The sequence below is a fragment of the Cheilinus undulatus genome, linkage group 2, assembly GCF_018320785.1.
Source record: "Cheilinus undulatus linkage group 2, ASM1832078v1, whole genome shotgun sequence".
Classification (NCBI taxonomy): Eukaryota; Metazoa; Chordata; class Actinopteri; order Labriformes; family Labridae; genus Cheilinus; species Cheilinus undulatus.
This window is the reverse complement of record NC_054866.1, coordinates 11,626,212-11,770,390: the sequence shown is the minus strand read 5'-3', so window position 1 is coordinate 11,770,390 and position 144,179 is coordinate 11,626,212. Positions and strand designations below refer to the sequence as shown.

Here is a 144,179-nt window from a genome sequence, read left to right as displayed (position 1 = left end):
GTTACTTGATGTTGCAATATTTTTCTATCGCAAGGATATCCTAGAATAGGAGGGTTTTGTGGATAATCCAGAGGAACTTGGCATACTTTCCTAGCCGTCGGCCACTTTGGTTTGAAGAGGACATAAATGCACATACAAGGGCTTGCCACTAGTAGTCAGTGTGTAGGATGATGGACTAGAGCAGTGTTACTCAACCCTGCTCAACCAAAGAGCCAAATTGTTGAAAAATACTTTTGCAAGAGCCACAGTCTATATGGTGAAGAGTGACAAAAAAGGTTAAAGTTGCAATGAAAATAAATTAAGGGTGGCTTAAATGGCTAAAAAGCAGCAAAAACTGCCAAAAATGGGTGAAAAGGGGCCAAATAGGCTAAAAATGGGTGAAAGAGGGAAAATGAGGAGAAAGAGTGGCAAAAAAGGGCAGAAAGAGGCAAAATGGGCGAGAAGTGACAAGTAAGTGAGTTACAGGTGGAAAAAATGCAGTCAAAAGCAGCAAAAACATACAAAAAATAAGACTGAAAAGTGATTTTCACTCTTATATGCACAGGTCTGTGCATATATGCACTTAAAGAAATTGTGAACATGTATAGGCGTCAGAACTCGACAGTTCTTATGTGCTTTATTGATGCATTCAAAGCAATTGATCGAGTAAATCCTAAAAAGTTATTTGAAAAAATGATTGATAAAGGCGTGCCCAAATACACTGTTAGACTCTTAGCTTACTGGTATGCAAACCAGACTATGCAGGTAAAGTGGGGGCATGGTCTTTCTACCCCGATTGGGGTGAGTAATGGTGTGAGACAGGGAGGAATTCTGTCCCCTGTTCTTTTCAATTTGTATATGGATGATTTGTCCAAACACTTGACATCCTGTAAATCTGGATGCATAATAGGGAACACATTAGTAAATCATTTGATGTATGCTGATGACCTCATTGTTTTTAGTCCCAGTAGTGCTGGTCTTCAGCAGTTGCTGTCTATTTGCTCTGTATATGGTGTTGAACATGATATTAAATATAATGCCAAGAAGAGTTCAGTGATGATCTTCCGCACAAAAGAGGATCAGATGTTGAACTTTCCTGTCTTTAAACTGTCTAACAGTAATCTTGAAGTCTGTAGTAAAGTTAAATACCTTGGACATTTTATCACAGATAAAATGATGGATGGTGATGATATCTACAGACAATGCTGCAAGATTTATGCACAAGCAAACATTCTTGCTCGTAGGTTTGGTTTTTGTTCAGATACTGTTAAGTTGTCTCTGTTTAAAGCATATCGTACGCCTTTGTATACTGCACACTTATGGACCAACTATAAGAAATCAAGTATGCGGAGGCTACAAGTAGTCTACAATGATGCTCTGAGATTACTACTGAAAAAACCAAGATGGTGCAGTGCAAGTGAGATGTTTGTAGGTGCAGGAGTTAATACTCTACATGCTGTATTAAGAAATCTTGTGTATAAATTCATGTGTCGACTTGATTCCACTGGGAATGAAATTATTTTGGCCTTAACGAACATCAAACATAGTGCTGTTAAATACATGTCTCCACTATGGAAACACTGGTACAGATGCCTGTTTTTAGTGTAATTTTATTTTTTGCGCTTATATTGAATCTGCTTCATTAACTTCTTGTGCCGTTACGGTAACATGCATGTATTGTTCTGTCCTTTTTATGTGTTTTGTATTGTTTTGTTTGGTTTTTGTTCTTTTTTATTCTCTGGACCTAGAGTCTGTAATAAAGTTTTGAACTGAATTGAATTGATTTAAACGAGCAAAAAGAAGCAACGAGGTAGCAAAAATGGGCTAAAAGCAGCGCAAAGGTGGCAAAAATGGGATAAAGTGGCAGAAAATACAACAAAAGGGGGGGAAAATAGCAAAAGGCAGGACAACAGTGGCAAAAAAGGAGAAAAAAGGGGCAAAAAATTGTGCATAAGGGCAATGGAAATAAACTGACAAAAAATAAAGGTTAAAGCCTACTGTGTAAGTCTAGAAAACTAACTGATAAATGTGACTTGCAATAGATAATTTAAGGTCAAAGTATCTCTTTTAAAGGTCTTCTGGGGGAATAATAAAATAATAATAATTAAAATAATATTTCAAAATTAACATAAAAGAGCCACAGATCTTCACAAAAGAGCCACATGTGGCTCCAGAGCCGCGCTTTGAGTAACACCGCACTAGAGTATACTGTAATGGCTGATGTGCAACTATGCCATTAAAATCAATGCATAGGCAAATAAAAGTATTTTGAATAGTTTTCCAAGGGGGAAAGAGTTAAGATGAATCTTAGTAAAAGACAATTTACCTGACTTTGCAGATGCCTGATCAAAACAACATAAACAGCAATTGCTCATCAATCAAACTCATGAACATTTTCCAAGTGGCGTTAAAGCCAATCTTACTGAAATGATCTGTTAATGAAAAAAAAAAAATCAGGAGGTTAATAATTTAAGTCTCATGTTATGATTCTGTGAGGGGGTTTTGTGGCACCTAGAAGATTTTCAGGTTTCAAACTTGGCTGCAAATACTGAGGTTTGGGAAAGGCTGCTTATAACGATAAAGACGTGTATTATAAATGTGAATAAGATGCCATGTGTAAAGACGATGGCATCAAAATATATTTTGGATTTCCACAAAAGTAGAAAGGAGGTCTTTTAGCGTCAACAGCAAAGTCCAAGTCCCTCAAAAAGCTCCAAAATACCTTTTAATGAAGCAAATTATAGTTTGGTAGATCCCTAGAGATGGTGAAACAATGAACTGGAGGATAACTACATGATAAAATGGTAGACAGTAAATAAAAATGTATGATCTGTGGAAGGAGAGCTTATTTTTCTCTATTAGTGAGCATACATTTAATGCATTTGGTAAGTTATGCCTGGCTTAGTGACATATTAAAATATTTAGACATGAAGCATTTCATCTGTGATGCTCCTCTAAGAGGTGATGAGCATGTGAAACAAGACACTTGAAAGTAACTTGTTCACATTGCTTTTAGCTGAATGGTAAAGGGCCTCATACCGGTCGTTGTCTCGGGCCTGTGAAGCGCTATGACTTCCTCTAGACAGCAGTGACACCGCTGTCAGCACCCACAGTTTCTGACTATGTTCCACAACTCACGTTGCCAACCTGCCACTTGTTTCACAGTTCTTATAGGTCATCTATTAAAGATACAAACATGAGAGCAAGGGAAAGTTTTTGTGTTTATCCAGTGCCACTTTTGAACATGATGTTCTGATGTTGCAGCCCAGACAGGAACTGAAAGAAAGCAGCCTCACATGCAGTTTTCCTGTTTACAGACACGACATTAAAGGTGTCAAACAGAGAAGCAGCTACTACTCACAGTAAAGGCTTTGTAAAAACCACAAACACCTACGATCACACGCATTATTTAATAAAAAAAAATAAAGTTATTTTTTGCTTTGTATTCACACATTTTAATGTCCAAACAAATAATAATAATAATTTCAAAATAAAACGCACAGTTGTTCTTTCACAGTGTGACCTTTTTTGCCACCTTATGTCACATCCACACAGAGCACTAACATCGTGAATGTTCTGTTGAATACTGCTTGTCCTTGCTAACTATTCTCTTGCAGCAGATGAATCCACGTCCTCTTTCTTCCTCCAGAAACCATCAAAAGAAAAGTAATACAAGAGAGGATCCAGACAGCAGTTTACACTAGCGAGGCATACAAGTGGTGTGAGAAAAGGTCTCCATCTTCGAATGAGAATACCCAATGACACAGGCAAGAAAAACACAGTGAACATGATCAAGTTCATGACAAAGATCAGCATGACGTTCACCTTGTTGTTGACCCTCGCAGAGTCATTCAGGTGCCTGTTTAGAGTCCAAGACACCAGAGCAGTGCACACAATGTTGACTGCCAGCATGCTGAACACAAGAATCGGCTGAATATAATGCATTGTTGACCTTGGAGGACAGGGGAATTCAAAACAAGACGCTTCAGTGAGGCTGTTTAAAAACCTTGCAAATACCACGCTTTCAGGGATGTTCATCACCAACACTAAGAGCCAAACCAGCGCTGCAGCTTTCCAGGCATTAGACGAGGTGCGAAGGTGCCGTGATCTAAGAGGATAAACGACAGCCAGCAGACGGTCCACGCAGATGAAGGTGATGAAGAAGGCGCTGGAGCGGATGTTGTTCCGAAACAGCATTGTGACACAAATGCAGGCAAAGTTGCTCAAAGGCCACATGCCTGTGGTGTAAAAGTAGACCCTCATAGGTAAGGAGATGACAAGCAGCAGGTCTGAGATTGCCAAGTTGACCATGAAGACCACACTGGGGGTCTTGAGGTTGTGGCGGCATATTAGAATCCACAGAGCCACGGCATTGAGGGGTAGACCCACCAGTATTACAGATCCAAACCCAACAGCGTAAGTTGTGCTGCTTGTTTCTGTTCCATTTTCTTTGAAAGTTAAGTTACACATGTCTTTGCCTCTGTGGGAAATGCAGAAGTGCAGGAGACTAAATGCAGTAGTGACAAAAACCACAATAACCACGCCTCTGTGCGACTCACGTCTCCCATCATCAATCAAAGAGCTGTCCTCACATGTTGAACCAGTGGAAAATGCTGAAACAGGAAACAGCTTGAACATGAGGTGAATGATGTAGTGATTAACCGAAAGTGACACAGTGAGTTTGAGGGCATGGGAAAGTATTTCTCTAAAAGTTTAAACTTGTGACTCAAACAGAAACCTGTCCAATGAAAGAGAGATTAGTGCCGCTTCACTTCCACAAAGCACCTAGGTGCCTGCATTAGAGGTGGACAAGTGGGCTGTGGTCGGATGACTCCACATTTTAAACTTTTACTAGAAATAATGGCTGTGCAGTCCTCTGGGCTAAAATCGAAAAGGAGCATCCAGATTGTTATCAACGCAAAGTTGTAAAGCCAGTGACTGTAAAGGTCTGGAGGTGTTGTAGAGCCTGTGGCATGGGTAACTTGCACGTCTGTGAAGGCACCATAAATGGAACAGCATATGCTTGAGGACGTCTTTTTCAGGGATGTCCCTGCTTTTTCAGTAAATTAGTGCCGAGCCATATTATGTATGAGTTACAACAGCATGGCTTCACTGTCAAAAAGTGCATGTACTAGACCAGTGATACTCAACGAATGGCTCTAGAGCCACATGTGGCTCTTCAGTGATTATTTGTGGCTCTTTAATGTCTTAATTTTAAATATTATCCCCCCAAAAAACCTAAAGAAAAAGTGAAACTTTTTTGCCACTTTTCACCCATTTAAGCTATCTCTTGCCATTAAATACCACTTTTTAATATTTTTTGGCTATTTTGCAACTTCTTTTTGCCACTTTTTCCCCATTTTTTCCACTTTAATCCCATTTTTGCCCTTTTTCACCTTTTTTGCCACTTTTTGCCCATTCAAGTTACTTTTGCCATTAAATATGCCAATTTTTTTCTCAATTTTTGCCACTTTGATCTTATTTTTTCCCCTTTTTTTAAAACATTTTTTGCCACTTTTTGTCTATTTAAGCTACCATTTGCCATTAAATACCACTTGTTTCATTTTTCCCAAATTTTGCCTCTTCTTCTTGCCACTTGTTGCCCATTTTAACTACCTTTTGCCATTACATACCTCTTGTTTCCTTTTTTTGGCCCATTTTTGCCACACTTAACTGCTATTTGCCCATTTTAGTCACTTTTCACACATTTTTTGTCACTTCTCACCCATTTTTTGCTGTTTTTTGACCATTTTTGCCACCTTTAACCTATTTTTATTGCTACTTTAAGCTGTTTTGCCAATTTTGACCACTTAGATTCTGGCTCTTGCAAAGGTATTTTTCAACAATTTGGCTCTTTGGTTGAGCAGGGTTGAGTAACACTGTACTAGACTATCCTGCATGCAGTCCAGACTTATCTCTCATGAAGCATGAAATAAGCCCATGGAGGGGCACCAATGGCCTAGTGGTATAAGGCACCCCATGGATGTGGGCAGCCTAAGTGCAAGTCTGGCCTGTGGCACTCTCTCATTCCTGTTTCTGACTCTATTCACTGTCTTCTTCTAGAACCCTCTGACACATGTGTACGTGAGAAGCATCCCCACAGCATGATGTTGTTACCCCTATGCTTCACAGAGGGGGATGGTGTGTCTGTGGTGATGTGCAGTGTTTGGTATCCACCAAACATAGCGCCATGTCTGATGGCCAAAGTACCATTTTGGTCTCATCAGACCAGAGAACTTTATTCCACTTGACCATGGAGACTCTCACATGCTTTTTGGTGAACTCTAGTTGAGATTGAATCTGAGTTTTCTTCAACAGTGGATTTCTCTTTGCCACTGTCTTATAAAGCTTTGACTGTTGAAGAACCCAGGCAACAGGTGTTGTTTTCACAAAAAAAAATAAAAAAATAAAAAAAGTGGCATCCTCAACTTAATATTTGGTTGCACACCCTTGGGAAAAATAACTGAAACCAATCTCTTCCTATAACCATCAAGAAGCTTCTTACACCTCTCAACTGGCATTTTGGACCACTTCTCTTTTGCAAACTGCTCCAGGTCTCTCAGATTTTAAGGGTGCTTCTTGCAACAGCAATTTTAAGATCTCTCCATAGGTGTTCAATGGGATTTAGACCAGACTCATTGCTGGCCACTTCAGAACTCTCCAGCGCTTTGTCTCCAACCATTTCTTGGTGCTGTTTGAGGTATGTTTGGGGTCATCGTCCTGCTGGAACACCCATGACCTCTGACACAGACCCAGCTTTCTGACACTAGGCCCTACATTGCAGCCCAAAATCTTTTGATAGTCTCAGATTTCATGATTCCTTGCACACAGTCAAGGCACCCAATGCCAGAGGCAGCAAAACAACCCCAAAACATCCTTGGACCTCCACCATGTTTGACTGTAGGTACTGTTCTTTTCTTTGTAGGCCTCATTCTGTTTTCTGTAAACAGTAGAATGACCTGCTTTTCCAAAAAGCTCTACCTTAGTCTCATTTGTCCACATTTTGTCCACAAAATGTACATTTGTCCACAAAATGTTCTCCCATTCAGATGACCATGTATGGTCCCAGCTGACACTTTTGCACCCTGAGTCTGCAGGACAGCCTGAATTTGTGAAGTTGACTGAGGATGTTTATCCACCATTCCAACTATCCTGCGTTGCATTCTTTTGTCAATTTTTCTCTTTGTCCACGTCCAGGGAGATTAGCCACAGATCCATGGGTTATAAACTTCTTGATTATATTACACACAGTGGACAAAGGAATTTCTAGATCTCTGGAGATGGTCTCGAAACCTTGAGATTGTTCACATTTTTCCACTGCTGTGCTTCTTAAGTCCTCAGACAATTCTGGGCTCTTCTTTCTCTCCTCCATGCTTGGTGTGACACACACAGACACACAACACAAAGGTTGAGTCAACTTTTAGACATTCTAACTGGCTTCAGGTGTGATTTTTATATTGCCAGCACCTGTTACTGCCACAGGTGAGTTTAAATGAACATCACATGCTTGAAATAAAATGATCTCCCCACACTTTTAAAATGATGCCAATCATTTTGTCTGGTCCATTTTTGAGTTTTGTGTAAAATTATGTCAATTTTGGCTTTTTTCTTCTGTGTTTTTGTTTTGTTCCAATGCACTTAAATGAAATAAACAGGTGTATACCAAAAACATTTGTAATTGTAACAATTTCTGGGAGAAATGGTGTATTTTCTGGAAAAATTCCAGGGGTGCCAATACCTTCGTCCATGACTGTAAGTAAAAAAGCAGGTCTTAAGATAGAATATTAAACACTGGGTTTTACAGTAGGCAGGGATATTTCTGTGAACCATACTTTATTAAAGTACAGTGTTTTGAAAACCACCAGTGTTTTTTTTTTACACACACCTCTGACTGAAATTAAACCTGAAGGGACAAACATGCCAATTATACAACTTTGTCACTAATTACTGCAGCAAAAACAGGTGTGATTAAGCTCTTTTGTTTCATATAGCCTTTGGCACCTGTGCACACAGTTCAGTGTATGACTGATACATTTGTGTGACATACCTGTCTGCCTCCTCAGAGAGTGTTAATTACTTGATTTGTTGGTGTGTTTCTAATATTAGCTCATCAGGCATAAAATACCACACAAGATGATGGGAACATTACTGGTTTTACTGGTTGGTCACAAAAATAAAGTGGAGAAAAAATGGGACAGTAAAGATAGTTAGGGATGACTCTGTTTATTACAGCTCTTCCCTGAGGGGGGAATGAAGAAGTAGTATTCATATCTACATCTATCAGCATGGCAGAGGTGAGAGAAACACATTTGAGATTTAAGATAAACATGACTGTATAAGATTTTTTTTTTTTTAATTCCTGATATATCACAAGGGTGTTGTCCAGTATTTCCTCAGTCCCACAGCAATGCCTGCTGCTTATTAGTATGTGAAGTGTGTCACAGTCAGTGTGTGAATACAATCCGCTCAGACTTAGAGATGTGTTTCCTCTTCTATTCTGCCATACGATATGTCTGTGAATTTTGCCTGAGAGTTCTGCTTTTTGAGTTCACGGTATTAACCAAAACCACCAAAAGAGGCGTCACAAGAGCTGAAACACTGCTGATGTGGTAACTAGGCAGAGTCTGAAGTAATGTTAAGAAATACAGAAGCAAACTAAAGGACATATTTGGAGTCATATTGGAGATATCTTAAATACCCTGATGGAATGACTTTTACAAAGAGTGAGGTGGGCCTCCCCTGATGGCTGTCCCAGGACTTCGGGGGAGGCGCAGAACCATAAACCAGAAAAGGGGGATTTGCTTTGCTAACCTCTGCTGTGCATTGGGCAAATTGAATAGACTTATTGTTTATGTAGAGTCTATACTAGAGTCGTCTATTAAAGTTAGGATTTTCCTGCATTGGTCCTGCTAATCCTCAACAGCCACAGGGCTTGATTTGCATTGATGTATAAGTTAAAGACAGCATAGGGCTGTGTGAACCCTGGGGTCATACTGAGAAAAAACACTAACTCTGGTGACCAAACCAGGAGATTTTTTTTTACCAAGAAGTAAAAGGAATTTCAGTCACTGAAGGTAACTGAGACATTTAGCACCTTAAACACTAAAACAGCCTGTGCAAGAGCACGTGTTTGGCACCAACATTGATCAAAAGCAAGTACCAGGCAAAGCTGAAAGTGGAGGATGATCTGTTGTTATGCAATCTTGCATCAGCTGCGTAGATGCAAACTCATAGTTCCCACTAAATTTGAGCAAAGAGCATAATGATCAGGTAGTACTGGCAATAAGTTTGTTACTTAACCTAAATTACTGATTGCCTGAAGATGGATGTTTAAAGACAAATGCAGAACAAAATATCGACAAAATAAAAATGTTAGGACTAAAATGCTTAAAGGTGGGGCATAAATGTTTGAAAATATAGTTCAAATCATATTTTTTATGGAGGTCGGGGTCCACAGAGTAAATTCTTTTCTCACGGGGCAGGCTCACTGTCCCACACTTTGAAAACCCCTGGTCTATGGCTGCTGCATGTAAGCAGTATCTGCAAAGCTATCTCATTGAAACAGTGCCAAGAAACAAGTCAAGTATATTTGTGCTGCTTACATATACAATACACACAACACTTTTTTTTTTTTTTACCACTTTTAACCCCTTTTCACCACTTGTGATTTTTGAGAACTGTAAACTGCAATCATTAAGTTTCAAACAAATGGAAAGCACACTGAACATGATGGAAGAGGTTTCAAACAAAAAAAGTCTTGAAATGTTTCACTTTGTATAAGATTAATCTGTAATTTATGGGTGAAAAGATAAAGTTTTATATGGCATTCTAATTTACTGAGATGTGCTTGTACTGGTAAAATATACTGCACCATAAAATGTTAAAAAATCACAAAAGCCAAAGATCTTTTCCCATACGTTCATGTAAGCAAAACATGCAGAGTAGCAAAGATAGCCAAACAAACTTCTCACAAAAACCCACAGATAATAATTAAAGAACAAAAAGCAGATGCTTGTGGTTATTGAAGAAGTTGCTGACGTTAGCTTCAAATAGACCCAACCTTGTATCTATATATGAGAACGGAAATGGTATCAGTCAATCACAAGGCCAATTGATTAAGTTGGTTAATCTCAAATATGAGATGCTGTCGTTGTGAAAAACAGATTAGAGTCTGAGGCGCTGAATCTTTCTCAAACGCTGTCAGCACTGCACACCGTCAGTGCCAAGCTCTCTCACTGTCTGCACAGCGTGACAGACAAAGCAAATCAGACAAAAACTAATTATTCTTCTTTTTTTAAAAGTGCTGTGTTAGTGTTGATTATTCACATCTAGAAAAACTCAAAAGATAACACCTCCAAAGTGAAGTCTTAGTGTATCATCACACCACACCAGGAAATATCAAACCTCCTACCTTTCACCTCACCCACTCTTTGATTTCCCCCTCTCTCTCTCTCTCTGTGACAGCTGTAACCTTTTGAAAGATTCAGTTCAAAATGGCTTCTGTAGTTGTGGCAATTATGTGATTTTTGCCTGACTCACTCACTTAAATAAGAGAAGGGGGGATTCTTTTGGGAGTGGGCTGCCTCCTCAATGCATGCAAGGCACAAGAGAGTCTAAATTGATTTTTCTGGTAAAAAGCAGGGATGCCATTTTCTTTTGGCCCTAATATTTAAGAAACTCGAGTGCTTCTCACGACAGATAATCTTTGTTATTAGTGCTGCAGGTAAAAACACTGCTTTGAAATGTTGGGCCTGCTGCTGGTGCAGACGGCTCCACAGACAGGGGGAGTTAGGAGAAGCAGAGTGGGTCGAATTTATGTGTGAAACAAGGGATGTTTCTTTCTCCATTTGCTCTGATTGTTCTTTTTTCTTCTAGTTTTGTTTTGTTTGGCTGCTCATTGTTCAAGCAGGTCATCCGAGCAGAATTTAGAGACTATAGAAGAAATAGAAACAAAAGACAAATAGAAGAAAAATAAAGGAGAACCAAGGAAAGAATGTGAGAATAATAATAAAAAGAATAACATGAAAAACAATATTTCTGTTCATCTGATCTGTTCAGAGTTATCTCACCACCTAAACAAGCTCAATCACTAAAAACTGCCTCCAGCTTTAGGCAGACAGGCTCTGTCAACAACACATTAGAACACAATCACTGAGGCACAAAAGGGCTCAACAGTATTTTCTCCATAGTAGATTTGATTATTAGACATACTATCCAAAATATCCAAGTCAGATTTACCATGAGCTACTTGTGAAATGAGGATAGATGCACTTGAACAAGATATCAACTTCTTTTTATGAAAAAAAGTTTATTTGTGATCTCTGCCAAAGTTCCCACAATCCCATAAAGTGACAGCAACGTCTCTGATTGGTTGAGTCTCCGATAACCATGGAAATGTGTACTGCACCTGCGAAAGATTAAACAGAAAGTACTCCATCTACAATATTTAAATGACCCTAAAAAGCAGTCATTTAGAGTTTGGACAGTCAGAGCAAAGGCTCATGGGATTTCTAATGTTAAGAGTGTTTTAAGTTTGTTTATCAACTGTCCAGTCCTACGTTAGCAACCGTAGCTGTGCACAGGAGGCCTGACAATCTTTCAGCAGACGCTAGTGTACCGAAGCGGCAAACTTACGGGACCTTCCAGATCTTTACAGTGGGGTGTTGAAATACTCGCTTTCACAAAGTCAAAAAACCGAGAGGAGAGATGTCAGATATGAACAAAACAGTGGGGAAGACTGAGACCGCATGAACAGAGGCGGTGAACTAGTTTAGTTAGCAAATGGCTAACGTCAACACACAAATATCACAAGCTAACTCAACATTAGCATAACATGTGACCGTATCTTACATAACTCTACTGTACAACAGCAATGTTGCATGTTAGTTGTTCTAACAAACACAATGAAAAACATGATCAGCTGTTTCTTTACAGTCCTATGAAACACACACACTGCCGCATTTAGCACAGGAACACCAGCACTTAGCTTCGTGTTAGCCTGTTAGCTACTACCATACAACGGCCCAATAATGCCATCCAGAGAAATCACCAGTAATCTATTACAACAAATAACTAACCAGCAGTCAGTTCTCACCACACACCACATTAAAACTCAGCTGAAGCCACTGTTAACCTAAATCTATAAAATCCAACCATTGTGGTTAATGTGGCAAAGAGGAAGATAAACATCCACTGGGAAGACTCCGTTGTCGTGTGGTTGAAGTTCGGCTCACAGCTGCTACTTCATGTTTATGTTGCAAATCTGTCTGCAGTTTGAAGATATTTTGCATGAGGCACTCAGCCTAAATCTCCTGAATATTCACTACCTTAATAAGCCATGTGCAAACTTACATGTTAGGTATTTAGCCTAATGCTAACGTATCTGTTTGTAATTTTGAGCAATTAACACACTCATTAAAAGCACAAAATATTAAGTTAACTTATCAAACCTCAAGTTTCTAACAAAGTCCAGCAGTGTGGGCTCACAGATACGCAGCAAGAGAAAAACCATTTTAGTGTGAGAAAAAAACAGCAAAAATATAAATCACCGTGTGTGCTTCTGGCCCTCTTTATCATATAGTAGTCCCAAAACCAGTTCAAATCCTGGTACTTCTATAAATGTAAGGTTCTATCAAACAAAACTAGAAACTCTTCACTTCATTAAGTTACAATAGCATGCTAACTCATAGTTTATTGATAAAACACTACAAAAACACTGATTATCTCTAATGTGTTTTGGTTTGTTTGGTCTTGTTTTTCTTACAGCTGACAGGGGTGGTGTTTTCAATGGGCCCCAAAACTCGTCAGTCCGCCACTGCTTATCAGTGTGTGTTATGTGACTGGGTAGAAATAAAGTTGAGTTTCAACTCATTCTGGCGAGACAGCTGAAACTTAGAATAGAGCCCTGTGTCTGATCCGTTTCCTCACCTGCTCATTACAACATGTTAAGACAGTACCATTTCAAATGTAAACTCTAAGAACCAATACAGTAAAGCTTAAAAAACTGGCCTACAGAACAACAAATTGAATAAAAATGGATTGTGGGACATGTAGTTTCTTTAGCTTTGTAGATATGTATGTACACAGTCTTCTACCTTTCTTCTCCATTTCAGCCAGTTTTTATCAACGGTTTATACAGTGCTGTGAAAAAGATTGTGCCCCTTTCTGAGTTTACTTTATTCATTTTATAACTTTTTTGTTGTTGGTGCTTTTTCTTTCTTTCTTTTTTTTTCTTTTTTTTTTTTTTGCATTTTGGTTTCACTTAAATGTTTTCGATCTTCAGCCAAGGTATTGTAATATTAGCCAAAGATACATAAAAATGCAGATTTTTAAATAACAATTAAATTTAATCAGGATAAAAGTCATTCAGCCCTACCTGGCACCATGTGAGAAAGTATATGCCCCCTAGATCTGATACCTGGTTGTGCCACCCTTGGTGGCCACAACTGCAAGCATTTACGGTAACCAGCAACGAGTCTTTACATCACTGGGAAGATTTTTGTCCTGCTGCAAAGCCCAGGTGAGCTTGAGGCAGTGTTTCCATTTAGAACAACTACCAGACATTGGCTTTAAGATTATTTTGCTGCATTAACAGCAGCTAAACGAATAAATCTGATATTCTGTGGTACACTGATACATAAAAGTCTGCGCTAAACAGGACTGAGGACAGTTTTATTTCCAAACCTGACCCAAAACCGAGACAGTAGAAATGAAGCCGACAATAAACCTGAGTAATTATTACCCTGTTATTACAAACTGGTGGACATGTGCACAATTAGACCCTGGAAATGACTGCACAATGACTTTCTCTTATTTTTCTTTCTGCAAGTGGTTTAAAGTATCAAGATGAAAGCTGCGCGCTTTTCCCTACAGACCCAGTCTGTCACACAATATACGCTCACGTTAAACTCATAAACAACAACACTTAGGCGCGCCGGTAGTCGAGTGGTTAAGGCGCATGCCATATACGCAGGCGACCCGGGTTCAAATCCAGCCCATGGCACTATTTCCTGCATGTCTCTCCCCGCTCTCTCCCTTGTTTCCGACTCTATCCACTGTCCTATCAAATAAAGGCAAAAAAGGCCATAAATAAATCTTAAAAAAAAAAACAACAACAACAGTTAGCTTCACATTAGCACTATTAGCCTGTTAGCACACTGGCTGCTAGCATAACTTAGCATCTTATAACAGTGAAATACCACCCTCCAAAAACAACAATGAAGCATCCAAACACATAACAGACGTTTTTTGAAAATGTCTAGAGATGGAGCGCTACGAATGTCTGCAGGAAGAGTGTTCCAGAGGGTGGGAGCAGCAGCACTGAAGGCTCTGTCTCCATAGGTTCGGAGTTTGGTTTTGGGCATGGAAAGTAGGCCGGTGTCTGAAGATCGAAGGTTGCGGGATGGTGTGTATGGATGGAGGAGATCAGAAAGGTACTGGGGAGCCAGAGCATGGAGAGGTTTGTATGTGAGGAGGAGGACTTTGTAGTTGATACGGGACTTGATAGGGAGCCAGTGGAGGTGGATGAGGGTCGGAGTGATGTGTTGCCAGGGTCTAGTGCGGGTGAGAACTCTAGCTGCAGATACACATAACAAAGATGCTCTGTTAACTGGACACTGCGTTAGAGCTCTACATTTCAAATGAAAAATTAGTCCTACCATCAGTTGTCTAATATCAGTCCTCATGATGATATAACTGTAACCTCTGCTAAAGCTGGAAATACAACCATCCTGGTTTATTTGGACTAGCAGATAGTCCGGTCCAGTCCTTCTCTCATTGATGGCTTATCCAAGAATGCATCTGTTAATTAGCTAATGAACAACCAGCTATGGGGAAGAGAGACGGAGCCTTTGCTGTCAGCTCCAAGCAGTCCATGCCGTTCTGCACAATGTGATTCTGTGTTGACTACAATCCAACTTTATCTGGACATTGGACATAGGTATATTTATCGAAGTCCACTACAACTCTGCTCAGTGTAGGCCTTTCTCTCTCTGCTGCTGCATCGATGTTTCAGCCGCTCAGCTGTACAGTTCCCTTTGTTTCAGCCTCTCCATTACTGGCAGGGATGACTAACTTAAAATCCTTCCATACCGCTGATGATACTAATCCTTTGGTTAACCAGGAAAACCTCCCTTGGATTAAAATTCTGCTTTCTGAGAATGTTCTGGTCAAACTTTCCCTGCATAGTTTCCAGCAGTGCTGAGCACGCTCAGAGATAGGCTTGGTTTGACATCATTCACATCATCATCTTGCATACACATGCAACTTAATCAGCCATGTGCTTGCTGTCTGAGGAGATTAAAAAAAACAGCACTGCAGGACAGTAGGCGTAGTAAGATTAGGCTACTTTGAGTTTATATTAAAGGATTCTTGCAACAGTTATATTATATATAACTGTTATATATGGTTATATTTTCATCTGCTTTACTTTGAAACTGGCCAATGACCAGCAAATGCCAGCTAACGGAAACTCAGGCTTGAGGTTATGAACTAATGGCCAAACATTCGCCTTCAGGATTTCCTGGTAGGGAGCAGAATTCATGGTTCCATCGATTACAGCAGGTCAACCAGGTCCTGAAGCAGCAAAGCAGCCCCAGACCATCGCACTACCACTGCCACGTTTGACTGTTGGTACGATGTTCTTTCTATGATGTACTCATGTTCTTACTCATGATGTAACACCCTCCAAAAAGTTCAACTTCTGCCTTGTCGGTCCACAGAATATTTTCCCAAAAGTCTTCGGTATCTTCAAGATGTTTTTTTTTTTTTTTGTCAAATGAGACCAACCTTCGTGTTCTCATTGGCCAGCACTGGTTTTGGTCTTGGAACTCTCCAGTGGATGCCATTTTTTCCCCAGTCGCTTACTTATTGTTGAACAATAAACATGACTGTTCCCCAGTGCACAAAGCAAGGACTATGAAGACATGGTTTCATGAGTTTGGTGTGGAAGAACTTGAATGGCTTGCACAGAGTCCTGATCTCAGCCCTATCGAGCACCTTTGGGATGAGCCAGCCCATCTCATCAACATTTGTGCTTGACCGACTCCATGTTAAAGTACATGTATTTGAATACAATGCCATAACAGTTACCCGTTGATGTAATGGGCAGGCGGCTGAATACTTTTGTCTATGTAGTACATATCTGCAAATGAACATAATTAAAAAGGGTTACACTTAACAGAGACTTCTAGTCATGCTAGAAGCAAAAAAGAAGCAGTAAATAAATATCAACGGGAGTCAATCTCAGGAAGACCCTTATGTTAGACGAGTTATCACACGATCTTGCAGTTTCAGTGTTAACCTCCTGTGATCTTGTATAATGTCATGTCTCTCGCTGCTCTGGGTTACACTCATTTGGGCACGCTTCCGAAAGCCGGTGGACGAGGGTGTGCTGAAACACAACCCCATGCAGGCATGCTGCGTTGTAGACATCCAGTGTGTGGAATGTGTGGATTTCTCAGAAACAGTTTCAATGAAACAGCCGACACTATCAAGCCTTAACCCCAACAGTTTTTGTTGAGAAAATGACGTATTGACTGACAAACCACTCAGCCTTGTTCCGTATTTCTTTTTAAACCCTTCTTCTGAAATGAAAGTCATTCTAGATACAGCTGTGTCATCCAGGGGGTTTCCTTTAAAAAAAAAAAAAAAAAAACTCTGAAGGTGTGATATTTACTGTCTATACTGCTGTGCCTTTTCTTTCATTTCATCTAAAGAATACATTTTTCATGATTCATAAAATCTTTCACTTTTCCAACTCCACATATGGAGCAATAGTTTCTCCTTGGGCTTTCTCTGAAAGCCTCTGAGTCAGCCATCACCTCCTCCTGGTGCTTTTTCAGTGTGCATCCTGACTTTGTCTTTTATTTTGTTTGTACTTTACTTGATATTGCATCACTTTGTAACTGATTGCCAATGAGTCAGTCCAGACTTACCGACAGCTCTCCCCAGAAAGCACCTTTAGTGTCTACATTAATCTGACTGGACTGACTAAACCTTAACATTTGTTGCTATCTTTATAGAGGATCTACCTTTAGACCACTCTTTGGTGTTTCAGCTTTCTGTGCTCACATCTGGTCACATCAATAATGCACATGGCCGTCAACAAGAGGGGGTAAAGGGGAGAGCTTTCTGGGGCCCAGCCAAACTGGGGGCCCTTGGAGGTCAGCAAAATCACGATCTATTGTAAAGTTTAGCTGTGATAACTATATTTTATTTTTAACCTGAATAATAACCACTCTTATCAAAGCAGCAATACGCAAGTTTAATTTATTTATGCTGTAGAACAATATAGGCTTTTTCAAAATGTTAACCCCTTTTATTAAAAACAAAATTACCTTTTCCATCAGTAATGTTAAAAAATGTGGATAGACACACTAAACTATCAGGAAAGTAATGATGGGCTAGATTATGATGGGCAAAAATGTCAGAGTACCATAAAATAAAACAGAGGAAACTGAGACAGCTTTTTTGGAAATGTAGTGAATAACTAACCTGACACGCCGGATGGATTTGTGTCACACATCCATCTGGGAAAGCTTCAATGGGAAATGTTTGAGAAAAGGCAGAGGCTTTGAAAAATCCTCAGAGTATGATTGGATGAACATTCTGTCTGTCACATCTCTACGGTCCAATCAGAGCAACAAAACACGTGATGACGACGCTAGCAAACTGTGCGTGCAGCTACTGAGGAATAACGTGAAACATGGCGACTATAGACATGTCAGTACTCGACTTTTGTCGTTTTTGAAAAGAAAACAACTCACTGCTGTTCTTTTTTTTCTTCTTTTAACGAAGAAATGTTGTCAAGTTCTGATAAAACTGGGGCTTTAGCAACATCCACGCTAATCTCTTCCTCCATAACTGCACCAGCTCTTGCTGCTGCTTGTTTACGTCTCGATGTCCACTGCACCTGAAAGTACTGCCCCTTGTTGCTGATTGGTCCTGTCACTTTCTAACCGGGCCCAAACGGTTCAGATGGGAGCTTTGCAAGATGGATTCGCCAGTAAAAAAAAGGAAATGGGTGTATCCATCTGCTTTGCAAGGTTAGTGAATAACTGAATAATTGTGAAAAGAGACTAAAATGGGAATAAAGTGGCAAATTTTTCAAAAGCTGCAAAAAGTAGAAAAAATTGGTAAAAAAAAAAAAAAAAGGGTCAAAAATGGGGTGAACTGACTAAATGAATTAGCAAAAATGGGCAAAAAGTTAATGCAAAGATGGGTGAGAAGTGGCAAAATGGGTTGTAAAAAGTGGCATTAATGGGAAAAATGGTCTCAAAGTGAAAAATGGGGTAATATTGGTAAAGAAATTGACAAAAGGTGCCAATAAATGGGCAGAGAAGTGGCAAAAAATGGGCAAAAAGCAGCAAAAACTAGCAACAATGGACAAAAAGTTGCAAAAATGGGTGTTCTCCTTTTTAGCGAAGAAGAGAGTAGTGGCGGGGCACTAAGTTTGCAGTGGCCCGATGCTCACTCATCAAACACAATTTCGTTGAAATACTGTACCTGTACTTGTACTGTACTGTGTGTCAATGACAATAAAGGCTTATCTTATCTTATCTTAGCTTGAAAAATGGTAAGAATGGCTTGAGGTGACAAAAAGAAGTAACAAGAATTGAGAAAAATCAATGCAAAGATGGGCTTAAAGTGGCAAAATGGGCTAAAAAGTGGCTCAAATAGGAAAAATGGGCTCAAAGTGACAAAATTGGCAAAAAGAAAAGTTCTTGACAAAAAGTGGCAAAAAAATGGGCAGAAAAAGTGTCAGTAAACGGTTGAAAAGCAGCAAAAGCTGGCAAAAACTGGTGAAAAGTGTCAAAATGGCTTAAAAGTTGCAAAAAGTGGCAAAAATGGGTGAAAGTGGGAAAAAATGCAAAATGGGTAAAGAGATTTTGCACAAATGGGTAAAATGTGGTACAAAAAATGGTGAAAATGGGCTTACATGGGATACATGTTGCAAAAAAAGTAAAAAAAAAAAAGTGGCAAAAATGGGTGAGAAGAAGCAAAAGGCGGCTAAAATAGGCAACAAGTTGTAGATTCATGTTGCAGAAATGGCCTTAAGTGAATTAAATAGGCACAGAATGCAAATATGGGCAAAAAGAGTTAAGAAAGGAGCATGAATTAAGTGAAAAAGGACAAAAATTGGATAAAAGTGACAAAAAGATTTGGCAATAATGGATGGAAAAAAGAAGTGAAGGTGGTTAAAAAGTACCACAAATAAATCATTCCAGCATCAGAATCCAATAACAGCTTTACACACTTTTCAGCTCTAAAATAAGGTAACTGTTAGCCAGGATGCTAGCACCAATGCTACTGATCCAACACACACACATTTATGTCGTTAATGAGAAACAGAGAAGGGCTCATTCTCTGGGTTTTTCAGGGACCCAGCCAATTCTGTGGGCGGGCCTGATAATGTACATTTGCCCTGAATTCCTAAATGATATTGTGAAGGAAAAGTGGTGTTCAGTTTTGCACAGAACTGTCAGAGAAGAAAGTTTTTAGGGGGTAAATGAGGTCAACTATTTTTCATACACTGCTATGATGGCATGTTTGGCCACAAGGAGAGCTTGGGATGACTGGCATCTTTTCTCTGCCTCTATCTCTAATGAAATCACTCGTCCATTTTTGGGCAGTGTGGATAAAGTGCCATTTTCCCACACTGGGAAGACTGAGGAGACAACAACCGCTGTGCTCACTTCATTAAAATTTTCATTTCTGCAACGGCAGGAGTCACAATGAGTCTTGCTCTCGTGGCCTGCAGAGCAAAAGTGTGTGCATTTGTGTGAGATGACAGCATCAGTATGCAGCTGGTAGTTTTAAAAATGACTGAACATTGACCCATAGGACGGTGAATGTCTGTTTGCTTGTGCATGCAGCAGGATAGCAAGTGTTTGACAAGCTTGGATCGTTATGAATATGGACAAATTAATTTATTTTCTCCTCCTCTGCTGCTGCAGTCAGGTAAATATCACAGCTGTAAACACAGCCAGTCGATATGGCTGTGAAGCGTGAGGCGGCTTTCTCTGTCCGTCTGTCACTCACTCCCTCTCTGAAGGCACAGCAGCGGATTTGAAAAGATTATATGCTTTAGACGATTTCACTACCATTACCATCTGGGCCAATGCAATTAACCTGCTTCATATGTTTCATCCAAGGCCAAAAAAACAAAACAAGTTAATCTGTCCCAAGCTGCGGGGACCTCGCTTTATTAGTCCCACACAACAAGAGGAAGTTGGGAAATCAAGCTCAAATGCTGCTTTAATGCATTCTGTTTTCCAATTAGCGGCTGCCATGTTGAATCTTAACAGGTTCTGAAAATATGGGCTGATTACCTATGCAAATGAGCGGAAGCCTATAATAAAGCTGTCAACAGAAATAAACGAGTTTAACAGAGGCAAGCTTTTCAATGCTGAGCAAAGCCCGCTGGGCTAAACAAAGTGGCAACACCCCAGAGACAAAGTTGGACAGGGACAAAATGGCCAGAGTTTCACTGTACCTTTGGACTGGAAGTTAGCCAACACAAAGTCTTTAGGTGTAACCTGGTTTTTAGTGGAAGTGGAGCAGGTTCACTTCATCTTTTGGCAAGGCTCCTCTTTGTGAAGTCTTTTGATACAACTTCTTTGTTTGAAAGAAGACATAAATGCAGGTTTATTCACACAGTCAGTTCTTCAGTTAGGAATGAGGCACATGGGTTATGACTAATACAGTGGTTCTACTGTGATACAGTGACTAGTATGATTTTTCTTCAGCCAATCAGTGGAGATCAGTCACTGACAGTGACATCATAGCATCTCACTGAATCTCACCAATCAGCAGTGGCCCAGGGCATCTCAAACGTCCTGTTTCCTTCAGAACTTGCAAAAATGCAGTTTTACATCTCTTTCAGTCTCAAGCGGGCCTGCCAACAGACTTGGCTGGGCCCCTGAAAAACCCAGTGAATGGGGCCTCCCCATTTGTAATTTATTGATGATAAATGTGCATTGGCTCAGTAGCATTAGTGCTAGCGTCCTGGCTAACAGTTACTACATTTTAGAGCTGAAAATGTGCCAAGCAATTATTGGGTTCTGATGTTCAAATGAAGTAATTGTTCCACTTTTTAACCCCTTTTCATCACTGTTTCCACTCTTTTTTATGCTCTTTTTTTGTTTTTCACTTTGAACCCCTTTTGCCTGTTTTAACTACAATTTCTGTTTTTTAACCCACTTTTTAACCACTTTTCACCATTTTTTCACCCGTCGTCTGTATTTCTGAACTCATTTTTTATGCTTTTATCTATTTTTTTCCATTTTTAACCATTTTATGCCACTCTGTTACCACTTTCCACCCTTTCCTTCAGTAATTTTTGCCACTTTATCCCATTTTGCTGTTTGCAATTATTTGTTTTTGCAAATAATTACATTAATTTTCCCCTTAAAGTTATTTAAGTTCCATCTACTTTATTCTCTGACAGTAAGCCCCTTTTTGCCTATTTTAGCCACAGTTTCTGCCTATTCTAACCCATTTGCCACTTTTTAGCCACTTTCAGAATTTATTCTACTCATTTTCCCAATTCTTGCCCCATTTTTTCCCCCCTTTTCTGCCTTTCTGGACACAATGCCACAGCGTAACCACTTTTCACCACCCTCTTCAGCAGTAGCAGACTAGCCAGATAAGCTTACAGTGGGCTTGTTCAGTTAGCAGAAGACTGAATGATGAAATTCTTCACATACCTTTCTGCTTATTCTGGTACACAGGAAAGAACAACCAATCTTTATGGTTCTCCATTAAAAAAATTCCCATCTATTTGTTACTTTTCAGTCAGCGAAGTGTCTGGCAGTGGATGGCATGGAGTTTTGTTTCATTTATAACCTGAAAAATACAAAGCTTTTGAGAAAAGGCTGGACCACTGTGACACCTCCAGAGTCATGTTTCCTCCAGGGACCACAGAAGCACACAGCTATTCTCCTGCAGGAGAGGGGTGAGATGGGGCCAATTTGCATTTAAAGGGGCATGCACCAAAACTGAGCATTCTGAGAAAACCTTCTTGGAGCTGGTTTATACAAGGTCAAAAACCTCCTCTGATGCCTAATCCTTATTAAACTTTGACCAAAGCATGGCACCTTGTTGAAAGACGGAAAACGGAAGTGACTTGTCCCCTTTAAAACAGAGGGCTGTGTTCTAACAGTAAACTGTTAAGTGAAAACTAGAGTGTGTAGGTGTGCACTTTGCCCCCATTGGCTTCATCGACCAGTTGTTACAACAGGATGTGTGTAATACTCAGGGTTTGTGGTTGATTTCAGCTTCGTTGTGTTGGCATGTCAAGCAGGCCCCACAAGTGAAAGTCAGACCCACCAACTTCCTTTTTACGTCACTCATGATCTCACTTCTTCTCATGCCATTTAGAAAAGTAGAACTGGCAGTTCCGGAAATTTGCAAGATTGACAGCTGCTGAACTGTAATGTACAGTGGTGGGTCAAAAGGGAGGGGTGGGGAGTTTTTCATACAAAGAAAAGAGGAAAATGATTTAAACTTCTGATGTCTAAAATCTAATCAGTTCATCTGTGCTAAAGAGTAAGCTTTGTGCAAAGTTTGGCAAAAATCCCTCATCTTTATCTTCAGGTATGTGTCCACAAGCAGAAGATAAAGATGAGGCCCAGTGAGCTTTACCTTTAACCTCCAAAATCGAGTCAGTTTCGGTTTAAGTCAGACTGGACATCAGTGTAAAGTCTGAGGAAAATCTCTTGTTCTTGAGATATAAAGTGTGCATTCAAGGGATAAACTCAAGGCCTCATGTCAGAATGGTATGTTTACAGAGTTTGACAAAAATCTCTCAAAACTTTCTGACACATCCGGTTCACAGACAAGAAATTAAGACGAGTCCCAAAGACTTTACCCTATACCTCCAAGATATAATCGGTTCCTGTTTGAGTCAGAGTAAACGTATGAGCAAAGCTTGAAGTAATATCCTCAAAACACCCATGAGACCTTGCTTTCAGAAACAACGGATAAACATGAGGCCTACTCACCTTGAGCTTCTAACTCCAAAAATCAACTGAGATTAGTCACAAGTCAGAGTGGACCTTTGTGCAAAGTTGGAGGGAAATCTTTTAAAACCTTCTTTAAAAGTGTCTTACACAAATAGAACATGAACATGAGGACCAGTGACCTTTACCTTCAACCTTCACAATTAAATGAATTCATTTGGGAGTCAGAGTGGATATATCTGCAAACTTTGAAGAAAATCTCTTAAAGTGTTTCTGAGATATTGTCTTCACAAGCAGAAGATAAACATGAGGTCTAATGACCTTGGACCTCCAAAATCAAAATAGTTAGTAGACAAGTCAGAGTGGACAGTTATGCAAAGTTTGAGGGAAATCTTTCAAAACACTCTAAAAAATCTCTTTCACAAGTAGTAGATGTACATGAGGGCCAGTGACTGTTACCCATTAGCTTCCAAATCAAGGGATGTAAATTACGCCGAATGAGCTTTTTGTATAAACTCCCAAATCAAATCAGGACATATTGTGCCCTAATATCCAACATATAAGCAGTTCCTACTGCCCTTGATGTTTGACCTCCACAATCGTATTAGCTCATGAGTCAGAGTGGACATTTGTTGCAGAATTTCTTTCAAAACAATCTTGAGACTACAAGAAGGAGAAGAACCTGAGACCCAATAAGCTTTACTATTAACCTCCAAAATCAAACTAGTTCATTCTTGAGTCAGAGTCCACAACTGTGCAAAATTTGCTCTAAAATATTTTAAAAAGCTCTTGAGATATTGTTCTGTAGATCAAGAAAGAGACATATGGCCTAATGACCTTGATCATTGACCTCCAAAATGAAATCATTTATCTACAATTCTACAGAACTTCACTATCTATCACTCAACATATCTTTGAGAAGTCCCTTTCAAAAAAGTGGATGAACATGAGGCCAAATTACCTTTACCTTTGACCTCCAAAATCAAATCAGTTAATTGTTGAGCCTGAGTGGACATGTGTGTAAAGGTTGCTCAAAATCCTCCAAAATACCTTTGGGACTCTGTAAGCAAGACATAAAGATAAGGCCCAAAGGCTTTTACTCTTTACCTCCAACTTGTAAACAGTTTGTGTGTGTGAGTTAGAGTGAACATGTGGGCAAAGTTTTCATAAATTACCTCAAAACAGCCTTGAGAGACTGTATTCAAAAACAAATGATTAACTTGAGGCCAAATGACCTTGATCTTGGACATCCAAAATTAAACCAGTTCATTAGCAAGTCAAGATGGACATTTCTACAAAGTTTAAGGGAAATCTATTCAAGCATTCTTGAGGAATCCCTTTCATAAATAGGGGATGAACATGAGGCCAAAAGAATGTTACCTTTAACCACCAAAATCAAATCAGTTCATTCATGAGTCAGGGCAGACATGTGTGCAAAGTTTGCTTAACCAACATTGTGGTATACGACAAAAAGAGAGCCAGGTTGTTCAAAGTTAACTTTTGAACCTTGAATTAAAGCTACTGACTCCATTTTTCCTCTTGTTTTATGCTATCCATGCCTTCCCTTACAGTAGAGTGAGCCTTGAACTTGAGTGACTTCTCAGGGCCTGCGTGGTTCATTATGGAAAGAAAAAGAGAGATGGACAGCCTGTGATGTTTCCCTCTGTGTCTCTGTAGACAGGAATTGCTTTGATTAATGGCTCATTATCAGCCAACATGAAAAAGCACATGGGCTTTTCTTGGAAGGATTTGAATATTTTGAAGAATTATTTTACCACTTTTTGCTCAAAAAGTGATATGAGAACAAGTTTGTGCAAAAAAAAAAGTCTTTGTCATTAATTTACTGTCACACATAAAAATCTCTCAGTTTTAATTTCTGTTTATTTACCTTTTGTCTTCATACTCCCATAACCTTTTTAAAATTCAGGTAACATTGCTGCAGCACAAATATTCTTACAGCCCTGGTTGTCCTGAAAAAAGGAAGTTTAGAGCTTGACTGTGCACCACAGGGTTGATGATTTAAAGCTTTGAAGGTGATCAGTCTAGATGAGAAAAAATAGTTACAACTATCTTAGGGTTCAGATGGTTAAATTCCTTAAAAAGACCCTTAGGACACTGTGTTCACAATCAAGACATAAAGATAAAGCTTGTTTACCATGACCTATGACCTCAAAATGAGTCAAGCTTCACTTTAGTCCCTTGAAATGTTTTTGGCTGAATGCTGGGGTCTCCCCAATGCATTGGCCTGTATGTGACTGACTGACTGACTGAGTGGCGACACTTTCAGAGCCATACATACAGAGTTGCGCTATGGGCGGGGTTTAGTTGTACTCAGAGCCATTTATAATGGCTGCCTTCACTGCTGGGATAAGCTCAGATTTAGCTTTATCATAGCATCAGTTTTACTGGAACTAGACCATGTTTCTGTATGAAATAAAGAATAAAAACAAGACTAAAAGCTTTTCATGATGACCTGCTTCACATGAGCTTGTGAGGGAAAGGGTTGGTTGTTGTGTAAGCTGTCCTTTACAATGGCTACTAGTGGCTCAGACTTAGCCACAGCGGCAGTTTTGTCAGAACTGGATAGCACTTCTTTATTAAAACAATGGCAGAGAGTGACACTTAAAGATTTTCATGACAGAAATGATGTTTTCACTCTTCTCCTGGTCTGCTTTGGCACAGGTTTGCCATCATCACAGGTGGGGTTTTTCTGGTGTATCCAACGGCAGCTGCTGCAGTAGCTGGTAGCTCAGATGTAGCTGTAGGAAAGCTGCAGTTTAATGGACGCTGGACCACATTTCTTTTTAAAGGCAAGAGCAAAGAGCCACACTGAAAGCTGGTCTTGGCAGAGAAGAGGTTTTTGCGTATCCCTCACCTGGCCTTAGTGTAAATCTTTTTCACCGAGAATCTCCAGCAGCGGTAGCCAGTCAACCTAAGAGTAGCACATATGGACGTCATATTGTCTTGTTACTCTGATTGGCCTGTCATGAATGTGACAGAACGTTCCTCCGATTACACTTTGAGAATTTTGTGATAAGTCTTGCCCTTCCTGAACGCTTTTGTCCAGGAGCCTTCCCAGATGGATGTGAAATATATCCATAAAATGATATAACACACAATTCAGTCAGACATTTCAACAGGCATCCCAGATAGTTGCACTCAGCCATATACTGGGTTTTGGCCTAGTCTTGTTGAGATATTGTTTGCTTATGCAAGAAATAAAAGTGAGGCCTTGTGATTTTGATATTTGACCTCTAAAATGAATGCTGTAAATTCATGAGTCAGAGTGGACATGTTTGAGGAAAATGCTTTAAATGGTTTTACAGGATGGGCACAGAGAGACAGACAAACCAACAGCATAATACCTTCAGCCTCAGCCATCAAAGAGGCAAAGATGCTAGAAGGCCAAAGAACAGACATGCAGAGAAACTGGTTACATAAATGTATGCTTCATATGAGAACATAGACAGACACCCCCACAAACAGCTTTAGAAGAACAGACCAGTTCATTACATGGCTGCTCCTCTGCAGGCCTCGGTGAATATGAGACATTGTAAAAGGATTCGTTCTGCTTTCACGTTAAATGCACTATAAAAGTAGAGTTCATTTATGTGGCCTATTTTCTTCACAATAAAAGCCTGGAGGAGGTGGGCCGCCCACTCGCTATTAACAAAATAAAAAGATTTATTGTTGCTGTAAATCACTTCCTTCAGTCAAGCTGAGCCAATCACAGCATCACACAGGACATGTTGTGAGAAAAATCATTTCATATTCAAAAATCAAATAACCTCCTCCAGTCTGCCAGGGGGCAAAGCCTTTTACTTTGGTCTGAAAATTGAACTTATTCGATTAACATGTTTGCTTTCATCAGAAAATTTCATTTCTTTCAAGTTCAGCCACGTGTGTGCGCTTGTGTACGAGCACACACGCAATCACTGCCTCGGTAGATTTGCTGTCAGTGGGTGGCTCATATTAGCGTGTTTGCACAGTGTATGCTCGCCCTAAAGGGAAGTGTTACGCTAAAAATCATATGTAGCATACATCTTTGGCTCCAAGACGTTTTTAAGAATTTATCTCTGAAGACACACCACACCACTCTGAGGCTATAGACAACGCACAACGTGAATAATGAACAACTCATCACTCAGGTTTTAGTAATTATCCCTGTGCTACAAAGGGAAGCTTAACTGCACATACTTTAACTCTTATGTTAATTAGGCACATAACATTAGCTATCTGTAAATATGTAAATGTATGCATTTGTATTGAAATAAACAAAACACATTCCCTACCTATCTCCACCTGCTCAATTTGCACCATACAATTCCCAAAGACCACAGATAAGCTCTGTACCAGGAGGTAAAATGCTCCGGGAGAGACAGGTGACAGGAAAACGCCATGGAGCAGAACAGCATGGCGCAAAAACAATGCACTCGAAGCAGGATGGTTGTTGAGCCAGATTCAAGAAAGGGAAAGGAATGGGGAGGTGGATGCAGGAGGGGAAATTGGTAGATGAGGAAGCAATGGTGTGAAAGAAGAAACAGGCGATGGAGAATAAGTGCAAGCAGGGAGGAGAGGTGGAAAGCAGAAAAGGGGAAACAAGGACGACAGGTGAGAGAAATTGAAATGCATGGAATAGCAAACACGACAAGGTGAGAGGAAGTGAGTCAAAGTAGGTGAGAATGATGGAGAGATGGAAAGGCAGCAAGATGGAGAGAGAAAGACAAAGAATCTAGTTCATTTACTTGATGACTTTAGTTCTCTTTGTCTCCCGGAGGTGTCCCGTGCTTTCTGATCAGGGCTGCAGAGTGAGACTGACGGCTTGTTGGGGCTCAGTTTTCCTGCCTCCCTAGTTTATTTTAAAATAGATCCCTCTCTGTTTATGATGAATTTGTGTGTTCTGTGTGAGTGTAGGCACAACCTAAGATAAGGTAAGCTCATGGATAAATTCATGATCGGGTCACGCTGTTGTGTTTTACAGGACAAGGTCCTATGAGCTGATTTGTGGACACATTGTTGATGGTTGCAGATTGCAAACTGATTTAAAAACAAGAAGAGGCAAGGTGACTGTGACCTACAGGAGGCAGCATCTTTGCTAAGAGAAAGAGGCTGTGAGAGAACAAAAAGGCAGTTAAATGGAGATTTTGGCAGCATTTTATTCTAATCTAATTTTAATTATTCTAACCCTAGAGCTTTATTTAAGGTTTTAGAGTCCATGACCACCCCCTCCCCTCCCCATTTAACTGATGCTTCGCATGATCTATGTGAGAAGTTTTTAGTTTATTTTAACAACAAACTCAAGGACATCAGAGATAACATGAAACCCCCAGCCCATATTTTAAACACAAATAGAGAATTTTTTAATTATTTTAGTAGTTTTGAGCCAGTGTCCTTGTCCTTTTTACATTAAATTTTAGCCCAGATGAAAACAGCTATGTGCAGTCTTGATTTTATTCCCACCAAATTTCTCAAGGAGGTTTTTATCATGGTTGGACCCAGTATTCTAGCAATAAATAATAGTTCTTGAACAGAAGGAGTAGTTACCCATGCCGATGAAATCGGCAGGGCGTTATGTAAAGGGTTCTGTATCTTTGTTTGTTTGTTTGTTTGTTTGTTTGTTTGTATGTGTACAAGATAACTTGAGAACGGAAAGTCGTATCTTCACCAAACTTTCAGGGAATATTGGGATAGTAACAGGGAAGAATCTATTAGATTTTGGTGATGATCCGCGCACCCGTTTGTTTTTTTCCTGGACTTCGAAATTTTGAACGCCATTGTAATCAATGGGAGAGTGAGTTCCTAAGTGGCGCTGCTTAAGCATGGGTCTGCCACCTCAGACAGCCATTCTAGTTCCCTCTGTTTTTAAACACGTTGTGGTCCAACCTCTTTTGAAGAAACCCAACCTCGACCCCTCTGATTTTAATTATTTTAGATCTATTTCAAAACTTTCTTTTTTAGCTAAAGTTTTAGAAAAGGTGGTTTCTACACAGCTTGTATCTTTCATGTCTCAGAATAACCTCTCTGAGAAATTCAAGTCTGGTTTTAGAGAGGTCACAGCACTGAGACAGCCTTCCTCAAGGTGACCAATGGTTTGTTTTTAGCAGCAGATAGAGGGGAGGGAGCCATTTTAATTCCTTTAGATCTCAGTGCAGCTTTTGATACTGTTGATCACAACACTTTAATAGATCGTCTTAGAGACTGGGTGGGCATCAGGGACACTGCACTTAGCTGGTTCTATTCTTATCCTTTACAGCGAACCTTTTCGGTCACCATAGGAAACCACCCCTCCTCTAACCTCTAGCTTACCTATGGTGTACCGCAAGGTTCGGTTTTAGGTCCAATTTTATTCTTGACATGCATATGAATCATAGGGTCTCCTTTCACTGCTACGCAGACAACACACAGATTTACCTGCCCCTGAGACCTGAGGACCTGAGAAGCCTAGCTGCTGTAAAAGACTGCCTACATGATATCACCTGCTGGATGGCTAAGAATTGTCTCCAGCTCAATAACTCAAAATCAGAAATAATACATTTTAACATTCAAAACTCCACCTAGCTCATACAGTCCAATTTCAGTACCCACTCAGAAAACATCAGACCCACAGCCAGAAATCTAGGTGTAATATTTGATTCAGATCTCACCTTCACCACCCATATCAATAAAGTAGTCCAGTCATGTTTTTCCACATCAGAACTATTGCCAAAATAAAATCAATGCTCAGCCAGTCAGACCCTGAAAAAAAGCATCCATGCACTCATCTTCTCCAGGCTCGATTACTGCAACTCTCTTCCCCCTGGTATCACTCAAAAATCCCTCTCTCTCCTTCAGTCAGTTCAGAATGCAGCAGCTAGACTTCTAACTGGTTTTAATAGACGGCATCACATAACCCCCATTTTAGCATCCCTAACTGGCTCCCTGTAAGTTTTAGAATTGAGGTTAAGATTTAAGATTTAAGTTTTACTAATCACTTTAAAAGCACTGAAGGGCCTGGCTCCAAACTACCTGACAGAGCTTTTAACCCCTCAAGAGCCAGGCCAGCCTTAGATCCTTGGGCAGGGGCCTCCTGGTCATTGCAAGGTCGAGGCTCAAAACTAAAGGTGACAGGGCCTTTCCTGTCAGGGCCTCGACTTTGGAACAACCTGCCCGAGGAGATAAGGCGAGCAGAATCAGTGACATCTTTTAAATCACTTCTTAAAATTCATTTTTATAGACTTCCTTTTATGTGATGTGGTCTTCTGTCTTTTACTGTCTTCCATCTTTTATCACTTTTCTCTCTTAGATCTATTTCTCTGTCAAATCTGACCTTAAAGCCTCTATACCTGCTCTTCTCGGCTTTGTATTTTATGGTTATTGTTTCTTATATGATATCCACTTCTCCTACTTGGTTTTTAAAGCCTTCCCTGCTTTTATTGCTTTTATTGTGTCCCCCTTTTTTACAACTATATCAGTTTTACTAGACTATTATCATTATTATGATTATGATTAATATCTTTTACTGTCTGGAATTTTAATTTTTGTATGAATATTTATTAATCGCTACACATTTGAATTGTTTTTGTCCTCCTTACCATTTTGATTTATATTTCTTTCTGTCGCTTCCTTATATTTTAAATGTTTTTACATTTCTGTAATTGTGATTCTGCTTATTGTCAAAGCACTTTGTAAACCTCTGTTTTTAAAGATGCAATACAAAGTTTATTGTTAATTTTATTATTATTATTATTATTTATTTTTATACAACTGTCTCCATTACATAGGGCAATATGTGACTATAACACTATGCCTGCTGTGCTAATTGCAGAGAAAAAACAAAAACAAAAAAAAACACTGCTCACCATTACACCACCACCCGCAGCTTGAACTGTTGATGCAAGGCAGGATGGATCTATGCTTTACACCAAATTCTGACCTTACCATCTGAATGTAGCAGCTGAAATTGAGACTCCCAAGACCAGGCAACGTCTTTCCAATCTTCTGTTGTCCAATGTTGGTGAGCTCATGCGAAATGTGGCCTCAATTTCCTGTTCTTAGCCGACAAGAGTGGCTGCAGGTGAGGTCTTCTGCTGCTGTAGTCCATCTGCTTCAAGGTTTCTTGTGTTGTGCGTTCAGACATGGTATTCTGGATACGTTGGTCGTTATTTGAGTTACCGTTGCCTTTCTATCATCTCGAACCAGTCTCAACCCATTCTCCTCTGACCTCTGACATCGACGAGACATTTTCATCTACACATCTGCCACTTACTGGATATTTTCCCTCTTTTTGATCATTCTCTGTAAACCTGTTAAGTGCGGCCTGGTGTGCCGCTTTAGTCCCACTATTTAATGACAAAGATCGTTACGTTGTCATGTTTGAACCTGTTGCAAACACACAATATTCAATTTTAATCCTTATAGATAAAACAGCAACATTTTACACCATCAATCATGCTATCTTAACAGACAGGTTGAAGAAATGGGTTGGTATCTCTGGCATGGCCTAAAAGTGTTTTTTTGTTGTTGTTGTTGTTGTTTGTTTCTTTGTTTGTTTGTTTTTTTTTGAGTAATAGATATTTTAAAATCAGTGTAGATAATTAATGTTTCTTCCTCGGCTCCTCTGGTTTGAGGAGTTCCACAGGGTTCAGTCCTTGGACCAATCCTATTTTTCCTCTACATGTTGCTGTTGGGCGGTCTTTTTGGCCAGTTTGAGGATGTTTCTTACCATTGCTATGCTGATGATACTCCTACAGTCCATCAGATCAACAGAGTCGCTGGATTGTTTCAAAAAACATTTAAAAACTCATTTGTTTAGACAGGAGTTCTTGTGATCTTGTAACTTGAATTTCTTCCAAACTGTATAGTATTCTTATTGTCTTCTTTGATCATGTGAAATATGATGTGATTTAATTTTCTCTTTTTGTGGATTATCTGTTTTATTTATTTAAAGCACTTTGTAACTGAGTGTTTTAATAGTGCTATATAAATAAAGTTTTACTAAAGTGGCCTAAGAATGTGTTGACCCTACTTTTACAATCAGTCTTTACTGGTAAAGCTCAAGATGTGGATGCTGCCATGTCTCCTGATAGTTGTATTAACTTTGTAACAGTAAAATGTGCTGTGCTGCATTTAGTTAGTACCCAAGGTGTACCGACGAAGATTCTACAGGTTAAAAAAAGGCTGAAAATCAAATCTATTGCAAATTTGGTTGTGAAAAAGAGACGCTTTTGATCAGTGGTGTTCTAAAAATGTAACCTTGCAAAGCAGATAGATTCGCCTGTTTCCATGTTTTTTTTACCGGCAAATCCATCTTGCAAAGCTCCCATCTGAACTGTCTGGGCCCGGTTAGAAAGTGACAGGATCAATCAGTGTCGAGGGGCAGTAATATCGTGAGCGGCAGAATCATGACGTAAGCAAGCATCAAGAGAAGGTCGGTGAAATTATGAAGATATTAGCGTGGATGCTGCTAAAGCACCAGTTTTATCAGAACTTGACGACATTTCTTTGTTAAAAGAAGAACAAAGAACATCAGTGAGTTGTTTTCTTTTCAAAAACGACAAAAGTCGTGTACTGACATGGCTACAGTCATCATGGTTCATGTTATGCGGCTCTCTAAGGATTTACTTCTCAGTAGTGGTTATGTTGCGTGTTTTGTTGCTCTGATTGGACTGTAAAGATGTGACTGTAGATCAGCAGTTTCTTAAATACTCAGACCAGCCCATCTGGCACCAACATCCACGCTGCGTTAAAGTCACTTAAATCCCCTTTCTTCCCCAATCCAATGCTGGTTTGAACTTCAGCAGGTCATCTTCACCAGGTCTACATGCCTAAATGTATTCACTTGCTGCCAATTGCTGCAAGCCATTGAACAGGTGTACCTAATAAAGTGGCAGGTGAGTGCATTTCAATGTGATATTTCTTTCTCTTTTTTGCAAAAATTCATAAAATTCTGTTATCAATTTTGAGTTTCTTAGTCTAGATTAATGGGAATAAAAATGTTTTTTTGTGTGTGTGTGTGTTTTGACTGGAGCATCAGGCTGCAATATAACAAAATGTGAATGAGTCTATCTTAGGTTAAGTAATTGCTCCTGAATTCCAGACCTTAGCAATTGATGTGATGTGTTTATTTTCATTTTTACTGTTAAGAACAACTGCCAACACCACAAATAAAAATAGTGCTGTAATGAACAAGAATTTTTCTTTATCAGCACTCCACAAACTTTACAGCACAGCACTACAATCAGCCCCAGGCACTTTTCCCTCCATTATTCACTTTCACTCCTCCTCGCCATCATTCACATCAAATCACTCTGAGCTCCCAGCAACATTATACTCAGTGGCTTCAGAGTGTCTCCTTACTCAAATGCCTCCCATCCTTACCACTTTTATCACCCACAGACCTGCTTCCTGGTAAAAAAAAGTGCAACACTGAAGGAGGGAAAAAAATGTCAAGGCCGCCTTGGCGTTTTCTCCCCGTCACATTCTCCGTGCCAAGCTTTTGCTCCGCTCTGCCATTTCCATCCAAGCCGCGGACTCAAAGCCCGGCCCACTACCATCCTCTGCGCCGGCCAGGAAAAGTAGATTACAGAGAGAAAATGTCATAAACTCTATGGAGAGGAAGCATAGGTTGTCAATTATACATGTGTCAGTGTGCCGCTATCTCTCACTCGCTCTTTCTCCGCCCACTCCAAATGACTTGGCCGCCGTGGCTGGCTGACTCTCCTCCTCTCCTCTCCATGCTATCTCTGTTTTGGTCTGACATCTGTCTTTTATCGCATTGCCTCATGCATGTACCCACACTCCAGCATGCAGACATACACCCTCCCACATGGGTGCCAGAGGAGAGACAGCTGTCATAACTGAACCCAAAAAATTCTGACAGGTTAGAATCCAGCAGGGAGGGGATTGAGAGATGTGTTGCAAGAGATGGAGGCATGTAAGTCTACATGCAGATGGCTCTATAAATAATCAACCTCAGAGGGTCCCACAGAGAAAGATGAAACTAGTGCAAAGAGCATGGCTTTGCGTCTAATAAAAGGCAGCCTCAGCAAGATTCCCTTCAAGCCAAGTGATTTTTTTTTTTCTTGCTCTTTTATTTCAAAATACAGACTGTTTACGGCTTGGTTTGGTTTATCTGTGCAGATATTAACAGCATCTTTTGTGCTCCAAATAACCACAATAATATCTTCAAACGCAGACCTCTAAGTCTATAAGCTTCTCATACATAAGTGAAAAGGGTAAACACATTTCACTGCATTAAGACACTAAGGTATGCAGAAACATCTGTTCCACTGAAACTCTGCCAGGGTTGGAAGCTGTGTCACTTCACTAAACAGCAAACTCAGCCCACTGTGGAGTCAGGTAAGGGCCACGAAGAAAGACATTTTTAATATAAAGCTGTGGTACGCTGTTCTTTTTAGGTGCCATTGGGTGAAAGGACATAAAAAACCAAGAGTGGGACAAAAAATCAATCCCTCTAAGTATTGCAGTTTTTCATTGGATCAATAATCGTGAGGTTATGTCTGCTTATGAAACTGCGGCTGAAATGAGCTAAGAAAAGGTGAAGAAGACAATGCATGCTTTATTTTCTTGAAGCCCAAGTCCTTCGGGATATTTATAAAGCCAGAACTGTGTCATCCCCAGTCTGACTCTCTCACCAAACAGACTAATAATGAATACACTGTTCCATCCTAAAAAAGAAAGGAACTAAAGAAAAAGACTGAAAAATCTCAGCCAGCATCAGAAGTGTATCGAGGTGTTTAGATCTAGTGAATCATGGGTATCAGGTTAGTGTTTGTAGCAGAGAGCTGCTGGGGTGATATTCACCATTGATTTACCCTCAAATTCCACATACTCTGCTGGTACCATGATTCATTAATGATGCACACTGTAGAGCAAATCGCTCCCTCTCTAGTCAATCCAAGCAATTCCACTGTGTCCACTCCAGTCTGTCTCCGGCATGTCCCAGAAGTGCCACTCTGCTCCACTTCACTTGAGATGCCCGCCAGCAGATGCTGCCAAAATGTGTCAGTCGACAAAGAGTAGATCAATCCAAACAGCCAGAAGTACCTGCGTTGCCAGGGGAGTGAAAATAGTAAAAATCTAATGATAAAAGTGAAAGGTGAACTGAATAGCGGCATTAAAAAATGCATTTGCATTAAAAATTAAATGATACATTTCAAATTGATTTAATTAATTTCGGGTCGATTTGATAAAATTGTAGCAATTTGATGAAAATAACAGCAAACTGTATCAGTTTGATTGTCTTTCATACATCATTTATCTTTTATAACTCAACATTTTCATTTATTATTTAGGATAAGAGGCCTCAAGGGTGGAAGGAACAAAAAGTGATGACAAAAAATAAAGTGATGAAAATGTTTGTGATTCAAATTATCAAGCTTCAAAGATGCACCTGAATTAACACTATAAGGGATAAAAATGTTTTGTGAAGAAAAAATAAAAGTGATAATCCAGAAATAAAATAAACACTGTTTTTTTTTAATCATTCACAACATGTACATTTTGTACTGTTTATGACTGTGGAATCATTCAAATTGATAATAGCAATCTTGAGCTACCTTTGAGTCCAAAAAGTAGTGACACATCCAGGTAAAAAAAAGTTTTTAAAGCTCACATAAAAATAGCAGCAGACATGGATTAAAAGTCTCTGTCTGAAACATGTGGAGTCAGACAACACTCACACAATGTTTCCACCAAGTGGCCTGGTCTGGTTAAGTACGGTTTGTCATGGTCAGTCCCCATAAACCCTGATCCAGCTTGTGTTTCCACAGCCCATGTCTGTCTAGACTTGCTCATAATTAAGAGCTTATTATTGACTCCCAAAGGCTCAACATTTGATACCAGTTTGGCTTTTGAAATGTTTTTTCAGTAAGGGTAAAAATGGAAGAAAGGAAACTGGCATTCAAATGGAAGCTAGCTACTGTGGTTTACATGAAAGACTGTTTCATGGAACACATCTAAAGCATATTTGCATCAAGTCATATGGCATGCCTCAAATGCCACCTCTAGCACACACTGACAGCCCCATGTCAGTGGTCAAACTCCCCTTCAGCCACTGTTGGGCCAGGCTCTTCATACCAGAGTTGAGAGCCCACTCAGAGCCCACCTCACTGTCTCACCTGGTAAGTTAAAAAAAAAAAAAAAAAATTAGAAAAGAGTAGTGGTGTTTCACCAGTGACCATGACCTCCAGCCCCGTAACGCAAACCTTCATGGGCCTTTGTATATATATATCCGCCAATCCCGGCGGAAGAGAGAGAGCAACAGCACTGCGCTCAGAAAATGACTGAGAAGTGACAAAAAAGAATGGGCTGATCATCTGTCTGAACAGTAAATCTCAGTTTACCAGTGAATATTGCAAACAGCACAGTAGACTCAAGTGTTTTAGTGGACCAATGCTATCTCATATATAGGACTCTAACATGCGCTAATTGCGTATAGATCTGCTGGTCAGCTACGTACCATCACTGCTCTCTTTATTATAAACTCTAAAACGTACCAGACCCACGTCATGTAGAGCATTCACTGGGAATAAGTTGTCTGTTGAATATAAGCAATCCAACTGAGAATCCATTTTACTCAACATTTAGATAAATAATAAATAATTAAATTTATGTAGACAGGGTTTTTCACCTGATAAATTCCAAAGACTCGTGATTTTTGCACATTGATGGCGCACTATGTTTATCAGAGATTATGATAACACACAGTCAAATAGCAGATGATTCATGCCTTTCAAATGATGGTTTTCTCTTTGTCTCATTTGTCCTCCCATGAAATGCGTAACACATGCTCAGGCTCACTCACTTATTCTCTCTTTCTCTCTCTCTCTCTCTCTCTCTCTCTCTCTCTATATATATATATATATATATATATTAGGGCTGTCAATAGATTAAAATGATTAATCTCACAAATTCCATAATTAACTCACGATTAATCACAAATTAATCATACTTTTTTGTCTATTCTAAATGTATCTTACAGTACTATTTCTCAAGATTTAAATGCCCTTATCAACACAAGTGGACAAAAATGCTTTCTTTATGCAAATGTTTGTTCATGTCAACAACCCAAAACAACAACAGATAAAGTCCAGAAAATTCTCTAGTCTGAGCTCAAAGATACTGACCGCTGCAAAAATATGCTGAGAGCATAACATGGTAAACTCAAGCCACAACAGATGGAGATACTGACCTCAGTGTAACACTGAATAATACCACAATATAGAGTCAAACTTTAGACTTCTAGAAGTTAACTCCTCTGTTCTCAGCAGCTGAACACCAAACAACAGATCTCATCATCACACATGGACATAAAGAAGTCAAGTCTTTGCTGAGAGCTCAGCAGTAAGGCACAGACACATCTAATGGTGTTTCACTGTTCTGATGTGAGTAAGGTGGACACATCTGCCCTGCTCAAGAGAAAAAAAGCAAGTAATTACTTAAAAAAATGTCTGCTATTATTTATCATATTTTTACATTCAAACTAAAAAATGTAGTCCAAATGTAAAATAAATGCTGACAGTAAGAAATGACATCAGTCCAGTAGATTCAGTGAATTGATGTCAATAAACACACATGTGAAGCTGCTTTTCAGAACTCATGAACACACAAAGTAAAAGAAGTCTCAGTGGAGAACTTTTAAGGTGTATTAAGAGGACTTGACCATCTTTTCATTCTTCAGATCATAGAAGAGCTACAGATTTAATCTAAAACCATTTTTTTCTTCCTAAATAGAGGAGACCCACAGTCTAATAATGCTTTCAGCTTATATTATGATACTCTACAGAGCTCATTCACTAACCTCTGCTCTCCTGTCACACACCAGCCTCTGCTGCTCTGTCTCCTCCTCCTCATGATGCAGCTGTACATTCACCATGCATCAGACAATCTCCTGTAGGGACTGCAGAGTCTTTGACAGTTTTGCAGCATCTTGATTGACTGTTATTTAAATTTGGCGTTTATTCACAGTTCCAGTCGATCATTTTAGTAGGTTTCGTTTTTTCCGAATGCTTTCACTTTAAAGCAGGAGCTGTGTGGGGATGAGAGCGGACCTTTAGGAGACGTGATCGGACCAGTTAGCAGTCAATAGCGCAGCTGTGGTGCCGGTTCATGGCAGATATAATAGCCTAAATAAATGAATAAATCATACTGGCCCAAAAGTGCGTCAGCACACCAGGAAATGCCCGGTATGCCAGATTGCAAGTCCATCTCTGCAGAGTTGTCTGAGTGTCTCCATTGTAAACAAATCCAGCATGGCAAGGGGGGCGGCTCTCTGCATTAGCAGTGTGCATGGCTAGCATGTGCGGTGGTGCGGACTACATAAGACTCTACGAACTTCCTGTAACTCCGTTAAAAATAATTTGAGACAATGCGATATAAACGCGTTAACTTTGACAGCCCTAATATATATATATATAAATATATATATATATATATATATATATATATACATACACACATATATATATATATATTTTTTTTTTTTTTTTTCACTTGTGAGAAAAAAGTCAGAATTCTGAGATTAAAGTCAGAATTCTGGAAAAAGTCAGAATTCAGAATACCTTAGTGTTACCTAGTGGGCAACAATGCTGCAACACGTCACGGCTGTAATGTACTGTGGCTTAAAGAACGAGGCTGTGCTTACATGACGCTGGGTACTTTTTTCTATTCTGTATTGTGGCTGAGGCTACAGCAGCGCCCTCTGATGCCAAAGCAGTGTATTACAGTGGCCACACATAGCTGGCAGCCACCAGTGTGGGTTTGCAAATAGAAAAAAATGGAGGTGATCATTTGGATGTATGTCAGATGGCGCCAACATCTGCATCAGACTCATGTGACTGCAAACAATCTATATGGAAAGAGCTTCAGATAGCATTAATTGTAGTTTTCCTCATGGCAATCTACTAACTTAAATTTCATGTAATATCTTTATCTGTGGTTGTTAGGCTGTGTAGGTACCTTGACTGGTGAGAATGTTGAAAATATTTTAGTCCAATGCCAAAGGTCCACAGCTTTGGTGAATGGGAAATAACATCAGACCGTGTTTTATGTTCCTTTGCAAGGAACATTTTTTCTCTGTGATATAATGGAGTTGTTGAGGTTGGTTGGTGGGTAAGGCTGTGTAAAGGTGTCTTTAAACCAAACGACTAGATGGTCTAGCTTGCTTTTATTCAGACTCTGGTGTAGTTCATTTGTAGTGAGAACATAAACTGACCTCGATCTGACCTACTTGAAGTGAGCTTAAATTTCTTTGCATCAAACAAGCCACCCCAGCCAGTCACATATGTGTTTAAAAACCACAGGCAGACCTAAAGGATCTTCAGAAATGGTTGTGTAATTGTATTTTTTTGTCTTCCTCTCATCAGGCTGTAGTCTGTATTAGAAATATTACAGAGGTGATAAACATCCATCATTTTCCACAGACTTCAACTGGGCAACACTCCCAAGATGACCTGTATTAATGGTCAGTTCATTGAGTCATTTTGGGAGAAATGATGCAATCCAGGATCATTTAATAATAGCCAGCTCTGCTTGCTGTGGCCCTCTCTGACACATACTGTGCTGTGGAACAGCTCATTACTTTCCTCTTACAAATGAATCGGTTGTTTTTGGATCTCTCTTGTTAAATGTTATCTTTTGCTATTGTTTATTGAGCACAGTTGCTACTATACAGTGTCATTTGGTTACACTTGTAGGTTGGCTGAAATCAGTTTGATAGGCCTATATGATATAATTCACGTAAAGTTTCTCCCTCATGCAATTTTATCTTATTTAAACTGACTGAGGTATCATCCCAGATGACCTTTCCAGGAAGCATGCAGACCCCCAAAAGCCTGGTCCACCCCACCAGGCTCCTTACACCCAGTATACTATCAACTGGACCAGGCTTGGAAAAGCATGCCAAGTGCTTGTAGAAGCACAAATGCCATTCGCATATCCAGGAGCTAGCCTTTCTCATCCCCGCTCTCCTGAGCACATCACCATTAGACACATGGACTTGCCAACAATGCCCAAAAATGCATCAACAGGAGACACAAAGGAATCAAGTCGACATCTGTGGCCATCAGTCAGCGTCCAGGCCTCACAAAAGTATAGCTAGACTCAGAGAACCAAGGATTAAAAGACATCAGCATACTCAGATAACACCCCCTCACCCAGCTAACCCAACACTTGTGCACAAGGCCAATGTTGCAGTTTATTTTAGCCTCAGGGATTGATAATAATGCTGCCAAGGTAGGTGAACTGCTCCACAACTTCGATGCTCTCACCATCCTTTAGCCTCCTCACTCAGCAATTGAACAGAACTGAACTCTGCTCTGTTCAGACCAAACATTGAGGATGGAAGCTTTTCAAGACAGCTTTGCCTGATCATAAAGATGAAATATGGCAAATTCATCTGCTTTGCAAGGTTATTAAAAAACTCATGCACGAGATAACGGAAGTCAGCGTTCACTCTTAGGGACCAAATGTAACAAACTAAAGGTGTCATCATCACACCAACGCTTCAGGTATCTCAGTCTCACCACTTTGTCCTTTCCCTGCATACAAATGAAGCTGCTGTCTCCCTAAGGAGTTATCAGGGAGGTCTGCTGATTATCGCTCAGAAGGCTGCTAACCGTGTTCTACTTTGAATGTGATAATCACTGTGACACAAGTGAAGGTACATCTATTGTTGGCAAGAAGCGTAGGAGATAAATAAATGCATGTGTTTCGCTGATGTCAAGAGAACTTAATATGAACGTAATGCCACTGTTTGACTTGTTTGCAATGAACAGGCACAATAAACAGCATGACATTACTCTCAGGTATTTTGAGAATCATTAAACAGGTAAATGAAACTCAACAGGCTTTAATGTTCACTTCTATAAAGTGAATAGACATTTTTAGACTCTTTTTAGGGAGGCTGAGGAACCCCTTCATTTAATAATTTAATAAACCCCTTAAAAAAAGGGCGGTGATGACCAACTTTTTAACATCTGGCAGGTCATCTGTAAATATAATATTTTTTTCTTAGCTATTATTTTATCAAATGTTAAACCTATTTGTCAGATAGCCCCTTCTGCTCCACAGCACCATGGATTTTTGCCTTCTGGGGTTGATTTGCCATTCATTTCAACATGATTTCGTGATTTTGTTGCTTCCACCACAGGTGACTAAATTGTGAAGTTAAAAAGTTAATGTTTGCTACAAAGAATGGTTTCGTGTAAAATTCTGTGGCTTTTCGCCTCAAAAGTTTACTCTTTTTCATCAGTGGCGCTGTTGACCCACTGACCTCCCGACTATCTTTTGCTTGTGCTTCAAGATGAGAAGTAATGTTGATGTAGTGATCAGTACTGTGTTGTACTTTGAAGATGATCTGATATTTTGTGAGTTTTCCAGCAGTTTGGCTTGCTTTCTCTACGTATATGGATGCAGTTTTGCAGTGACCAGCACCGTACATAGACCTGCAGTGTATCTCCAATGGCACAAACTAGTGTGGCGTTTCTGGGACATGCAGGAGTCGGACCAGAGTGCAGGCAGTGGAACTATTCCAATTGACAGAGAGGGAGTGATTTGCCCTGCAGTGAGTTTCATTGGCTGATCATCGTGATGCCAATGCATGGGGAAGTTGGGGGTTAAACTTAACTCAACTTGAAACTACTGAAGTTTGTCACTGAAATATCTTGGTCTCAAAAGAAATATGTATTTATCTATGAGAACTGTATCATTTCACAGTAACATGTGAGTTAATTAAGAACTTGAAATTAAATTAGGTGCAACATAACAAAAATAACTGAGCTGTAACCTAAATAATGGCTTCCTCTCAGAGACTTGTAGTGGCATCCACTTGCTCAATATAGATGCTGTAGATACTTAAGATAACCTGAGAATCTAATCAACTGCAACATTTGAATTTTGGTGGAAATTCTGGTTTTGAAAAATTCTCAACAACTCAATTCTAAACAATTCTAAATTTTAAGTTTACAAGCATATTGAAACACAAAATACAGTCATGATCAACATGAGATTTAAAACTCAAATATAGGCACTGCTGAAATATGAAGACCAGCTTAAACTGAACGATGAATAGATTTCAGGCCTTTAGCAGGTGCAGTCTGAAGTATTGTGATTGTCTTGCTGTGTTTTACTGCAGCTGTTTAACTACTGCAACTTATTGGATTTTTGAATTACAGTCATTGGCACCCCTGGAATTTTTTTGAGAAAATACACCATTTCTCCCATAAATTGCTGCAGTTACAAATGTTTTGGGTATATACATGTTTATTTCATTTATATCCTGGATGAGCCCCCCAAATCATGTTATGTCCCTGGTCTAGGGGAACCTAGACACAACATGATGTTACCCCAGACTCCATCCACTCCCAAGAAAGCCAGCTGGAAAACTTCTCAAAAGTTAAACACAAGTTTATTTGCTAGCACAGAGCAAAGATATATAACAGAAGGTTTCTCCAAATAACACAGAATTTCTAAGTACCAAAACTAAATACCAAACTGGGGTTTTCAAATCTCAGTTAATGCAAAACGGTTAACACATTCTAAGCAGCCCACAATCTAAATTCAACCAAAAGGTCAGCTGCTACATCATTGTTAAGCAACTAAACACTAATGACAAAACTCTGAAACTTTAACAATTAAAGTAGGTATCTCCATGGCTGAATGCCTAAAACTCAAAAAGTAACACAGCAAAGTTCTGGGTGCTAACTAACTGATACTCACTAACTGGTCACACATATATAACACACACAAGGCTACAAATCACAAGTTTCTTTGTTGGCAGTGGCTGGAGTAGAGAGGGAGAACAGGCTGCAGCAGCAGGAATTTGTAGGCTTTCTAGAGTCACTCAGGTGGCAGCAATCTCTGCAGCAGCCAATCACCTTCAGCACCAGGACCTAATCACACTCACCCACTCACACCTAACACAGACACATTCACTGAGACAGCCACACTTCTTGACAACCACACCCACCACTCACACACAGCAGGAGAGGAGGCAAAGCTGCATTCACAATAAACACAACCAAATATATGACCCAGGGTCATTACAATTGGAACAACACAAAAAAAGCTGGAGAAAAAAAGCCAAAATTGATATAATTTTACACAAAACCCAAAAAAATGTGCCGGACAAAATTGTTGGCACCCTCAACATAATATTAGGTTGCACACCCTTGGGAAAAAATAACTGAAACCAATCACTTCGTAGAACCATCGACAAGCTTCCTACAATTATGGACCACTCTTCTTGTGCAAACTACTCAAGGTCCCTCAGATCTGAAGAGTGCCTTATTGTAACAGCAATTTTGAGATCTCTCCATAGGTGTTCAATGGAATTTATGTAATTTAAATTCATTTCTGGCCATTTCAGAACTCTCCAGCTTTGTCTCCAACCATTTCTTGGTGCTGTTTGAGGTATGTTTGGGGTCACTGTCCTGCTGGAACACCCATGATCTGTGATGCAGACCCAGCTTTCTAACACTAGGCCTTACATTGCAGCCCAAATTTTTTTGATAGTCTCCAGATTTCATGATTCCTTGCATACAGTCAATGCACCCAGTGCTAGAGGCAGCAAAACAACCCCAAAACATCCTTGAACCTCCACCATGTTTGACTGTAGGTACAGTGTTCTTTTCTTTGTAGGCCTCATTCTGTTTTCTGTAAACAGTAGAATGAGCTGCTTTTCCAAAAAAAGCTCTACCTTAGTCTCATCTGTCCACAAAGTGTTCTCCCAGAAGGATTGAGGCTTACTCAGGTACATTTTTGCAAACTTCAGTACCTTGGGTCCATCGATCCACTGACTGCCTGGCTAAGATCCACCACAGACTTGGACTCGCACATAAAGCAATGGGTTCGCTGGGAAAGGTGGTGTGGCCATCCAGGTAACTGAGCATGCTGATTGAAAATCAGAGTCTTTGGGGCCTTGGTCTTACCAGTCTAACCATAATCTTGTGAGGCCTAGACGCTGACTGATGGTCAAGGTTGCTGGCTCGACTCCTATATGACAACTTCTCTACGGCGCATATCGCTTGCAAGACTGTTTGTCCAATGCTGACATGCTCAGGAGAACAGGGATGAGAAGTATCAGCTGCTGGACACCAGTGATGCTGAATGGGTAGGTAAGACTTAAAGTGTAAAACTGCTTTGTGTAGTTAGATGACTAAAAAAAAGCTCTATACAAGCTCAAGTCTATTTTCCATTTACCAATAATCATTTGATAGATCTTTAACTAGAAATGAGACAAATACATCTGGTAAGGTTTGAGTTTCTGCTGGGTAAAAAAAACATTTTAAATGATACACCTAAAGTTTATGTTTTCACACAAGACAAAAAAAAGTTTGGTATTGGAAGCTATTTTATCCAAATTCACCCTCTAGCTACATCCAAATAATTCAGTTTTAAGGGGAATAAAGCCATTCCCAGTTCTACTCAAAACACACAGACATCACTGAAACTGAATTAGCAAATATAATTCATTGTCAAGTTCAAATTTTTTTTTCAACAACACAGCATTTTTAAAATTTGACCCATCTAATGGGATTCGATTATCTTTTGATTGACTAGGCCCAGATCCTGATTGAACATCTTTATTAACAAGCAGCACTGACATCCAAAGGGGTAAAAACTTTTTATAGATTAAGTATCATCAGGGCTGAGTATTATTATGTTTCCTCTGAGCGAGAGCGAGGGTAAAGCCCTGTGAGATCATAGAATAAAAAGCCTCTGCTCTGTATACATGCACTTTCACATTACGGGATTTCTCTGTTACATTGATACAAATGATATTTTTGCACTTTAAAGATGGCCTCAAATGACAGCAAGTTTAAAAGACGTCAGAAGCCATAAATAATGTAAGATGACATAAGAGGGCTTTTATCCAGCTGAGTGTCTTTGTTATAGCAGCAAAGCAGAACAGAGCACCAATGCTTCGAGAGATCTCCATATATCAAATCAATCTTAGATAGAGTCTGCCCTTTATACGCTTTTTCCAGCCTTTCATCTCTCTGCCCACTTCATGCTACTTTTACAGACCTCTCATGCTACATCTTAATGTGCAAAAACCTTTGATCAAGAGATTTATTACTGTTTGAGAGCTGGAGCAGGAGTGCAGGTAGAGAGGGGGAAAAGTGGATGATGCAGCTGGTAAAGGCAGGGATGTGAGGGAAATAAAGAGATCACTAGACGCAGAATGAGATGCAGTCTTTGTAGATAATTCATCAGTACAGCCATTAATCTATAAACAGCTTAGTGGTAGAGGACAATCTCCCCCGTCACTTGTTTACGTGTAGTTAGTAAAAATGTAAAAATTACTGTGCAGGTCCGACTTAAACTGGACTTTTCAAATACAAGTAAACATATTAAGTCCTGCTGAAACTGTATGAAATCACATTTCTTGGTGTTGGACTAACACACATAATGCAGTAAGTGATCGATTTACACTTGCATGTATAAACTCATAGCAGGCCCTAGTCATAGGCAGTACAGGGAATTGCTTGTTTAACATAGGCCAAATTATCTGTTGCTCTTACCCATAAATTCCACATACTCTGCTTGTGTCATGGTTCAAGCATACAGTAGTGTGCTGCAACTGACGGAGCACCCTAGCCCACTGCATCCATGGGATGGCACTTAGTAGAGCGCAACCCTGAGAAGTTAAAGATGAGGGAGCCTAAGATCACTAAAGAACTGAAAGTACAAGCTGTATGTAAACAACTAGAGACGAATAGTGTTGTTAATACAGAGGTATCAGTGAAAGAAGTTCCATGTCATTGTGGACATGTGACAGTTTTAAACAGTTAGGCTGGCCACACACTAGAGGATTTTTTAATCTGAAACAATTTTAAAACTGTGGGAGACCACAGACTTCAGGACAATTTCCAAAGATTTTTCATCTTTAATCCTCTGAACGCACACACTAGACGGCTCAGCCAGACTGTCAGATCCCTGGAGACCACACACCTGCCGACCTGCCTATGACCTCGAGTGATCACGTGACTTCAGAAAAAAAAAAACACTGATGTTTGTCGATACCGTCTTGCTGTCTCTCCACAACAGGCTGTCCTGGCATGCGTTCCAGGTGCAGCAACAATCATAAAACAAGGGAAAGACTCAGGACGAAATCCTGGCTGGAATCTAGGTACTGTTGTGTTTATGGTTGTGAGCGGTGAAAGTACATATAATTCGTCTGGTGACGCTACCCAGTGTGCTCGCTCTCATTGGTTGTTGTGGATACTCCGTCAGTGGCACTACGACCTAGAATCGTAAATGTTAAACGTGTTTGATATTTACGATTCAGGGTTTGGGAGGCTATGATGCGATTTGGAGCAGTAAATTAATCGTGTTGACACCACACACATGCAGACTACTCAGACAAATAATCATTTGCGATGAGGCTCCAGTCGGTATAAAATCAAAAAAGTCCAGTATTGCCCCAAATTGGGCTTAAAATCCTGTAGTGTGTAGCTGGCCTAAGTCTTCACGGTAAAAAGTTTTCCTTTTTTTGCAGAGTAGAGTGGAGGAAAGTGGGAACTACAGTTACAATCAGCCCTTGCATATCCATCATCCTTTGTGCTCCACTCCCTGGCTTAATCTAACTGCAAAAATGGTGGATGTTACAGTCAGGGCTTAAAGTGAGAAGAAATCCAGTGCCTGAAACTTTTGGTGGGGGGGGGGGTGTACCTGTCATAGTTTGAGATATTGGGAAAGCGGTTACAAAAGATATATATACACATATATGCAGGAGTTAAAGCAAAAAAAAACCTTATATAGAATGAATGAGCTTCATAGAGGATGAACTTTATAGAAGTGTTGGTGCCTGAAGGTGATTAGAGCAGTATGATTTGGAAATTAGACCTTCAGACAGATCAGACAGAAGAGCTCCATTCATGCAGATATTTGCTGCTGTAATCCTTTTATCATTCTTTTTTTTAACGTTAAGCAGGACCAACTAACAGCTGAAGTCATTTTTTTGTTTTCATCCTATTTACTTAACCTTTAATGTGTTCCAGAGACTGAAGTATGTGTCTGTTCATCCTTAAACTGTGTTTTAAGTCCTTGACAAGTTACAAGATGACCTACAATCACAAGGTGACATATCATAAGGGTGTTGGATATTGACAGTTTTGTCAGAGCAATTTTGTCTTCAGCTATTTTTTATTTTATTTCTTTTTTTTTTTTTGCATAAATTTTTGCATAAAAATTACCAGGGGCTGGGCAAGCTTGAAAGACAGATCGTGCTCTGCGATAAACGTGCACACACGTATTTTCGAGTCACACACGCGGTCAGTTATTGATGCCAGTACATCAGCTGTGGTTGTTGCTCCCGGTGATCGCGTTGTGTGTGGGAAAGCCCGAACAGCTGCTCTATGAGCAGGGTCTGACTCATGATGTGGTAACACTTTTCCCCCTAGTTGAATATACTAGCTTTCTCGAGCACAAAGTGCAGAAGCACCTGCTTCTCTTAACTTCTTACACCAGCTACCTGAAGGCTTAACATCTTTCCCTATCTCTTCTATCCACGCCCAGCGCCCTTTATTTTTAATCTGTTATCAACTAGGAGGGAATTTTCCCCAGGATTCATGAATTTACTCTCCATCCTACTCTCCTTCAACGTGACGTCTCTCTACTCGTGCATCTGTGCTGCATAGGAATCGGTTGACACGCATTTTTCCATGACCCGCCCCATTCTACTTCTGATTGGATAATAATGCTAGTTTGAGAGCAGGAGAGTTGTGCTCCTCTCATATCATTGGCAGACGAACTCATAAACTCGAGAGTGATAGTGATGATATCAAGACTTTTTTGTGTTTTTTTTTAAATATAAGACATTTTTATTCCGCAGCCAAATGCTGCACACCGGAAATCCGGCACGATGCAGGAATACTTTAAGCCCTGTACAGTGGCAAGGGACAATCAGTCAGACACCCGAGGCGCTGTTAAAAACAATACTACCAGACTGCAGTGACAGCTTTGATAGGGAATACGAGTGATACAAGGAGCCACATGGCAAATCTTTACGCCAAACAGGTTTCCAAAGATGCAAGGAGCAGAAACCAGCCAGGCCAAGAGACTCTTAAGAAAGCTTTCACTATCTTACCACCTCACAACAGCACAAGGGCTCAAAAGATCACAAAGTGTGTTGGTGAATATATCCTACAGGTATTTTCAGAGGTGTACAACGAAGGTTTTAGAAGGTTAGTTATCAGCTGGCACCAAACAATATTTAAACCTAATGCACACCTACAGCATTTTTAGCCATATTGTAATATTTAAAGTGCAGTTATTTGATAAATGCCTTTTTTCCCCATTGTTCATTTGTTGTTTTGTTTTTTCTTGGTACCATAATGAATACTGTACCATGGAGTCATTACCAAGGTTTCACCATACCTTAGCGGTGTAACGATACAAAAAAATTCGGTTCAGTACGTACCTCGGCTTTGAAGTCATGGTTCGGTACGTTTTCAGTACGGTAATTAAAGCGAATAAATAACAGAATTCTTAAAAAATTTGTATTAAAATAAATAGGCTGAATAAATTACATTTAAATTACTGATAATGCTGCAACCTCCTTCCAAAAGTTCTACAATGATTAAAAATATTAATAAATAAATAAATTTCTGAATTACTAGGTTTTTTTAATTGAAATATTGATATATTTATACCCATTCTTTAAACACTAAGATTTCCCAGCCAGCTTGAACGCATCATCATACAACCATGAGTTAGCTTGTTAAGTATGCTAATTAACGTCTATCCTGCCTTTTTCAACATGGACTTCAGCACTGGATTATTTGTTTAACCAATGGGAGCTACAACAAAGTTTGGGAGAACTTTTCACAGCCCATCTTGGAGGATAAAGAGATTAGAGCCGTGTGAATCTGAGGATAATTTTACCTGTGACGCAGCTGCAGACATGAAGGAGTCTCCTCTCCCTCTCCTCCGACGCTGACAGTTGAAGGTTAGAATTAATTTGATTCACAAAACCAGAGCACCATTGGTATAATAAAAAGATCTTAAATTATGGGAAATTCATAACCAGCCAGTGAGTCTTTTTGTTGTTCCTCCTTGTTACAGTGGCGTTCTTGTTTGAGTGGTGCGTTTTCAAATGCTTTGATTGATCTGCTGGACGATGTGCTGTCAGCAACACAGCTGCTGAATAATGTCAGTGCTACTGTTGTTGTCTTTGTCCACTGTTGTATTTTACTGGGAAACAAAGTATCCCTAAATAGGACACTTTTATCTGGGAATATTCAGGCAGTTGCCGTCATTTGCTGTGGTTGTGTGGCTGCCAGGACAATGTGACAGTGAATTCTCTGGTTTTCCATCTTAATGAGCTTCAATCAACACGTATCCATTCGGTACACGTCAGTACCGTACGAGGCCCATCCCTATTAACAACTGATTGCTTTGCCTGTCTTAGGTTGACTTGGTGTTCACTTCCATATAATTCCAAGCTTTGTTTTTGCTTCTACTATGGGTGAGTACATTAGAAGTACGTTTCATTGAAAGGATTGTAGATTCATGTGAAATTCTCTGTTTTATCACCTCAAAAGTAAGCTATTCTTTTTCCATGGTGCCATTTTACCTCTCCAACTCTTTGACCTTCTGGTGAACTGTGGCTGGTGCCAAAGGATGAAACATAATGTTGATACAGTAAAGAGACTCATTGTGCTGTGCTTTGAATTTGACAAGATGCTTTACACTTTCCTCCTTCGGCTTGGATCAATCAGCTGTATGTGGATTAACGTATTTTGTCAATGTCTGGCACCAAAATTATACCTAGTGGGCAGCTCATGTAAAAACACACTTCTGGGACATGCTAAAGAGGACGTGCACATGCAGTGAACCTTCAGAAACCTTTAGAAACTTCTGCACTAACAGAGAGTATTCCAACTTTCTTACAGGCATTGATTGAATACAGATTATAATCTTACCAAGGCCATCAAAATAGCTGTTCCTGCTACATGCTATATATGTTTGTATGTCTGTGTTTATCTGCTTGTATGTAATGTCCGATGGAATTTGAGTAGACCCCAGGAACAATAGCTGCTATGCAAGAGCTTATGGGGATCTAAATAAACTAAATGAAACTTCCCAAACTCATTGTATAGGAGGTTTCACAGATGAATGTGAAATATATCCATGCAATGGATATAAGAAAAAGTCTTGCTGTCGTGTCAGATCTAAACTCGACAAGTCATTTGGGCATGCTCCACAATTTTCAGACTATGACCCTGTTAATGAGCATATAGAAGCAGCATAGAAGAAGTAAAACAGGAAATAAACATATTAAACTGTGTGAGTCCATCTATGCACCATAACCTCATCACTGTCTGAAAATTTATAGGAGCAAAGTACATGTGTCAGCAGTGCATCAATCTTTCTGTATACATCACAGCATGCTTGCAGGATTCTGTCAGTGAGTGATACCAAACCAAAACCTTGTCACTGTTTCAGTCTTCTTTTCACATCACTTAAACCTCTCTCTGCTGAGAAACACAAGAAAAGTGAGACACAGTCAGTAGTTCCTGCGGTAACTTCTGCACGCAGAGCTTGTGTTTTACTCGACTCATCCAGTGATTTCACAGTAGAAGGAGCAGCATAACTGCTACAACATGGGGGCTCATTATGCTTGGTGCTGAAGTGAATCGCACACCTATCTATGTAGGAGTGTGTCCATTACAGTCTGTCGGATCCATAGCCCCATGTCTCGGCTTCCTTGCAGCATGTACTCAGTCTAATGATCTGCTGTTCTCAGGCTGGATCCAGACCATCCTCAGGACGATGACACACTCATGCGGATGATCTACTGTACCTCTATCCTCTGGCCACACAATACACACATGCTGGCTTAATAAATTGGCCTCCCTCCATAGAAACAGAGGCCCAATGTGATAAGCATTGATCGTGTTGTTCGCCTCATATCACTAATAGATGTCCTATGGAGCACTGCCGTTGTTTCCAAATGATCTCCCCGGTTATGACACCAAAGGGCCAGTCCACTACAAAACCACAGAGATAAACCCCCCCCCCCCCCCCCCGCTATTGGCGGACACTGGCATCATCCGTCATGCTGTTGCAGCTACACCTCTATAATACCCTTCATACCATCTGGAATGATTCCAGTTTCTTAAAATAGTGTCAGGGAAATGGAAGAAGGTACGGCACACTAAGAGAACTGCAAGAGAAGACAAGAAGGAATATGAGCAGAAGGGGAAAAAAATGACTGCGGTAGTGTGGGTAAAGAGGGCTCCTATTAGGGCAGTGAAGGGAGAAATATTGGCCATTGCAGCCCCGTACCATTTGTCCTCGTCAGGATCTTAAATAGAATCGGGATCAATTATTCATAGGGTCTATAACTGGCAATAAATGTTAGCTGAGACAGTGCTGCCTGGGCCAAGGGAGAGGCACAAAAGCAAGGTTAGAAGCAGTTACACAGGGCCAAGTTTAAAAATTTGGACAAAACAGCTGAATAACCAATTATAGTTTAGACCGCCAAGTGACATTTAAAAGCCCTTTTGGCTTGTTTGATGAGCCACTTTCTGGTGTGATAATCTATGAAAGGCAATGCAGCTTAAAGCCCAACAGAAGAGCATAAAATCAGCTCAGGGAGAATATCACAGCTTGAGGCTACATGCGCCACACAGGCCTTGAAATAATCCCCTAACTCAGTAGAAATACATAAAACAGGTAAAGGTATTGTATTTTGTGATTCAGTTCAAGCCTTGCACTGTTATTGAATATTAATTCACAACTTAAAGTCTCTGTAGAGCAAGCAAAATGTATTTTAGGATTGTTTTATGACAGAAGTCTGTTTTTAACCACCAGGCGATATTCCCATGATGAAAAACATTTTCAAGAATTTAAAATTAATTTTCATAGTCAAGAAAATGAGGCAGCAATATCTGATCTAGGATGCTTTAGGCGTGCTGGTTGAATTTGAAGTCAGGCCTGCTCATGAGAAACACTATCCTCTTTTAAAAGTGACAGAGCCATGTGGACTGGTGCAGTATTATTACCAGATTTTACAGTGTGCATGTGTGTATGTTACTCACCTGTCCGACAGCAGCATGTCTGGGTCAGATTTGCATACAGCTAGCAGAGCAGGGTTGAGTGGCTCTTCTGGTGTCCGCAAATCAAACACTGTGCAGACAGACCCTGCTGAAATTGAAGGTTAAGGCTCATTTAAGATTGTTGATACAGAAGGCGCCTTCTGTACTTACTTTCATCTGTATATCATCTGTTCTCTCAAAGCTTACAGATAAAGATCGAATGTTGCAATATCTCCGCTAATCGTGTAGGCAGTGTGGAGCAATGTAGACTAAAATTTAGCCAGAGCAGCAAAACATTATCAAAAAAAGTACAGTGGAAAATCGCAGACCCCAATCGAACTTTCTGATTGAATACTGCTGAGTCTTGTATGAGTTGTTAGAAACTACAAGTATATAAAATGTTAGCTTACCTTGGGCACCTGGGCAGAAACCACAGAGTTGAGGAGGTCCTTGTTAGACAGCAAGTGAATTTATTTTTTAACATTCACCTCAACAAAACAGACGTGTAGGTGTAAGGGTAGTGACAGCAGTAATATAAAAAAAAGCACAGATTTGTTTTCATACGAATATAAAGCATAAATAAGCCTTTACAGTGGCTTTGAAAGTAAAATTTCAAGGTGTAAAAGTTACAAATTGTTATTTTAAAGACTGCATCGAGCTCAATCTTCGAGAACATGTTCTCTGCAGATTTTCAAAGTACAGGAAACAGAGATGAGACCTGGATGGAAATTGGGTGGCCTTGTCCCCACTGATATCTGTTTGGCCTCCAAAAATCCATGACATTGATCTGATGTTTGCCTTGTCAGAGCTGGGCTTGTGTTATAATCAACTATTTAGGCTGTGTGCATGCCGTCAGGTTCACTCTTTCCATTTCAATGAGGCACAGCTCCTTTTAGTTTTATGAATGATCACTTTGATACACTTGGGAAATTTAGTTTTTTAAGTGTCCATTTCTAGGGATTCAATATAAAGTTAGTGGATATTTATCAATCAAGCACAGGTCATTTAATAAAAATAACTAAAGATGACATCAAGGGTAGGGGGAAATCATTGGGAGTGATTCCCGGCTCACCCCACATTTGATGTAACGAACTCTGGAAATGCCCAGACGAACGGGTGTTTGGATGACAGAATATGCAGCTGATGGCAGAGAGAGTTGTGGCAACCTAAAACATGAATGAGCAGCTTTAATTTGCAGCTTCTGCTCCCGTATGAAGTAGTCTAAGACAGTGGTTCTCAACCTTTTCAGCCTGCGACCCCCAAAATAAAGGTGCCAGAGTCATGTGCAGACAAGATCGGCCATTAGGGGGAAATATGGAAGAGCTTTTTGGGGCTTAGCCAACTGGGAGCCAGCAAAATCATAGTCAGTTGTAAAGTTAAGCTGTGGTATTTTATATTTAACCTGATTAATACTCATATGAAAGAAACAAATATCATTTTAATTTATCTGTGTAGCACGTTTTCCTCTTATAATGTAAATCCTTTTGTTAAAAACAGAAATAAAATACATTAAAAATAGCTAAAATGACAACAAAAAAAAGTGGGAAAGGTGGTGAAATTGGATTTTAAAGCAGAAATGCAGAAAAAAGTTAGAAGTGCCAAAAAATTAGATTAAAGAGACACGAAGTAATCAAAAATGGCATATGGGTTAGAGTGGCAAAAAAGGCCATTTTAAGTGGTTAAAGGAAATTAAAACGTGGCTGAATTGGCATTAAATTGGTAAAAGCAGGTGGAAATTTGGTGAAATGGGATGAAAAATTTATATTAATGGGAAAAATGGTTAGCTGAGGAAGAAATAGGCAGAAATGGGTTCAACTGTGAAAAATAGTTATAACAAATTGTGAAATGTGGCGTAAAAGAGAATTGCAAGATTTGGTTTAGAAGTGGCAAAAACCAGCAGAAAAAAGTGGTGAAAAGGGTTTAAAATGGACAAAAAAGGGTTTTAAGTGGCAGAAATGTGTTAAAATTGGCAAATTGGTTGGAAAAAGTAATGAAAACGGTTTAAAATTTGGCAAAATTGGTCGTGTAATCTAAACGATATTCTTAGTGTTTTTAAGGCACCTGGAGACCCCTTTTAAATGTCTCACGACCCCCAATGGGGTCCCAACCCCATCATTGAGAACCCCTGGTCAAAGACATGTCAGTTAGTTTTTCACTGCAACTTGAAGCTTGTTGTGTTGGTCATAGTTGACAAGAAACTTCCAGTTACCACTATAAAACTTCAGGATTTATCTGACAAACTGTTGTAAATTTATGAGGGCAGATAAGTTCACAACTGTTTTTATTCATTTATTTTTATTTTTTTCATTCTATTTGGACATGTGAGTGAAAGCTTCTGCATGTAATAGCCTATCTTAAATGATTTATAGACAAGAGGAGTGATTCAACAAGTTTGTTTTTCTCGCACTCTTTTTTAAGTATTGTAAATCAGTTCATTTAGTCTTGACAATTTAATGCCGTAGCACTACATCATGCAAAAGTAGTTATTTTGCTTTTTTTGGTTAACCTTCCTGTCTGTAGTAGTAGTATTTTAGTAGTAACAAAAAGAGGTACTTTCACTTTTGCGGTCAAGCTCAAGTTGATAGTCAAGGAGATTTTTGTTGCAGATTTCGCTTGCTGTCACTGGGGTTGCCAACTCCCATGTAAAATAAGGAACAGGGCACCAGGGCAGGGGGGCAGGTCTGTGGACTGCATGCATTGTTATCAGATGGATAACATTAGCACTAACAGAATTTGATTATATCTGTAAATATAACACTTAAACATACAAACAACTTAAAGTGCATCCTTCTGTTCTTGACTACCTGTTGAGTCGTCTCCCTGTCAGCCATGTTTTTCAAAACATGCATCTCTGCAGTATCTTAGTGAGCACAAAACAACTATTGAAACGTTTTTCATTGGTCAGTGAGAAAAGGCATAACGGAGACCTGTTGCTTCTCAATGAAATGCACTGTACATTATGAGATGAGTAGCTATGATGATTTCATCATATTGATCAAAGAGACACTGATTTTCAAATAGGTTAAAAACAAAGAACAAAAGGTGTTCCTTATCAATTCAGCAAGGAACATGCATTTTGACTTACAAATAAGGAATTATTCCTGTTTTTAAGGAACGGTTAGCAACCCAACATGAGATGTACCTGCAGTTTCCACAAAGTCTGTCTAGACAGCCTGTACTCCAGGGTTGCCAGGTCCTCGGTTTTCCCACGGAAATGTGCTACTTTTTACATACTGCCGCGGGTAGATTTTGTTGTCAAGCCGACCCGCTTTTTATGTCTTGTCAGTAGCGCAAAAAGTGGGTATGCACTTTATTGAAGTAGTACAACTAAAACAACCACAGAGAGAAGGGAAAACATGGAACATGGCGCACAGACATACACGCCACCCACAGAAAAGCAGAATGTCTGCAGGCACTCAAGCAATATATGCAGTATGGCAGAGGTTATAACTGTATCATTTTGAATTTTAGCATTGGGCTTTTTTTGGGCTAGTTTTATTGGTCATTGGGCTGGTTTTGGGCTAGTTTTTATGGGCCATTGGGCTGGTTTTGTCACACAGATGTAGTGAAAATTTGTTGATAATAAATTAATATTATCAAGTAAACCTCGTAAAGAATAGGGCACCACCGCTTACGCGGATTGGTTATTTAATTACCAATAAAATATTGCAATTATTAATTAATCAAAACCTTTAATTAATCAACAAGAACATTAACTGTAAATCAATCTCATTCCTAAAGTAGTAAATTCTCATAACATTGACTCTATTTCTCTGCTTAATAGAATGAATTCCCGAACTACGACTGTCTTTTGAAGATTTATTATAAAATCACAAAATAACAGACATAAATCACAGGTTATATGAATAGATAATGTAAATGAATAAACAGAACATGACTAAATATGGTAAAGAGAAAGGATGCTAACTTAGTTGGTGAGAGTGGATTATTCTAATAATCCTAACAGAAAAATTTTAACCGACGTTAAGAATTTGGAGCGTGAATTTGGAAGAATACTAGATCTGAACTAATTTATTGGAACTTTGGAGACATCAGCACCAGAGAGATGAATTGGATCATACCAGCCATTCGACGGAGGCGAGGAGGAGGGGACCCGTCTGGAGGGGCCCGGAGGAAAGGCGCCTGGCAAGTTCTGAACACCCGAAGCTACCGCGTGCCAACTCTGGTCCGACCCGGATGGGTTCAAGCTGGGCCGCTGCGGCGCCGATGGGTCGCTCAGACTGTAGGGACGGCTGTACAGACTCTTGTCCACGGACTCTGGGAAGGATTGTCTCTCGTTCCAAAAACAGCTCTTGATCGTCCAATTAAAAAATCGGATAAACTCAAACGCATCGACACCACGTGACTGCTGGCTCACAGTGAAGTCGATTGTGTGATGAAAAGGAAAAACTAAAACTCTGCGTTACAAAAATCTAGCACGAAGCTATAAAAAGGTTAGAAAAAATCTTGTTCTGGATAAGGAAAATTCTAAGTCTGATTGTTTATCAGACTTGGCACAATGCTTGGATCAAGAATGGGCCTAGGAGGCCCAAGGAGACTCAACAGAGCTCTCCTCAGTGAGCATCTTCTTGGACTGTCCAGACCTGGCCGCTTTCTGATCTGAACCCAACTCTGCGCCGAACTCCACACTCTCTCTGAACTCTTGTGAGTTCTGAAGTTACTCTTATACAAGAGTGAGGGGTTTCGGTTTTGAAGCCCTCCCAGTGTTTGATTAAATCCACTCCACCAGATCATCAAGTTAATCGGATAATGTAGAGATAACACAACATGGTTATAAAAACTCTAGAATACTATCAATAAACTGTCACACAAACATTAGAAACACAGTTAATTGTTTATATGCACAATTATACATTAGAAAATGTTTCTGCATTTGGGTGTGACGGAACTTGACCACAAGGTGGCAATGTTGATCCAGGGACGATTTTCAGTCTCTGTTCGTCAACTTGGAGAAACACAACTAAATTATATCATAAAACCATAACTCAGTAAGGGAAGATGCCAGAGATTAGTATGGCACGTCATTCTGTTCCTTGTAAACAGACTCAACCAAATATGAACATGTCCTGTTAGAAACATAACATTTAAGACAGTTTTTTTTTGATACTTCCAATCCTTGCAGCTTCATGTGGTCGAGATAACACCGGGAATTTACGATATGCGCCTGCTTTCTGCCACGGCTCTGTACGAAGACAGAGTCCTTAGATTTATGAGGCGTAGTGCAAAGTTTCTTACAGCTTTCAGGAAGACAGGGTTTAGTCTGAGGAGGTTCACCATTTGGTCGACCAATCGAAAGATTCAGATTTTAAGGTGTTTATCTCTGTTGGGAGCTGTCTTTCATCAAAATGGCAGTTTAAGAGTCCTACTGCCTGAGAAACTCTTGTTTTTCCAACGTGGTTCCTTGATAAGTTGTCAGCCATGAGGGAAAGAGAACCCCCTCCCTTTCAGTGACATTCCTGAGGGATAATCTGAAGGTGTAGGTTTAGGAAGGAGAAAGGATCTCTCCCCCCTTGTATCACTATCTTTCCTCCTTAGAGGGTGTGATATCAACAGCCTTAGATTGTGGTTTCATCTTTAGTTGTTCTGGATAGATTCTCACTACACAGACCTGGCAACCCTGAACATAACAGTTTTGTTTCCATTCAGATGGACACGGACAGTCCGCTCCGCTCGACCATCCGCAGGGTAAGAGAGAGAGAAAGAGAGAGAGTTTTGTGAGGGGAAACGTAACTGAACAATAATTGCTCCTGTCTGTGTCCATCCTAGCTAGTGTAGCCTGTGTAATGCTGCTGTGCGGCGGCCCTACCCACCCTAAGAGCAGCCCAGCCCAACGGGAATTCTCCCGGTTCTCCAGATTAGCCACTGAAGGCCTGACACTAAACCTGAGAGAGCATAAACCTTTTACTTGCTAATAGTGCAAATCCCAGACTTCTATTGAAATGAACGGCAAATCAGCCCCATATAGTGATGAGTTGTACGTGAATGAGCCAGCTCCTCTATGTGAATGACAAGAGCCGGATCCTGTTTGAGAGCAGTTTCATAGCATTACTATTACCAATTTTATCTTTATATAGACTGTGTGTGTCTGTGTGTTATTTGACTGATCAGTGGGGACGATCTTTTGTCCTCTACCACAGGCAGACCATAAATTAAGGATTTGTGTTTGATGGTGTGACATTAATGTTTTATTCAGGTGTTTCATACAGCCCAGCCAATGAACGGATTCCATGTGACCCTCAAGGTGTTTTGGGGAGAAAAATAATTATACTGTATATTTTCATCCATTTAAAAAATTTGGCCGACATCATTCAGCTACTATCCAATGATTCCTATGTATGTATTGAAATTCTGCCACTTTTAGACAGATGTGATTTTTACAGCCTTTAAATAATCCTCAGATAGTTTAAGTTTAATTATATAGTTGCCTAAGCAGCATTGTGATTGTATCATCTTCTTAATTAAGATGTGATGAATCCAACAAAGTCTAAAAGGAATTGCCTTTGTACGACCTATTTGTTTCTCATTATTTACTTGGTGAAGAGAAACTTGATTGCTCCCAGGAGTCTTTTCACAGGGAAAAGTTGTTGAAGTTTAACACTTTTAAAGTGAAAGATTCATTAAATTGGTGAAAGATGTTTCTGTGAAACACAGAGTTAATTGGATGGCTGTGATGGTGTGGAGGTATTGAAACTTTAACTCTGGAGATCAGTTAGCATCCTTGGTGCTGTTAGGGTTTAATACATTTAATTTTCAGCTAGAATGTGTGATGAGAGCATACAATGAGGGGAAACAAGAGGGAAAATTTTCATCTTTTCTTCACAATCTTAGTGGTATAATTTGATTACTTAAAAGATCTAGCTTTTATGACGTTAGTATAAAACCGTGCTGCCTGTCTTTGTCAGGTTACTCTAGAAAAAGAAATTCTTAATCCAAATGAGATTTTCCTGGTTAAATAGCACATTTACAGAGAGCAGAGCTGACTCAAAATTTGGCAGGAGAAGATCATTTATCCAAAAGTGTCATATCCAAATCTGGTTTGATACGTAAAGAGTAAATTCCATGTTGAGAACATAGAGAGAGTGACTATTATGAATGAATGTATACCAGTCTTTATGCTATAACTTACACTTAGGCCCTGTTAAGACAACATTTTCAGGTGAAAACGCAAAACCTTGAAAAAACATGAGAACAGCATTTTGGTTACCTGAAAACGGAACAATTTGGAAACCGGCTCCAGAGGGAAAGGTTTGCAAAACGCCCGTCTCTGTCTCCGTGTAAACAGGGGAAACGACACTTTCTGAAAATGCACATGCACACTACGGTAGTGTCTGAATCGAGCCATGGCAGCTCAACCCAGCACGTCTGGTGCAGTTACCTGTGATTCAGCTTGTCAAGTCACAGACAGCAGGATTAAGGCCGGCGCAAACAGATAAGTGTGAAAAGGGGAAACATTATTCTCGTTTGGAGGGCTGTCAATGCCAGTATTGTAAGATAAAGTCATGCTATTAATTTTGGAAATGATTACATCTACCTTTTTATCAGTCATCATGATAAACACTGTCATCACCATTGTAGCGTGGCACATTCAAGCCACATATAAACATAAAAATGCTTTGTAAGATCAGTCTTATTATAACATAGATATCCGCTGAGAATAATTAATTTTTCATGGACAAATTCAGCGAGTGCTTTCTGCTCATGAGCGCAGCTGGAAAAGAGCCTTTTCAGAATATTTCTCTCCCTTTTTTATCAAATATATCTGCCTCTTGGAAATGAATTAGCCTTTATCTTTTTCTGAAAATTTTAACACGGGAACTTCCGCCGTAGATTTTCCTCCTTCTCCATCGGCTGCACATCAGTAAGCAGCCTATGGTGGAGACAGGATTGAAGCTTCTGTGTTAAGGTTGAAAAAGATAGTTGCAATCACTTCCAAGACTCAGAAGTATTTAAACAAGGGGAAATACAAATATTGTTCTAAAAAAGGCTCTCCTTTTTCTGCAGCGCTTTAAGCAGGTATCACTGCCCTTTCTGAGAAAATCAACAAGAAATTAAAGGCTGTAGGAGAAAAATTTGGCTGTGAGAAATTAAACAGTCGTAGTGATGTCTGCATAACAACAAGACTGGTCTAGCAACAAGTTTTTATGTTCATATGCGCTGTGAAATTTCGCTGTTGCACTATGATGGTGAGGAGGATTTAGTAATGAATTACTCTCATGCTTCGTGTATGGTAAAAATGTTTATATCAAAAACACACGAAAAACAGTGAATTTGCAGTACTGTCCTTGTTTAGGAGACAGATTTATTGGGCATTGAATCACTTTATTACAGTGTTTTTGTGTTTCCTGCATCTTGTGTGCAAGGACATTCTTTTAGAAAATGTTGCCATTGAAATGTGGAATTATTTGGAAATGAAAACAAAGCAGAATGTTGTAGTGTGAACAAGGCCTTAGCTTCATTTGTTGTGCTGACTCAGATTTACAGCAGCGCATCTCCACAGTAGGCTGCAACAGAAAACTGCAAACTAACACTGCATTGCCATGTTTTGGGTTTTGCATTCCCTTTTATGTCTGTGTGCTGGCAATAGCAGAGGTCAAAGGCATTGTGTTTTTTGGCTGTCTGGCCTTGCACTCAACTATTCTTGACTTAGGGAAAGGTCAAGGTCAATATCTTTTGTTCATCCTGTGAACACAACTGTGAACGCAATATTTCAAGATTGCATTGAGGGTTTTTCCTCAGCTTTTACACTAATGTCCACCCTGAAACAAGAAGGAATTGGTTCGATTTTAGGTTATAGATGGGAAGGATTTCCCAGACAGCTCTTAGTGTGACTTGTTATTATTATCAGCTCTCACAGCACCTTGTTCCCGTCCTTGAGCAACAGAAGTTTCTCACCCTCTTACCCTCTTAGGTACAAGGTTTTTTTGGTCTTGTGTAGTCTGCACAGCATTCTCTATAACCCTTTCAACTGCTTTATACTTATGCTCAGACATGCTGACTTTTCCTTTGAGCTTTTCTTACAGACTGCTGAGATACTCTGTATCCTTTGCTCCTTCTTGCAAGAATTAAACACATAAAGACAGTTTCATTGCAGGAGCAACCGTTATGCCTCATCCAGATTCAGAAAATTCCTCACCATAGGCCAAGGGTCAAAGTCATTGGTCCCAGGGATGGAGATCAAATCTGGGGTATGTATTCAAAATCTGAAAACCATCATTTTAACTTACTGATACTACTATCTTGTCTCAAAGGTTCTACAACATAACATTTTTAATCATATCACAGATGCAAAAACACATTTGTTATTTCAGAGGGAAACAGAAGCTCACCGTACATCAGCATTGTCCATCAGTTTAAACCAAAAAGTAGTACGTGCAACTATTGTCCCAAAGTAGAGTATAAAGATGAGGAATTTTTGTTTTTCAGCAATATATAAGAACAGATGTCATTACCCCTCAACTTTTAAACTTCAGGTCTACTCACTTATACCTTTATATAAGTTTAGTATTTACTTTACTTCTAATAAGGTAAATGATGTATTACATATGTATTTAAAAACTGATTGATTACAATTTTGCTCAGGTGAGAGGGTACACTTTCCCCATCAGATGGTACAATCATGACCTATAAACTTAGCACAAAAAGGAAGGAAAATTGTGTTTGGTATATTGTTTCTTTGTTGTAACAATGCTTCTTTGCAAAGACTCTTTTACCATTGGAAAGTCTGTTTATTTTTCTCTTAAATCATGCCACATTCGCAAGGAACGTGCACTTGTGGGATGAGTAGCAGAGCTGAGTATGTGGGTTGCTCCAAGAGTAGTTTGCCAGATCTTCTTTGCCAATGCCAAACAGCTTATTCTGCTGTTGCTACCGACTCTTGTTTCAAGCTTCTGGTTCCCCAAGGGCTGACAGTGAGGAGCCTGATTGGCGATGAGTCCATATTCTGCTAATGGCAGTTTGATTATAGTGTCAAAGTATGGAGAAGACCCAGAGAACTCTATGCTGATTGCTGTACGATAGAGTATGGAGAAGACCCAGAGAACTCTATGCTGCTCGCTCGCGCAGAGCGAGGTTTATCAGAGGATGTAATGGCCTGCCAGTAGTCCTGACCTCAACCCCATTGAACACTTGTGGGATCAGCTTGATCATACCAAAGTGACCACAACACTACTACAAAAACCACCTACTTCTTGACAACTTGCATACCCCTCTTAGTCATACTACCCATAAGGTAGTGGTTGTAGTTTCAAGGTCAGCCCTACAGATGGGTTTGTCTGTATCTGGCTCACTGACTGAGTGATGCTACCTTCACTTTCAGAGTCATACCATCCAGGGTTGAGTTTGGTTGTACTTAAAGCCATCAGTAATGGCTACCGGTAAATAGAGCCATACGTACAGAGTTGCGCTATGGGCGGGGTTTATCTCTACTAAAAGCAGTAGTTAATGGCTGCCTCCACTGCTCTAAATACTTCAGATATAGCTCTAGCATTGTGTCTGTTTTACCAGAACTGGGCCATGTTTCTGTATGAAATATAGAATAAAAACAACCTTAATGTTTTTCATGTTGTGAAATATGTTTTCACTCTTCTGCCGACCTGCTTCAACATGAGCATGTGACGGTTAAGGAGGAAAGGGTTTCTTGTTGTGTGAATGCTTGTATAGAAGCCTGCTAGAGGAGCGGTTAGCTCGTACTTAGCCACAGAAGCACTTTTGTCAGAAATGTACAGCATTGCTTTATTAAAGCAAGCAAGCGCAGAGAGCAACAGAAAACGATTTCGCTCTTCTGCCGACCTGCTTTGGCATGGGTATGTGGTAGGTACGAGGAAAAGGTTAGTTGTTGCGAATGCTTGTATAGAAGGCCTAGTGGAGGCATTAGCTAAGACTTAGCCAGCGCGGCGGTTTTGTCTGAAATGGACAGCGTGCCTTTATTCAAACAAGCACAAAGAGCAACACTGACAGCTTTCCATGACAGAAAAAATGTTTTCGCTCTACTTCCAGTCTGTTTTGCCATGGCTTTTCGATCATGACAATGGGCTTGTCTGATATATCCAGGGTCTGCTGCCGCGTTAGCTCGGACGTCACTGGACCACTTCTCTTGTTAAAGACCCTGTACAGTGAAAACAAATCAGTATTTAGGTTTGTTGTATGATAGGTCACTGTATTATGAACCTCCAGGTCAAATTAAAACCAAAACATTTCTAGGTTTATAAAAATTAAGCTTTAAAATCATGAAAAATGAGGCAGTAAATTCTGCTCTAGGATGGTGTGGGCGTATCTGTTAAATGAGTTGAAGCCACTCAACTGGTGGGTCGGGACCCAAAAGTGGGTCGCGACTAGGTCTCCAAAAAGAAAAGGTGGCAAAAGTTGGGAAATCCTTATTGGACATGCATTGATACCTTTTATTTTTACTGTGAAATTAGGTCAATTTAAATGTTTGATCAATATTTCTACCAATCTAGCTCCTCTTCTTGTAATAAATGGCTACTTTTCCTGTGTTAATGAAGTTATTTCACAAGCTTCCTGGAAAACTGGCAAACATTTACACACAACAATGGGCAACGAGGGTATGAAATTTGTCAGTTTTGTCCCTTTTCCGTCTATATCAGGTGTTGTGTTTCAGTCATGCTCCCAACTGCAACATATTCAATCAACTAAACATGCATTGTTGAACATTTTTGGGAAACTTGGGTCGCGATCTGTTGTAAGGCTGGTGGGTCCTGAGGCCGGACCAGTTGAGAACCACTGCTTTAAATGATCCATGGACCACTGGTGATGATAGATTTAGTAAATTTACCTCTCAATGAACAAAAATACAGCATTTAACTGTTATCTTTCATAGCAGTGATATCAGCTAACAACAGACTGCACTGAGATAACCTGCTCTGTGATTTTATATTGTAGTGTTAGAGGGGCGGGTTATTCCCTACTGTGGGCCGTTGACATCACCAGTCCACATATTAGCCCCGCCCAAATTAAACCCAGCCAGGAAAGAGGTGAAAAACTTTCTAATGGTCTAAATCCAAAATCCAGTCACATGTACATCTCAGTGTTTTTTTACATGTTTACAGCAACCATATTCCAACATATTTAGTGTGTTAGGACATAAATTCTGGATTTCACTTTACAGGGCCTTTAAAACCTGAGCAGAGGGCCACACCAAAAGCTTGTCTAGGCAGAGAAGAGGTTTTGTGCAAATGTAAATTTAACGATGTGTCTCCTCCCTGCAGAAAAGAGCACAGAATAAAGGGAGGGTATTTTCTCCTCACCGTTCTCAAGGGCCGTGGCTGAATTGAAGTGTCTGTGTCAGTGCATTTGTTTCTGTCTACGACTTTAAACCGATCAGTTGTTAAAAGAAAAGCAGGAGGGGATTGGGGATGATGTTGTTCAAGGCTTCGTCTCCACTCACACAGAGGAAGAGAGACAGAGGAGAAAATGTAGCTATATAAAATTAAGTAACCAGTTACAATAAATTAGAGAAAAAATAATAATAATGAAAAAAATCCCTCTGCCAGAACACACATTTCCATCAGGCGTTTAAACAGCCAGATAGTTGTGGTACTAGGGTTTAACCTAGGGCTGTTTAAAGTTAAATTGTGTGCAGGTCTTAAATTACAGATATTTACAGGTTAAACTCATAGAATATTATCACAGTTTGTTGTGTGGAGTCTTTTACATCATAGTAATATAAAGCTTAATTTTCCTAATCTCATGAGTAAGTATGGAGCAGTGCAGTCTGAATATTAGTTTGTGTTTGAAATAACTGCTCAAAAGCTCCATCAAAATGTCCCTTGTATATCCATCCTGGCGCAGAGACTCAAGCCGGAGGCGTGAATTATCACACAGAGACAGTTCTGGTGATAATTGACTGAAGGAATGCCAGGCACTTACTGATGAACATGGAAACACTCCACTGTGCATCTCCAAATGGCTTTAGCGAGCTAATGGCGGTGTGGGAAAAATGAGCTCACATAAGGCAGGGGAGGTAATGTAGCTTCCAGCTCAGCTCATTTTCTCCAAACGAAAGAGATAATCTGGACCCCCTGAAGGCCTACGAGATTGAAAGCTTCACAAGCGGAAAGGCCAAATAACTAAGAGAAATTAGATGTGAACCCAGGCCAAAGTTTTCTCATTCCAGTCCCACTGCTCATATCAGAGGCAGCTACGATGTTCGTGAGCGTTATGTCACAATACCTCGCGTTCCAACCTTCCTTTTTCTCATTTCTTTTTGTTCCTGCACCCCTGCATTCCTCCTTTCTTTCCCATGTTGCTTTGCACCACCATTAATTTATTGTTTAGGCCTTCTCTGCATGGAGGGAGCAAACAAATCCAGAATGTGTTTGTGACAACTGGAGCTCTTTCCATCTCTCCCCAAAAGGACTGGCAACCAACTGTCTCATCACAATAGGCTTTCATTCCCACCCTCTTTCTCTTTCCTCCCTACTCCAAACACTGAATAAGCAGAGTTGTGGGGAGACAAAAAAGCACAGAATGAAACCAATTTACTGTTTAGTTTCAAATGAAGATTTGTTGAAATACCTAAAGCCTCATTACATGCATTTGCTGTCTCATCTTGCTGGCTGCAGAAACTGTATAACCATGCATCCATGTGATCCTGTAATTAGTTTACATTTGTCTGTAATGATGATATACAATGCATTAGTGTTGCTAGCGTAGTAATCACTTTGCCGTTACCAATCAAGTAATTTTCTGTTTGATTTTAATACTATTGTGCTCGGTTTTTTTGCTTCTACTCAAGGCAGCCCATTACGGGGGGTTAAAGGGGAGAGCTTATTGGGGTCCAGCCAAACTGGGAGCTCTCTTTTTAAAACTCTTTTTCTTTAAACAGAATTACAATTATTTGGTAATGTTGACAATGTGGGTAGACACATAGACTAAACCTGCTCCTCCTCCCATGAATCTTTAGAAATCATGGAGCCTGTCTCATCTCCATTGTTTAGTAGATCCGCCTCTACACCTGTGGCAGGTGACAGGAGCGTCACAGTGGAGCAGATACAGGGGTCGGCACATCTGGGAGCTGCACTTGGACAGTCCAGGGTATGTTGTGCCCCATCGTGCTGTTCTGTGCACCTCCCAGCACCAACACTCTCTCAAAGGGCTGCATATTTATACAGCCCGCTGCAGTGGTGACCGGGTCGGCCACATTCACGAGGCGCATTCGAGCGTCCGGCACAGCGTTTTCGGGCTGAACTTGAGCTGGCTGCTCCCTTGAAGGCTCCATCACACCTGAGAATAAACAGACAAAAGCAGCAGTCACTCTTCTGCAATGCTGCCTCTGAAATGAGGGAGATTAAATGTCACAGTTTGACCGGAACCCCTTCTCCTCTCTAGCTGAGTGTCCCACACCCCGATAATATCAATAAAACACTAAAATATCCAGGGCTGGACAGTCCCCATCCTGGTTTTTACTCATTGAAACACCAAAACAACGCACCATGACCACAACACTGATTTGCCTGTATGTCAATCATTGTTATTTGATCATTTAACCACACACTAAAAACATCTTTCACTCACCACAGGTGGAATAACAATCTCTGATCTGAACTAGTCAGAAGTGGAGTGGTCAGACTTCTGGAGTTGGAGGTATTTAATCTAAAAGCATGCTGTGATTGGTAACAATTTGCATACCTTCAGCTGAAGTGCGTGCTCTCCTCTGGTCTCTCTTTCTCTTTCTCTTCACACCCTTGAAAACAACAAACAACTGTAATTGTAATTGTAATTGTAATATTGATTTATTATTTTGTTATATAAATAAAAGATCTGAACAATGTACAAACACCATCCATTTAGGGATGGTAGTATGGAGCTAAAGTTGTAGGATTGTGTCAGTCAAAGTGAAATATCTAGTTTGATCAGGTCTAATGTGAGTAGCTGTAGCAGATTTACATAGTCATCGTTGGTGGACCAATCTGGATACATTCTTCTGTGGTCAATACTTTCAATCTCTGTCAGACTGTATTAAGAGGGCTCTTGCTCATTTGTCGTTGAGTTCCACTGTAGACAGACGACAACACGATGTTGGCTCACACACAAACACACACTGATGCAGTTTCACAGGCTGGCCTGCTCACACACAAACACAGTCCCAACTGCACACAGATCTACATTAATGAGAGTATTTCTGCTGCGAGAGCACATCTGTGTCTTCAACATGCAGATGCACGGATACTATTTAAAATATCTGATGTATGATGGCCTGAATGTACATGTTTTATGTCTGGAAGCTTCTGAGCTTCAGAAGACAGACGGCATCTGCTTCTGTCTGAAGTTGGATACACTTAGATATACTGATCTAAATATTTATTTTATTCTTAGTTTCAGAAGGCCACATTGTTTTAGACAGAACAATCTTAATCACACAGTTGTAGAAACTTTTAATTCTGAATAGGAAAATATATGTTTTCTCTATATTTAGTAGGATACATACTACAGTTTTTCTCAGTCGCTTTGGTACATTTCTCGAATCATCCTCGACATCTGTAAAACTGTAAGTGCATTTCTCAAACAATTTGTACAAATAGCAAAACACCATGGATTACCTGCAAAAGCCAGTCTCTTCCTCAAAATCCTTAGTTCATCTCTCAAAAGTAAATATCTGTGTCAATGAACATGTCAGTGCCATCAGAATGAAAAGTCCTTGTGTCATTGTATACGGATAAGACAGTCAAATTGCTTAGTCATGTTGTCAATATAACAGTGTACTCTGGAGGGATGTTCTGATGTAAACTATGGATAAAGTTTTGATGACAATTATTGTAAATTGTAAGTTACACCTTAGTGTATGTGGGAGATTGCAAGAGACCAGACAAGATTCACATTTACGCTTTTACTGTTTGCACTGTAATTTGTTGACAGACCATGTCATTGCAATACAGAAAAGAAAAGAGAGCACTGCATAGCACAAAGGAAAGAACAAAAAAAACAAAAGTAGAAATGTGAACATAAGGCAGTCTTCTTAGGGAAAACTGTACATGCAGTGCTGTAGGAATTACAGTGCAGTCTTCCTACACCTCCTGATGTTCCTGTCTGTTGGGCCACAAATTCTCAACCACATCACAACGAATATCTTCTAATGCGATGCAGCATGGAAAGAGTCTTTTAGAGTGTCTTATCCAGCCTCTGCAGGTATCTGCTGTGATGTCATCACACGCTGCATCCATGGCAGCCAGAAGGGTCATCTGTGTATGTGGCTGGCGATCATATACTTTCTATCTCCATGCTGAGAAAATTCCTCAATCATCAAATTCTCCTCAATCAAATTCCTTGATCGTTGGTTGATCTAACGCTTCACACATTTCCCTTCATTAGAGAAAGTCAAGATTCACCTGGGAGCAATTTACCGATTCAGGACAGATTTAGGGAAAAAAAGCCAAATGGAAATGTATAGAAATAAGCTTGACATAATGATGTAAAGATTGAACAAGTAGTTTTGAGAATTTCAATTCTGATCTGAGAAATGTACCAAAGTGACCGAGAAAAACTGTAATATGATCTAGGTACTGACTGACTTTAAAAAAAAAAAAAAAAAAAAAAACATTATTAATATCAGCAGGTATTAAAAGTTTTGCCAATATCTTCAACCAAAATATCTGCTGTAAAAAAAGTGATAGTTATATAATTTTAAAATAAAGATAAAATATATTGAGTTGGAATTATTAGGTCATAATAAAATGTAAAATAATGTATAATATTGTAAATCAAAACTATGATAAAAATCAAAATTATGGGATTAAAAATTAAAACAAGAAATCTAGTCATAACAACATAAAAAGTTTCATTAGAGTGATGAGTCATAATTATGAAAGAGGATTAGGCCCACTAAAAAAAAAAAAAAAAAAAAAAAATTGAGATGCAATTTTTTTTTCACTTGTTCGAAAAAAAGTCAGAATTCTGACTTTAATCTCAGAATTCTGACATTTTTTTCAGAAGTCAGCCTTCTGACAAAGCCAAGGGCTTTATTTAGGTTTAGGATTATTAAAGGTGCAGTGTGTAATATTTAGCCTAGCAGCATTTAGCTGAACAAACTTGGTAAAATAAAGCAAAACATTTCTAAGACGGTCTATATAAATAAGTGTTCAGTCATCTAAATTCAAAAATAGCTATTCTGAAAAAACAACTCATAATGATCTTTAATTCATACATAGGGAGGGTCCCCTCCATGGATACCGCCATCTTGGATTTTTACATGTTTCCATGGTAACATAGAGGAAAATCATCTTGTAATATCTCACAAAAGGAAAAATAAAGTTATTGTATTGAATTGTATTGTTATCACATTACAGATACACATTAAATTCAACTGCTTGCCACATTTCCCAGCAGAGAAAGGCAATTTAGAACCCACTTTTAGATGTTGATATTCAGTTTTACACACTGCACCTTTAAATCCCAAAGTGTAAGTATTCATCATTCCACTGTTTTTGTACTTTTTATTTTTATCTTTTTTTTTTTCATATATAAAGTCAAAGGTGAAACACCAAAGTACATACACAACAACAAAAAGAATAATCAGAGGAGCATGTGTAACAGATGTAAAAAGATATAATGCATAAAAATACTGTCTTTTTTATTTTTTGGAGTATTTAGTATGTTTTGTTGATGTATTGAGTTTTAATTTCACCAAAATCTTCTGTTTATTCGTGTATTTTTAAGTCTTTATTTTGAGTTATTGTACTAATGACATTACAACGCCCTCTGCTGGCGGTAAGGCGAGTATGTTGCATCATTTACGCCTTCTCCTCAATCCATTCAGAGCTTGACTGAGAGAGGTATGTATCACTGTTGCTCGTCTGTAAAGTGCAAATATAAGAGTTATTAGTTCGTCATAGTTAAAACTATGTAGTTGTTATAAATAAGTGTACAGGAGGTTGAATGTGCGACTTTTTTCTGTATTTAAGTTGTAAATAGGACAGAAAGAGAGTTAGCCTAACACGTGTTAGCTGTGTGTGTGCTTATGTGTGCGTGTGGGCTTTTGCCGCTACTACATCCCTTTTGAGACTCGCCTTAAACATTCCTCTTTCTCGGGTTAGGCATGTTATGAGGATGAAGATATCCGTTTTGACTGATTTTGCTCTCTCTGAATTTACTCAGACATCAGCTGTGAGAGATTAAAATTGAGCTCCATGAGACCAGCCCATGTCCCTGTTTCATTCCAACCCCGAACACAACGCAGAGTAGCTGCAGCAACGCAGCGCCGGTTTCACAGAAAATTAAAATAATAATCATACAGTCCTTTATGAGTCCATCAAAGTCCAAAGTCGAACAAAGATAGCATTCCCATCCTCTGCAGCAAAGTGAATGCATTTAAACTACTTCATAGCAAAATCTGCTCCTTTTAGTCTAAGTGAAAAAGTTAACTTTTCCATTTTGCATAATTCCACTTTTATACCACATAGACTGCTGAAAACTACTCACTTACTACTGTGATGCATTGTCATTCATGAGTATTGAATTCTATTTTACCCTTCCACTACATTCACCTTCATCCACTTACACATATAAGAAGGAAATTATTTAGGCCGTTTATACCCAATTGCATTAATATAGGCTTTTGTATAAACAGTTCAATGTTTTTTTCTTCAATTGATGATATGATATGCTTTTTGACAAACAAAAGTCAATCTTACAGACTAGTTTAGGCCTCTGATTTTGCTAAAAGCACTCAGGGTCTCATTTCAGCTTAATCTGTTGCAAGCCCAGTTTTTCCTCATTTTTACTTTACATTTACAAGGTAATGTATGTCAGTTAAAGTTGACTTGTTAAGTAGCAATCTCATTCAGAATTTTCTGAGCTTCCAAGATTTCTTCATGCTTCTTCCTTTGGTGGATTGCCAGTCTTTACTTTCAGATGCTTTTGTGGAATATAAGCCTCTATTTTCCATCACTAATTTCCTAATCTGTTCAGGGGCAGTGAAATTCAGTAAAAGCGTATACTGTATTTTTGGACATTTATCCTAAATGGAAACATTTTACATGGTTAAACCCTATGTTTTACATTTTATGCATTTCTAACATCGGATCATGTTTGTACCACCTAGTGCATATCAAGTCATTTCAGAGAGACAGACTGTCCTGTTTCTACTGACTACAACATCCTGATGACTGTCAGAAGTTAATTTAAAATTTGGCATGTTAGTTATGGCTCACCATTGTGGGGTTAAATCAGTCAGATCCTGGAAAAGGTAAATACGAAATTATATATTATGATAAAGTTCAAGCTGTCCATAAACAAAAGTGATACCACTAAGAGAAGATTCCTCATGTCATAAAAACAATGGATACCCAAAACCTTGTAGAAGACTTTAGTGTGTCAAAGTGTGCATCTGTGGAGTGACATTAAAACAGTAAGGAGAACCCGGCTCCAAAAAAGGAACTGCAACATTTTCCCAAACAATTTAAATAATACATGTTTGCAGGATGCTTTTAGACATGCAGGAAAGTAACATGTCTGAAAAACGTTCGGCTTCACTCATGAGCACAATTGACAAATCGTCCACAGTTTCAACTTTTGCCACCTTTTTTTTCAGTATTGTTCTTCTTGTCACCAAAACTGATTTGGAAAATACAGTATGAACGTTCTCAATCTTTAAAACATAACAGGATGAAATATCTAAGCTCAAGTTGGGTGAAATAAACATATGAAATAAAACTCAAAACATTGGGATTTTGTGTATCTATTCTTCAGAAATGACAACTTATCTTGCTACTAGTGTATCGGGATAGACAACCAAAATTGCCTCATTTTTGGTTAGAAAAAAAAAGCCTAGCATAAAGTGCTGAATAGTGTTGTACTCAAGACCACACTATCCAAGACCAAGACTTGCCTGAGACCAGAGTGCACCCAGACCAAGACAAGACCAAGACTTTTGGGGGTCGAGACCGAGACAAGATATCTTTTGGTGTATGCTGCATGATGGTGTGGGGCGGCATCTCCCTCACTAAAAAACTGAGGCTTGTCATCACTGAAAGCAATCTCAATGCGGAGAGATATTGATATGAAATTCTGCCACCAGTGGCAATCCCATATGTCCAGTCTGGGACAGAACTCTATCCTCAAGATGACAACACTAACCCCCACAGAGCGAGGCTTATCAGAGACTACCTCCAGCATTTGGAGAGGTGAGGGTGGAATGGCCTGCCAGCAGTCCTGACCTCAACCCCATTAAACACTTGTGGGATCTGCTAGGGGGTGCTGTTATTATCGGAGTGACCAAAACAACCACACTGGTTTATTTGTGACAAATGCTGATTGAAGAATGGGATGCCATCCCACAGCAGTGTGTGACCAGGCTGGTGACCAGCATGAGGAGGAGGAGCCAAGCTGTTGAGGCTGTGCAAGCAACACCAAATAAAAGATTCAATGACAGAATCAGCTGTTTGGCATTGGAGAGAAGATCCGGCAGATTTTTCAAGGGTGCAACCCACATACTCAGCTCTGCTGCTCATCCCACAAATGCATCTTCCTTACAAATGTGGCACCATTTAAAACGGTAATAAACAGGCTTTCCAATGGTATACGATTTATCAGCAAGAAGCATTGTTACAACAAAGAAATAATCTACAAAACACAAGTTTTTTTCTAAGCCTCTGCCTTTTCCCAAACGTTTCCTACTGTAGCTTTCCCAGCTGGATGTGTGAAACAAATCCAACTGGCGCATCAGGTTATCTTTGATGTGCCTTCCTTAAAAAATGTGAATAAATGAGCAGGAAATAGGCCTGTGGTTCCACACTGTCATGGAGTACAGGCATCATCCCTACTTACTGGAAGAGGGGCGTTATCGTTCCAGTCTGGGGGGGAAAGGAAGATGTGTGAGAGCGTAACAACTACGGGGTATTACACTTCTCTCAGTGCCGGGCAAGGTCTGTGCACAACTGGTGAACAGGGTCTGTGATCGACTGCCCCAACACCAGTGGCCTTAACAGAGGTCAACAGGTAGACCACATCCTGGCACTTCGGTTCTTCACTAAGTGTTGTCAGGAATTCAGAGGAGGGTTTCGCAAAGCTTATGTTGACTTCCAGAAGGCGTTTGACTCTGTGAGTAGAGATGCCCTCTAGAGGATGTTGGAGTTTCAAGGGATCCCATGTTTGCTCATCCAGCTGAGGTCTGCCCTAGATTCTGGTACAGAATACAGGGGATGCACATCTCCTTGGCAAAAACAAAGATCCTTGGATGCTGTTATTGAGTCTGTGTCTACCAATAGTTGAACTTGCATAAGGGGCAATAGGTTCACTTAGCAAGACAATGTGGCGTCCCAGGTATCTGAGCATGCAGACAGAATTCAGAGTCTTTCGGTCCTTGGTTCTCCCAGTCTTACTATGTTCTTGTGAGACCACATAAAAGGGGCAGCTGGGAGGATACGAGAAGGGACATGCCTGGAGGAGAATATAAACCCATCACGAGGCCAGAGCAGAACAGGACCAAGGTTGAAGTGGAGAGGTGCCAAACCGTCATATGCTCCCATACCTGACCTGACCTGACCTGGAACAGGCCTACTCTCAGATCTCAAATGTCTCAGACATTTGCCTTTATTCAGCCGCAAGTTGTGTTTGCTGGTTTGCCAGTAAAGCATCTTGAACTGAGCCGTTAATTGGCATAATTTTCAAACAAGGAGGACATTAAAAGCGTAAAATTTGGACATAATGATATGTAGCATGTGTGTTAGTGAGCTAAAGTGGAGTAAAACCGCTGACGCTGATAAACTCTCATCCACCAACAGACAGTAAGTGCTTTTCCATCCAACTTTTCCTCTTCACAGTTTCAATTTGTGCATCAAAAACACCAGAGTGAAGAAGCAAAAGGAAAAAGTTGAAATTTTACACTTGGTTGAGGTGGAAAAGTCGTTGCATCGATGAAAGTAAAATAAGACAAGTGGAATAAAAACAGACAAAGCCAATAAATCTTGAGTTACAAAGCTTGTGACTGAAGCTTTGGCTTCACTGAAGAGAGCAAAAATCCTAGCAGACAAAACATCAGATGTGTGAGTGAATAAATGAGACTGTAGCCTTCCACAAACATATTTATTGCTGTATTTCTATCCAAACAGTGTACACAAAAGAGGATGTTCTCTCTGCATTCTCTGCAGCTCAGTTTGCTCTGTCTTTGTGGAATAAAGGAAAAAATGGACTACATCTTACAGGTATATGACAGTAATGTGTTGCACTCAAAATTACAGGAGAAAAGTCATTTTTCCCTCCATCTTCTGCCTTTGACGAGCTCGGCCCTACACTGCAGAATGTGAATCTGGACACCCTTTCCCGGGCTGATCCCTCAGGACCCACAGCCCTTTCCAGCTCCACATAGGAAGCCCTTATGCATTATGCATCACCATCCAAGCCTATTTCGGAGCAGAGAAGCAAAAAATAGAGAGAAACACAGAGCTTCTCGGGCTCCTGCAATCAGTCCCACAGTTGCTCGTGTTTCTGTGGAAAACGAGGTCTCGTTCCGACCGTACGGAATTACCAAGAGAAAAACATAAAATATTTAGCATTGTCATCCCCTTCCTCCACTGTCTCTGTTTTCCAGCTCAAACTCCTTGAGGAGAAAAAGTAAATAAAAATGAGCGTGTTCTTTTTGCATCACTGTCTGACAGGGTGGAAAGCAACAAATTATTTTTGCTCAGATTACTGTAATTGAGTAGCTTTTCTGGTGCACTTGTATTTTTTTATTTTATGGCAGCAAAACATCTTAAAAAGTAGAGAATGTGACATAAGGCTAGAAAAGTAAGTGGTACAGATGAAATTAATGAAACAGCTGGAGGAGCATTTTGCAACTAATTAGGTCAATTGTCAACAGGTCAGTAACATGACTGGGTATAAAAGAAGCATTTTAGAGAGGCAGAGTCTCTCACAAGTAAAGATAAGCAGAGGTTCACTGATCTGCAAAAAACTGTTTAAAAATTGTGGAATTTCAGAAAATGAATTGGCTCAGGAACACCTCCAGGAACCATCATCTGTCAACACAGTTCACTGTGTCATCTACAAATGCAAGTTAAAGTGAACACGATCCACAAACACTGCCGTCTTCTCTGGGGCAAAGGTCATTTAGAGTAGACGGAGACAAAACGGGAAACTGTACTGTGGTCGGTTGGATCAAGATTTAAAATTCTTTTTAGAAAACACCGTCACCATGTCATGTGGAATGAAGAGGAGAACCATCCAGCTTGTTATCAGCCCACTTCTAAAGCCTACATCTCTGCTGGTATGGGGTTGTGTTACTGTCTATGGCATGGGCAGCTGACACATCTGAAAGGCACTATCGATGCTGAAAAGTAGATAGAGGTTGTAGAGCAACATATGCTTCCCGTCTCTTTCAGGGAAGGTGCTGCATATTTTAACAAGATACGAAACCACATACCGCATCAATCACATCAGCATGGCTTCACAGTAGAAGAGTCCAGATGCTGAGCTGACCTGCCTGCAGCCTAGAGCAGTGATTCTCAACTAGTCTAGGCTCAGGACCCGCCAATATTTCAGATGACAAATTACGACCTGAATTTCCGGAAAAATTTAAACACTGCACATTTAGTAAATAGAGATAATGCACTTAAGATCTTGGATGGAACAGAATTTATGACAGGAACATGTGATGGGGAAAAACGGATATGTTTTGCACCCCCCTTGCCCCATGATTACACGTAATTTTTAGCCAATTTTCCAGAAATCTTGAAAATTACTTCATTCACATTGTAAAAGTTGTACTTTTATTGTAATGTAAGGTGAGAAATGATTTGAAATATTGATTAAACTCGATATCACAGTAAACAGAGTAAAGCCAGTGGTATGGTTGCATGCTTTTACCACCATTTTTTCCAGACACACATTTGCAACCCACAGAAAACTGCTCAACAACCTACTTTTGGGCCCACCAGTTGAGAACCTTTAGTCTTGTGCTTTTGACAAAAGAAAACATTTGATGCATCATAAAATGAAAAAAATCTGGCAAAAAGACCCAAGACTGAGCAGCAAGAATCCAGAATCAGAAAAGAATGGGACAGCATTCCTCTCCCAAAACTCCAGCAACCATTCTCCTCTTCATAGACGTTTACAGACTGTACAATGGTAAACATGGCCCTGTCCCTGCTTTTTTGAGATGTGATGTTACCATCAAATTCAAAATGAGGTAATATTTTTCATAGATTTTTAAAATGTCTCAATGTCAACATCTGATATGTTGTTTATGTTCTGTTGTGAATAAAATACGGGTTCATGAAAGTTGACAATCATTGCAATCTGTTTTTAGTGACATTTTACACAGTGCCCCAACTCTTTGAAATATAGGTTCTATTTCACTTTATTATAAAGGTGTGACTTTACCTGAACAACCTGGCTAGAGGGTTTATATTCTCATTGCCAATAAGGAAAGATCACATTTTACTGTAAAACTCCTCGGTACTTTAGGTGAACTTTAAATGAAATATTTTTACTTGAGTAGATTTATTGGACAGTAATTTTGTACTTTTCCTCCTCTGCTATCTGGATTCTCCTTCCAGATGCTGATGCTTGAGGAAGCGCCACATTGGTTATTGGAGGTCAGGATCATGAAGATTTTTCCCCCCCGGGGAACGGGGTGACACATGCAGAGGTGGAACATGGGATTTGATTTATGCTTCCTGGAACAGGTGAGCACAACTGGCTCGGGCGCCAGGCTGGTATAGGTCAGATCAAAGCAGGTGTGTGGGAGAGCGATGATGATCGGGCGCTTGGAGGCATTAAGAATGTAAAAATGGACAAACAACCACTGGCGAGCATGTTCAGAGCATGCATGCATTTATGACAGGATACACAGGCCACTGTGCTGCTTTCATGGCTATTTGTATTGAGCAGCATGGATGACCTTGATAGTGAATATACTTCCACAGCAGGTTCCTGGCTGAAAATATGCCACTCCTGAATGGACCTTGTTCACTGGCATCAAGGCTGCCCAGAGAGCAGACCTCTTATTTTATAAAGAATACCCACAGGAAATGTTTTTAAGTAGAGAAATTACATTTTCTGTGTGTTTACAGGCATTCTCTCTGCAAGTACAGCGTCCTCCAACATGGCTACTTTTTATCTTGTAATGACGCATGTGGCACCACTGCTGATCTGCTTTTTTTTTCTACTAGAAAGGTTTCCATAAGGAGGATAAAAGCAAAAATCATTCAATTGTGTGGGAACACAGGGACCCCTTTCTGTTCTCTATGGGACATCAAAGCACACAGCAAGATGCTGCACTATTAGAGACCATGGGTGGGATGAAAAAATATGACAAATATATCAACTCTGCTGAAATCCATGACTAGGGTTTCATACCGGAGAGCAGACTTCTCTCAGTCATTTGTCTCCTCGGAGGACTGTGATTAATCTAACCTTTGATGTCTTGAAACAACAGGGAGGCAGAGATGGGAGAGATGAGGGGGAGCTCCATGGGGATGTAAAGGCTTAGTAATGTGCTGCTTTGAATGGCACGCTAATGAAGCAAATTGAATGGAATCAAACAGGATATTGAAAACCCTATATTGTGGAGAGTGACACAGCATGAAAGCACAATGCACAGCAGCTTACTGTTAAAAGATCAGGAGGAGATGGAGGGATAAAAAAACCCAACTCTCGGAGGGAGGAATGAGGAGCTGAGAGGAAATAGAAGCGTAGGATTACTTCACAGCCTGTCGACTGCTGTATAAGATGCACGTTTAAAATGAAATGCTGTGCGTGTGAACGCTCACTGTTGTGACACGCACTGTTAAAAAATGCTGGAGGGGCTGATTTGGCAGCCAAGTTGTGAGCTGAAACACTTTTAGCATGCAGGCATACGATCAGACAACTTAAGTCTGTGCACCTCTGAGGGTGTGGACTGCAGGAAGTGCCATTAGGTGTAAATTAGGCAGAATTAAAAATGAATCTGCTGTCATGCATTATTAAAACTAACCAAACTGCATTTGCATATGTTTACCAGAAGCTCGGCATGGGTGCAAGCAAGTAAGTGGATAGAGCCCCTTATCCTTAAAGGATTACTTTTCATTTTCTTAATAATTAAAGTGCAGTTACAAATTTTCTTCATCTCAATGCCTCTTTTTAAACTAGTTATTCCCTCTCTTTAACCTCATCTTAGTACTTACAAATACATTCAATTCACCTGAGGGCAGCAACAAACCTCAGTGAACAGACTTTTGCCAAGCTGGCCCTCAGTTCCCAGATGGCTCTGTGTCATCTTAACTTTGATCACAGTATAACATGAGCCACTTCTTTTCACACAGCACAGAATATTACTTCCCTTTTTCATGGGGAGCCTAGAGTCAGACATAAGTGCAGCAACAGCGCCCCCGTGTGGTGAAATCACTGGCTGTGCATCCTACCACGAAGCTGAGTTCAGACGCAGATTGTGAAAAACTTTGTGTTGTAAATCGTTTTCATTTAAGATTTGTTAACCGGTAAATTAACACATCTATACATTTAGTCACTCTGTCTGTTTTTGTTTTCAAACAGGCATAAATGTGGGTTTTAAAGAGCTTTCACTCTGGAAACAGCTTTATTCTTCATTATAAAACAGTGTGGTGGCCACACATCAGCTGCTGCCACCTTTTTTAGTAAATAAGCTCAGTCTGAGCGATTTTGCTTCTTCTTTAATAAACCAGACAACACATTTACTTTTGTTAAAATAAGTCACACTTTATTGCATTTATTAGAGATGCACCAACTGTATACCAAATACCAAATAAGCCGATGGCAATGTTTTTCACTCCCACTATTCCTGTTTTTTCTGTTTCACCATGAAGACAGATCAGGGTTTGTCCAACAGGTCACAGTGTCTGCCACGTCATAAATCTCTTCCCTTAACCAGTCGTTAGGTGGTTAAATGCCAGCATTCATTGATGCGGCACAACAGATACACACCTGCAACTGATATTGTTTCATACATTATTCGCCCATGGCTGATGTCTGTTAAAAAGGCTAATACTCTGTATGACTGAACTGTAAATGGTTGTTAATCCAAAATAGCTTTTTCAGCTCTGTTTTACTGAGTTTGGTAGAACACATTTTTAGTTTTAAGAAAGCAGTACTCAATCAGTCTAAGTACTTTTTTTGTAATTTTACTCAAACTATTTGACAATCATTCCATAATCAGAATGCTTTAGGGCATTAGAAGACTGCACCATGGGTGAAGTTACCCTCTCAGTTAGTCAAGTCCCACATGTGGAGACCAACTTCAACTTAGCAAGGATGATGTCCTGTGGAGGAGGTCAAAGTCCACCTACTGTTGTATGCCATGATTGTTCAAAATCAAAATATGTGAGAGGCATAAGGGAAAATTACAGTGGATGAGAATCATGTAAATTATATGTGTGAACTTGAGTTATACTCAAAATATTTACAACTTTAAAACTGTTACGTCATCAGGTTTGTTTAAAATTTTGAGTATTTGAGTCAGTGACATAGCATTTACATTTTTGTGTCTGAGTCCATTATTTCCTTAAAAAAAAAATCAACCACCCAATTCATGGCATTTATCAGTTTATCTCTACGAAACCTACTTTGTTTGAATACATGCCTAAATAAATGAAAACATCATAGACACTGCTGAAAACTGCATTTTCATTGAGAGAAATTCCAATAAGAACACTTTGGCATGATTTTATGGTATAAGTCTTTGTAATAAAAATATGCCATTGGAATTTATCATTTTAAAATTATAAGGACCATCCAAAAACCTCTGTCTCCTAATTTGCAAGTTCTTAAATGTCAGCAGCTGTAATCATGGGAACTTTATTTTGGAAAATAAGAGGTTAAAATAGATTGTAACATAATTTATCATTTCTTTAACTCCAGCTGACACCCGTGTCTAAGGGAAATGGTTTGTAGATCCTTTTCAAGTAAAGATAAAAACATTAGTTTAAGTTTTAGGTGGGCAGGTTCATTTTCCATGTCAGGTGGTAGACCAATGACAACTGAATAAAACACATTTTACTTTAAAACTCTTGATTTTATTTTTAAAAATATGTGTCCATTTTCTAACAAGAAAAAACAAACAATATACATGTACAGTGCTTAACAGATTTATTAGACCACCACCCAAAGGAAGGTTTATGCCTCAACTGCCCTAAATTAACAGCATTGGTTAAAATTGGTAATACCAAAATGATTTTTTATGTTTCTGCAATGGTTAATACACCAATATGTAGAAGCTCTTTAACCCAAATGATATTTTTAATGCTAAAATATAACTATTATTGTTATCCATGAATTTTCAAATTTACTGATTTACAAAAAAAGAAAACTGAAAAAAAAGTAAAGCACATTATTATTTCTTGATTAATATGTCAAATTAGTTATTTACTTGCATTCCTGAACAGAAAAATGAGTTTTAGTGGTTGAATGTTATGCTTGATTCATTTCTGACTTCTCAGAGAAGCCCAGTGAACCGGCTCAGTTTTGGGTCTAAAAAGGTGAATTCAGTTTGAAATCCCTCATTCCTGTTCAAAATGTTAAAACATGGAGAGCTCACTGAAAATGAAAGAGTCCACATTAAAACACTTCATTATGCTGGATGGTCTCTGAGACAGATATGACAGGTGGTCTAATAAATTTGTTAAGCACTGTATATATAAATATATTACAGTTATTATAGTACAGTTTTGCTTAGGAGGGTGGATACACTTTCAACTTCAAGTGGTACAACCAAGGTAAAACTGCAAAATATTAAATTACCATTAAATCCTTGATTTTTATTATAACATCATATGCATCCATTTCTAACAAGGATACAAGCAACATGTGTTTAAGTACTTGCCTATTTAATTTGTTGTATGGTTTACAGTGCACCAATATAAAACTGATGCATCTGTGCATCCCTTGTATTTATGCCAGCTTTCTAATTTGAGTGCACACAATTCAGTTAGTATTCTATTTGCATTCATGCTTTAATTTGGTATCTGGTGCTTTCATTTAATGTAATACTTACCCCTTTTCTTGTTTATTTTGCTTGACTGAGATCACACAAGAAGTGGAGACTACCAGCAGTGGTTATAGCAAACTGGGAGACTTGGACCGGATGATTTACGTGATAAAGTGTTTAGTCTCTCCTTGTGTTTACGTTGGACTAGTCTATTGTCTTCACAACCTGCACTCGTTATAGTGTCAGGTCAGTTTTGCCTTTTTAAGTTGAAGCTCTTTTTGAATTTTGGGCCCTGTTTTTGCATTTTTTCCTCACTTTAATTTTAACTTGAATACTTTTGTTGATGACTTAAAAATATAAAGAACACTTTGCTCCTTTTATAGCGTTGTCCTCATGCATGATTGCTTGTTCCCTAACACACGGGAAAGAAGAACGCCAAAGAAACAAACAAAAATATCCAATAAATTTAGGGATTCTAACAATCTCTTAACATTCAAACAGAACCAGCAAATTGTGTGATAAAATTGAGATGAACAGTGTGCATGCTATTTTATAGTACTATTTTATATGTACTCAAGACCACATTATCCTAGACCAAGACCTAGCCAAGACCAGAGTGCACCAAGCACTAAGCCAGGACCAAGACCAAAAAAAAAAGGTTAAAAAAAAAAAAACATGACAAGATTGAACAGTTAAAGAGCATTCTCTCTTTTTAATCAATTTGACGGATATAAACAAGGTGTCTGCAACTCTTTCAAAGCACAACATGAGGTGAATGAGGCCTAAAGTAAGTGTTCAGAGGTATTTCTGACTTGAAATAAGATGGACTGATGTCCGAGTTTTTGCAGGTGTAGCTATTTGTTGCTTTAGCAAGTGCTTCTCCTTATTATCACGTTGATGAAGTCGAAAAATAGCAGATCAGTGCTGGTCTCGACCAGTCTTGATGGAAAAAGTCCGACACAAGACCGAGTAAAAAGTTCACAAGTCCCAGATGAGACCAAGACATTCAAAATATGGTCTTGAGACCAAGATCCTCGAGTACTACAACACTACTATTTGATAAGTGTATGTACACAGTATGCATGTTATCTGGTTGCTGATTACATGACTGGAGATATATGTATATATATATATATATATATATAGATATATATATATATATATAGATAGATAGATAGATAGATAGATAGATAGATAGATAGATAGATAGATAGATATAGATAGATAGATAGATAGATATATTTATAGATACAGATATATATCTGTGCATGGTACACAAAATAAACATATGGTATCATCTAAAATTTGATAAATTGATGTGCACAGTATGTACATTTTTTTATAAATATTTGCACAATATGAACATTTTATTAAAGAAATCTCTTCTCAGTATGCATATTATTTGATTAATGTAGATACACGGTATAAGCATAATTTGACAGTTTGAAAACAGGTTATTAACATCATTTGATAATATATGTGCACAGTCTGCATTAATGTAGGTGTACAGTGTGGACATTAATTTATACAAGGGAAATCTATTTGATTTCTAATTATATCAGATAACATTATTCATTGTATCACACTGTAAAAATGAGGTAAAACCAGGTAAAGGAGTGCAGATAGACTCTTGAATCCTGGCTGACAGAGAGGTATTACTGTAACATCAGGCACATTATCAGCTATGATAAACCTTGACAGACACCGCCTACCTTTGACCCTCCAGATACAACCTCATTGACACAGGATCAAAATGATGTCACCGTCAGATAGAGCACCAAAGTGCTGTGGTTGTGCTACCTTATCATGACCCCAGCGTTTTGTAAGCACTTAAGCTCCTCTGAAAGCGATCCAGAGAGCAAACTGTATTGATTAACACTGCTGTTAAGAAGCAACTCAATCGACATCTGAGATGAAGAGCAGATACAGATTTTGGGGGAATTACAGGTCTGCTTGACTTAGATTGTGCTGCTGAGATGAGATATTAGAGTCAGTAGCTTTTTAGAGGCTCATCATGAAGCAGCCAAGACATTTGTAACACACACACACACACACACACACCCACACCAACAGTACAGGCACACAAAAGCTGCACATGCTCACTGTGTCTCTGATAAAGTGGCTCTAAGCATTGATGAAATGCTGAGGTCAGACTGTTTTCAGCATGATTATAACCCAGTCTGATAGTCGAAGGGTTTCTAGACCCATGGACCCTAAAAAAATCAATAGTCATAACCCGTGTAGTGTGTCAAAGTGAACAACAAGGCCACATCTGGGAAGCCTCATGACCCCTCAACAGAAAGTCGAGCATGTTTGATTTTTCTTTTCTGCCCTGTGCGATTTGCTCCATCAAGCAAGTGAAGTTGACCAAAGGAGGCACAAAGCGCACAGCACACTCTAAAGTCCCAAGCTTTGAAAAAATAAAATAAAACAGCAAAGTGAAAGAAAAGAGAAGGGGTTGATGCTTTGAGATGAAATAATAAAAGAGCAAAACTTTGTCAAGTTCTGGACACATCCCTGCATTTATGATTGTATCATAGATTAATGATCACAACAGGATGAAAAAAGAGAAATGTTAGTGAGAAATAGACGACAGTAACACAGTAACTGTCATTACCATTAGCAATAAATACAGTATGTTTGTTTACAGTAGTGGTTCATCCAGAGTCACTAGAAAACAGTGTATGAAGCCTGACTGATGTTAACCAGTTAAAATCCAAAAGGGACCTGTGAGGCCAATTTGTAGCAGCCACTATACTGATAACACTGTCCCTTACTAACTTCAGAGTAACTTAGTATTAAGACAAAGAGGTTGAAGTGAGGCTAAACCTGGCTGATAACTTTTGCATATAGTGTACAACAAATCTAAGCTATATTAGCCAATGCAGTTAGCAGTTAGCAGTTATTAATCTACAAGAAAGGCACTGCTGGGATTCGAACCCAGGATCTCCTGTTTACTAGACAGGCGCTTTAACCAACTAAGCCACAGCGCCACATGAATGTGCAAACATGTTCACTGGTGTGTACCTAATGCTTCAATACTCCACCCAGCTGTAACTGTCTTTCTGCAAGTTCCCTCTCCTGCTGCCATATTTCCTATTGTTTAATCAAAACTGGACCAAATTTATTTTTACAACAAAGCCATACTGAAAGTTTTTCTTGGCAGAGAAGATGTTTATGCACGTCTTCCAACCAACCTTGGCATCATTTCTATTTACAGAGAAGCTCCACCATTAACAATCTAAGGCAGCAGTAGCCTGTCAGCTCAAGAATGGCACAGAACGTCATTTTGTCTTGTCGCTCTGGTTGGCTGGTCATGAATGTGACAGAACGTTCCTCCAATCACCTTCATTTTTTGAAATGTCCTACTTTATCCAAACGCTTTCTATAGGAGCTTTCCCAGGTGAAAAATATCCATGTCGTAGATATGTGAAACAGCCTGTCTGGTGTGTCTACATTACCCTAGGTCAGTCCCTTTTCGACCAAGGTCCAGGCAGTTTTAAGAGTGTACTGACCATGATGTGCAGTTAAAACCAAATGACTGGACAGATTCATGTCACTGACTTGAAGCTATAAATTCCTCATTTTGACTTTTCATTGTTTTTAACTAGATGATTGGTTGTTTTTTGTTTTTTTTTGTTTTTTGTTTTTTTTTCAATTGTAATGAAGTGCAATACTTCTTTTAGAAACAAAAGTGAAAATGAAATCACTGATTTAAAATTCTAATCAAAACTTAATTACAGTAGTTTCAGTGATGAAATAAGATACTTTCCACTCCTGAAAATGATCACATAGGTAGTGATAATTGGTACCACCCGTCAACAAATTTGTTCGGAAATTTGTTCCTTGATACAACACGAGAGGAATCTCTCAACAAAACTAAGACTCAGCACTCATCTCTGTCCCCGCTCTCCTCCATCCTCCACTATATTACATTAGAATGCTTAATTGCAGAAGCTGGTGTGCGGAGAGGAAATGGAAACTGAAAAGAAATTCAGCAGACTAAGTGCATCTGAGTCTGTGTGTGCTCAGCTGCAGCAGAAACACATACATTTGCACATTTCTGCAGGATAACATGTCATCATAGAATGGAAATAAAGCAAACTAACGTGTAGTGAAGGAGGGTTAGTAGTGTGCATTATAAAGTTCAACTTTATATCACGTACGCCAGCCTGAGATTATCAGGCGGACCCTGTCCTTTGGTACACACACACATACATGGACACACAGTTTACACAGCACATATAAAGGGTTGGGCCATTGAACTGTCTCTCTCTCAGTGTAACAAGCAATCCATAAGGCAAACTACTGCCTCCTCTTACACAGCAGCTCACAAAATGCCTGCAGACTACAATGGACGCTGGGAGATGGTGAGCAATGAGAACTTCGAGGAGGTCATGAAGGCCCTTGGTGAGTCGCTTGGTGTCACGTCTGAAGGCGTAGAAAGAGAGAGCATGTATTTTAGCCCTCAGTTAAAACCTGAGTCAGTTATAGGGTTGCATTTAAAGACGCAGCCAGGTAGAAAGGAGAGGTCTGAGGAGGAAATCTGGGATAAGTATGATAGTCAGAGTGAGGAAAAGGAGCAACACTGTGGCACTGCTTCATTTCCTCATTGAGCTGCTGTCAAGCCAAGTTAACCTCGACTCTGTGAGCGTCTGCCGTCTGTTACCACGCCAGATAAATATTGATTCCCTCCTTTTTGCATTTTCATCCTCCTCATCTGCAGAAAAGGAAGATGGATTTCATTCCTGGATCAGGCATGTGGCCAGTGTGCCACTTTAAAAAAGAGAGAGGGGAAAAAAAGAGAAAAAGAGAGAGAAAGAGAGAGAGCTCCTCTCCTTTTGGCGCATCATTGATCAGGCCCCAGAAACACTTTCATTATTCACGACTCTATCTGAAATTCATAAAACAACCCCAGTACACTCAGCTCACTCTAAATCCGGGAAATCCTGAATGCCTCTGCCTCATTTCCATCGAGAGGAGAGGAAAATGACATCCTTATGGAAATGGGTCAAAAATATTATTTAGATGGGTAAATATAGGGGCCTCATCTGTAAGAGTGATGGGGAGAAATTGAATTTTCTCTTTAAGGCAAATGGGATATGAAAATCTAAACGGTCGGGGGCGGATGCTTCTCTTTTGGCATGGGCCTGGCGCCGAACGGGGAGGAGAAACTCATTTAGGGCAATTCTGACTGGGAGCAAGGTCATTTTTAAAGGGTAAATGAGACTGTCAGAATCCCCGGTAGGAGAGGAATCATAATAAGTGTCCTGTGGTGTCATGTGTGGCTGTGCATGTGTGCTTAAGGTGTGACTGCGCATATATGGACATTCTATGTTAAAGCCAAACTTGGCTTCAAACTACAATAGGAAAACTGCATGTTTTAGATGTAGACATACTCTGCTTGAATATACATAAGGACCCTGATGTCAATGCAGGGTTAATCATAACAGTTTTATTTAGTTTTGGTCTTCAGCTAAAGATAAACTGTTCATAGTTTTAGTCACATTTTAGTCATTTATGCCCTTTTAAGTCTAGTTTTAGTCAATGAAAACTAAAATATACTTTGTCCAGTTTCCAGTCAAAAACTTTACTCGAAAACTTTAGTCTGTGCCCTGAATCTGGTGCCAAATCCTGCGTTCTATGCACCCTGCAGAGCCTGGATCCCTGTCGGAGTCGGAGCTTAACAGAGAGAAAGACAGTGAATTGTAGCGAGAATACTCACAATGCTGGGAGGAATAGAGGAATATTCACCCTCTGCCATGGCTCCCAGTCATCCAGTGAGACCATGGGTGAGACTGTCAGTGCATCTGTTGGCACCAGCAGGCAATGCTTCCACCATGACAGTCCACCCGCAGCGAAGCCAATGCTTTGCCTCACTGTGCTTTCACCCGACCAGAGAGGGAGTAATCGGCGAATTAGATTTTGGCAGTGATCCGGATCACCGTCTGGATCCAGGATTTTTTTTTAGGATTCTTCACTATTGGGAGATGGGGCTTATGGCGGAGGTCTGCACTCTCTGAGTGCTTTTCTAGTTGTCTTTAAAGATCTATTTTTAGTCTTAGTCTAGTCTTTCTCATAAAAATTAAGTTGTCAACTGAGATTTTTCAGTCATAATTTTAGTTGAAAACTAAAATACATTTTGCTCCATTTTCCTGTCAAAACATTTATTCTCTTGGGGATCAGGTGGCCTAGTGGTTAAAGGTGCTCCCCATGTACGCGGGGGGCCGGGGTTCGAATCCAGCCTGAGGCCCTTTACCACATGTTTTTCCCCCACTCTTTACCCTGTTTCTGACTCTATGCACTGTCCTCCTCTATCTAATAAAGGCACCAAAATGCCCAAAAATAAATCTAAAAAAAAAAACCATTTATTCTCTGCCTGAATCTGGTGCCAAATCCTGTGTTCTGTGCACCCTGAAGAGCCTGGGATCCCTGCTTTCTACAAGCTACACTTAAATTTTGTTTTGACGGATTTACTCACAGAGGCGAAATATTGACTTTCGAATGTCGGATGAAAGCTAAACTCACTTTTCATCAATTTTCGGAATCAAAGATCTCTTTTCAGCTAGTTTTAGTCTCATCTTTCTCATAGGATAACGTTGTCAACTACATTGTTTGACAGATTTTCCCACAGAGCAGGAATATCATTGATTTCAAATGTCCGAAAAATAGATGACATTTTAGTCTCCTACACGAAAACTAAACTCACTTTTTTGTTATTGTCATCAAAGATCTATTTTCAGCAATTCTTTATCATGTCTATCTCTTAGAAATAAGGTTATCGACTCACATTTTAAGTCAGTTTTGGTTGACAAAAAAACTAAAATACATTTTGGTCAAGTTTTCAGTCAAGCCTGTGGTCAAAACATTTATTCTTTGCCTCAATCTTGTGCCAAATCCTGTGTCCTATGCACTTGACAAGCCTGGGATCCCTGCTGTCTACAAGCTACACATACAGTACATTGTGTTTTGACGAATTTACCCACAGTGCAGAAATATCATCGATTTCAAATGTCCAATGAAAACAAAACATCACTCTAATTTTTGTCTCCTAAACGAAAATAAAATGCACATTATGCGTGTTGTAACGAAAGATCTATTTTCATCTTGTCTTAGTCTCGTCTTTATCATAAAAATTAGATTGTTGACGATAATTTTTAGTCATAGTTTTAGTTGATGAAAACTAAAATACATTTGCTCCACTTTCCAGTCAAAGCCTTTATTCTCTGCTTGAATCTGGTGCCATATCCTGTGTCCTATCCACACTGCAGAGCCTAGGATCCCTGCTTTCTACAAGCTACAGATACATTGTGTTTTGACGGATTTACCCGCAGGGAAAAATATCATCAACTTTGAACGTCTGAGGAAAACTCAATTCAATTTTTGTCCATTTTGGAGCCAAATATCTTTTTTTAGCTAGTCTAAGTCTCACCCTCCTTAGGGAAAAAGGTTGTATACTGATGTTCATGTTTCTTATGTATGCAGATATTGACTTCGCCACCCGAAAGATTGCAAGCCACCTGCATCAGACTAAGGTGATTGTCCAGAATGGAGACAAGTTTGAAACAAAGACCCTGAGCACCTTCAGAAACTATGAGGTCAACTTCACTATAGGAGAAGAGTTTGAGGAGTACACAAAAGGCCTGGACAACCGGAAAGTCAAGGTGGGGCACTTTATTTCTTACTTTATTATCAAGGACAGCTCTAGACAGATGTTCTTAACAATTAGTTGCCTTGTTGCTTGTTTTTTGTTGTCAGACGCTTGTAGTTTGGGATGGCGACAAGTTGATTTGTGTGCAGAAGGGGGAGAAGGAAAACCGTGGCTGGAAACACTGGATCGAGGGAGACCTGCTCCACCTGGTGAGACAAAACGTGACACCCTGTCTGAGTCATAAGGCAGAGGTGTAAACATTTGGGCCTATTTAGCAGGAAATGAAATGCTCCTGTGCTATCAAAGCTGCAGGAATAGCTTCCTAATTTAAGCCTCTGAATAGCCACATTTAATAACACAAGTAAACAGCAAAAAGATTAAAGCTAAATCACTTTTTCCCTGATGAAATCTGTCCTGATCCATGATTAGATCAAGATAGATTTTTTTATCTGAAGGCAATAACAATAAAAAAGATAATGAGCCTCTATCTTAGACTTGCAGGTGTAATCTCTGCCCAATTATGTAACTTAGACACACATTTATTGCATCATGTTAGACTCAGTCTAAAGGTGTCTGTTATCTCCCATAGGAACTCCATGTGCTTGACAAAGTCTGCCATCAAGTATTTAAGAAGGCCTAGTAAGACTGGGACGAACATCATCTGAACAAAACTGTGTATTGCTGTCTATTTGTAATGTAACTGTGAAGACCTGTAATAAAGTCATTTTAACACCATTTTTGCTTTTAAGGTGGGTTTTTCATTAATAAAAATGTACTCCCTCAGAGAGAATGGTTATTAAATCATAGCATAACCATCTAGTCGACCTTATTGTTTTTTTTTGTTTGTTTGTTTGTTTGTTTGTTTTTGCTCTAAATTCGCAGTTATCTCTCATCAGTGATCAATATGGATTTTTTAAGATATAGCCGACTGTTGGGACTTTATGCCTGGACTCAGACTGGACTTGAGACTTAAAACTGGAATCTCAGATAGGACATAGAGGTGGAAACTGGAGAGAGATAAAGTGAGCTATGATGTACAGCGTAGGTGTAGCAAGACATGACTTAACCCTTTACTGGCCACTCATCAGAATACTTGAAAATTCAAAATTTAAGCCCTAGAATATTACTGGTGGCCACCCCAATACTTTTTTTTAAACTTTACTACCATATATGGTTCCTTGTCTGTTTATAGTAAAAAAAATGCATATTTAAATATTAATACTGGAAAATAAACTCATATAGATTCAAATGAGTATTTTCATGTGCATTAAAAAGTTATTTTAAAAAATATTCATTTTCCAAGACATTGTCGGTTGCCTTCAGAGTCAGGGCTCCGAACAAGACATGATTGACTTCAGAATACTGTGTAAGTAATGGTGGTACCACTAGTTTTATTTTATAACTCCAACTGGAAACCTAAAGCAATCACAAATATTGAATAACTGACTGATATTTGCATTTTTTTTTTCACTATATACTGCAAATCTGAGTGGTTGAACATTTTCAGAAACTGGGGTTCCATTTTTCATGACGGAGTTGGTGGTGGGTCCTGAGGCTAGAGGAGTTGAGAACTACAACTATAATGAATACACTAAAATAAATAGATGATAAAGAATGGATCCAACTGGTCACAACTTGGAATTTTTTCTTGTAGCCAAACTGAAAAAAAAAAAAAAAAGGACATTTAATGACTTCTAACACCATTAACACACTGCAGTGTAAACATTACTATCTAACACTGGACTAAATATGAACTTTTTCATAAACAAGTGTGCATCTGGAATCACATTTTTCCTTTAAAATCTTTTTTAACCATGTCTCAAATAACCAATGATCACCCTTTGCATTGACAAATGCTCCACACTGCAGAAAAAGTCAAGATGAGTTCCAATAAAGTCACATATCCAGGTTCAAATTCTCTGTGAAATCTGTTAGTAAGAACTGCTTGTTATAATAGCTTATTTTAAATCAAAACCATATTTGCCTTTTGAACCAAGTAGGAGGGATAATGCGTCTAAAGTAAACTGTGTTTACAGTGTGTGTTTTTTAAAGTGTAGCAGGAGGCTCCACAGGTACAACATGTTCTGCTTCTCTGCCGGATCTCGAGCTGCTCCCACAGGAAGCGCTGCAGGATCCACGTCGCCAAAAGAAGCTACGTCAAGTCAGATAACGGCACGGAAGTTTTAACCGGAAGAAGGGGACTGTTGCTTACAAAATAAGAGCTTGGAAAAATACTTGCATGATTTGCCTAAGAACTCATGTAGCACCAGTTCTTTACAAATGTTTTCTGAAGACACACAAGTCACAGTGTCAACTAAAAAATGCATTTGAACTCAGTTTCTCTTGTTGAGCCATTTTCTGCAGAAGCAGTGGTGGGCTTGGATTAATAAAAAGATTTTTGAAAATATTTTCTTTTTTCCAATGAAGAATAATTATTGATATTGAAAAATAACATTATTGTGGAAGAAAACTATAGAACAATAAATCTGGAGTCCTTTACTAGACTTTCTGATACCCAAACGGGCATATGCTTTACTTGAAGTCATAAGCAGTTTTACCATGAGTCAAAGGTAGGAAACTGCCTGAGACCTGATGCTCCAAGGGGCTTTGAGATATAGTCATTATAGGTAGATATCAAGTATGAGGCATCTGTCTAAAATTACTTTCAATGATTAAGATGTGTATTTTTAATGAAACTAAGGAAAACAATGTGAATAAAATAGCATCAAAATCTATTGTAGTTCTCAAAAGATCCCTGGGGAGGATTCTTGGCTTTACCAGCAAGGTCTAAGGCTCTCAAAAAGCCACAGATGTCTTCAAATTAAGCACATTATAGTAAAATAGAGGTCTACAGATATTTTGGAACGATGATTTGGTGTGTTAAAATTACATGCATTAAAGAACACATTGTAATTTTTGCAGCGGAACAGATGTTTGAAAAATTAGGAGCAGATATCATTTCTAAATAATTGCTATACTGATGAAATGAGGTCAGTTTGAGTTATGATGCACTTCCTGTAGCCTATGAGCAAGTTCTTTTGGGTATTTGAGTAGTTATTGTTTATCCAATTTTGGATATGTCCTGTAGATCTCTGACTTTATTACCAGAAAAGAGATGGGGCCTCAAAAACCCTGCCAGATACTGTCACATGTTTAATCTTAATAGATTGCATAATAATAATAATAATAATAATAATAATAACACATGCTAACTGTAGTCCTGAACCATAAGAGACACCTATGCATTTCTGGTCACTTATTGCATTGTATGTAGGCTATAATATCTATTCTGCACTCCAATTATTTTTTTTACTTGGATAAATTTTTAATTAATCCCATTTACATTGTTAGTTTAACCTGTTTGAAAACACATCATACATGTCTTTTACTGTAACTGAAAGATACAGCTACCGTAGATGTCCTTCAGATATCCTTGTATAGTCACAATGCCAACATTAATTACATTTATTTATTTTTCATTTTATATTTCGTGTTAATCTTCGCGTCTTTCTTATACAGGACCGCAGGTTAATTCAAGCTTTATCGTGTTTCACTTGAGCACTAGTTGCCGTTACGTTTATTGTGAAAAATAGGTACCGGAAGTGCGACTGTGCTTTTTGGCGACAGCTTCTCATGAAAACTTTCTCAACTTCGCTGAATGATAGAAGCTCGACGAAGGCAGCAGGGAGGCCGGTCTCTTAAAGTACAACACCGCAGAGACCAACTGACGTTAAAACATGGTAGGCGGAACAAACAAACTAAATACTGAACTTTAATGCCTTTGTTTGTCTACTGGTGTTTGCTGGTTGTCTGGTCAGTGGCGCTGTTTGAGTACTGAAACTATCGATAAACTTTAAATCACAACTGGAAAAGTCCATTCAAAAAATACCGTGTGCATGCTGCAGCCATAGTGTGTTTCAGCGGAACTTTAAAAGCAAACAGATTATGAATAGTAAAGTCTAAACCGATTAAGAACTATTAGTAGCATTTCTGTGTGATTTTTTAAATTTTCTTTTTCTCAACATTAAAGATAGGTCCCATTAGAAGTAGGTTAGATGAATAAAAACGCTTTTCACTGACTGTATGTGACCAGAAAGCACCAAGTCCTTTATTTGTGCAGGCATGCATATAAAATGTGGAATGGGCTGTATCAACAGACACACCCCCTTACCAACTAGCTCCACAACCGGAAAAACTGCACATGAGATGTGTTTTTAAACGTGTTTCTGCTTTGAACAGTGCAGGTCTCTGATTTTCGTGCACTGCAGATTATAATAAATCAAGCCCAGACTGATGATCTTCTTAATGAGTGTTTGGACAATCCCAGAGGAACATCTGGTCTTGCTGAGAGGGGTTGATTTATTACATGATAAGACTGACTCTGATTAATGTCTTTTATGGTAATAATCTGTCTTTGTTGTGTGTTATTTCAGCCTCTGCGGTTGGACATAAAGCGGAAGCTGACGGCTCGGTCAGACCGTGTGAAGAGTGCAGATCTGCACCCCACAGAGCCATGGATGGTGGTCAGCCTGTACAGTGGCACTGTGGTGGTCTGGAACCATGAGACACAGGTCTTTATTGAACACTGACACGTTCCTCTAATCACACATAAGTCATTGTCTAACAGTTATAATCACTGATTATTTATTGATCCAGAGTCCAAGCTTTTAAACATCCGATGTGAGCCCAGTTTGTAACCGTTAATCTGGTTTGAATGTTGTGTTTTTAGACAATGGTGAAAACCTTTGAGCTGTGTGACCTGCCTGTCAGAGTGGCCAAGTTTGTAGCCAGGAAACACTGGGTCATCACTGGAGCAGTAAGTACTCTGCCACAACTGGCACCCTAGTACTGGCATCATTGTTAACAAATAGGGCTGAATGATTTGCAAAAATAATCTAATTGCAAATTTTTTCCCAACTATTGTGATTGCGATTTAATATGCGATTATTCTTGGGTTAATCTTATGCACTTTTCGACAAATTCAAGCAATAAATAATTCCATAAATAAGACCATGTGTATTGAAAACACTGAAATTGTTTCCGAAGCAATTAATCCATCGTAACATGAATCTGAATATGGGGGTGCAATGAGCATTAAGCTATAAAGGAGGTGGCTGGGGTGAGGGAGGTGAGGCTGGCTACCAGCTGATCACAGCTGGGGTATGACTTCAGTGAAGTAACGCTAGGCTTTATCGGTTTTAGATTAAACGTGGTAACGTTTCTTTTGGCTCTATAGCAAATGTGATGTCATTTGCTTTGTTTAGGGGCATCATGATTTTTATGTCTTTTGTTTTGATTAAGAAAAACATACATAAAACACAAAAAGGAGGATTTTTATCAACCATTTTAAAAAATTGACACTCGAATGTTTGCATAACATGCGTAAAATCTCTGCCGCTGCAAAAATTGATTTATTAAGCTGGTATTTTGACACATTTCAAGTTAAAGAGATATTGCAACTTCTACGATTTAAAATTGCAGCAGGTCATATTGCAATTTAATCTTATTTGCAATTAATTGCCCAGCCCTATTAACAAACAACGTCTGTTACTTTGCTTGACAGTACTACTGAAACACTTCAAAAACCACAATCTTACAAAGTGTTTTTGTCTCATTTCTTGTCAAAAAGCATTGCATCACACTCAATTTAATCCACATTTACTTCACATGTCCAGATAAGCCATAATCATTCAATCTTTTTTAATTTTTATGGCTTCAATTCGTAATAAAACTTTTTCCAAGACACTTAACAACAGCAGGTCTAGACCATTGCTTCCCCACCTGGGGTCTAGGATCTGAAATGTGCAATAACCTGCTGTTCTTCTTGTGGCTTCAAAAGCTTAAAATGGTTTGGTCTTCAAAGCCCAAAAATGTTCAAAGGTTGACTTTTTTTTTATAAAACATTAATTATGGTTATATTGAGGGTTTTATTTTAAACTAGAAAAATACTCAGTGAGCACAGACCTCCGCCATCAGCCCTATCTCCCAGTAGTGAAGAATCCTATGAAAATATTCCTGGATCCAGACTGTGATCTGGATCGCTCCCAAAAACTAATTCGTTGATTACTCCCTCCCTGGTGGGGTGGAGACACAGTGAGGCAAAGCACTGGCTTCGCTACGTGTGGAAGTCATGGCAGAGGGTGATTATTCCTCTATTCCTCCCAGCATTATGAGTATTTTCGCTACAATTTGCTGTCTTTCTCTCTGTTACGCTCCAACTTGTCTCTCTGTAAATTCCAAAACTTTGAATAAGTTACTCATGCCTGTCATCTCCTGGTGTAAAGTGGTAACAGCGCGGACCTCCGCCATTAGCCCTATCTCCCAATAGTACAGAATCCTTTAAAAAATTCCTGGATCCAGACGTTGATCTGGATCAGTCCCAAAATCTAATCACTTCTTCCATATGCCATTTCTGACATTTCCTGAAAATTTCATGAAAATCCGCCCATGACTTTTTATGCTATGTTGCTAACAAACAAACAAACAAACGAACAAACCCACCCGATCACATAACCTACTTGGCGAAGGTAATACATTTGTATATTAGAGTACATAGCTACTGTCAGGCTCAGCATTACCCCTTTCTTTGTTATTACATTGACCAAAGTTTAGGTAAAGTCCACAGTTCCAGCATGGTAGCTGCCATTGTTCAGCTTCATAATACTGCTTTAGAAACCAGTGGGTGATGTCACTGATACTGCAACCATGATTTATTAAATCAGTGGTTAAATCTGAGGTTTCTGTGTTATTAAGGCTCAAATTAACTTGTAAATGTTTTATCTGTCCCCAGGATGACATGCTGATCCGTGTGTTTAATTATAACACACTGGAGAGGGTTCACATGTTTGAGGCTCACTCTGACTACATCCGCTGTATCGCTGTCCACCCAACACAGCCCTACATCCTCACCAGCAGTGGTAGGTACAACCTACTTTGCATTTACACATAAAGTTGGCTTAAAAAATTTCCAACTCTCTAGTATTTGATATCTTCATTTTTTCAGATGACATGTTGATCAAGCTGTGGGACTGGGACAGGAAGTGGTCATGTAGCCAAGTCTTTGAAGGACACACACACTACGTCATGGAGATCGTCATCAACCCCAAAGACAACAACCAGTTTGCCAGTGCCTCTCTGGATAGAACCATAAAGGTAGACACTTACAATAAACATTAGTCATTCAGTGTTTTTCAAAGCACACAACAGATGATTGCTTCAGGGCACAAACAGAAGAAAGTGCTGTTCTTCCAGTTGGAATTGAAGTTTAAGTAAAAGACTGGTGGGAGGTGCTGGGACACAGTCTGCACTCTTTTTATTTTGTACCCCCTCTAGTCCTGAGCAAGGTTACCTCTTCTGAATGCATCATCAAATCATCATCTCTGGTATCCATGACCAAGAAGATAATCATGGATTGTCCCAAAGACCTCAAAGATTTTGTGGGTTTGATCCAGATGACTGTCCCAAAGTTTGAATACCATTACCAGCTTTGTTTAAACTAATTGAAAGAATAGTCGATATGTACTCATGCTATGTCACAGACCACTTTTTCCCACTGTGAGCACTCAAACTAGTCCAACAAACTGGACTGTGGGATCAAACATGCTTGGGTATGGTCCAGATTGGCTGGTGTTAGTGTTCTCTAAGCGTAAAACACAATCTCACTAAAGAGGCTATCACACGAGGGCCAGTCTTCCCTGACTGAGCTTAGGTACACTTGCTCCCCTTCTCTAGCTCCCCACAGACCTGCACTCACATTGCTCCAAGCCCAAGTGGACCTGATCACAGGTGTGTTTTATTACATCGTAATGAGACACACACAGTTTACAAGACATATTGTCTCATAGAATCTAAATAATACAGAAATACAAAGACATGACAGTGACTTGACTCACGTTGTGGCTTATTTTGAGTAGTATTAGTCAGATTCAGCTCTCTAACACTAATTTTTTTATTTATTGTGAAGAACGGTCATATCTTCTGTTTGCCTCATTTAATGTTGTAACAAGCATAAGGCATTATCTTTACTGAAAATGAGACTAACTTCACCGATAATTTGTTTTCCGCTCTGCCTGTAGGTTTGGCAGTTGGGCTCCAAGACTCCCAACTTTACCCTGGAGGGCCACGAGAAGGGAGTGAACTGTATTGATTACTACAGTGGAGGAGACAAGCCCTACCTCATATCAGGAGCAGATGACCGCCTGGTCAAGATCTGGGACTATCAGGTAGCAAAAACAGAAGGATGTCAAAGTATGGCATATTCTTACAAATGACTTACATCCACTGCTTTCTTCACCAACTAACTTCCTATCATTATGTTTTATATGCCTTCAGGCATCAGTCGTGTTTTTTCCACCTTGTATTTGTCTTGTGAAGGAATGGTTACAACATTCCTAAATGAGAAATGGTGAAATTAGTTAAATATAACATTGAGGAGCAATGATGGACTGAATTATTTATGATATAATGATATCAATGCATGTGTGTTGGATCAGTAGCATTGGTGCTGGCATCGTGGCCAACAGTTAACTCATTTTTGGAGCTGAATAGTGTGTCATGGTATTATTGGGTTCTGATGTTGAAATTATTAATTCAAGACACTTTTAACCTTATTTCCCCACCACTTCTCTCATTTATACAACATTTTTCCACTACCAGACCATTTAGACTCTTTTTGCACAATTTGCCACTCTTAAAGCCCCTTTCTATACTCTATCTGTCCATTTTTTTAACATTTGTCCCTTTGAACCCATTTTTGACACTTTTTGACACTTTCAAAACCCTTTTCTAAACTTTGCCTGGGCATTTTTTGCAAAATTTTTGTTACTGTTAACCCATATTTGTTACTTTCTGCAATCTTTAACCTATTTAAGAATTTTTCCACCCATTTTTACCCTTTTTGGTGACACATTTAGCCACTTTTAACTCATTTTCTCACTTCCCATCTTTGCCTCTTTCAACCCAGTTTTCCCACTCCATAACCTATTTTCACCACTTTTCCTGCCAATTTGCAACTTCTAACCCATTTGGGTCGCTTTTAAGTCATTTTTGCACTTATTAAATGATCTTAAATTTATCTCAGTTCCTTCTACTTTGTTTTCTGCCATCTTTACGTTTGTGCTAATCAGCTTAGCTATGAAGTCTGACATTACTTTCTAAGTGGTTTAGTCAATGCACCCATCCACATTGTTAACATTACCAGAAAAAGTCCATACTGTTTTAAGAAAAGGGGTTTACATTTTGTAAAAGCCTTTATCGTATTAATTGTATTAATATTGCTATACATCATAAATAGATAAGATTAATTTTTGTGGCTTTGATAAGAGTTACTATTCCAACTAAATATGAAATATGAGTATCACAGCTTAACTTAAAAAATGACCATGATTTTTCTGACATTCTCAAGGGCCTTCATTTGGCTTGGCCCCAGTAAGCTCTTTAGACAGCATGTGAATACTAATCCTTATTTCAATAATCTGCCTGACATAATGATACAAAACAGTCTTAACAAATGCAGCTTTTTACAGGAATGACTACCTTTATTTCATGCGTGTCTTTCTATTTCAGAACAAAACGTGTGTGCAGACCCTGGAGGGTCACGCCCAGAATGTCACCTGCGCCCGTTTCCACCCTGCACTGCCGATCATCCTCACTGGATCTGAGGACGGTAGGTTCTCTGTTTCAGTTCAAGAATGTTGAGCAATGCAAACAACGCAAAACTGTTGCTCAAAACTGATGCTTCTTTGTTTTTTTGTTTTGTTTTGTTTTGTTTTGTTTGTTTTGTTTTTTAGTGAGTGTTATAATGGGTCCACATTCCATAGATTTTTTTTCAGTATGACCTTTTTTGTTTGTTCCCACAGGCACAGTCCGAGTTTGGCACTCCAACACCTACCGGCTTGAAAACACCCTGAACTACGGCATGGAGAGGGTGTGGTGTATATGCGGCCAGCCGGGCTCAAACAGCGTGGCTTTGGGTTATGATGAAGGGAGCATCATCATCAAGGTATATTCAACTCCTTTTCTCAGAATTTTCTCCATTAAATACATTTCTTTGTACTGTTTCTTAATACTACTGTGACAGCAGTAGACTGTTGTCTGGTAGTTCCTGTATACAGTACATACGGTACATCCAGACCATTATTAGGGAGGCAGTATCTCAGGAACTCTTTAAGGGATTTTCTTCAGACTTTGCACAAATGAGCACACAGATTCAAGGATGAACTCATTAAACTTTGGAGGTTAAAGTCACTGTGATCTCAATCCTGGGCCCACAATATTTCAAGACTGCATTGATGAGTTTTTGTCAAATTTGGCACAAAACTACGTTTGAACTTGAGAGTAAACTGATTAAGTTTTGGAGATATTTTATGCATCAATTTCACCCCATTCACTTAACTATGGGGCAGCTGTTGCTCAGTAGGCTGTGCTAGTCGTCTCTCAATCAGAAGGTCAGGGGTTTTATCCCAAGACACTTAATCTCAAATTGCTCTAACTGCAGCATCAGTGGTGTGTGAATATGTATGGATGCATATGAATGGGATTGGTTAATGCTGATTGGCACACTACAAAGCATCCTTCCTCATCAGTGTGGCCTGTGGAGTAAAAAGTTGGTTGAATAGTCAGACATCTAAAAAAAACGCTATACATGTCCAATCACCATTTAACTATCTCTGTAATCCAGCGTTCATCACACACCTACACCATTAGAGAACTAAGATTTCCACCAGTCACACTACCACACAAACCACCCCAACATTTCTTTTTAACCCACCACTGAACTCAAGTTCTCCTTGTTCCTATGTTTTACTTCTTCCTTCTCTCTTCTCCTGTCTCAGCTGGGTCGGGAGGAACCAGCCATGTCCATGGACTCCAGTGGGAAGGTTATGTGGGCTCGCCACTCTGAGGTGCAGCAGGCCAACCTGAAGGCCATGGGAGATACTGAGATTAAGGATGGAGAGAGGCTCCCGCTGGGTGTCAAAGACATGGGCAGCTGTGAGATCTACCCCCAGACCATCCAACACAGCCCCAATGGGAGGTGAGACGGTGCTCTTGGGGGTTTCAAACAGGAGTCATTTTAAAAACGCAAAAGTGCACAGTAAGAATTTTGGTTGTAGAGTTTCTTAACTTCATTCCTGACAAAAAAGATTCATGTTCCTGGTATCACACTTCTTTGGTGGATTGGTGGTGGATGGACAGTACATAAATTAGGCGTGTCTTAATCTTCTTCATGAAGTAATATACAGTTATGTTCATAATAATAGCAGTGTATTTAAAAAGGTGAGTAAACCTCAAAATTCTTCAAATAAATTGTATTTTAATGAACACAAATGCATTGGGGACACTGCACATTCTATTTCAAAGCAAGAAAATTGGAAAAAGTAATTGAATTTGATAATATTTGACAGAAAGTCAAGAAATATAATGTTTAAAAAAATAGCAGTGTTGACATCTTTCTTTACAAACTCAAAAAATGTACTGTATAAACTAAGAAATGCTTGAAGATTCAACTTCCATGAGAATCATAAACTAATATTTAGTTGCATAACCACGGTTTCTGATAACTGCTTCACATCTGTTGTACATGGAGTCGACCAACTTCTGGCACCGGTCAACAGGTATTGCAGCCTAGGACAATTGTACTACGTTCCACAATTCCTCTGTATTTCTTGGTTTTGCCTCATGAACAGCATTTTTTATGTCAGCCCACAAGTTTTCTATGGGATTAAGGTCCGGGGATTGTGCTGGCCACTCCATTACTTGAATTCTGTTTGTCTGGAACCATGATTTTGCTTGCTTGCTGGTGTGTTTGGGGTCATTGTCTTGTTGAAACACCTATTTCAAGGGCATTTCCTCTTCAGCATACGGCAACATGACTTCTTCCAGTATTCTGATGTACTCAAACTGATCCATGATCCCTGGTATGCGATAAATAGGACCAACACCATAGTACAAGAAACATCCCCATATCATGATGCTTGCACCACCATGCTTCACCGTCTTCACTGTGTACTGTGGCTTGAATTCAGTGTTTGCAGGACGTCTGACAAACTGTCTGTGGCCCGTAGACCCAAAAAGAACAATCTTACTCTCATCAGTCCACAAAATATTACGCCATTTCTTTTTAGGCCAGTCAATGTGTTCTTTGGCAAAATGTAACCGCTTCAGCACATGTATTTTTTTTAACAATGGGACTTTGCGTGGGCTTCTTGCTGGTAGCTTGGCTTCACATAGATGTCGTCTGATTGTTACAGTACTCACAGGCAATCTTAGATCTTCTTTGATCCTCCTGGAGCTGATCATTGGCTGAGCCTTTGCCATTTTTGTTATTCTCCGATCCATTCAAATAGTCGTTTTTCTTTTTCTTCCTCGCCTTTCTGGCTTTGGCTGCCATTTTAAAGCGTTTGATATCACTTTAGCTGAACAGCCTATCATTTTCTGCACTTCTTTATAGGTTTTCCCCTCTTCTATTAATTTCTTAGTCAAAGAATGCTCTTCTTCTGAACAGTGTCTTGAACGACCCATTTTACTCTGTTTTTCAAGGACAAATGCACAGCCAGCATATGCAGCGTCAGTTGCCTTGATCCTTAAATAAGGGCCACCTGTTTAACACCTATTTTTTTCACATAATCAATGACCTCACTAATTGAACTCGACACTGCTATTTTTTGAACATGCCCCTTTCAGTAAATGATTCAGTTTCACAGAATCAGCAGCATGCATGTCATGCCTGTTGGGTCTGTTGGTTGTCTATACCTTTACTAAACCTTCTAGAAACTTACTTGCAGTGTAGAAGTTGAAATTCGAACAAAAACAGTGATTTATCTTGCTAGTGATATGGGACTGCTATTATTTTGAACACAACTGTATATTGTGTGCAATATCATTGACTTTTGTTTGACTTCTGAACTCATATGACCACTCTAAAACAAGTTTTGATTTTTATAGTTGACTTTTTCTGCCAAAAGAATATTTATCTTCAGTGTTTTACTAAATAATAATAATAATAATAATACATTTTATTTATAATGCACTTTTCATTAAGGAAAATCTCAAAGTGCTACAAGGTATGCTAAAAATCAAAAGGACATAAAAACACCAAATCAATAAGATTTGAAAGAGTAAAAACAGCATTAAAAGCAGTTTGAAAAGGCCTGTGTGAACAGAAAAGTCTTAAGGCCTTTTTTGAAAGAGTCCAGACGCTGAGGATTCCTCAGATGGTCAGGGAGGGTGTTCGACTTTTTTACTGGTCTAGTGCTTTAAATAGCTTTAAACTTTATAAGACTTTGACATTCAATTTATACAGAGCCAGGTAATAAATTTCCCAGAGCATTTTCTATGCATGTTGGAAAAAAGATCCATGACTTTCTATCTGCTTGCCCTATTTATTTGTGTATATATGTGTGTGTTTTGCAGATTTGTGGTGGTTTGTGGCGACGGGGAGTACATCATCTACACTGCCATGGCTCTAAGGAACAAGAGCTTCGGCTCAGCTCAAGAATTTGTCTGGGCGCACGACTCCTCACAGTAAGTGTAAAACAAAGTTATAATAGTTTTGGGTTTTTCATTAGTTTTTATTCTGATTTCGTTTTTACCTTGTGTTTTCCATTTACATGTAGTTTTAATTAGATTTTCCTACTAGGTTGGTAGTTGAGTTTAGTTTTAATTTAGCTAAAATGCTTCATTTTAGTTTAGTTTTTATTAGTTTTAGTGTTAGTTTTAGTCTTTTCAGCAATATCAGGTAGCTGTCGGTGGCAAGACCCAAAGGGCCCTTCACTTTCCATTTCATGTATTCAATTTTGATGTTTGTATTCAACTTATGATGAAAAACTGCCATTGTGTGAAGTCTTCTCCAATCAAATCAAGGGATTTTAGTCTCTTCAGGCTTGAGCACACATGCCAGTCATTATGCTGCTGTCAAAGACTAAAACTAAGGAGATTTTGTCTTTAATTTTGTTTGAGTTCATTTTTCTAAGCATAGAATTTAGTTTAAGTTGGTTTTCTTTTTCTTTTTTTTTCTTTTTTTTTGAAAGCTTGGTTTTTATTTAGTTTCATTTTAGTTAACAAAAGATTTTTACATTTAGTTTAAGTTATTTAGTTTGTTTAAGTTAACTGTCTAAAATCTGGAGCAGTACTTTTATGCCCATCAAGAGTGGGAAAAGTGGATCTGCACTCTTTCTATGCCAAGTGTGACACCACAGCAGAAGTAGGCACTAGTCAATGTTCACAGGAGTCACACTTTGGTTCAGTTTTGATATGGGTTTGGTTCAACAGGAAAAAAGCAACAAGAAGTCCCAGATGGAAATTTCTAGGTTTCTCTTTGAATAGTTCCAATTCCACTTTGTTCCATCTTGTGTTTTTTATAACTACCTGAGGTAGTCGGCACAGTGTGTAGTGTATTGAACATTAAACAAAAAAGTGAAAAACAATGCGATGCAGAATAAAAAGCTAGACAGAATGGAATAACATCTGCTTTGAAATTATGACATAAATACAACTTCTAAAACCTGTGGTCATGCAGTTGTATGCATAAAAACTCTGGATTTATGGCTTATTTGTGCTAAATCAGCACTTATGTAAACCAATCACAGACCTCAGACTGATTTATGTAAACATGAGTGGGGAAATGTGACAATGCTTAAACATTTTTCTACACTGGGTTACCCTTCTACAGCACATCTGCATGAGGTCGTTAAATGGTATCTGCATCTGTGATGTCTTCAACCCTCTCTGCTTTCAAATAATCAGCACATCCATGCTGTTAACAGAACATATAATAAAGAGCACTGGGGCGAGGTGCTAACAGGAATATGCTCTCATTCCAGTTGTGGCAGCAGCGCCACCTAAAGCCTGATTGTAGCAGAAAAAAAACACAGACTCTGCCTGCAAAGTAATCAGCTCTCTGACTGCTCTGACTGCTAATGGGGATTTAAGGCAGACTTTAATGTAGATTAGTCCCAGATCAGTGTTAATTTAATCGACTAAAGCTATGACTAAAAATTTTTGTCGACAGCCTTTTTTCCATGATGAAAACTAGACTAAGACTAGCCAAAGATAGATATGTGATGACTAAAACTGACAAAAAGTATGTTTAGTTTGCGTCAAGTTGCCTAAGCTAGACTAAAATGTAATTTAGTTTTTGTCGGAAATTAAAAATCCATGGCATTTCTCCACTATAGGTAAATCTGTCAAAAAACAATGCAGCTTTATGTCTTTGCCTCTTAGAAGTAGAAAGCAGGGAACCCAGGTTTAACAGAGTGCATTGAAGACACTACCATGACTAGGAACCAGATTTAGGCAAGAGGAAAAAATGTTTGGACTAAAAGTAAAGACTTAAATGTAAGGACGTTTTATGGACTAAAACTAGACTAAAATGTTTTGGAGATTTTGTCGACTAAAACTAAAATGGGTAAAAATGACAAAAATGTGACTAAAACTAAAAGGCTTGTAATCAAAAGACTAAGCCTAAAATTAAAAACAGCTGCCAAAACTAACGCTGTCCCAGGTTCAAGAAAATGTGCAGTTTTGGTTTATAACACAGGAGTGTCTGCGTGAAATGGTTTAGGTATCGTGACTAAAACCCATTTCAGACTGCATGCGTGACATGTGTGTCTTGGTTGACACCCTGATTTTCAGCTTTGCATGTTAACAAGGGCTTTAGGGCTGCCTGTGTAAGCGTCAGGTCTCACACACCTGATATGCATGCACAGAGAATCCAGAGAATAGAGGGCTTGCCTTTTTTCTGCCTGCCATGTGCAGTTTTCAGCCAATACAGAAAGGAAAACTATGAATACAGAGCCATATTAACCTTGATGTAGCAGATGTGTAGGACCACATCAGTAGAATATGTTTGCAGTCTGTGTCGTGATGATATTGATAAATGCTATAAGTTGAACTATTTCTGAAATATATTAGTGAAGCTTTCGGTGTCCATACCAGTAGAATGTGTCACAGGCAACGTAAACATAGTATGAGTGCACTACCAGTTTTTACTTTTCAAAGTAAAAGCCCAACTTAGCATTTCGCTCCTTTGTTTGCATTGAATGCTTTTATTCAGAAATTTCCTGGCTCAGCTCTGCTATAGAATGAATAAAGTCACTTGTAGGGAGATTTATTAAGGCAGTGCTCATGATAAAAGACAGGGCTCAGGCTCTGATGGCAGACAGACACACAGAACACTCGCCCATGGCTTGAAAGCAATGAGGGTGCATGCTGGAGCGGACAGCGCAGCAGCTCAACACTTCAAAAGATGCTGCCAATCTGAAACAAGAGTTACATTGAACATCCTGCGATGTGACTACTGCACATGAGAACATCGCCAATGTGGTTGTTCAACAATATATCATTTGGCTCTAGTATGTAATTAGACGGTTACCTGGACTGCGTGACATGATCAGATGCATCCCGTATAATTGTGTGAATTCTTTTTTATTTAGGTATGCCACTAGGGAAGGCAACAATGTGGTCAAAATCTTTAAGAACTTTAAAGAGAAGAAGACTTTTAAACCAGACTTTGGTGCTGAAGGTAAGCTCTGTCTCCTGCATTTATTTGAACTAGGGAAAATTGCTTGGTCTTATTGTGCACAGCACTTCACTGCTCTTTTATTTGAAACAAACACTGATATTGTCAGTCGTTTGTATTTGTCCAAGTTTGTTTGTAAACTATTTAGTTTTCAATTCAAGTTTCTTATTCTAATTATTATTATTTAGTTATTGGTATGCATCAAAAAGATTATTTTTACTCACAAAATCATATAGAAATCATATAGAAGGCTATAAAATTGCACTAAAGTCTGCAAAATGTAAGAATAAAATAAAAAATACCTTGTGAATGCACCTAAAAATAATTCATGAGGAAAAACTGTGCTGACTGTAAAATCTCTAGATATTTTTTCACGGCTTCACTGGAGGCTTGAGTGAGTAAAATGTAAAAGAGAGAAGGGGTTAAAAAATGTTTCATAAACCTGACTCTGACATTGAAAGTTTTTGTACATAGATGTTTAAATGTTAATGTGCATGCAATACTAAAACATTGTGCTGTCCCATAGGTATTTTTGGCGGTTTCTTACTGGGGGTGAGGTCAAACAGTGGCCTGGCCTTCTTTGAGTGGGAGAGTGCAGAACTGATCCGCCGCATTGAGATCCAACCAAAACATGTGAGTATTAATGACTTCAAGCTTTTACTTTCTCTCAGTCTATTCATTCCCATCTCATTATAAGTTATCCCTCTATCTTTAGATCTTCTGGTCTGACTCTGGTGAACTTGTGTGCATTGCTACAAGCGAGTCTTTCTTTGTGCTGCGCTACCTGCAAGAGAAAGTAACAGCCGCTCAAGAGTCCAAAGGAGAAATCACAGAGGACGGGATTGAAGATGCATTTGAGGTCTGTGTCTTATTTGATCCTGGGCAAGGATGTAATTAACCTATAGAATAAACATTTATATTTTGGTATGTACTAGAGGTGTCCCCAATTTAGGATTTAGGGTGCACTCACACTAGGCAATCTGTACTCGTACCGTGCTAAAGCCATTTGACCCCCTCCCCAGTCCCCCTGCGCTCACACTACTTTATGCATCCAGGCCTGAGCATGGATACATCACACGCTGATGTCATCAAGCAGAGCATCCACTGATGATGAATTTGTTAGTCTTCATGACCCACCATAAGTATGCATCCAGTGTTGTTTAAGGTTGTAAAATTGTATTCCATATACAGTACTATATGAATACCTCTGACATCCCTGCATGCTCCATAGCTAGTAGGGCTATCAGTCTTTATCTACAGTCCCAATCGAATTTAATTTCTTGTTATTTGCAGATTTTGAATAACATTCAAATATTTATGTGCATATATTATTATTTTAATCAATTTGCATGTACTTAAAACATTCAGTTGCAGGTGCCTTAATCACAATATAGTAACACATTTGTCCACTAGAGGGCCTTCCATCAATACTTTACAGATTGCAATGAAGAAATAATGAGCATCAGAGGTCTTTCCCGGGTATTTTAACACTGTTGGTCAACAATAAAAATGTTCCAAAGGGTTAGAAATTTAATGTCAAACAAAAATTAAATAAATTGTGCCACTTATGGCAGAAATAACATGAAAGACATTAGAAAACAGAAAACGTTTCAAACTGTATCAGCAGTATTTTGTCCCTATATGTTGTTAGCGAAAAAAACACAAAGCCATCCTCGTAGATCAAGAGCAGTGTGTTTTGTTAACTATAATCCCAGCCTTGGAGAAAACTCTTCTGCCTGTAGGAAGTACCCAGGATGCACAGGTAACGGTGTGTCAGCTGGGATAGGGGGAGATACTTGGATGGGGACAGCACTTGAACCGCGCTGCCCACAACAGTAACCTGCTGTCCAGGGCAGTGCGGTTTCACTCTCGTACATTACTGTCGGGGATGCATCCTCTCAGTGTGGCCCCGTTGTTGCGGCTCTTCCCACCTCGAATAGTGACTTTAGCCTTCAAATTAAATGAGTATCTAAATATTCAAATTATATTTGACACCCGAAATTTGTTTAATAAGCAGAGTTTTACTTTGAGATCAACAGTTAAATGAGGCTCTTTAGAAAGAATTGTTGAATATTTGGGGTCACCTCTACTATTCACCATTATTCCCATTTGGTTTTTGTTTAATCTTTCTGTCAACTCCTCCTCACCAGGTGCTTGGAGAGGTCTCAGAGGTGGTGAAAACAGGTGTATGGGTTGGAGACTGCTTCATCTACACCAGCTCTCTAAACAGATTAAACTATTATGTTGGTGGAGAGATCATCACCATTGCTCACCTGGACAGGTAAAATGCTTTTATGCCAACATTGTACAAATGTATTTTTATATACTATGTTTTGTTTGTTTTGATTTTTTTTCCATTTTAGTTGAGTTTTAGTCAGTTTGTAATAGGGGTTTGATTTTTTTAATGCTTAGTTTTAATAAGTTGATTAGTTTTAGTGTACTTTTTCCTTCTTTTATGAGATACTTGTCAGGGGCCAGATTGAAAATAGTCTGAAAAAAAGGGGCCTGGCTGCAGACTGTGCATCACTGACGGCCATTCTCACAGTCTGTTCATCTGAGACATAGAAAAGACATGCTGTAATTTACCAGTATAAAGTATTTCCAGTTTTAGATATTTTTTTTATTCAGCTTTGTTCTTAAACAAAGTCTGGCTATTATATTCATGAAATAACTGCAATGCAAACATTTGAGACCAAACAACATTTCATAACTGAAGTACAGAAAAAGGTCAGAGGTCTTATCTGGGATTTGATAATGTATGGACCTGTTTTAGAAGTAGTTACATGAACGGTTAGCTAATAAGCGTAAGCTATTGCTGACAAATCTACACTAGCTACGTTATTCACATTACTACATAAGCTAAGTTAGCATTAGCAGCGTAAGCTTAAGCATTCAAAGCTAGAGCTAACTTAGCTACGTAGATAACGAATCTATCTAGTTCACATAGATACTTTATGAGGCTAGCTTTAGCTACAGTAACTACATAGCTACATTATCTATAGCTAAGTTTGCTTTAGCAATGTGAGCTTTAGTAATGTAGCTAAAGCTAACTTAACTACACAGATAATGTAGATATATAGCTTAGGAAGCTGCTTTGTGAGCCTAGCTTTAGCTATGTAGCTCCATTAGCCTTTATCTTATACAGCTAATAGAGCTATGTAAGCTACAGTAGCTGAGTTGGGGTGTTTTTATGGAAGACTTCCTTTTTTCCTGTAAGCAGACTGTTTATTTGTAAATAGGTTTTGCAGGTTAGGTTTTTAACTTTTTAACATTTGGTATCCCAACCTTTACCTTAACCCTAAACAGAAGTTGAATCAGATTTTATTTTGAAAGTTTTAGCGTGTATTCCCATGTTTCAGATGCATGGTCCTGAGAGTGGCCATTAAAAAATTAACAGGCAGCCCGACTGCCTTGAAAAATTCAGGTAAGCATCAGAGCACTGAAAAAATGTATTATAATCCAGATGAACAACCAGCGTGTCAGTGAGCTCATGATGCAGATGAAAACATATTTTTTTCTTTTTTTAAATTTGAAAATGTTCCCACAATGCAGGAGATGTACGCACATTCTGAAGTTTAGAAGCACATCAAGAATCTGACTCAAGAATCTTTTCTTGTAAAATTTACTAAGAACTAATTTAAGAAAAGTCTAAAGAAGATATCGGTGAATGAGACCCTCTAAAGGTTTTGTGACTGTAAATCTGTCATGCCATTAACATTTCACTTGTTCTCCTGTCAAAATGTATAAATACCTACAAGTGCTTACAAATGACCTCCCTCATGTGTAGAACCATGTATCTTCTGGGCTACATCCCCAAGGATGATCGTCTCTACCTCGGAGACAAGGAGCTGAACATCGTCAGCTATGCCCTGCTGCTCTCTGTGCTGGAATACCAGACCGCTGTCATGAGGAGGGACTTCAGCACTGCTGACAAGGTTTTACCCACAATCCCCAAGGAGCAGAGGATCAGGGTTGCCCACTTTTTGGAGAAACAGGTATAATTGTTGTGCAAATCTGTCTGCTTGACCTGACCATGAATTCTGGATTTGTATGAATGCATAATTTACAGAACATCAGGCAGCCAGATGGAGTTAAACCTCGCGGCAAAATCCTTGTGCAGCTCTTAAAAAAATCCATTCTGAGATTGGTTTTGCTTCTCACGCAGTCTCCTTCACTGTGTCTCTTTCTCACAATTATACTATCACATATCCTGTCTTCTGCTCTTGGACAGTTGGATCTCCATAAAAAAAGACGACAGGACAGACTGTTATAGAAAAATATTTCAGACCCTTCATTGATTTCTCCTGTGGTGTGCAGGGCTTCAGACAGCAGGCCTTGGCTGTATCCACAGACCTGGAGCACAAGTTTGAGCTGGCTCTGCAGCTGGGGGAGGTCAAGATAGCTTACCAGCTGGCCTTGGAGGCAGAGGTTAGTGAACACAAACACAAACGCATGCAAAAACTCAAAAGCCATGTTTCAAATACTAACTGCACACTAACTTTATTTGCGTTTTCTTAGTCACCGTGCTTTACAGTTTCCTCAGAGTCCTCAGAATGTTAAAACACTGATAGGCACTAAACACAGAGCTGCTAAGGTTGTTAATATTAGTTTTGTAGATACTTGGTCATAGATCAAAGATTTGAACTAACTAAAAGTTTGATGATAGCGATAGTGGAAGGAAAAAACATAGGACTACCAGGGAAATTACAACTGAAGCTGACCATCTGCATCTGTACTTGATTTAATCAGTCAGCTCAGCCTAGTTATGAGACAGGTTACAAAAATGCCAGTCTCATGGCATCCAGCTAGGAAGGCTGGGAACCACTCCAGGCTCTTGATTCAGCACAGACACATAAAAATGAATTTTGTCAACATTCAGTGTGCAGGTGTTTCGAAAACCAATACCAATATGATGTTAGTGCTAATACCCATAGAGCTAAACAGTGCCCACCCACTTTTTCGGCAGCTAAAATTCTGGAAGTGAAAATCCTCCATAGGCATTTTGCAAAATCCTTATTACAAAATGAAGACAAAGGCAAAGGTACAAGAATGTGTGCATTTTCCATTATGAGGACAATCCATTGCTTTTCAGTTTATTTGTTGTTGATGATAGTTTTTCTACATTCATCTTTATTGTTGTGTTTACATTATAAACGATATTGTAATATATCGTAGTTAGTTGTACTATGACAGCATGTATCGTCGTTTGTGGGTGTGGTAGACATTTTCATGGGTATTAGAGACCCCACCAATAACAGAAGTAGATTTGACACTTTAGGATTATGGGTAATGTAGTATTTTTTGACTGAGATTAAATAATCTTTATCTGGACTTGAAAATGATTGAGGGCGAGCCCTCGTACACTGATGTTGAGCAAATAGAATAAAATGCACGATGAACAAAATATATATCAAAACATGTTTTGAAATATAAAAGCACAGTAAAGAATTTAAAAAAGACATTAATCAATCAGGCATGGAACATCAGAGTCAATTACAGCAGGTGTAATCAGAGGATAAGTAGTTAACAATTATGGATCTGAAATGCCCCAAAGAAACAAGTTCTTTGATTTTAAGTACTCTGTAGTGAGTTTAAAGCAGACAGTGCAAAGAAGGTAAAAGCAGATCTACCGAGCCCAGGATGAACTTGAGGAACCTGGAGTGTAAGCAAGTCACTAGAACAGGTGTTATGAGCTCCAAAGGACTGGACAAGCATGGAGGAAAAATAAGAAGGAGCATGCCAATGAGAAATTTGTAAATAAAAAAACAAGTATGCAGGTCACGTCTCATATAGTTTTTTTTACAGTGCAGAGGAAAACAGTATTTATTTCTAAAGAAAAAGACCATTTTTGTCTAAGTGTGATTACCAAATTAGACACATAATTTATACATGTAATCTTCTTGTCAGTCCATATGCCAAGATATTTATATGCTGTAATTTTTTCTATACAGTACATATTTACACCTTCAGTTGTAATAATGATACTCTTAAAATCAATGTTTGTAGCTCTGGCAAAGACCATTGATTTTGTTTTCTCTGCATTCAGAACAAACCTGCGTTTGCTAAGAACAACTTCCAAATCAGAAAAGCAGTTCTGAAGACAACACACAGCAGACTGCACACTATTAGCAGTGTAGTACAACATTGTGTCATCTGCATAAAGATGAATTTTACATTTAGAACCTGCTGACACATCATTTATATAGAGAGTAAAAAGCATTGGACCAAGGACAGAACCTCTTGGAACACCATTTGTAAGATTAATAAATTCTGATTTTCCATTTCCCAGTGCCACACACTGCCGTCTGTGTGAGAGATAACGCGTGAACCACCTATATGTATTTTTATCAAACCCAATAGTATTAAGCTTGCTTGAAAGCGTCACATGGTTAACTGTGTCAAAAGCTTTGGAAAGGTCAATAAAAAGAACTGTACAGTGTTTCGTGTTATCCAAGGCTGATAAAATGTAATTTAAAAACAAGAGTGGCAACAGTGGCAGTGCTGTGTTTCTTTCTAAAACCAGACTGTTGAGAACTTCAAACAGAATATTCATAAAGAAATTATCAAAGTTGCTCATTTACTAAAGACTCAGATATTTGTGCAGGGGACAGCAGTTTAGAAATGAGCCTATAGTTGTTCATAACTTTTTTTTTTTTTTTCAATGATTGCTGTTGCAAATAAACTGTGTTTTTCTTTAAAAAAAAAAAAAAAAAAGAGGTTGACATTTAAGGAACTTTCTAGAACTTTTGTTCTCTACAACAGTGGTTCTCGACTGGTGGGTCTGGACCCAAAAGTGAGTCGTGAAGGTCTGTCGAGTAGGTCGTAAATGTGTGCCAGGAAAAAAAGTCTGGCAAAGAGTATTTGTATAGAAGCCCTAAGTGGACATTTTATGTTACACTATGATGACAAGTAAATTTCAGAGTTTGTCTTAAGGATTCTACTTTTTTATCTCCTTTTCTTTGCATAAGAGGGCAAGTTTTCCCAAGAGAAGGACGACAGTTCTCAAGAAATTACCAAATTTCTATGCTGTCTTGGAAAAATGGGAGTAAAATAAGACATATGCCTGCAGGTTTTTCTGTGTTCCATATGGGGCCTAAACTGCAACAGTTTTATTCAATAGATTTCAGTGTTTGGAAATTTTTGAAAATTGTGTCACGATATAAGGTGATGGTGGTGGGTCCTGATGCCTAACCAGCTGAGAACCACTGTTCTACAAGAGCACATACCATTGTTTCACACTGAGGTAGCATGTGGTAGGTCTAACTTGAGTACTTCTGACAATATGGCTAATCATTAAGACGTGAAGAAAATGAATGCAAATTTTACTCCAGAACCTTGCTGTTAAGCTCTGTATGCACACTTTTTTATTTGTACAGAACACTATGTCTCTCCCGCATTGGAAATTACCTGTTAATAAAAGTAGTTATCTATCTAAAATTTGCATGGTAGTTCCCTGAAACTCATGAGAAAGTGCTTGAATTTAAACAAACATTAAATTCCTCTCTCAAAGTAGACAGCTGCATTGACTTTGGACTTCTCTTGGACTGGTCTGGAGGAAAAGTGGAGAGGCACAGAATTCAAGTTGCCTCAAGTCCAGTGTAGAAATTTCCACAGCCAGTGTTTATTTTAGGTGCCAAGCCATCTGCTGGTGTTGGTTCTCTGTGTTTTATCAAGTCCAGAGTCAATGCTTTCAGCCGTCTACCAGGAGATTTTAGAGTACTTCATGCTTCCATCTGCTGAGAAGCTTCATGGGAACATTGATTTCCTTTTCAAGCAGGACTTGGCACCTGCCCACAGTGAAGCCAGAACTCTTAACCATGTTAACCATGATGTTACTGTGTTGGATTGACCAGCCACATAAAAGCATAAATACAACAAAGATCAAATTCTTCTCAGGTGTAAAAATCCAAAATATCTGAAGGTCAGAGTTAAAACAGTCCATAGAACACACTTTAAAGATTAAGGATTGAGCATAATAGTGAAAAAATCACCTTGGGTAGGTTCATTGATTCTGCTTTGAATGGCACATATACATTCTGCCATTAAGTTGGCTGTAAATATTTCATACCTGCCAGTACTGATTATTGCCTTTTTTTGCTTGTATCAGCTAATACGTGTTGATAAAATCACATATCCCTTTGGGAAACTTTTTTGCAGTATATTATGCAGATTTCTGTTTGTGCATAAGACAAGTGATGAGGTAAACTTCAAGCCAGAATAGACTGAAGTGCTTAGCAGCCACAAACCATGACTAATAAGAGCATCAGAGGCTGCAAAAAGTGGCTGCTGCAGCTGTGCTGAGTATACATAGAGTCATAGACATAGAGAACATTGGCAGCAACTGCTTGTGTTTGACATTTTTAATTCCAAATTAAGATAGAGGTACGGTGCTGACTACAAAAGTCAAACATTTTCTAACCCTTCTTCAAAAATGATTCACAGATGAAAAAAAACCTGTAACACATGGGGCAACAAAAGCTGGATGCAGCCTTAAAGGACTTTTCCAAAGTTTAACATTTTAAGTTTATAATATTTATATTATAAAGTTAATTATTTTCTAGATACACTGTTACATTTAAAGAATCAGCTGCTTTTATGCTGAAAGTCAAACAGGTTGAATCAAACTCTAGCTTCCCTTACTGCTTAACAATGCATTGTTGAGGGTCATGCTTCCCCACCTGTGATAATCCTCTCTCCTGTCTCTCTGGCTCGTGACTTGTGGGGGCTCCAGTCTGAGCAGAAATGGAAGCAGTTGGCAGAGCTGGCTACGACAAAGTGCCAGTTTAGTCTGGCCCAGGAGTGTCTGCACCAGGCTCAGGATTATGGGGGATTATTGTTGCTGGCCACCGCCTCAGGCAATGCCAACATGGTCGGGAAACTGGCAGAGGGAGCGGAGAGGGACGGGAAGACCAACGTGGCCTTTCTCACCTACTTCATGCAGGGACGGTGAGCTGAGGTGGAGGAGGGGGCTGGGGAAGGGGGTGTTTTTGCAGCCTTAATTCCAATTAAGCTTTCATTTCATGTTTTTAGTAGTCACTATTTTTGTATTTGCACAGATTGGAAAAATGTCTGGACCTTCTCATCAAAACAGATCGGTTGCCAGAAGCTGCATTTCTGGCAAGGACGTATCTGCCCAGCCATGTGGCAAGGTGAGTCTGTTTCTGTGGAGTCCACATTTACTGAGTGTTGTAATCCAGTTCCCTGGCTCTGTGTACATGCATTAATCATATAACCATACATGTCCCGCATAACCCCTGCATAACCCTGTTGTTCTTTTTTTGTTTGTTTATTTGTTTGTTTGTTTTTTTCATAAAATACCTTTTTATACCCAGGGCAAAAAAAAAAATTAAAGACCTACTGATATAGTTTTCATATTAAAATCATGCACACAGGTGCATGTCAGAAAAATTAGGACATTAGTTTTCCATAACCATGTATGCACTGATGCACTAATTCATGTAAAAGGATCCCCAAATTGTACTGTCAGCATAAGTGAACATACCTTTAAGAACAGGTCATTTCTGTATTATAAATCGTTAGGTTGGTCTTGTGTAATTTAGGATAGTGGATTTTTTGATTTTCAAGAACTGTAAGCTGTAGTCATCAACATATTTGTGTTTTATTTATCCTATGCTTAATTGGTAAGCTGTTTACTCAACCCCCTTCTCCAGGGTGGTGAAACTGTGGAAGGAGAGTCTGTCCAAGGTCAACCAGAAGGCGGCAGATGCTCTGGCTGACCCCACCCAGTACAGCAACCTGTTCCCTGGCCTCCAGCAAGCCCTGCTGGCTGAGCAGTACCTGAAGGAGACTCATGTCAGGGTCAGACCTGCTGCAGAATATCCCCTCATCATGGTCAGTTAAAGTCAGAGGAACTATACTTTAAAACTTTCATTAATTTAAGTCTGTTATCTCTTAATTACACATAGACCTGGCTTTATTTGTGCATATTTTACACAATAAAAGTGCTAGTTTTTGATTGCTATGGCCTGTCTCTACTGTCCAGCCAAATGAGGACCGTAATGTTCTGGAGGAATCTGCAGGATTTCTGCCAAAAGAGGAGATCACTGACCCAGAGGTGAGGATTAACCCAGTGTATATTGTTAAAGAAAGATTATGCTCCTTTAGATCCAGCTGAACATTATTATAGAAATATTGTTGTTTCAAATCAGCAGAATTAAAGCTGTTGGACTGGACCAAAGGTTGAAACCAGTTTGTTCAAAGGGGAAAAAGGATGACATAATTTTTTAAGTATTTCTGGATATCATTTAATTTTTTTTCCCTTCCTCCGTAACTTTGGATAGGATTAGGATTATTTACTTTAGTGCTGTCATCATCAGCCACAACATTAGCAGTCTATGCTGCTTTTGCTAATGTGATGATTAACCAGAATTTCTTAAGATAGGTGTTATTATCAGCTACCTAGCATTAAACAGATAAATATTCACCTAGGTGTTAGACATAAATGGTATATTCTCAGTGATATCTCTGTTTGGTGGAACCCGTTGTTACATGCAAATTTAAAAAATCTGCAGCTGCTAATAAAATAAACAGTAATGGAAAAAGTGGGGGTCACTGTTGAGCTCTTTTGTGAAAGCTGACACCACAAATGCCACCTGCCATCAGATCAGCCAATAGAAAAATTAAATTGCAGTAGCCCAGTTTCAACCTGTAGAGGGCAGGTGGCATTGTGTTATAACACATTATGTAAATATCAAGATTTGGACCCTAACTGATCAACAGTGGTAGGAATTACCCATATGCATAATTTTACAGCTTAAATGAGTGATCTTGGGGTTTTAATGGATACACATTTGCAGGTACTTAACTTTAGTACAATATTTATGTATTCTTAATTACTCAAGTATTTCCATTTGTTTCGCTTAGTATGTCTGATCCAATAAAATACATTTTACATTCATATTCACCCCAATGATGAGTTGGGGTCTGAGGTGTCTCCCTTTTTAACCTTTCAAAACCCAAAACGGGGGCACAAATATGTTTTAGTAGGAACAGAAGAGTTCAGAAAGTAGAGTGACAAAATTGATATGGTATTGTGTACCAGAAACTTGAAATGCTTAACATTTTGCTAACTATCTTGTAGGTTTTTTCTTTTTGATTTTAGTGAATTCTACTGTAATTCAGCTACTTGGTTAGGTTTAAAGATGGATTTTTGTTGTGTTTTAGAGCCATGGTTCTCAGCTGGTCTATCCTGAGACCAGTTACCACCTGATTAATGAGAAATCTTGACCAATACTTCCAACCACTAAATTTTTCTATGTATAAAAAAAAGTTGTACTTTGGATATTTGAGTGAACAAAACATTATTGAAGAAAGATATATGAATAAAGCAAAACATATTTATAAAGCACAATATTACAGATGCCTTGAGAGGACATGCATGCATGTTGTTTTCTAGAATTAACTGATTATGATGAAAAAAACAGCTTTTTTCCCAAGATAATGAGAAATAAGCTCTTGAGAAAACAACCAAACTTTAATTGTGCTAGATTTACAGTATGTCTGCCTATTGTTCTGTATATGGTATTTATTTTTTCCAGACCCCAAGTTTGGAGGTGCTGGAAACAGCTATGCAACCAATCCACTTTTAAATCCTAACCTACCAGTTAAGACCCCTTGTTATAGGGTATTTTGATGATTACAAATTGGTATTTTTACTGTAGGAAATTCTCCAAAATTTCCGCTGTTTACTAGCTTAGTCCTTATGAGAGCAAGTGAGTATGCTAGACTTGAGAAATGCCAACTTTGACTAAAACAGAATTGCAATACTTATTTTTTCTGGAAACAGGAAGCTGTGATGAGTATCATTGAAAGTGTCATGGTGGCAACCGTGACGAAGGCTGTGCCTGCAGAAACAGCAATGGACACTGAGGAGGTACCAGTAAAAACAGCAGCTGTGACAGAGGCTGCACCTGCAGAAACAGCAGTAGAAACAGAGGCTGCACCTGCAAAAACAGCAGTAGAAACAGAGGCTGCACCTGCAGAAACAGCAGTAGAAACAGAGGCTGCACCTGTGGAAACAGCAGTAGAAACAGAGGCTGCATCTGTGGAAACAGAAGCAGTGACAGAGGCTGAACCCATAGAAACAGTAGAGGTGACAGTGGAGGCTCTTAAAGAAGCAGCAGTGGAGGTAGAGGCTGCATCTGAAGAAGCAAAAGCAGAGACAGGGGAGCTACCTGAAGAAACAGCTGCAGCTGAGGAATCTATCCTGTTAAAACAGGAGATTACTGATCCAATTTTACAAGCAGAAGAGGAAGAATCCATGCCAGTAGCAAAAGCAGCATCCCCCCTACCTGCAGCTGTGCAAGAAGAGCACGATGAACCAAAACAAGCAGAATCTGTTTCTTTTCTGGAGGAAAGCATCACTCCATTAGAGGAGGAATTAGTCTCAGTTGATGAAGAAATGTCAGAAACTACATCTAAGATTCTCCCTAAAGAGCCAGAGATGGTACCAGCCAGTCTTGTGGATGTCCAGTCATCAGCAGAGACAAATCTTCTGGAAGTTACTGCAACAGCTGTGACCCTTGTTTCTGAAACATCTGCAGAAACAGCAGACACTGCCATGGCAATGGAAGAAACACAAAGTGATCTAGTAGCAGCAGACACCTCAGTAGTGGACGTCACGGTTAGTAATAGTCTCATAGATGATAAAGCTGTACTGGAAGCTTTTGAAAACATGACAATGCCTAGTAATGAAGCACCAACCCTCATAGGTACAGCAGCAGAGGAGACCCCTGTTGCAGAGGAAACAGGAGCATCAACCATAGCAGTGGAGGAGCTCATAAGCTTTGAAAACACAGACAGTCCACAACTGGATCCACCTATCCAAGCCCAAACCTTTCCAGATTTGGCTCTTGATCCACTGCAAGACCCTCTCCAAGATGCTATGCCGGTAATGATGCCAGTCCAGTCTCAAGAACCAAAACAGGAGGAACAAATCCCAAAACTAGAGCCTGTAGTTCCTCTACTGGCTGAGGCAGAGGTTTTAATCCCAGTATCAGCTCCTGCAGAGGGGACCATAGTAGAGAAGAAGGAGGTTGAGGTGGAACCCGCAGAAGACCTCGGGGATGACATGGTGGATGAGGTTAATATCCTTTTCTTATCTTGTAGAAGAAATAAACCAATATTTGCTTTATTATGGAATAAGGTTTTTCTTGAAGTAATTGTTCCCTTTAAAGTAACACTTTGTTTCTTGTACCTGCAGGCCCTAGATGATCTGGATTTGGACAATTTTGACCTGGAAGACATCGACACCTCAGATGTCAACCTGGATGATGATTTCTTGTCTGACTAGGAAGAAAAATATTTTGCAAGTTGTTGCTCTTTTTAAAAGCCAAAGTCTTGTTTAAAAAGGTGTTAACAGAGAGACAAAAATGGCGTAATTTATGGTACTGTAGGACCAAATTTTACAAAATATAGACCTCAACTCTGATAATTGCAGACTGAGTTAATTTAATTAACGGGGAGATTATAAGCAGGGCCCTTCTGCAGCAAAAATAACTGAGAAATGAAAGGAGAAAAGTAATTTTAAAGGGAGAATAAGGATTAAAATATAGATTTGTTAATGTTTGTGTTATGGAATTATTACACTGTTGTATTGGACTTAGACTTCAGATGAGGGTGCATACCACGAAGCAAGATTAGAGGGTAAGCATCAAGATTGACTTTTCTGTATCATGAAGCTGGCTTTCTTTTAAATCACCATGGTGAAACTGACCCTGGTCTGGACCAGATTGTTTTCAGAGTTTTGTCCTTAAATCATTGGAAGCCTGGAGTATTCTCAGCTGGCATTATTGATCTTCATTTTAAAAATGTTAATGCAAACTTTTGGAAATGCAAAGTTATATTTGTACTGTTACAAAATGAAGCTGTGCAGTTAGGCCTGCAATCAGACTGTGTGCATCACATCACAGAGACACCCCTCTTGTTTTTACCTGTTTGCATCTACACTTATAATATCAGCAGGTTTTACATAGTAGACAAGGGCACAGCATCCTAAAATAAATAAATAAATCCCAAATATAAACAATAAAATGAAGAAACTAGCATTTCAATCTTGGTCATAATGTGATAAAGGCAAAAGCTTTTCAACTTAATTAAAGTTCCACAGTTGTCACATTAAAAATGAAATAGAATCACAAGCAATTGAATTGATGGCAAAATCACAAATTAAAATACAAATTAGCAAAATACTTTCCTGCAGTGTCTCTTCTTAAGACCAGCAGCGTCTTTTGTAAGGCAATAATGCTTTTGTATTCCTCATTTCATTCTGACAGTCTTACAGCCAGCTTATTGTGGTAGAAGTGTGACGCACCGCTGTGAATACCCAGTCTTGTCTGAGCATGCCCACAGTCTGGTGAATAAAGCCTGATAATGATGGGATTCAGCTCTTTTAGATGGTCTGGATCATTTGATTCAGCTCAGTAATAAGAGATAGCTTTTTTGGCTCCAAAAGTGGTCTTCATGTGGAATTTTGGCTCAGCCAAATCAGCCAAATTAAGAAATGTTCTGATGGATATGTGTGAATGTATTTTACTCAGACTGTGCTTATTTTTGTTTAATTCATGAAAACTAGAGCCCTGTGCGGGACCCTTCTCTTAATCCCACTCGCACCTGCTCCAGCTGGATTTCTGACCATTACCACCCACTCCTGCAGCGCGTGCCGTCCAGTCTTACCCGAGGCAGGTGTGTCCAATTCTGCACGGATTCTGACAATCTATGTTAATATTCAGAATAACAGACAGTGCATTCAATTAAAGGAATGGTAATATTAATCTGTTCACTAAAGTACCATCTTGACAAAAGTTCCACTCTGAATTCTGAAAAATTTCCTGATCTCTGGAAAGTTTATGTGTAAAAAAAAAACTACAGCGCATTTCCATCAGCTCTCACAGACAGTGGTCTAATCTTGACTCTATTAACGTCATGCTGTTACCACCCTAGATGCTTAATGCAGTAAGGCCAATTTGAAGGGAAGGGGGTGTTTTTACCCCAAACAGCTGCATATGAGCTCAGCATCTCCGCGTGCCAATGCTTTTTGCGATGATTAGCCTGCAGCAACAGAGCATTAAAGCTGTGCCGTTCAACTTACTTAGAAAGTTTTAGCGCATGCACTTTATTGTGGAGCTTTAACAAAGCCTCACACCGTTTGGCTGCATGGAGACAGACACATTGAAGCATGTTGACGCAGCACCGCCAGCTACAACCAATAAATAACAGCAAAGAAACTGTGATTTCTAACACCAATTTTTGACATGTCTCCTATATAATTTTGGTTAATATGAGCATGGAGAAGTGCTTTAAAGAGAGCTTACTTTAATCAGGAATCATGGAGCAGGAGTATCATCACATCCAGGGGAGCAAAATACGTTTCCTTGTGGGCTTGTTTCAACACAGTCCGGTTGTTTTCTAGCTCTGTCACTTTCTGTCTGTTATGAAGAAAAACAAGACTCATGAATCTCAGTGTAGTTTCCGTCTTTTGGTGTGTGTGTTTGGGAGCAAAGGCTGTCCCCTCTTCAGCATTCTGGTGGAATGATACAGGGGAAGTGAAGTAATGGCACATAATGGGGGACTGGGGCAAACTGAAGCAAAAGGTGCAAAAATTTAGGATTTTAAGAAAATCTGTAGATAGTTATGATTTTTTTTTTTGGCACCAGATATGAACCTGTACACCCAAGAGGTCTTCTGAGAGGTTTCAAGGACTATTAGAGCAAAGGTGTGGCTTGCAATTCGAGACAGACACACAGACACGCCGCCGGCTATAGTAGTAAGATGTCACATTAATTTTCCAAGAATTTTGCATCTCTGTAAAACCTCTTGAATTAAAGCTGCTCTCTGGCGGGGGAATATGACACCTGTTATGTTATACCATCAAGCAGAATCCTGAGTGCATGTTGTTTCTGTGGTAGAGCGAAGTGGATAAAAAATTGTCTTTATTCTTGTAGTAAAAAAATAGGGAACCACCTCTCATCATGAACATGAAAGAGCCAGCTTAGAACTTGTTAAACCGTTTGCGATTGACACATCACTAAACCTTGAGTTAACAGAAAGTTTATAACCAGCTTTGTGAAAGCCTGGGTGTGTTGAACTTGCTTCGTGGTACTACCCCTTTAACATTTATACACCAATCATGGAGTGGCGGTCAAAGAAAGCTTTCGCGTTTTGTGAGATGTGCCTTGTTGTGATGAACTTCACCAGCTAAAAATTAGATTTCATCTTAGTACCTCCTTTCTTACTTTTACCTCACATGTAGCACCACTGTTGATCAGGGTGTTATCCAGTATCTTTATATAAGAGGAATTAAACCATTCTGTTTCTCTTAACATTCCAGCTTGATTAGAGCAGTATGTTTTTAAATCTAAGAAAAGGCTGCCTGTCTTCTGAATGATGACTTTTGTAAGACAGCAAAATGCTAAAGAAGCTAAAGGTTTCAAAAAGTCTGTAGTTACATTTAGTGTCTTTTATAACATGTCACTTTTGGATGCTTTAATAGAAAGTAGTTGCATTTCTCTTTCAGCTGGTTTCAACAGATGCTTTTGGTTTTTCACAATATGAGAAAACAGATTAAAAACTTCACAATCTCTGTTACAAGTGCATTATTGAAAGACTTTATTTCTTTTTTCAAGGACTGGTTGGTACTGTGTATCTGAACTTCAAAAGGTGAATTAAAAAAACTTTTATCCATAATTTCTCACGTATTTTCACTGCTTTAATCTCATTGTTTTAGGAAAGGGAAGTTTATTTGTGTAGCACATTTAAGCAACAAGGCAATACAAAATGCTTCACAAAGACATCAAAAACAATGACAAAGGGGAAACACAACAGAAACATTTAAAAAAAAAAAAATTTAAAATGATTAAATCAGCCAGTTAAAAATGTAAAAGATAAAAGTCCGTGGTGAATTCCTCTTCTCCTTTCTGCTACCTGAACCCATATCAATACAATAGTTCAGGACTCAAGTGAGATTTAATTATTCTCTTGAAATGTTTTTTCGCAGATTTTTCTTCCCATGCTAAAAAGCCTAATCTTGCATTAATGTTAACACTCAGCCTCACGAATGACAGCAGATAACTATCCCAAAACTAAATTTATAATAGAATCTCAGAGTTAACAGTCGGCCTTGTCAAAGAGTGGCAGATATCTGCCTTAATACAGTTGTTCAGCTGTGAATTACTCTCAGCTGACTTTACAATTCAATAACATGTAGATGGTCAACAGAGGCTGTAAACTAAACTGTGGCCTCAGTCACAACAGAACTGAGAAAGCCTTTTGGAGACTAGGTTAAATGTCTTCAAGAACCTCAAGCAAGTCCAGTTGCCATTTCGATGAAGAATTGGACAACCATGACCTGGATGAATGAGAACCTACACAGATGTCTTCAACTTTGATTTAAGAGCTCAGACTTTCAGCAGACCTGATGTTTTCTTAAAGTTTGTTCCAGATATACGGAGCATAGAAACTGAACACTGCTACTTCATACTTGGTTCTGACTAGAAAGAAAGAGTAGACCTGCACCGTCTGGATAGTTCATATTGTATTAGAAGGTCTCTTGATGTATTTTGGGTCTAAAGATTTCAGTGCTTTTTAAGTTGATAGGAGTATTAGTCTATTCTCTGAGAGACAGGGAGCAGTGGAAAGACCTTACAACAGGAGTGATCTGTTCTAATATGATGTTAGTGAGGACTTGAGCTGCAGTGTTTTGTCAGATCTATTAAGATACTATTACAATAGTCAACTCGACTTTAGATAAATGCAAGGGCATGATTTCAAGATTTTTTAAGCCTAAAAATACCCCTGAGGTGAAAATAAGCTGACATTTTAATATTTTATTTGGTTTTTAAAATTTAGGTCTGGCCAGGTCAGTGGTTTTTAATTGTAGTGACTGCAGCTGCATGCTGAAAACCAACTACCGCAGTTTTTTTCTGTTTAACTGACGAAAATGTCAGAAAAAGTGCTTTAAGTAAATGCATTTGTTCAGTGCATTTACCGAGTGCTTGTAGAGGGCCATAGTCACCAGGGTACATTGAAATGTGGAGCTGTGTGTAATCTGCACATTTATTTTAATCTATTTTGTTGTTCTTTATGATCTGAGCAAGTGGATGTGTGTAGATGTTGAACAGAAGAAGCCCCAGGATGGAGCCTTAGGGTACTCTACATGCAATTTTTGTCCGCTCAGATTCAAAGTTACCTTTTTGACACAAAATAGTCCCTTTCCTTTAAATAGGATGCAACCAATCCAATCCAAATCTTAATATTTTACTCTAACAACAGCATTTCACACAGTACAAAGATCTTTATTTTGTTATGTACATCATTCCAAATAACACATCTTTGACATTGACAGTTTTATTGGAATTCAGCTCCAAGGACCTTTGTGCATCTAATGTTCAGTGTCAAAGCAAAGTCTTCAGGCCACTTACTGTTGAAAATAAAGGCAAGGAGCATGTGTCAGTATCCACCCTAACAGTGAGAAAACAAAAAGTTGCTCTTTTTCCTTTTATTAGAGGCCATTTTCAGTCCCTTCCCCTGGATATGGATACAACTTCTGCCTCAAGAATTGATATATAGCTATTTAAAAGTGGGGCCGTCAGGCAGCAGAGGTCTCAGCATCCATCTGTTCATACGCCTGCAGGGCCAGCTCAATGTATCCTGACCTCTGGGACTCCTTCTGAGCATAGATCTGCAGGAAAAATAGCCAGAGGTCAGTGAAGTGTAGGAGAGAGAGGGCACAATAAGTAATTTGCAGTTGGGGCTTTGCAAAAACATCTAACATCTAGAAAGTACAATCAGAGTATTCATTGTTTTAGTAGCACACTAATAAAACACAGCTAAGTATGTGCTCCATAATCAACCGTGACCAAATGAGAGGCCTAGTATGATAGCAGACAGACACCCGTGTCTCCTGCTGCTAACCTCTCACGTTAAATGGCTGTCAGTCTCAATGTCACTCCTGCTGCTTCAAGGCTGAGGGGCTGTGAGCGCTAATAAGACCTGATGTGTCCCGAGCTCAGCCCCTGCAGTTCCCACGCTTGAGACAAACCCAAACCTCTCACACGGGAAACCTGAGAAGAGGCGGCCTTGGCATGACCTCTCAGGAGCTACGCTAACTCCTGATTCTCTTTAATACCCAAGAGGTCACAATTTGTATGACCTGGACTATATCTAAACTCAAATAAGGGTGCATAATGTACACATAAAGTAGGAAGAAGAGTTAAATACAGAGGTAATTCAGTGGATTTATTTTGTTAAGGTTGCGTGCTTTCACCTTCAGTAGGCTGATGCCAGTGGCCTGCTGGTCGGCAGCTTCCTGGGCTGACTCACTGTGGGGGTGGACCATGTGAAACAGGGACACAAGGCTCAGCGCATCCTGGACCCTGGAAAAAATACAGAATGTACAAGAGTGAGGCATGTAAACCAGGTTTTAAAACCAGGTCAATAAGCCTACAAAGGGTTTCAATTCCAGTAATAACCATAATAACAAAGACCGTCTCTTAAACAGTATTAACCAGAGTTATCATGATGATACTTGGATTTGGCATGCTGCCTCTCTGGCATAGAAGGAGCCAGAATTTGTGCAGTGAGTGGAGTGTTACCAGCTAGATAAAGATGTCTTTCCTCCATGCGCAAGAACCCTACGCTAGTATTTTAAACTATGGTAGATTTCTGAAAACCCTGCACAAGCCCCGTGCATTAATAACCTGCAAACTTACAGCTCTCTCTTCAGCATGTCCACTATAAGACCATCCACCCTGCGAGTATTGAGCAGGTACCAGGCCATGCCTCCAAAATGCCTGGTGGAGCGCAGCAGATCAAATTTGCCGTGTTTGTCCAGGTCCTCATAGGTTGCTTTATGTACCTACACATCACATAAAATGAAGGAGATCCTTTATTATTTAACGTTGTGGAGACTTAGCATGACACTCTTCACATAAATTAACCTCCCATCTACACTCTTGTTTTTATTCTGCACTTTATATCAAGTGAGCCTAAGCAAACAAAGAAACTGACTCTGGTGATTACACGGTCTAACGTGTTAAAAGAGTCCACAGATTTCAGTATAGTCAGTGATCAGGTTAAAATAACAGGGAAAATCAATGTCATGTTACCCTGATGTATTCTGAGGAGTCGGGTTCAAATTGGACCTGACACAAGTCCAACACGTCCTCATGGCGGTCTTGGGAAAACACCATCTAATGGAGAAACACAGGTCAGATGTGTTCACATGAAATACCTCTCTGGAACCAACACCCTTATTTTAACATATACCTGATTAGACATGTTCTCAAGACTACACTGAGGGCACAGACCTTCAATTACACTGTTTATCTATAGCTTTAGGATCATATGTGTACAACAGAGCTGAAGAACAGTATTTTATGGTTTGTATACACCTCAGCTACATTTGACCATTGCGTGGTATACCGTATCAGTGTAGTAACTCAAAGAAGTGTAACCTAAAAAAAAAAAAAAAAAAACAAGATGTGCAGCAACGACACACCGCAATATTCACCCCCACCATAAAGGGGAGTAAAGTATCAGGAATAATGTACCTTAACACACTGCCTTAATCATGATGTAAAGGCCTAATTTTGAATATTTAAAATAAATCTACTCTGCAAAAATGTAATGTGTTGAATATGAGAACAAACAAGCGATGCCAGTGATCAAGCATGCACTCAAGCACATTACGTTGTATGCAGATGGCATCATGTCACAGCAAAGAACTTCAAATGTGGGGCAGGAAGTGATTTCTGCATAGAGAAGCGCGACCAAAATGACAAAGTTTGTAATATTTACGTTAGTGCCATCCATTTCAATTGCAAAAATGAAAATCAAAGCAAAACAAAACAAGCTTTTGCTATTTTTGTTTTCCAAAAGTAGTGACACAGGCAAAAAAGTTCCAAAGCTTATAGAGAAATGGCAGCTGGGTTTAAAGTCTGGATGAGTGGAGTCAGAAAACACTTGTGTAAGGTCCTTTTCCACAAAGTAGTCTAGTTTGCTTTTGTACTTGTAGTTATGATTAGTTACTGTAAACCCTGATTTCACTTGTGTTCAGCCTTACTTGCTGCAGTGGAAAATCAATCTCTTTAAAGAGATCCAGATGAATTGACTTCACTTGGTAATGAGAGAAGGTTTTTGGTTCCTAAACGGCTCTTTGTTTGATGCCAGTTTACAGGCGCATATAAAAGAGCTGGCTTCTTTGTGACCAACACATTACTGGTCACTCATACTGCTAGGTTTATTTGGTTAACGATATAACATCATACCAATTAAAAGCATGTTTTTGACAAAACAAGGGAGAAAAGCTGTTAAAGAGGTGCAACAAACCTTTGGGCTCAGTATTAGACTCCTAAAGACTTTTATCCCTTCATCTGGCTAGTAGGAGGTCTACAAGACTAAAAACTATGTGATACTGATCCACTTCACACCAGACAAATTGGTTAACCCATGGGAAAAGTCACTTGTTCTGTAAAGTGCAGAAGGCATACTTTATGTATGTAGACATGTTTAATGAAAACTACAGCATGCAGGTGTGTTTAGAGCTTTACAGTATTGATGCTCCTCCATTCCTATTGATTCCTAACTGACGTTCTACACTTCCTGTCCCCCATCTGACATTTGTATGCCATTATTATCGTGTGACTGCAAACAACCTTTACAAGGGCCCTGGAACAGAAAGTTCCACATTTACTTCAAAACAGATTCGCTGCACTACCATTTTGTCAGTGCTGTAGGTGTACATGTTGTTCTAGAAAGGAATACGGGAGCTATTCATAGCTACAAAGGGTACAAAGGGCTGTTTCACAAAAAAAAAAAAAAAGTGTAAGGGAAAACACATCACAGATGTTACTTATAAGATTAACAATAGCTACATTCCATTTCACTGATTTGGTTTCACGGTTGCCGTATTGAGCATGTTAATGTGCTGTGAACGTCACACTGGCTTAAATGAGAGAGAGCCATTGTTTATGTTATTATTAACACCTGTGCTTCTCCTCCTAATACCAATACAAGTTTCTGCTGTACAGAAGGCCAAAAAATACACTGAAATGTTCATAAGAATGCTTCGTAGAGAGCATACACGACAGTGGATCTACAAGCATCCAACTTAATCCTTACAGAACAATTTGCTTTTAAGTGGAATTCCAAAGACCAGATTGGGAACGATCTCTGTCAGTGCATCATACACATAGGCAGATATTTTCTACTTAAAACAGGATGCTATGTAATATCATTTATGGTAGATATGATCAACAAGTGTGCAGGAATTGGGGCAGCAATGGATGTACAGTGAATGATATCATATATGTCTCATGTCAAAAAAATGCACTAAACTTCATAGTATGGAATCAGACTGAATTACATTTTCTGCTAGTCAAAACCAGAAAAAAAGGTGCATGTTTCACATTCCCACCTTCAGGTTTTCTTCCTTGAAGATGAGAGGTGGAGTGAGTTTTCGTCCCTCCTTGGGGAAGTATACTTGAATAAGCCGGTCTCTCTCATCCCAATTTGCCTTCCTCAAGATCCCGTTTGGCTCCCTGACCACAATGAACCTCTCCTGAGAAAAAATAACAAGGTTTATAAAGCACATGGAGGCTAATTGGAGTTTTTTTAAATTCACACATTTGTTGGCCAAGACACAAAACTAAGTTTGATAAAAAAGAAAAACTTTTCACATATAAGCGCAATCAGTGAGAAAATCTGACTCTAGGGCAAATTGTTTAATTATTTCAAATAATAGATAAATAAAATGTATTTAGTAGTTTGCACATAAGACATCATTTGCTCTAAAGGTAAAAGGAGTTTAAATTAACCCTATACATTTGTTTCTTATAAATCCTTGACTGACACATTAATTATGCTCTACTTTGCATAACAAACACCTCCTTCCACTCCTAGGTCGCATACATGCATAGAAAATGACAAAACCATGTACCTACCCTGTGTGGGATGGTGTAAGTGATGTCTGTGAAAACAAGTTTTGCTGTTTCAATGCCATCCAGGATTGTGTCCTCAGACAGCACATCACTGATGGGCTTCCTCTCTGGCAGGACGGGTGGCATTTTCAGCAGCTTCTTTGCCTGCTCTATAGCGAACTCTGTGGCCTGGGAACACAAATACCAGATAGGATGAAAAATATGCTGCTGTGATGTGAGTAAGTGATTAAAAAAAGGATATCATGATTTATTTAAAGGGCACCTCCTCCAGTTGCTTGTCTGTCATGAGTTTATATGTGGGTGGCTTCAGCTCCTTTTTAATTGGTCGGAACACTTTCTGTAGGTCCAGGCCAGTTATCCTGTTGAGGATGTCCTGAACAGCTGGGTCTGTGAACTGTGGCTTTGCATTGTCTGAGAGGGCTGTAAAAAAGTTACACGGGTTAAAACAGGTTACCACAAATGACGACAAGAAATCTAAATGTCCTGCACGATCAGATGGGTGTATGTTAATTAGGTGTACATTGCTAGCTGTTAAGAAGAGATGCAGGAAGAAGAGATGATTGTGCAAATACTAATACTGAGGTTTGCTAAAGGGCCATTGCTAAACTGGTACCTCGATGCATCCCTACTTTTAACCAGTACCTTTTGGCTCGATTTTCCTTGAAAAGACAGAACAAATGAATGAGATAGTGGTCTAGCCATAAGATTCACCACCGGGGATGGAGGCCAAAACCTGATTAAGGACCCAGTTCTGCATTTTTCTCAAAGTGTAGTATGCACACATAACACTGGATTTAGGAAAATTATCCTCCCATGTGCTCAGATGGGCTGTGAAAAGTGCTCCTGACTTTTGCAGCAACTCCTGTTAGATAATAACATTGATCCAGTGTAGAAATCAAGAGTAAGAGGTATCAGACTTAACAAGCTGAGAGATGGTAATATTTTGATATGCCCAAGGTCAGCTCAATATCCTGGCTACTGAACAAATGTAAATAAAAAGTCATCATGTGTTAAAATGTAACATCAGCAAATATAAATTCAGTTTTTGACCTATCCCTTGAAAAAATCCAGTTATGAAGACAAGATTGTTGTGTTTTATTCAAGTTTATAACAGGCATAACTATTCAAATCGATCAGTCTTTAGCTTATATCACTTCGTTAAACTGTACTGTTTGTCCTTCCAACAAACAAAGAAAATGATCAATATTGATATCAATACAGACTCCCTTCAATAAGCAGGAATGATTAATGGTATCAATATCAATAAATATTAGGTTAACCATCCTCATCCCTACTCAATACCACCTCTTACAAAACACAAACCACATTGTGAAAATTTCAACCATAGCTGGAATAAAACATACCTTAGAAGAAAAGAAATAATATAACAAACATGTTCAAAAGTGCATCATTTTAAAAGCCCTGATAGAACATGTATACATTTTATTTTATTAAATTTTCCCATGATAGCATGTAAACTTTGGTTGTCTTCTTGAGACTTTAAGGAATCAACACTTCATAGCGGGGAAAACCTGTTTATTTTTCCCTGATAAATAGGGTAACTAGGTAAAGAACTCAGAAAATAAAAATGTACTAAAAACAAATGGAGTATGTAAAGCGGGTGGATGTGTTTGATCAGGGCTTCCATACATGGAGCTTTTGCCATTTTTTCCCAATAACTCATAATTTCATACTAAGCAAAGCTCAGTTTTACAAATGTAATGAGATATAATTCTAACCTGTTTGCAACCACTTCTGTCGGTGATATTCACGTAGTTTTAGACGATAATGTCACGCTGGAGGCAGTTAGCACCATCACAGTACATACAATTGTTAAACTTCGAAAGCTTCACTGACGGACATGACCACCTTGCTGAAATTGCACATGAAATTTAGATATTAATATTGATACCTCATAACACATATGTGCCCGTTACCACACATGGGTAAATCTAAATCCGTCAGATATGTGTGCTAGGTTTGACATCCACATTGAGAAAATCGAGGATAACGGTACAAGCTACAAGGTCAGTGTTTTATAACAGAAGGGAATTCATTTACGTGTTTATACAACGTTTCGGACATACCGTTGTCTTGTGCTCCACTACAGAGCGTCCTGGCGCCACATTTAACCAGCATTTGCCTGCTCTTTTCAACATTTTTGACCCGAGAGTAGCTCCGAAATAAGCACCGTGCTGTACCGAGCGCCGCCATGTTTGTTATTACCTCACCGCTGCGACACGGCCTTTCACGCCACTCTAACCGCCAAGCAGTATGGGTAATGTAGTCTTATTTCTACAACATTATAGTTGCATTTTATTAATCATTCCCATTTCATGGCCTATCATTTTAATTTTCGCCACAATGTCAGAATACATCAATTAATAAATAAATAGATAAATATATAGATGAATAAAAATGTATATATCACCTCTCCATTGTTGTAGCAGATGAAGCTAACAAGCTTTTAAATTCACTTTAACATTTATAACAATGATAAGAGATGAAAGGCTAAAATTTATAGCTGTTGCAGATGGAGTCAGATGGACCCACAGCAGCAGGCCAATCATGCCAGTGATCCAGATGAACCTACAAGCTAGGAATGAGTTTAACACTGGGGGGACACATATTGGAAACCTGACAGATCCGTAAATAGTTTGAGTAGAAATATGTCATAAATTAACTACACTGCAAAACATCCACAAAATACTATGTGATCTTTTACTCTTTCTTCTTTTTTAAAATTTTTCTTGGAAAAATAGTTCTGTGCACACCTATATAAATGCATGTATAATATCCGTATATGTTTTATGATCTTCAGATGTGGGCAAACCACCCAGAAAAAACGCTTCTCCCTCTTCCTCTTGAACAAAATGGCTTGAGTCTTTAATCAAAGCGTAATGATTATGAGCTGTCAAGGTCCAGCTCCTGAGCACAAAGGTGGCTCGTTTTAAAACTAAACAGGAAAAATCCACTTATGTGTCACTAGAATTTCACCGTATAAATGTGCAGAACACTAGTGGGGTGTTCTAGTGCAGCTCATAACCTCATCATAACCCAACCCAAACCCTCATTGTACTGTGGAAATAATGAAATAATTATAGAAAATTGATCTTTAAAAAATCAACTTGATATCAGTCCTCACCTGAGCTTCCTCAGTCTCTCCACCTTTCATTGTTTCAACTGCCTCACTACTATGCCTCACTATGTACTATGTACTATGTACTATGTATTGTCATTCTCCTGGTAAGATATTAATGCACATTATATCTAATATAATGTCATACATGTTCATAAATGGTCTAGTATAATCAGTGGCGCCGCCAGGATAACAATTGAACATACGCACAATAACCATTCCAGTGCATGAATGACACCCCTAGGACAAGAGCGCACCTACAAACAGGTGCACAGAGAGAGAGAGAGGCTAACGCTGCTAGTACTGCACCAAAACTAAGGTTAACCACATGCAGCCAGAAAACTGCCCCTAAAAACATTAGACAGCTTTAAGAGCAGCAAAGGGACAAGCAGCTAGAGTTACAAGAGAAATTTCACCACTTATAAGTTATAAAAAAGCCAGAAGATGGAAAATTCAGAGAACCGGGCTATGCTACATGTAGGTCCCACGTTTTATGAACTTTGCTGTGTGTTTTCCACGCTTACTATAGTCACTTCTGACATTTTAAACTTGCGCCAGCTCATCCCTGGCATAAAATATTACACCACGTCATGACATAAGAGCAGCTAAAGTCCAGCTGGTGCACAGGGTTTAACTGTAAGTCATAACTTTTAACTCTTCAGGAATAACCCTAAAATCAGCTGCTGTGCTCAGCTCAGGACAGACTGGTTGGGACTGACTAGAAATTCAGAGACTATTATAACTCCAGTTAGAATCTATCCTGTCAAAATGTGGAAAAGCAGATTCATCAGATGATAATAATACGTTTATTGAAATCAAGTTGACATGCAGACAGGGTTGAGACATGATGACATGGCTATCTATGCCACAAGATTTTTTCAATGTTATTGCATTATAATGATGCTTTTCCATTGAAGTAAACCAATGATACAATCTATAAAGCATTAAAAAAGCGGACTCCTGTAGTTGCAGGTCACCCTCTCTACCTTTAAGAGTAGACTTAAAACTGTTGTCTTTGATAAAGCCTTCTTCATGTATCAAGTTACTATCTTACCTGGAGCTCCTGGGCTCTCTTGTCTTGTAAGATATCTAACAGTGACCTTTTTACTGTTCTCTTATTTAATGTTCAATCCTGAATGTATTCCTTTTTCTCTGGCTAAGTTCCTGTGAAAATCTCTGGTCTGCCTTTCAAAATAAAAGCAGGACAGCATCCAAACAGGAAGTCAGTTCTGCATGATTTAAGGCAGGAGAAAAATCCAAAATGAGACAGAAACAGTTTGAAATGAAAAAGAGTTGACCCTTTGAGAGCAGGAAGGATGTGATTGGTTGGGACTGACTAGAAATTCAGAGACTATTATGACTCCAGTAAGAATCTATCCTGTCAAAATGTGTTAAAGCAGATCCATCAGACAATAACAATACGTTTATTGAAATCAAATGTATTTTTATTTTTTGCAGTGATTGAATAATCCTGTTTACATGTGAAATCAGAGTGTGGATCAGAAGTTTAATGCTAATGTTTTATTTTATTTAGAGGCTCCAGTTTTTGGTCTGTGGGAGGAAGCCGGAGCACCCGGAGAGAACCCACGCTACACTGGGAGAACACGCGAACTCCACACAGAAAGGCTCCTGTCAAACAGGGATTTGAACCAGAAACCCTCCTGTAGTGAGTCCAACCACTCCTCCACCGTGCAGCCCTTCTTTTCTTTACAACCAGATTTAAGGAGAGCCCAGAGGAGGCTGCAGGGGTTGGAGGTCTCTGAGTCTCTCCTAAAAGAGACCCAGGAACCTTTTCCCTGAAGATTTCTTCTCCTTCCTGTCCACCACCTCCATCAGGGCCTCCAGTTTCTCCAGCCTCTCCCTCAGGCGCTCAGACGGCCCAGCTTTTCTTCCTCCACCTCTGGAGTCTGTTTCATGACGCTGACAGACTCCAGAGAGGCTATCTCCTGCTGCTCTTTCTCCAGCTTCTTCTCAGCCTCCTTCAGGGACGCCTTCAGGCTGCAGCTTTCCTCCAGGAGCTGACATCTGTCCTCCTCCCACTGGTGTGCCTGATCAGCCAGGATCCTCTTGGTCTCTGCCAGGAGAACACGTGAACTCCACACAGAAAGGCTCCTGTCAAACAGGGATTTGAACCAGAAACCCTCCTGTAGTGAGTCCAACCACTCCTCCACCATGCAGCCCTTCTTTTCTTTACAACCAGATTTAAGGAGGGCCCAGAGGAGGCTGCAGGGGTTGGAGGTCTCTGAATCTCTCCTAAAAAAGACCCAGGAACCTTTTCCTGGAAGACTTCTTCTCCTTCCTGTCCGCCTCCTCCATCATGGCCAACAGTTTCTACAGCCTCTCCTCAGGCGCTCAGATGGCCCAGCTTTTCTTTCTCCACCTCTGGAGTCTGTTTAAATGCGCTGACAGACTCCAGAAGAGAGGCTTTCTCCTGCTGCTCTTTCTCCAGCTTCTTCTCAGCCTCCTTCAGGGACGCCTTCAGGCTGCAGCTTTCCTCGAGGAGCTGACATCTGTCCTCCTCCCACTGGTGTGTCCGATCAGCCAGGATCCTCTTGGTCTCTGCCAGCTCCTCCTGGATCCTGGAGGTCCTTTGATTTTGTCCCTCCAGGAGTCCACGTCTCTCCTCCTCCCAAAGCTGGATCTGTCTCCCCTGATCCTCTCTGGTCCGGCTCAGAGCCATCTTTATCTTCCTGGTTTCCTCCATGTGCTCCACCAGGAGACGGGATCGCTCCTCTTCCCACTGGCGTTTGAGGATCTTGATGGTCTCGTAAGCCTGGTCCTGATCTCTCTTGTTTTTTTCTCCATCTTCTATCTGAGTCAGTAGGAACTGGTGTTTCTCTCGTTCCCACTGACATTTCTGCCTGAAGAGGCTTTCTTTGGCCTCCTTCAGAGCCTTCTCCAGCTGTCCAGTCCTCTGCTGGTGTTCCTGGAGGAGACCGGACCTTTGGCCCTTCAGCTGCTGCGTCTGCCTCTCCAGGTCTTCTCTGGTCCGGGTCAGAGCAGCCTTCATCCTGTGGGTCTCATCCTGATGTTCTGACAGAAGTCTGGATCTCTCACCCCACTGGCGGCTCTTTGTCTCCAGATCCTCTCTGGCCTGGGTCAGAGCAGCCTTCATCCTGTGGGTCTCGTCCCGATGTTCTGACAGAAGTCTGGATCTCTCCTCCTCCACTGTCCACTCTTTGTCTCCAGATCTTCTCTGATCCGGGTCAGAGCAGCCTTCATGCTGTGGGTCTCATCCTGATGTTCCAACAGAAGTCTGGACCTCTCCTCCTCCCACTGTCGGCTCTTTGTGTCCAGGTCTTCTCTGGCCTGGGTCAGAGCAGCCTTCATCCTGTGGGCCTCTTCCTGATGCTCTGACAGAAATCGAGATCTTTCCTCCTCCCACTGGCGGCTCTTTGTCTCCAGGTCTTCTCTGGCCTGGGTCAGAGCAGCCTTCATGCTGTGGGCCTCTTCCTGATGCTCTGACAGAAGTCGGGATCTCTCCTCCTCCCACTGGCTGCTCTTTGTCTCCAGGTCTTCGTGGGCCTGGCTGAGAGCCGCCTTCAGGAGGCCGGTTTCCCTGGTCGTTTCTGCCAAGAGACGAGACCTTTCCTCTTCCTGTTGTCTGGTCTTGTCCAGGATCTCCTTGTGACACTCAGCCTCGTTGATCCTGGCCAGGAGACCAGACCTTTCCTCGTCCCACTGTCTTTTTTGCTCCTCATGTCCCTCACGTGTCTGGCAAAGTTCAGCACGCAGTCCAGAGACTTCCATGAGCAGGGCGTTCTTCTCCTGTTCCCACATGTCTCTGTAGTTCTGCAGGTCCTTCACGGTGCCTACCCTTGACAGTCTCCTGGTGGACCACTGAAGGGTGGTCATGGGCTTGTCATTGAACCCCTTCAGACCAGACATAAGACAGTCCTTAAAAGTCTTCTTCATGGTGCCCACCCCCTCTGTGGCCTGCTCGTCTGAGGCCTCAGAGAGAGACGGAACCATGTTGGAGGCTTTCTGGTCTTCCTCTTCCTGTCTGACCTGAGGATTTGATGGTTCAGACTGGGGGGGCGGGATGGCGGTCTCCTGAAGGCTGGCATGCTGGCTCTCTGCAGGCTGAGGAGTTGGCGCCACTGCAGGGTCGCCTTTCACCTCCTGGACCTGTTCCTGAGCTGGTTCTGACTGCTCCGCTGGTGTATGGACTGGACGGATTTTTTTGAAAAAGTGTCCGCAAATTTCTTCATACTCATCGTCGTCCTCCATTCCTGCGGGCAATCCTGATACCAGGGGGCTCTGACCCCTGAGTCCTTTGACCTCCTCACTGGTCTGCTTGGTCTTATTCCTCCTCTTCTTCTTCTTGGTCAGATAATAACTGGGGTAATCTGACTCCTTATTAACAGGAACAGACTGCAGGTCTTCCTGGGTCTGAGCAGTCTGTGGCTCTGGTTCAGCCTCCTGCATTTCTCCAGATCTTTTCTGCTCTTTCTCCATAACAGTGCTACTGTTGGCTGCTGGATTCATTCTATTTTATAATAACAATGGTAAATAATCCAGAGATAATGACTAATAATGTGAGTGCTGTTAAACAGACGGCTCGTTCAGTAACTCAGCAATGACAGCTGTTCTGACTGTTCTAACCTGGTTCTAACTGACTAATGCAGCTGTCTAGAGTTTGGTATATATAGAGAAAATGTACTATGATGTCACAAAGGTTCCAGGACCATCAAAGGCAAGGGGGCGGAGCCAAACATTCTCTCAGACTCCGCCCCTTGTCTTTGATGGAGCCAAACATTCCATAGGGAATTTCCCCATAACTGTGGGAGAGGGTCGAGAAACTGGAGGCTCAGATAGAGGAGGTGTTTGGCTCCGCCCCCTTGCCTTTGATGGTCCTGGAACCTTTGTGACATCATAGTACATTTTCTCTATATATACCAAACTCTAGACAGCTGCATTAGTCAGTTAGAACCAGGTTAGAACAGTCAGAACAGCTGTCATTGCTGAGTTACTGAACGAGCCGTCTGTTTAACAGCACTCACATTATTAGTCATTATCTCTGGATTATTTACCATTGTTATTATAAAATAGAATGAATCCAGCAGCCAACAGTAGCACTGTTATGGAGAAAGAGCAGAAAAGATCTGGAGAAATGCAGGAGGCTGAACCAGAGCCACAGACTGCTCAGACCCAGGAAGACCTGCAGTCTGTTCCTGTTAATAAGGAGTCAGATTACCCCAGTTATTATCTGACCAAGAAGAAGAAGAGGAGGAATAAGACCAAGCAGACCAGTGAGGAGGTCAAAGGACTCAGGGGTCAGAGCCCCCTGGTATCAGGATTGCCCGCAGGAATGGAGGACGACGATGAGTATGAAGAAATTTGCGGACACTTTTTCAAAAAAATCCGTCCAGTCCATACACCAGCGGAGCAGTCAGAGCCAGCTCAGGAACAGGTCCAGGAGGTGAAAGGCGACCCTGCAGTGGCGCCAACTCCTCAGCCTGCAGAGAGCCAGCATGCCAGCCTTCAGGAGACCGCCATCCCGCCCCCCCAGTCTGAACCATCAAATCCTCAGGTCAGACAGGAAGAGGAAGACCAGAAAGCCTCCAACATGGTTCCGTCTCTCTCTGAGGCCTCAGACGAGCAGGCCACAGAGGGGGTGGGCACCATGAAGAAGACTTTTAAGGACTGTCTTATGTCTGGTCTGAAGGGGTTCAATGACAAGCCCATGACCACCCTTCAGTGGTCCACCAGGAGACTGTCAAGGGTAGGCACCGTGAAGGACCTGCAGAACTACAGAGACATGTGGGAACAGGAGAAGAACGCCCTGCTCATGGAAGTCTCTGGACTGCGTGCTGAACTTTGCCAGACACGTGAGGGACATGAGGAGCAAAAAAGACAGTGGGACGAGGAAAGGTCTGGTCTCCTGGCCAGGATCAACGAGGCTGAGTGTCACAAGGAGATCCTGGACAAGACCAGACAACAGGAAGAGGAAAGGTCTCGTCTCTTGGCAGAAACGACCAGGGAAACCGGCCTCCTGAAGGCGGCTCTCAGCCAGGCCCACGAAGACCTGGAGACAAAGAGCAGCCAGTGGGAGGAGGAGAGATCCCGACTTCTGTCAGAGCATCAGGAAGAGGCCCACAGCATGAAGGCTGCTCTGACCCAGGCCAGAGAAGACCTGGAGACAAAGAGCCGCCAGTGGGAGGAGGAAAGATCTCGATTTCTGTCAGAGCATCAGGAAGAGGCCCACAGGATGAAGGCTGCTCTGACCCAGGCCAGAGAAGACCTGGACACAAAGAGCCGACAGTGGGAGGAGGAGAGGTCCAGACTTCTGTTGGAACATCAGGATGAGACCCACAGCATGAAGGCTGCTCTGACCCGGATCAGAGAAGATCTGGAGACAAAGAGTGGACAGTGGGAGGAGGAGAGATCCAGACTTCTGTCAGAACATCGGGACGAGACCCACAGGATGAAGGCTGCTCTGACCCAGGCCAGAGAGGATCTGGAGACAAAGAGCCGCCAGTGGGAGGGTGAGAGATCCAGACTTCTGTCAGAACATCAGGATGAGACCCACAGGATGAAGGCTGCTCTGACCCGGACCAGAGAAGACCTGGAGAGGCAGACGCAGCAGCTGAAGGGCCAAAGGTCCGGTCTCCTCCAGGAACACCAGCAGAGGACTGGACAGCTGGAGAAGGCTCTGAAGGAGGCCAAAGAAAGCCTCTTCAGGCAGAAATGTCAGTGGGAACGAGAGAAACACCAGTTCCTACTGACTCAGATAGAAGATGGAGAAAAAAACAAGAGAGATCAGGACCAGGCTTACGAGACCATCAAGATCCTCAAACGCCAGTGGGAAGAGGAGCGATCCCGTCTCCTGGTGGAGCACATGGAGGAAACCAGGAAGATAAAGATGGCTCTGAGCCGGACCAGAGAGGATCAGGGGAGACAGATCCAGCTTTGGGAGGAGGAGAGACGTGGACTCCTGGAGGGACAAAATCAAAGGACCTCCAGGATCCAGGAGGAGCTGGCAGAGACCAAGAGGATCCTGGCTGATCGGACACACCAGTGGGAGGAGGACAGATGTCAGCTCCTCGAGGAAAGCTGCAGCCTGAAGGCGTCCCTGAAGGAGGCTGAGAAGAAGCTGGAGAAAGAGCAGCAGGAGAAAGCCTCTCTTCTGGAGTCTGTCAGCGTTACGAAACAGACTCCAGAGGTGGAGAAAGAAAAAGCTGGGCCATCTGAGCGTCTGAGGGAGAGGCTGGAGAAACTGGAGGCCATGATGGAGGAGGCGGACAGGAAGGAGAAGAAGTCTTCCAGGAAAAGGTTCCTGGGTCTTTTTTAGGAGAGATTCAGAGACCTCCAACCCCTGCAGCCTCCTCTGGGCCCTCCTTAAATCTGGTTGTAAAGAAAAGAAGGGCTGCATGGTGGAGGAGTGGTTGGACTCACTACAGGAGGGTTTCTGGTTCAAATCCCTGTTTGACAGGAGCCTTTCTGTGTGGAGTTCACGTGTTCTCCTGGCAGAGACCAAGAGGATCCTGGCTGATCAGGCACACCAGTGGGAGGAGGACAGATGTCAGCTCCTGGAGGAAAGCTGCAGCCTGAAGGCGTCCCTGAAGGAGGCTGAGAAGAAGCTGGAGAAAGAGCAGCAGGAGAAAGCCTCTCTTCTGGAGTCTGTCAGCGTCATGAAACAGACTCCAGAGGTGGAGGAAGAAAAAGCTGGGCCGTCTGAGCGTCTGAGGGAGAGGCTGGAGAAACTGGAGGCCCTGATGGAGGTGGTGGACAGGAAGGAGAAGAAATCTTCAGGGAAAAGGTTCCTGGGTCTCTTTTAGGAGAGACTCAGAGACCTCCAACCCCTGCAGCCTCCTCTGGGCTCTCCTTAAATCTGGTTGTAAAGAAAAGAAGGGCTGCACGGTGGAGGAGTGGTTGGACTCACTACAGGAGGGTTTCTGGTTCAAATCCCTGTTTGACAGGAGCCTTTCTGTGTGGAGTTCGCGTGTTCTCCCAGTGTAGCGTGGGTTCTCTCCGGGTGCTCCGGCTTCCTCCCACAGACCAAAAACTGGAGCCTCTAAATAAAATAAAACATTAGCATTAAACTTCTGATCCACACTCTGATTTCACATGTAAACAGGATTATTCAATCACTGCAAAAAATAAAAATACATTTGATTTCAATAAACGTATTGTTATTGTCTGATGGATCTGCTTTAACACATTTTGACAGGATAGATTCTTACTGGAGTCATAATAGTCTCTGAATTTCTAGTCAGTCCCAACCAATCACATCCTTCCTGCTCTCAAAGGGTCAACTCTTTTTCATTTCAAACTGTTTCTGTCTCATTTTGGATTTTTCTCCTGCCTTAAATCATGCAGAACTGACTTCCTGTTTGGATGCTGTCCTGCTTTTATTTTGAAAGGCAGACCAGAGATTTTCACATGAACTTAACCAGAGAAAAAGGAATACATTCAGGATTGAACATTAAATAAGAGAACAGTAAAAAGGTCACTGTTAGATATCTTACAAGACAAGAGAGCCCAGGAGCTCCAGGTAAGATAGTAACTTGATACATGAAGAAGGCTTTATCAAAGACAACAGTTTTAAGTCTACTCTTAAAGGAAGAGAGGGTGACCTGCAACTACAGGAGTCTGCTTTTTTAATGCTTTATAGATTGTATCATTGGTTTACTTCAATGGAAAAGCATCATTATAATGCAATAACATTGAAAAAATCTTATGGCATAGATAGCCATGTCATCATGTCTGCACCCAGTGTACAGAGGCTGTTGTCCTGGAAGCAGGCTGCCTCATTTCAGCTCTGGCCTGTGGCCCCTTTCCCACTTTCATTCAGGTCTTTCTTTCTCTCTTTCCCAAGTTTCTGAGACTATCCACTCTTCTAACCTTCGAATAAGGATTAAAAAGTCCAAATATAAAACCTGAAAAAAGTCTGTATAAGGACGCATGACTAAGAAGACACCAGACTGTAACTACATCTTTTTTTTATAATCATTATATCCACAATATTGCACACATATCTACCCTTTCAAATGTGCCTTTAAATTTAGTTGTTAAAAATTGCTCAATAAGTATGAAATGTCAATACAGGAGCTCACATGTAGCTTGATAATGATATAATGTGTCAACACAAAATCAAAAACAGTGTTTTAAAAGATCAGTTGAAATACAGGTTTGGACACCAGGTGGCACCATAACACCAGATATTCCTAAAACTGCCTGCAGTGCATAAACCAGAGCATCACAAGCAGCATGTATAACTCACACCATCACTGAGAACCATTAGCAGCAATGTTCATTCATAATTTTAGTGTCTTTTCTTTTGTATATCAGGGTCTCACAGGATCTTATGTCTGTCTTAACAGCTTATCGCTGTGTAGCCTACACACATTCTTGCCTGGTCATTACTTTGTGTTCTTACATTGGCTGATAACTTTAAAACATGTCTGGATGATAAGAGCAATGCTCTGAGGGAAAACAGTCCACTTTTAAGAGGAACAGTTACGAGTTCACAAAGGCTTATTTATGTAAACCTTTGGTAAAACAAATCTACATTAAGGAAGTATGAACTCATCTCATCCATGTAACTCATCGCTGAGCATCATTTATCATAATACTCACGATGAAGGGTAGGTCATTTATGTTGTGTAAAGTTTACAGGACATTCAATAGCACGCTCAGATTCTTTTTTATTTTTGTTAGTAGTTACCTCTCCATGGCAAAGACAGGTAATGAGAAAATATCAAACTGTAGCCTGAGGCTGTTTTACCATAGATGAAGAAGACATTTACCTGGGGCCTCATGATCCATTAGAGGTGTGCATCAAATATGAGGTACTGTGTACGTCTTATATTACTTTCAGTGATTAAGATGTGCATTTTTAATGTAAATAATGGTCAAAGAGTGATTAAATAGCATCAACATAGAGTTAGATATGTTAAAACAATAGGTTAGTGGATTGCCAATGTGGGAAAATGGCATGCAATCAACAAAAATACAGGGTTTACAGCAGAAGAACAGATACTGCACCAATACTGAGTATTTATTTTATTTCTATTAGTTTTACCTGGCCTAGAGACATTTAAAAATATGTAGATAGGGTGAGGTTGGGTTTTGATACACTGGTGGGTATTTACAGTTCAGATTTAAAATATTCTGTTCACTCGCTGTAATTGCTTTCAAATAAATGGAGAAGAGCCTCATAGTGGTCAAATTACTAATGGCATAATAAGACCAGATAAAGGATGCAGTCACGCATATACATAATGTTTTACAATCAATCGCAGTTATTATTATTGTTATGTTGACTTGAACTGTAAATGTAAAAGTCTTTGCCCCTGCGTGCACGTAGTTTTCTCACAATATCAGAGAAGATTTTTTGCCTGCTTTGCTGTATAGGGGATTTAAACAGTTGAAAGTGAAAGTGTTGGAAATGAGGCAATTATTGACACAGCACATTCAAACCTGTGTAATCAGATAGTAACACTATCTAAACTAAATACCAAACTGTGCCCATCAGCAAAAGATTCTGTAGATCTGAGGGGCAGCAGACAACGACTAACCTTTATAAGTAGGGGGTGGTTTGGTTTTTGCTCCTAAGGCAGATGTTTTTTAGATTCATATCACAAGGCTTGCTTATAGGATGTTATAACATCAGAACACAAAGCCATCACAAGTCAACTGCATGAAGTTGAGACTAATCATGTAAACATTCGTTCCTAAAATATTTAATCTTAAAGAGCAGCCAGCAGTGGGGTCACATCTATCTCCCACTGTAAATTTACACTGTTGTTGAGTTAGGTTTCTGTTGGTTTTAACCCCTAAAAAGACAATATTATACCCAACCTAAAATTAGCTCATCGTAACTATTTTTTTAGAGGTGGATCTTGAGATAGAGTTGTTTTATGTACATTATTAACCGTAAGTCTTTGCTGTAGAAGTCCACAGTAAAAGAGACTCTCTCACTGTACCCACTGTTTAAAATACACACAGAAAGCTCATAGAAGAAATCATACCCCATCCTGATTAAACCCTTCTAACAATGGGGTTTTAGTTACATCTTTAAAGCAAAAAAAAAAAAACACGATTGAGTCTTTATTTTCAATTATTGTACAAATTAATACAAATACATATATTTGTTAACAAGTTGAACAAACATAAAGGGAAAGAATGCCAACAATAGTCTAGATGAAATAAGGTAGAATAAAATAAAACAGACATTTCGTTTCTGTTCATAAGTATATTTAATATTGTTTCATTTTTTGCTGTTGTTTTTTTATCAAGTTTCAGCTATATGAAATGCAGCCCTTTATTTCTACACTCTGCACTTCATATTAAGACAAACAATAGCTGCAATAATAAACGGAGAAAATAAAACATAATGCCTGTTTTGGATTATGGAGATGAAATCTCCACTCAAATCAGTTTATCATTCTGGCCTCAGATTTATCACTGACAGCTGTTCCACTCATCATTGCACCCCCTACCATAAATGTATGGGCATTTGTTTACAGCTAGACATGAAATACAATGGCTATTTGTTAAGTTCCCAATGAAAATCTGCTTTCCATCTCTTCTTCATTAAACTAGGCTAATAGTCATTACCAGACGTGACTGGAAAATGTCTGAAATATTATGTGTGCACCAGTTTAGCCCAGTGGGTAGAGCAGGCACCCATGCAGAGTCCTCAACGCTCTGGTCGTGGGATCAGTTCTGGTCTCAGCAGTGTGTCTTCCCCAACTCTCTCCATATTTCCTCTCTTCAGCTATCCTGTATCAATAAAGCCAAACAAGCCCAAAATTAATGTTAAAATACAAGAGAGAAATGTCCTAAATAAGTACTAAAATTGAAGAATGCATGACTGCAATCTGCTTGTTATTTTATAATGTCCAGATTCTATTTTTCTTGTCTCTTGTCTATTTCTTTTACTGAGCTCTGAAAGTCGTTGCAAATGAGAGCATGGCCTTCATGATTTTTGAGGTTCAGAGGAGATAACATTTTATTTACCTGCAACAAAAGTTTATTAATCCTTAAGTCTCAAACATGTCCCATGTAAAAAAGTACAGTACATCATAAAAAAAGCATAGCATTAAAATTATGTCACATTAAAAGTCACGGTGTCAGACCTCAGTCCATGTGCAAGTAACCATTAATGTGAGTGACTATGTTTAAATAAAGTTGTTCCTGGGAAGTGTCAGATAAATAAAGATTAAAATATCACAAAAGCAGCCGGACAGGATTTAATCAAGATTTAAGGAGCTGTAGTGCACCTGTGTAGGATGACGTATGAGCACATTAAGTGTGTTATGGAGTAGTGATTGTATGTCAGAAGAAACTAGTGTTTGAGTTTGAGGAACCGTTAATGTCACCTTGTACCACTGTTGGACTGAGTTGATTTTATTATAGGGATGATGCAGTTTAATATAGTTTCATTACAGAGCCTGACGCTGATGTGCTGCATAGAAAGTTTATAGTGATTGCTAATTTCCGACTCTTGTCGGGCCTGACGGGCCTTTGAGTAAACAGTTCATAAAATGTACATTTAGCAGAATCAAATGGTAGCTTACAGAATAAAGAGACAATAAGAAAATAATCACAAAAAATACATAAATTGTATAAACAATGTGAGACTGAACAGTTGGAGGTTGTTAAAATAAAGAGTTGTGTTTACTTACTCTATTTTTCTGAGTTGATTGAACACATTTTAAGTTTCAAATAAACAGTACTCGATCACTTTATGCATTTTTGACATTGTTCCCAAATCATTTGACAGTCATTCCTTAATCTGCAGAGTTTTCCTAGAATGCTTTTGTGTATTTGACACTTTTGCACCATGAGTGAAGTTACTGAGAATTCCTGCCTGTGCACAGTGGATGATGTAGTGAACGTGATAGAAGAGGACTCTCTGGTTTAGTGTGCATCTTTTAATTACAGCACTCCCTAAGTTTGCCTAGACCTTGTACAGGAATAAATTAAGTGTTAGAAATAAGGGGAAATACTTAAGCATGCTATTTTCAGTTAGATTTAATTTTTAAGTGTAGGAAAATGTTCACAGTGCAGTTTA

At 39.7% G+C, this 144,179-nt stretch overlaps 4 protein-coding genes and 1 non-coding gene across 5 annotated transcripts; 2 read left to right on the top strand and 3 right to left on the bottom strand.

The window, feature by feature from the left end:
- Nucleotides 1–3,438: 3,438 nt before the first annotated feature.
- Nucleotides 3,439–4,471, bottom strand: LOC121525256 (lysophosphatidic acid receptor 6-like). The gene has a single exon (XM_041811145.1). It carries the CDS (start codon nucleotides 4,447–4,449, stop codon nucleotides 3,583–3,585), a length of 867 nt encoding a protein of 288 aa, XP_041667079.1. The 5' UTR covers nucleotides 4,450–4,471; the 3' UTR covers nucleotides 3,439–3,582.
- A 79,342-nt stretch (nucleotides 4,472–83,813) lies between these two features.
- Nucleotides 83,814–83,887, bottom strand: trnat-agu. The gene has a single exon. It is a non-coding gene; the product is annotated as a tRNA-Thr (tRNA).
- A 1,299-nt stretch (nucleotides 83,888–85,186) lies between these two features.
- On the top strand, nucleotides 85,187–89,274 carry LOC121524671 (retinol-binding protein 2-like). Its single transcript, XM_041810123.1, has 4 exons — nucleotides 85,187–85,304; nucleotides 88,380–88,558; nucleotides 88,653–88,754; nucleotides 89,135–89,274. Exons 1-4 carry the CDS (start codon nucleotides 85,232–85,234, stop codon nucleotides 89,183–89,185), a joined length of 405 nt encoding a protein of 134 aa, XP_041666057.1. The 5' UTR covers nucleotides 85,187–85,231; the 3' UTR covers nucleotides 89,186–89,274.
- A 2,934-nt stretch (nucleotides 89,275–92,208) lies between these two features.
- On the top strand, nucleotides 92,209–121,704 carry LOC121526131 (coatomer subunit beta'-like). The gene is made up of 22 exons (XM_041812524.1): nucleotides 92,209–92,285; nucleotides 92,979–93,116; nucleotides 93,275–93,361; nucleotides 95,336–95,462; nucleotides 95,549–95,697; nucleotides 96,621–96,767; nucleotides 98,110–98,209; nucleotides 98,403–98,545; nucleotides 99,378–99,577; nucleotides 101,956–102,066; nucleotides 104,976–105,064; nucleotides 105,588–105,694; nucleotides 105,777–105,920; nucleotides 107,212–107,342; nucleotides 108,849–109,056; nucleotides 109,379–109,489; nucleotides 113,793–114,007; nucleotides 114,118–114,210; nucleotides 114,733–114,913; nucleotides 115,065–115,136; nucleotides 116,868–118,163; nucleotides 118,284–121,704. Exons 1-22 carry the CDS (start codon nucleotides 92,283–92,285, stop codon nucleotides 118,371–118,373), a joined length of 3,942 nt encoding a protein of 1,313 aa, XP_041668458.1. The 5' UTR covers nucleotides 92,209–92,282; the 3' UTR covers nucleotides 118,374–121,704.
- Nucleotides 121,705–123,352: 1,648 nt separating this feature from the next.
- Nucleotides 123,353–130,230, bottom strand: mrps22 (mitochondrial ribosomal protein S22). Its single transcript, XM_041808535.1, has 8 exons — nucleotides 130,104–130,230; nucleotides 128,279–128,436; nucleotides 128,020–128,184; nucleotides 127,494–127,637; nucleotides 125,185–125,268; nucleotides 124,789–124,934; nucleotides 124,344–124,452; nucleotides 123,353–123,758 (listed from the first exon to the last, which is right to left on the bottom strand). The coding sequence occupies exons 1-8, from the start codon at nucleotides 130,228–130,230 to the stop codon at nucleotides 123,666–123,668; spliced, it is 1,026 nt and encodes a 341-aa protein (XP_041664469.1). The 3' UTR covers nucleotides 123,353–123,665.
- Nucleotides 130,231–144,179: the final 13,949 nt, after the last annotated feature.

Excerpts from the sequence above, each read along its gene's own strand:
- LOC121525256 (XM_041811145.1), bottom strand. The coding sequence starts at position 4,449 with ATGTGTAACTTAACTTTCAAAGAAAATGGAACAGAAACAAGCAGCACA.
- LOC121524671 (XM_041810123.1), top strand. The coding sequence starts at position 85,232 with ATGCCTGCAGACTACAATGGACGCTGGGAGATGGTGAGCAATGAGAAC. Across the intron at positions 88,559-88,652 it reads TGGACAACCGGAAAGTCAAG|ACGCTTGTAGTTTGGGATGG; the intron begins GTGGGGCACTTT and ends TTTTGTTGTCAG. Across the intron at positions 88,755-89,134 it reads AGGGAGACCTGCTCCACCTG|GAACTCCATGTGCTTGACAA; the intron begins GTGAGACAAAAC and ends TATCTCCCATAG.
- LOC121526131 (XM_041812524.1), top strand. Across the intron at positions 99,578-101,955 it reads CAACACAGCCCCAATGGGAG|ATTTGTGGTGGTTTGTGGCG; the intron begins GTGAGACGGTGC and ends TGTGTTTTGCAG. Across the intron at positions 118,164-118,283 it reads GGGATGACATGGTGGATGAG|GCCCTAGATGATCTGGATTT; the intron begins GTTAATATCCTT and ends TTGTACCTGCAG.
- mrps22 (XM_041808535.1), bottom strand. The coding sequence starts at position 130,230 with ATGGCGGCGCTCGGTACAGCACGGTGCTTATTTCGGAGCTACTCTCGG. Across the intron at positions 127,638-128,019 it reads CTTACACCATCCCACACAGG|GAGAGGTTCATTGTGGTCAG; the intron begins GTAGGTACATGG and ends ATTTTTTCTCAG. Across the intron at positions 123,759-124,343 it reads CTGGCATCAGCCTACTGAAG|ATCTATGCTCAGAAGGAGTC; the intron begins GTGAAAGCACGC and ends TTTTTCCTGCAG.